The following is a 118,316-nucleotide window of genomic DNA, read 5'->3' on the forward strand; positions in this document are numbered from 1 at the left end:
ATACATAATGTTGTGGCGTTGCAGTTCCATTAGTTGGGGTTTCATGGATCGTCTTTTAGTAATAGTAAGTTGGGATAGGTCAGCAAAAATTTGATAATTGTGTCCTTGAAAATTAAGTTCCTTTTTTTCTCTTGCAGCAATTAGTATTTGTTCTTTCGTTCTGTAATAATGAAATTTTGTGATTATATCACGTGGGGGTCCATCTTTCTTTTTGGCTGTGAGGGCTCTGTGTACTCTGTCCAGTTCTAAACGTTCAATAGGGATATCTGGCTTTAGTTCTTGTAATAGAGCAGTAATAGTAGATTGCAGGTCTGTCACAGTTTCAGGTATTCCCCTTATGCGCAAGTTTGAACGTCTGGCTCTATTTTCGTAATCTTCGAGCTTAGTTTGAAGTATTAAATTCTCTTTTTTTAATTGTTCCAATTCTGTTATATTTTCTTGGGTTGTAATTTCAATTTCATCCATTTTTATTTCTAAGGCTGCGGTGCGGTTTCCCAGCTCTCTTATTTCTTTGGTTAGGCTTTTTGTTATTTGGTCTGAGGTTTGTTTTAAAGCCTTATGAAGCATCTTTTCAAATTGTAATAATATTACTGGGGATACTGAGGAGGCTTGTGGAGAAGTTTGTGAGAGGATTTGTTCTGTATCTGACTCAAATGGAGAGTCTTGCTGTGACATTTTCTGTCTGTGAGAGCGCCCTGATGCTGTATCTTGTGAGGTGACTGGAGCTGCTTCAGCTGCAGTGAGTGCCTGTGAGCTCTTTGTGAGGTGATTTTTATTTCTGCCACGGTTTCCTCCCAGTACCATATTTCCTGCCCAAACTTTCACAGTTTGTTCCCTGGGGCAAAAAGGTTCAAATGGATACCTTTTGAGCCTGCAGGCTCCGCTTTGTCCTTCTCTTCTCTCCTCAGCGGTGTGGAGCTCTAACAATGCATGTCTGCTCCGCTAGGCTCCGCCTCCTGCCTCCCTTGTCTCACTGATTTTCATCCACATTGCCGGGAACCAACATTACATTAAAGCCTCAAGCAGTTTTAAATTACTTTTATTCCTCTAGACTGTTCTAAGCACGGGAAACACGCCCCACTTCTTTACAGGCATGCTATTGACACCCCCCAGGTACGATATTTAAAGGAATATTTCACTTTTATTTTTTCACTTTAAGCATCATTAAAATCACTGCTCCTGAAAAAACGTCAGTTTTTAAAACTTTTTTTTCCATTAATACATGTACCCTGGGGCAGCACCCAGGTCCCCAAACCCTTTTTAGGACAATAACTTGCATATTAGCCTTTGAAATTCGCACTTTTGATTTCTCACGTTCGAGTCCCATAGACTGTAACGGTGTTCGAATGTTCGCACAAACTTTCGGTCCGTTCGCACGTTCTGGATGCGGACCGAATTGGGGGGTGTTCTGCCCATCCCTACCTTGAAATGTGTGTATTGTATGTTCTAAAAAGGGGTCATTTGGGGGGTATTTGTACTTTCCTGACTTGTTAGTGTCTCAAGAAATGAGATACACCTGATGTAGGACCGGGGGCCTTCCCCGGCTGTGTATCCATCAAGGCATTTGCAAGCTCATCTATGTGGAGAGGTTGGGATAGTAGTTCCCGTTCGGCTTCCGTAAGAGAAGGGAGTTTGGCCTATTGGAGGTATTCCCAAATGTTTGAGAGGGAGGGGGCCGAAGATCCAACGGCCTGTGCTGCATCTAAATGATAAAGCTTTGAATAGAAATCTCGAAAGGCGGCTGCTAGGTCCGTGGAAGCATGAATCTTGGACCCTGATGGGGTCAAGAGAGCAGGGATGTATGATTGTGTGCGTTTAGTTCTTAGTGCATTGGCCAACAAACGGCCACATTTATCTCCATACTCATAAAAAGAGCGGTGGGCCTTGAGCAGGATATGTTTGGCCTAGTTAAGGAAATGCTCTCTGATTGCCTCTCTAGTCTGAAGTAACTCTGCTTCCGATGTATGGTCAGGGCGAACTTTATGTTGCTTCTCCAAAACGTGAAGTTTTGTCAAAAGGTCTGTCAGAGTTTTGGCGCGGCGTTGCTTGGCCGCATGGCCAATTTTTATGAAGATCCCCCTAATGTAGCATTTATGTGCTGACCACACTGAGAGAGGGTTAGACACAGAGCCAGTGTTGTTTTCAAAATAGGAGCAAAGTTCTCTGCTGATCTCCGCCACTGTTTCAGGGTCCTTGAGAAGTGTTTCATTCAGACGCCAAGATGGTGTCTTTGAGTGTGAGCATGGGAGAGTGAGGTCTAGGAAAACTGGAGCATGGTCAGATAGTCTTATCTGGCCTATCTCTGCTTTGGAGGCTAAGGAAATTGCGGAGTGTTGTATTAGTAAAAAATAAATCCTGGAGTAGGATCTGTGGGTCGGAGAATAGAAGGAGAAATCTCGTTCTTGGGGATGGAAAATTCTCCATCTATCAACCAATTGATGGTCATGCAGCAGGTCTTTCAGAGCTCGTCTCACACCTTGAGGTAGGGATGATGATTGGGCAGATGAGTCCTTAGATGGATCTAAGGTGAAGTTAAAGTCTCCCACCAGGACTAGCGTTTCCTCACGGAAGGGCTCCAACTTTGTTAGGAAAGTTCCTAAGACCTGTGCTTGATTCGTGTTAGGTAAGTAGAAATTTGCAAGAGTAAATGTGTGAGAATCGATTTTGCCCTTCAAAAGCAGGAACCTGCCCTCTTGATCCCGGATTTCATCCAGGAACTGCCAGTGTAGAGATTTGTATAGTAGAATACTTGTCCCCTTGGATTTAGAGGAAGTAGAAGTACTATGGTAGGCCACCGGAAAGTACTTGTTAGTAAGCCTCGGGACCTTGTCTGCCCGAAAATGAGTCTCTTGGAGAAAGACTACGTGCGCTCTATGTCTCCAGGGTACAGACAGACAGTTGGTCCGCTTCTCAGGAGCGTTCAATCCGTTAATGTTCCAAGATAGGAATTTGAGGGCCATAATGGTAGAGTGTCTGCTCCCTAGGTGCTGAGAGGGTATAGGATAGGAAAGAGGAAAAGAGGGGGGAAGGCGGAAGTGGACAAAAAAGGGGGAGTTGAGGGAAGTGAGAGAATCAAAAGTATAGAGAAGAAGAAGAAAGATATGAAAAAAGTATGGGATCTATCAAGAGGTGTAACTCCATACAGGAGAGCTACTGCCACCAGGGCAGAGTGTTCCTACTGTGGGAGGAGGTAGGGCACGGTCAAGCGTGGAGTCCCAGCCATTGGAACCCCCGCAGCAACACTCGCATATTAATGAAATATCATTACCAACATGAAAGGTAAAACAGTCATTGTAGATCTAACATTGGAGAACCGAACATATAAACATGTACAATCAGCAAAATTAATACTGAAAAGTTAACAATTAAAGGATATCTAATACCATAGAATCGGGCCCAGTACGCCAAGTAGCGCATAGAGAGAGTTAGAAGATTAACAGTACTCCAGCTCTAGAAACACTTCCTAGTCGCCCCTGCGTTTGGCACCGGGCTTACCACTTTCGTGTCTCACCAGGTGACCATCCCTGCCAGCCTAGGCCCACCTGGAAAGAATCCCGACCCCCTCTCTGCGGCAATTCAGAGAGTGTCTCCCTATATGGGGCCCTTTGTAAGCGGTCCAACGTTAATGGGCATTGGAGCCGCCAAGGAGACCAGTGAAGCGTCAAAAAGGTAAATGCACCCCATAAATGTGGTTATACCTGCCTCTGACCTAACAGAGCGGGTGAGTGGAGGAGATGTGGGAACACAAATCCGACACCTACCCCCACACGCCGATAGGAAGAAACAAACAAAAAGCAATCTAACAGTATAAAACAGTAGGGGATGAGCTCATGTAAATTAACTGTTGAATCAAGTACTTTCCACATCCCCCATAGCATTGGACAAGTCCTCGGGCTTCCTCTGTCTTCGTGCGATGGGTCCGGCTGCTGTACTCCAGGCTGAAAGAAAAAAAAAGAAGAAAAAAAAAAGGGGGGGGGGAATGGGGGAGAAAAAAAAAATGCCCACCTCCTGGAAGACCCCCTCTCCGTGACTATGGAGCAACGCAGTGTACACTGTTTGTGCGAGGAGTCCCGAGGAGTGTTCGTTTGGGAAAGTCAGGTATGTCTCAGAGTGGCTCAAGGCATTAAGGGGGACTGGTGAGCTCCGGTAAAACCGACTGTGGGGCGGTTGGGCCCTCCTTCGGTAATAGAATAAAACAAAGCAACGAAGAAAAAAAAGGGGGGCCCCCCAACCCCCAAGGAGGGGAAAAAGTGCTTCGATGCAGTGAGGGGTGAACACACCCTCAACAAGAGGGGACTGACGATTACTCATTTCTTCGGATTCAAGAGGCTGGATCTTGGGGTGCCTGTGAGGGGCCTCTCTGTGATCGACGGTAGGCCCGGACCCTCTGTTGTCTTCCATCCGAGGGCCGACGTTGTGGGTTCAACTGCACATTCACCAGGAGCCAGTTGGGGACAGCGACTGGGTTCATCCCAGCGAAAGTGAACAGGTGTGGAAGCTCTGAGGGGTGACGCAGGGCAAAGGCATCTGCACCCTTACGGACAATAAGGTGGAACAGGTGGCCCCATTTGTATGTGAGACCCTTCTCACTGATGCCGTCTAGAAGTGGTTTAAGCGCTCTTCTCATCATCAGAGTTCTCCTGGAAATATCTAGGAGCAGGTGGATGGCCGCACCATCGAACTCCAAAACGCCCACCTGCCATGCCTGTCGCAAAATTTCTTCCTTGAGGCTAAAAGAATGCAGGCAGCAGAGGACATCCCTGGGTCTGTCCGGTAAGTTCGGGTTAGGGCTGAGAGTTCTGTGGACGCGGTCTATGGTAATAGCCGTGTCTCGCGGGCGATCTAAGTAACGGTTAAAAATGGAGGTCACCGACTCGCGGCGCTCAGATGTGTGATGGACTCAGGAATTCCCCTCAGGCGTATGTTCTGTCTGCGACTGCGATTCTCTAAATCGTCTAGGAGTAGTTGTAGCTGGAGAAATTGGTCATTAATTTCAGAGTGTGAAGACTTCACAGCCTGTATATTCTGGGACATTGCTCCCTGCTGTAATGCGTGTATCTAGCACTGTGACTTCCTGTTTAACAGACTGTATCTCTCCCCTCATGGCCATCTCCATTCTAGAGGCTAGTGATTCAAAATCATCTCTGGTGGGGAGCTGCTGTAAGAGTGTCCATAGCTTGTGGGTAGGATCAGCAATGAATACAGGCTCTAACTGCTGGGATGATGTAGCTGGGGTACTCACTGTGTCCTGTAGCTGTGAGATCTTTGCTGTGCTGAAGCCAGAGGTAGCGTGGCAGGGAGAGGTGTATGGAGAGGTCTGTATGGAGCTGGTCAGCTCCTCTTCCACACCAGGTGATGCTGCCAGCGATCTTGGTAGGCAGGGAGATAGGTCACTGATGGGGGAGTATGGCGGCTTCGTGAAGTCTTCTCCCTGCCGCTGCAAGCCTCCACAGGTGATCGTCTCTCCCTGGGGATCCCTTGTCACATGACTGGTCGGCACCATCTTGGATACCGCCGGGGTAGAGGCAGACAGTTTAAGCTGTTTTAAATAGCAATCCATGCCGCGGGTAGTGTGCTGTTAGCGGCGGTTCGGTCTCCAAGCCGTCTGTAGTGCTGGTAGATGCCGGTAATGTGGGGTATCGTGTCATTGGTATGCTGCACGGGTGCCGCCAGCCGGGAGCTCACAGTACAAGCGTCCTCATGCCGCCATGCCAAAGCCACGCCCCCACAAAATGACATTTTTAAAGGAATAAAAGTCATTTAAAACTGCTTGCGGCTTTAATGTAATGTCGGGTCCCGGCAACATGGATGAAAATCAGTGAGACAAACGGCATGGGTAACCCCCATCCCCCATTCCATTACCAGGCCCTTTGGGTCTTGTATGGTTATTAAGATGAACCCCGCAACCAAATTAAAAAAAGGAAAGGCGTTGGGCCCCCAGGCCCTATATACTCTGAACAGCAGTATACAGGTGGTGCAAACAAGACAGGGACTGTAGGTTTGTTGTTAAGTAGAATCGGTTTGTAATTTTGAACTGGTACATTTTTAAAGTGTAGCTCCAGCCAAAAAATCTATTTTTAAGCTTTTTGGAAAACATAGGGAAGGATTATCACCCCTGTGACATTTGTTTTTCTGTCTGTGCACCTCTTCAGAAGATTTCACCTCACTTTCTGTCCCAATGACAAATGTTTTTTGACAATTTGGGGTTTTTAGTGAAATAAGGATTGGTGATAAAGCATCAGTGCAGAGGAGACACGTTTTTCCCATATTAACTCTTACAGGAGAGAATTTTCCTTCCTAGGGGTAGATTTCACCTCTTTTCCTGATGTCTCCTTCCGTTTGCAAGTAGGAGTCGTTTGTAAGTTGGATGTTTGAAAATAGGGGCCTGCCCTTTATACTCTGCAGAAATTTGGGCCTTAGGTGTTGGTGTTGCCACAACACTGTAAGCCCTCACAGTTACTTTTGGTAGGCGCAGGAATGGGCTCTGCTGTGAAATATTAGATCAAGAATTGTAATTACATGCCCCTGTTGAACAGGGTCAGAAAAATCGGGCCTTTGGTGGTGGTGGTGGTGCTGGTGCTACAACACTGTAAGTCCCCACAGTTACTCTTGGTGGGAGCAGAAACGGGCCCTGCTGTGAAATATTGCTTCAAAAATTGTAATCACACACCCCTGTTAAACAGGGGCTGAAAAATTGGGCATTAGGCACTGGTGCCACAACACTGCAACCCCTCACAGATACTATAGTTGGAGCGCAGGAACGAGCCCTGCTGCAAAGTATTGCATCAAAAATTGTAATTACACACCCCTGTTAAACAGGGGCTGAAAAATTGGGCCTTAGGCACTGGTGCTGGTGCCACAACACTGCAACCCCTCACAGATACTCTAGTTGGAGCACAGGAACGAGCCCTGCTGCAAAGTATTGCATCAAAAATTGTAATTACACGCCCCTCTTAAATAGGGGCTGAAAAATTGGGCCTTAGCCACTGGTGGCGGCGCCCAGAACCAAAAATATTCTTACAAGCTATCAGCATGATCATTGAGGAGGAAGAGGATAGTCACTCAGCATAACAGGATAGTCACCCAGCATCAGCATAGGCAGTCTTGAAGGGATCTGACATTTCTAAAAAAATTATTTGGTTACATCAGCATCAGGTGCTTGGTAGCGGGTGGTGATCCAAGACTGATTCATTTTTATGAAGGTAAGTCGATCGACCGAGTCGGTGGACAGGTGCACCTTGTGATCGGTTACAAAGCCTCCAGCAGCACTAAATGTGCGTTCTGAAAGAACGCTGGATGCAGGACAGGCCAGTAGCTCAATTGCATACTGTGCAAGCTCTGGCCAGTGATCCATCCTTAAGACCCAGTAACCCAGAGGATTTACGTTGGGAAAGGTGTCCAAGTCAGATCTTGCCCCTAGGTATTCCTGCACTATGCAAAACAGACGCTGGCGATGGTTGTTGGAATCGATCATACCTTGGGGCTGCGGACTAAAAAATTGTCTGAACTCATCGGTCAGATGGCCACCTTCTCCACCGCTCCTTCTTTGACTGACCGAAGCCTCAGCAACACGTTGTCCAAGAACAGGAGTTTGTAACCTCCCAGTCTCTGGGAACGCGTTGCACAGACCTTTCTGCAAGCCCTTCTGAAGATGTTTCATCCTCTGCTCCCTCTGCGGCGGCAAGATATGGTCCGCAACTCTACCTTAACGTGGATCAAGGAGGGTCGCCAGCCAGTATTGATCCCTCTCCTTGATACCACAAATACGAGGATCCTTCCGCAGGGTTTGCAGGATCAGGGAGGCCATGTAGCGTAGGTTTGCTGAGGCGATTGGTCCGGAGTCCTCTGAGTCACTAAGGACGACATGATCCGCAGCCACCTCTCCCAGCCACGTACAAGTCCATGGGTTTCTTGGGACTGTAAATGATCCCTTAAAGACTGCTGCTGATGCTGAATGCCAGGCTCCACCTCCATGCTGACACAATCCTCCTCTTCCTCCTCCTCCTCGTCCTCTTCCTGTGTGATCGGAGGGCACGTAAGAACACTGTCTGGATAAAGGGTGCCTTGAGAGCTAAGGAAGTCCTCCTCTTCTTGCCTCTGTTCTGCCTCAACTGCCCTGTCCATTATTCCATGCAGCGTGTGCTCCAACAGGTAGACAAGGGGGACAGTGTCACCGATGCATGCACTGTCACTGCTCACCATCCTCGTGGCCTCCTCAAATGGTGACAGGACACTGCATGCATTCCTGACCATGGCCCACTGGCGTGGGGAAAAAAACCAAGCTCCCCTGACCCTGTCCTGGTGCCATAGTCGAACAGGTACTCATTGAGGGCCCTCTGCTGTGTGTGCAGCCGCTGCAGCATGGCCAACGTTGAGTTCCACCTGGTGGGCATGTCACAGATTAGGCGGTTCTTGGGCAGGTTAAATTCCTTTTGGAGGTCAGCCAGCCGAGCACTGGCATTATATAACCTGCGGAAATGCACACAGACTTTCCTGGCCTGCCTCAGGACATCCTGTAAGCCCGGGTACCTGCCCAAGAACCGCTGCACCACCAAGTTAAGGACGTGAGCCAAACAGGGTACATGGGTCAGTTGTCCCTGTCGGAGGGCGGAGAGGAGGTTGGTGCCATTGTCGCAAACCACCATACCTGCCTTAAGCTGGCGTGGCCTCAACCACCTCTGAACCTGTCCCTGCAGAGCTGACAGAATCTCTGCCCCAGTGTGGCTCCTGTCCCCCAAGCACACCAGCTCAAGCACCGCATGGCATCTTTTGGCCTGCGTGCTTGCATAGCCCCTTGAATGCCTATGGAGCACCGCTGGTTCCGAAGACAAATCAGCACAGGAAGAGGCCATGGAGGAAGAAGAAGAGGAGGGGGGGGAGGAGAGAGGTGTGGCAGAATTACCACTAGTGGTATTTTGGAGGCGCGGTGGCGGAACAACCTCCAACACTACTGCACCCTGTCCTGCATCCTTCCCAGCTGCCAGAAGAGTCGCCCAGTGCGCGGTGAAAGCTAGGTAACGTCCCTGTCCATGCCTGCTGGACCATGAGTCAGCGGCAATATACACCTTACCGCTGACCGCCCTGTCCAGCGAGGCCAAGACATTGCCTTCCACATGCCGGTAGAGAGTCGGAATCGCCTTCCGTGAGAAAAAGTGGCGTTTGGGAACCTGCCACTGAGGAACCGCACATTCCACAAACTCACGGAAGGGGGCAGAGTCTACCAACTGAAAAGGCAGCAGTTGAAGTGCTAGCAATTTAGCCAAGCTAGCATTCAACCGCTGGGCATGTGGATGGCTGGGAGCGAACTTCTTTCGGCGGTGCAGCAGCTGGGGCAGGAAAATTGGCCTGGTACAATCTAACGTCGGTGTACCGATAGCAGATTGCCCCCAAGTACTTGGCTGTGACACACCTAATTCTACACCTTCATTCCTCTCAGTGCAGGTCTCAGAGAGGACTGAAGGTATAGTGGGGTTGAGATCCCAGCTGATGAGGAGCAAGGAGAGGTCCTCTTTGTTCTTTGGTGTGGGTCTTTTAGGTACGCTTGCCAATGAACTGCATGGCAGGTCAACATATGTCTGGTCAAGCATGTGGTGCCCAAGAGGGTGATGTTTTGGCCACGCAAGATACGCTTGAGACGTATGTTGCAAATAGCAGTGGTGGGATCTGATGCTCTCGTTTCAAAAAAGGCCCACACCAAATAACTTTTGGAATAACGCGCAGAGACAGCAGCGCCCTGCACATGCGGAGCTCTGCGGTGTGATGCAGTTGGTGTGCTGCCCTTAAGCTGGCACCTGGAGGGCATCCTGCCTCGTTGGTGATGTGCCTCCTCCTCCTCCTCTCTCCTATCAGGCACCCATGTGGAGTCAGTGACCTCATCATCCCCTCCCTCCTCATCACTGGAGCAAAGCTGGCAGTATGCTGCAGCTGGGGGAACACGACTACCAGATTGCTGTCCTTCTTGGGCACCCTCTCTCTCTGGGCTCACGTTACTGCCTTCCTCTAGCTGGGTACCATCATTGGAGCCTTCAAAACGCTGGGCATCCTCCTGGAGCATGTACCCAACACTGTGGTCAAACAGTTCGGGGGACTCCTCAGGAGGACATGGTGGGGCTAGGGAAGGAGTGACTGATGCCATTGAGCCAAGGGAAGAAGCCGCGTTGGCAGCTGCTTTGCCAGACAAAGTACCCTGAGCCTGGGTGAGAGAGGATGAGGAGGATGAGGACGGCTTGGTCCTCCACTCTACCATGTCTTCCGCATGTTCCGGCTCAACACGGCCAGCTGCTGAAAAAAAGGACAAGCGTGTCCCACAGCCACGTGTTGATGAGGATGCACCGTCTCCACGACCAGCACTGTTGCCTCTAGACACAGAGCCTGCTTGCCCTCTTTTTTATTGGCTTGTGACTGTCTGCCTCTCCTTGTTGGCCTTCCAGACATACTAATGGCTTGCAGTGAGATGTAGCTGCACAAAGCTGGGATGTATATATACTGATACGGCAGCTAGCAGAATCAACTGCCTGCCTGTAGTATTATTAGTATGAGAACACCAGCAATTGTCTTCAGGTAGCTTTAGGTGCACACTGTGCAGGGGACACAGTACACTAACTGTAAATACTGTAGCTGCCTGCCTGTAGTATTACTATAGGATCAGAAGAACACCACCAATTTTATTCAGATAGCTTTAGGTGCACACTGTGCAGAGGACACAGTACACTAACTGTAAATACTGTAGCTGCCTGCTTGTGATATTAATAGGAGCAGAACAACACTAATTGTCTCCAGGTAGCTTTAGGTGCACACTGTGCAGAGGACACAGTACACTAACTGTAAATACTGTAGCTGCCTGCCTGTGGTATTACTATAGGATCAGAAGAACACCACCAATTTTATTCAGATAGCTTTAGGTGCACACTGTGCAGAGGACACAGTACACTAACTGTAAATACTGTAGCTGCCTGCCTGTGGTATTAATAGGATCAGAAGAACACCACTAATTTTCTTCAGGTAGCTTTAGGTGCACACTGTGCAGAGGACACAGTACAGTATCTGTAAATACTGTAGCTGCCTGCCTGTGGTATTAATAGGAGCAGAACAACAGCAATTTTCTTCAGGTAGCTTTAGGTGCACACTGTGCAGAGGACGCAGTACACTAACTGTAAATACTGTAGCTGCCTGCCTGTGGTATTAATATAGGATCAGAAGAACACCACCAATTTTATTCAGGTAGCTTTAGGTAAACACTGTGCAGAGGACACAGTACACTAACTGTAAATACTGTAGCTGCCTGTCTGTGGTATTAATAGGAGCAGAACAACAGCAATTTTCTTCAGGTAGCTTTAGGTAAACACTGTGCAGAGGACACAGTACACTAACTGTAAATACTGTAGCTGCCTGCCTGTGGTATTAATAGGATCAGAAGAACACCACTAATTTTCTTGAGGTAGCTTTAGGTGCACACTGTGCAGAGGACGCACTACACTAACTTGTAAATACTGCAGCTGCCTGCGGTACTGTACTAATAAGATCAGAAGAACACCACTCATTTTCTTCAGGTAGCTTTAGGTGCACACTGTGCAGAGGATGCATTACACTAACTTGTAAATACTGCAGCTGCCTGCGGTACTGTACTAATAGGATCAGAAGAACACCACTCATTTTCTTCAGGCAGCTTTAGGTGCACACTGTGCAGAGGACGCACTACACTAACTGTAAATACTGTACTAATAGGACTAATAGGATCAGAAGAACACCAGCAATTTTTTTCAGGTAGCTGTAAATACTGTAAAAACACCTGCTTGCCTGTCAGTAGGAAGAGAATAACAGGAACGGATCTAGCTAAACTGAATACAGTGTGTGTATATATATATATATATATATATATATATATATATATATATACATACAACACCTAGGACACATATATATATATATATATATATATATATATATATATATATATATATATATACACACACTGTATTCAGTTTAGCTAGATCCGTTCCTGTTATTCTCTTCCTACTGACAGGCAAGCAGGTGTTTTTACAGTATTTACAGCTACCTGAAAACAATTGCTGGTGTTCTTCTGATCCTATTAGTCCTATTAGTACAGTATTTACAGTTAGTGTAGTGTGTCCTCTGCACAGTGTGCACCTAAAGCTGCCTGAAGAAAATGAGTGGTGTTCTTCTGATCCTATTAGTACAGTACCGCAGGCAGCTGCAGTATTTACAAGTTAGTGTAATGCATATGTATATATATATATATATATGTATATACAACACCTAGGACACCTATATATATATATATATATATATATATATATATATATATATGTATATATATATATATATACACAATACACTGTAAGTGCAGCTAACTGACTCGCCTGCCTACTCTATATAACTTAAATCAAATTACACTGTCTCTCTGTCTATCTATGTCTCTCTCAATGCCAGAACACACTACACAGGGCCGCCGTGCAGGCGGCGGCCTTATATAGTGTGGGGCATGTACTAAACCCCCTGAGCCATAATTGGCCAAAGCCACCCTGGCTTTGGCCAATTACGGCTCTCTGTACAGACGGCACTGTGATTGGCCAAGCATGCGGGTCATAGTGCATGCTTGGCCAATCATTATCCAGCAATGCACTGCGATGCCGCAGTGTATTATGGGCCGTAACGCGCCACTTGAATTTGGCGCGAACAGCCCATATTGTTCGTAATTCGGTGAACGGCCGAACAGGCGATGTTCGAGTCGAACATGGGTTCAACTCGAACATGAAGCTCAGTACTACTTTCCATCATACTACACCATTTACCCTCCAAAGGGAGATCAAAGACCCCGAGGGCTGATACCTTATACTAACTGGTCTCCTGCTAGATAATGAAGTCACAATTGTTTCCTTTTATGATCCCAATAAAAACCCTTTGCCCTTTTTTTCTCACACTTGTTTTCAGTAGTGGAATCCCCTCATGATCGGTGGCAATTCAAATCAAGTATTGTATCCGTTCCTTGACAAATCCCCAGCCCCAACTACCACCCACCGCCTATCTTACAAAGAACTCCTTAACCGACACTCCTTTCTTAATACATAGCGAGAACAAAACCCTGCAAGACGACAATATACACATTACTCCCATCCCCACAAACAGTTTTCCCGCATAGACCATCTCTTTGTGAGCGTCAGCACCTCGGTGCTTATTCTAAACTCACTCATTATACCATGCACCTGGTCAGACCATAATGCGGTTATGACAACCCTCTACGTCCCACGGCCCAACCTCCTAACCTGGTACATAAACGACAGTCTGCTGGCCAATCCTACCTATCGACAGGAAATAGAAAATGCCATAAAAGACTATCTTGTAAACAATGCACCCAATGATACAAACCCCCTGACCCTTTGGGAAGCCCTCAAACCATCCATCAGAGGGCTTTGCATCAGCCAAGCATCTCACCACTGTAAGATGAAGCAACAGCTTCATAAACGCCTGGAAGAAGCATTCTACAAGGCTTCGGACAACATTCAAACCTCACCCTCTCGGTCAAATAAAAAATCTATGACAAAAGATGCTTGGAACTCAATCTCTTTTTGACGGACTCGACAGAAAAGATTCTCCGCAATCTAAACATACTTTCTATATGAAAGCAAACAAACCAGACACATTCCTGGTCTTAACACTATGCAAGGCTGACTATACTCCAAAACCCATCCTGTTAAAGCTAACCAAAGATATCTACTCTAGTAACCCACTAAAAATCCTACATGAATTCCGCAAGGAAACTCTCTGAACTATACAGAGAAACAAACAAGTTCGACCAATCGTGCCTGAATACGCTTCTATTCTCTGTTCACCTCCCTTCCCTCTCCTCTTCCCATCAAGAGATTCTAGACAGACCTATCACAGATATAGAAATTCAAACCGCAATAAAATCACTGAAACCACGTAAATGCCCGGGCCCTGATGGCTTCTCAGCCACATACTACAAACGCTTCGCTACACTCCTGCCCTCCCTCATGGTTGCAGCCTTCAACTCTCTCTTCACAGGTCACTCCTTCCGCACAGAATCCCTCACTGCATCCATCTCCATGATTCCAAAGCTGAATACAGACGACACATCCTGATCCAACTACAGAACGATCTATATCTATACTTAACCTAGACGTCAAGATACTTGCTAAGATTCTCTCTACCTGAATCAACCCCATTATAGGAACCTTAATCCGCAAAGACCAAACTGGGTTTATTTCCTCCAGAAAAAGCAGGTGACAACATACGCAAAGCAACACTCCTAGCTCATGCTGCTCGATCCCGCCACATCCCTGCCTGCTTCTTCTCACTTGACATACAAAAGGCATTCGACTCGCTATGCTGGTCTTATCTAGACTCCATTCTTCCCTGGTGGGGATTCCGAACACATTTCCTGCGATGGATTGCCACTTTATATCAGAATCCAAAAGCCTACAGTGCCTTGAAAACGTTTTCATCCCCCGTGAAATTTTCTACATTTTATCATGTTACAACCAACATTGTATATGTACTTCATTAGGATTTTATGTGATAGACAAAGTGCCAAATAATTGTGAAGTGGAAGGAAAATGATAAATGGTTTTCAATTTTTTTTTACAAATAAATATGTCAAAAGTGTGGTGTGCATTTGTATTCAGCCACCCTGAGTCAATACTTTGTAGAACCACCTTTCTCTGCAATTACAGCTACAAGTCTTTTTGGGCATGTCTCTACCAGCTTTGCACATCTAGAGAGTGACTTTTTGCCCATGCATCCCCACAACATAATGCTGCCACCACCATGTTTCACGGTGGGGATGGTGTGTTTAGGGTGATGTGCAGTGTTAGTTTTCGGCCACACATAGTGTTTTGCTTATAGGCCAAAAAGTTAAATTTTGGTCTCGTCTGACTAGAGCACCTTCTTCCATATGTTTGATGTGTCCCTCACATGGCTTCTTGCAAGCTGCAAATGGGACTTTTTATGGCTTTCTTTCAGCAATGGCTTTCTTTTTGCCACTCTTCCATAAAGGCCAGATTTGTGGAGTGAACGACTAATAGTTGTCCTGTGGACAGATTCTCCCACCTGAGCTGTGGATCTCTGAAGCTCCTCCAGAGTTACCATGGGCCTCTTGAATGCTTTTCTAATTATTGCTCTTCTTGTCCAGCCTGTCAGTTTAGGTGGATGGCCATGTCTTAGTAGGTTTGCAGTTGTGCCATGCTTTTTCCATTTTCGGATGATCGGTTGAACAGTGCTCCTTTAAGATGTTCAAAGCTTGGGATATATGTTTAAAACCTATTCCTGCTTTAAACTTCTCCACAACTTTATCCCTGATCTGTCTGGTGTGTTCCTGGGCCTTCATGATGCTGCTTGTTCACTAAGGTTCTTTAACAAACCTCTGAGGGCTTCACAGAACAGCTATATTTATACTGAGATTAAATTACACACAGGTGGACTCTATTTATTATTTAGGTGACTTCTGAAGGCAATGGGTTCCACTAGATTGTCAGAGTAAAGGGGCTGAATACAAATGCACTCCACACTTTTCAGATATTTATTTGTAAAACATTTTAAAAACCATTTATCATTTTCCTTCCACTTCACAATTATGTGCCACTTTGTGTTGGTCTATCACATAAAATCCCAATAAAATCTGCTCTCAAACTCTGTGTGTCGGAAAATCCGATGGAAAATGTGTGATGGAGCCTACACACGGTCGGAATTTCTGACAACAAGGTCCTATCACACATTTTCCGTCGGAAAATCCGACCGTGTGTACAGGGCATTAGTGTACCAAATTTCACTAAATACTACTACGCCGCTCAATTGGCACAGTTGCCCAACTACTACGCCACCAAGGAAACCCAAATATGGGTCGTACTAGAGGCGGTCGACAGCGACCCTCTCTCCACCGCAAATCTCCTCTGGATAACCCCTGCTCAACGACAGACAATTACGAATCCTATCACTAAACACAGCCTCTCCATTTGGGACAGGGTGAAAACTTGCTTCGGTCTCCAATCTCAGCACAATCCTCTCCTTCCTCTGCAACCCCTCCTTTTACCCAGCCTGGTCCTTCCCAACCTCCTTCTCAGCATGGTCGAACGCAGGACTGATACGCACCCACCACTTCTTCAAATCTGCTCCTATCACACCCTTTGCCACACTTCGCAAAACGCATGATCTTCCAACCGTGGAGACCTTTAAATACCTACGAATAAAAAATTTCCTGACCTAAAACGCTCCCCCACACTCGACGCGACGACGACCCCAGGCTTCACAATCTTTAGGGATGAGCCGAACACACACCTGTTCGGCTCGGTTCGCAGCAGAAAAAAAAAAAAAGTCCCACGAAGTCCATTCATCTTCTTCTCTCGCTCCGCCGCACCAAAAAAAAAAAACCCCCGCACGCTGCCATCGATCCACCTTCATGGGAGGCACCCGCCTCCCATGAAGGTAAACGGGTGGCCGGCCCCCCTGACGCACAGGGATGGGGGCGGGGCCACTCATTTACGTAAATGGGTTGCCCCGCCCCCCTCTGATGCCACGGGGAAGCCATTGGGAAGCCCCCGTGTGACAGAGGGGGCGGGGTCACCCGGGAACATCACTGCGTGGCCCCACCCTCAGTTACAAAAGAACTGTCTTCTGAGAGGTAGGTCATTACGGCGGGTGCCTCCCATGGAGGCGGATCGGTGGCGGCGTGCTGGGGTTTTTTTTTTCGGTCTGGCGGAGCGAGAGAAGAAGATTAATGGACTTTGTGGGACATTTTTTTTTTTTTAAAAAAGGACTTGTCCCAAGATGTGTCTTGTGGTTTTTTAACATTTTGACACTTTTTGGGAAATGGTAAGGGTACAATGTACCGTTACCATTTCAAACAGGGGGGGGCCGGGATCTGGGGGTCCCCTTGTTAAAGGGGGCTTCCAGATTCCGATAAGCCCCCTGCCCGCAGACCCCCACAACCCTTGTCCGGTGGTTGTGGGGTGCTTGGTGAGGTCCTTGTCCCCATCTCTCGACCCCCCCCCTTTTACTGCAGCCTGCCGTAGATAAGGGTCTGGTATGGATTTTTGGGGGGACCCCCACGCCATTTTTTTTTAAATTTTGGCTCGGGGTTCCCCTTAAAATCCATACCAGGCCTAGACAATTCATTATAGCCGCAAGTAGTTTTAAATGACTTTTTTCCTTTAGAAATGTCATTTTGTGCAGGTACTGTTCTAAACACAGGAAAAAGGCGCCACTTTGCAGGCATACTATAGATACCCCTCAGGTACAAAATTTAAAGGAATATTTCACTTTTATTGTTTCACTTTAAGCATTATTAAATCACTGCTCCCGAAAAAACGGCCGTTTTTAAAACTTTTTTTTGCATTCATACATGTCCCTTGGGGCAGGACCCGGGTCCCCAAACACTTTTTATGACAATACCAAGCATATAAGCACTTTTGATTTCTCCCATAGACTTTTAAAGGGTGTTCCACAGCTTTCGAATTTGCCGCGAACACCCCAAATCGTTTGCTATTTGGCGAACAGGCGAAGACCTAATGTTCGAGTCCAACTTACGTTCGACTCGAACATCGGGCTCATCCCTAACTATTTTTGAACAAGCTTGCAAATCTGACTCCCCAGATGCCCAACTACTCTCACACACTTCCTCTTCCCCCTCAACCTATACAAACAAATGGGAGACTGACCTTCACCTCCAAGCAGAAGCACTAGATTGGACTCAAATCTGGCAAGCAACCAAATCAGCCACACCAAACATATTGGCTCTTGAAACCAACTACAATGTACTCACCAGATGGTACCTGGTCCCTGCCAGAATATCTAAATTCCTACCCCAATATCCCTCCCATTGCTTCCAAGGCTGCACTGCCCCGGGCACACACATACACATCTGGTGGGAATGCCCTATAGCCCGCTCCTTTTGGTTGGAAGTGTTCAAAATCCTCTCCACTATGTTCAATACTACCTTACCACCTGATCCGACCATAGCGCTTCTGAAAAGCAAACCACAGGCCTTAACTTGCCGCCAATTCAAACTCATGCTCTTTGTAACCACTGCAGCAAAACAAACCGAAAGCGCGGAAATCCGCTTAAATTTGCACAGTATCAGTCAAACAAAGAGTAACACAGACAATGATTCACGCAAAAACCGAAGCAGTCCTTCTTGATAAAGTGTTCAAATTGGAATCACTGTGGAACCCATGTTCCCACATCGAACACTACCTACCTCTGGGCTTTGACAGCTCGCTACTATTACCTTGAAGGTGAACATTGTTTCACGACCTGCAACAAATTTACCTGGCTCATTGATATCTACTCTAGTTTGAAGGTTACAAGTTTTGTTTATTAATATGCTATTTATACTGTTGGATGTTTTACATTCTCGGCAGCTACATTCCAGCTGTCTAATATCTTTTTGGCAATTTCAAAAAGTTCTCATATGCCATGTTTTGTACTTTACATTTTTTTTCAAAGTGAAATGAAAGGTATTTGTTTTTTTTTAGCGTATAGCGTATTAGAGCTACTAACTTCAAGCAGAAAATCATTTAGGTGTGACTGGGGCCTTAAAGCGATATTAAAGCCTTGTTTTAAAAAAATAAAAATAAATAACAAACATGTTATACTTACCTGCTCTGTGCAGTGGTTTTGCACAGAGCTGCCCGGATCCTCCTTTCCTCGGGGTCCCACGCTGGCGCTCCTCCCACCTGCTGGGTGCTCCCACAGGTATCCAAGCAGACGCGATCCCAAGCTCCCATTTACACACAGAGCCACGGCTTGGCCCTGCCCCCCCTCCAATCCTTCTGATTGGCTCACTGACTGTGATTGAGAGTGTAAGTCCCCGGAGAGGCAAGGCTCTCGTGGACATTTCTGGATCGAGAGAATGCATTAAGGTAAAAAAACCTTGTGCCTTTACAACCACTTTAACCACTTCCCTACCCAGCCATAGACATATGACGTCCTGGGATGGGATCTCCCATCCTGGGTGGACGTCATCTGACGTCCTGGGATTCCCGGACGTCTAGGGGGCGCGCGCCTGCCGCGTTGCTCGGGACCCGGTGCGTGTGCCCGGCGGCCGCGATGTCCGCCGGGCACACGCGATTGCCCGTTAACTGGGCCGGACCGTGGATCTGTGTGTGTAAACACACAGATCCACAGCCTGTCAGGTGAGAGGAGAGCGATCTGTGTTCACAGAACAGCGGAACACTGATCGGTCTCCTCCCCTTGTACGTCCCCTCCCCCTACAGTTAGAAGCATTCCCTAGGAAACATATTAACCCCTCCCCGCCCCCTAGTGGTTAACCCCTTCACTGCCTGTCACATTTACACAGTAATCAATACAATTTTATAGCATTGATCGCTGTATAAATGTGAATGGTCCCAAAAATGTGTCAAAAGTGTCCGATGTGTCTGCCATAATGTCGCAGTCACGAAAAAAAATCGCGATCGCCGTTAAAAAAGAAATAAATATTTTTTTTAAAAGAATGCCATAAATCTATCCCGTATTTTGTAGACGCTATAACTTTTGCGCAAACCAATCAATATACGCTTATTGCGATTTTTTTTTACCAAAAATATGTAGAAAAAATACGTATCGGCCGAAACTGAGGAAAAAATTTGTTTTTAAAAAAAAAAATTGGGATATTTATTATAGCAAAAAGTAAAAAATATTGTGTTTTTTTCAAAATTGTCGCTCTTTTTTTGTTTATAGCGCAAAAAATAAAAATCGCAGAGGCAATCAAATACCACCAAAAGAAAGCTCTATTTGTGGGGAAAAAAGGACGTCAATTTTTTTTGGGTACAACGTTGCACGACCGCGCAATTGTCGTTTAAAGTGCAACAGCGCTGAAAACTAAAAATTGGCCTGGGAAGGAAGGGGGTGAAAATGCCCTGTATTGAACCGATTAACCACTTCAATACAGGGCATTTTCACCCCCTTCCTGCCCAGGCCAATTTTATGTTTTCAGCGCTGTCGCACTTTGAATGACAATTGCGCGGTCATATAACACTCTACCCAATTGAAATTTCTATTTTCCCCACACTTAGAGCTTTCTTTTGGTGGTATTTGATCACCTCTGTGGTTTTTATTTCTTGCACTATAAACAAAAGAAGAGTGACAAATTTGAAAAAAACACAATATTTTTTACTTTTTGCTATAATAAATATCCCAATTTAAAAAAAATAAAATTTTTTTTTTCCCTCAGTTTAGGCCGATATGTATTCTTCTACATAATTTTGGTAAAAAAAAATCACAATAAGCGTATATTGGTTGGTTTGTGCAAAAGTTATAGCGTCTACAAAATAGGGGATAGATTTATGGCATTTTTTTTTTTTTTTACTAGTAATGGTGGCGATCTGAGATTTTTATTGTGACTGTGACATTGCGGCGGACATATCGGACACTTTTGACACTATTTTGGGACCATTCACAAATATACAGCGATCAGTGCTATAAAAATGCACTGATTACTGTATAAATGTCACTGGCAGGGAAGGGGTTAACACTAGGGGGCGATCAAGGGGTTAAATGTGTTACCTAGGGAGTTATTCTAACTGTAGGGGGAGGGGACTCACAAGGGGAGGAGACCGATCGGTGTTCCTCTGTACTGGGAACACATGATCGGTCTCCTCTCACCTGACAGGACGTGGATGTCATATGATGCCCGCCCAGGATGGGAGATCCCTCCTGCAGGCGTCATTTGACTAGGGGCGGGAAAGCAAGTGGTTAAGGATCTGCCACTGACGGCTTGGTGCCAGATACCACAGTATACTTTCGGAGGTCTAGTGGCCTCCATGCCACAATGGGTCAGGGCTTTTTTGGCAACAAAACGGGGACCTACTCAGTATTAGGTGGGTGGTCATAAGCCTATAGCTGATTTGTGTATTTCAGTGTTGCTACCAGACACTGCTAAACCACTAAGAGCATGTCATAATAGCATGGTACTGCATTGAGGCTGCTTACACACTCTCTCCCATCCTTTCCCTGAATACATTCCTCTGCCTCAGCTCCAGAATGTGCAGATGACACAGTGTAGGAGCTGTAATACTTCCATTTATTACGAGAACAGTGTACAGCTGACAGTGTAGGAGCTGTAATACTTCCATTTATTATCAGAGAACAGTGTACAGCTGACACAGCGTAGGAGCTGTAATACTTACATTTATTATCAGAGAACAGTATGCAGCTGACACAGTGTAGGAGATGTAATACTTCCATTTATTACGAGAACAGTGTACAGCTGACAGTGTAGGAGATGTAATACTTACATTTATTACCAGAGACCAGTGTGCAGCTGGCACGGTGTAGGAGATGTAATACTTCCATTTATTACTAGAGAACAGTGTACAGCTGACAGTGTAGGAGATGTAATACTTCCATTTATTACTAGAGAACAGTGTACAGCTGACAGTGTAGGAGATGTAATACTTCCATTTATTACTAGAGAACAGTGTACAGCTGACATGATGTAGGAGATGTAATACTTACATTTATTACTAGAGACCAGTGTGCAGCTGGCACGGTGTAGGAGATGTAATACTTCCATTTATTACTAGAGAACAGTGTACAGCTGACAGTGTAGGAGATGTAATACTTACATTTATTACTAGAGAACAGTGTGCAGCTGACAGTGTAGGAGATGTAATACTTACATTTATTACTAGAGAACAGTGTGCAGCTGACACAGTGTAGGAGATGAATGACGTCCATACCATTTATTACCAGAGAACAGTGTGCAGCTGACACAGTGTAGGAGATGTAATACTTCTATTTATTACCAGAGAACAGTGTGCAGCTGACACAGTGTAGGAGATGTAATACTTCTATTTATTACCAGAGAACAGTGTACAGCTGACACAGTGTAGGAGATGTAATACTTCTATTTATTACCAGAGAACAGTGTACAGCTGACACAGTGTAGGAGATGTATGACTTCCATTTATTACTAGAGATACAAGAACAGTGTGCAGTTGACATAGTGTAGGAGATGTATGACTTCCATTTATTACCAGAGAACAGTATACAGCTGACTCAGTAATTCAGCTCCCACTTAGTAGAGAAGAGTGTCAGCAGATAGGGGCGGGGCTCATTGCTGGAGTCAGTCAGGCAATGATCACTTCCTGCTCCTTTCCTGATCTGTGTGCAGCTCTCAGTAACTGAGCCTCTGTCTGAGTACTCTCCCAGCATTACTCTCTACCTGAGACTTTTCTGGACAGGTGAGTCCTTTTTATTAGGAGGAAGTCTTAGCTTATATATTGAAGGTGTATCTTCTGTGAGAGGGGTACACTAAGACATGCAGCTCTTGTGCTGTGCTATTTTTCTTTAGAAAGTTCTGCAGAAAAGACAGTTCTCTCCTGTACAGTACAGGGAATGGCAGTTTGTTAGAAATGTGAGCAGCAGGTGTGTTCAGGGTGAGAACCTGCATGACACACCTTTATTCCTTCATTATGGGTAGTATGCTTGGCCCTATTCTTGGCATGCTACCATAGTATTTACTAGATGTTTCCCTTCTTGGCATAGTGTAACACTGGGAGCAGGTAGAGCTGCACAATCATTAATAATCATAGGCATTTGCTAATTGTGTTAGATGGATTTGACTTGTAATTACAAATCGCAGCATCATTTATCCTCACCAAACGTATTACCTTGGCATCATGTGAAAGTACAGTACGGTACTTTCAGGTGCGGTGCCAACAGCCCGGAGCGGTGTGTTTGGGTGGGGAGGATTCAGTCATGGGGGCAGAAATGAATTTTTACTGTAAATACTCATGTCCCCAAAGTATCTTCTCTGTCTAAAAGTTAACCTAAAGTAGAACTCAAAAATACAATAAAATCATTATTTTCACACCCCACAGGATGAGGGGGTCCTCATACTATAGGGGTAAACACTACACAGGATGAGGGGGTCCTCATACTATGAGGGTACACAGGATGAGGGGGTCCTCATACTATGAGGGTACACAGGAAGAGGGGGTCCTCATACTATAGGGGTAAACACTACACAGGAAGAGGGGTCCTCATACTATGGGGGTACACAAGAAGAGGGGGGTCCTCATACTATGGGGGTAAACAGGAAAAGGGGATTCTCATACTATGGAGGTACACACTTCACAGAAGGATCCCCAGAATATGGGGGTACACACTACACAGGAAGGGGGGTCCTCATACTGTGGGTGTACACAGGAAGAGGGGTCCTCATACTGTGGGTGTACACAGGAAGAGGGGTCCTCATACTGTGGGTGTACACAGGAAGAGGGGTCCTCATACTGTGGGTGTACACAGGAAGAGGGGTCCTCATACTGTGGGTGTACACAGGAAGAGGGGTCCTCATACTGTGGGTGTACACAGGAAGAGGGGTCCTCATACTGTGGGTGTACACAGGAAGAGGGGTCCTCATACTGTGGGTGTACACCCTGCACAGGAGGAGAAGGGTCCCCAGACTTTGGGGTTACACACTACACAGGAAGAGGGGGTCCTCATACTATGGGGGTAAACAGGAAAAGAGGATTCTCATACTATGGAGGTACACACTTCACAGAAGGATACCCAGAATATGGGGGTACACACTACACAGGAAGGGGGTCCTCATACTGTGGGTGTACACAGGAAGAGGGGTCCTCATACTATGGGGGTACACCCTGCACAGAGGAGGAGAAGGGTCCCCAGACTTTGGGGTTACACACTACACAGGAAGAGGGGTCCTCACACTGTGGGGGTACACACTACACAGGAAGAGGGGTCCTCATACTGTGGGGGTACACACCACACACTTTTTCTGTGTAAAATCAATATTGGCGGTAGAGCTGGGCGATTTTTTTTTTTTTTTCTCCCAAAAAAAATCAGCGTGTTTTTTTTTTTAAAAAAAAAAAAAAAAAAAAACGCTGATTTTTTTGGGAGAAAAAAAAAAAAAAACTTGATTCACCATTCGAATCAAGTGTTTTTTTTTTTTTTTTTTTTTTTTTTTTTTTTCTTTTTTTTTGTTTTTGATGGACACGGCGCCGGTCCTGAGGAGCTGCGGGCAGGAGTTCTTAGTCGAGGCCGCGGCTTCGGCCTAGTCTGCGGCGTCCGGCCTCATGGACTAGGCCAAAGCCGCGGCCCGGCCTCGCCTAAAAACTCCTGCCCGCAGCTCCTCAGGACCGGTGCGGTGTCAGCGCCGGTCCTGGTGAAAAAAAGAAAAATCTAAAAAATCGATTTGCTGAAAATTTGAATCGATTTGACCTCTCAACAAGATTCAAATCGATTTTTTTTTTTTTTTTCCCCAGCCCTAATTGGCGCATACAAACACAACATAACTTATAAAATTCCTCATCAATCTAGAAGATGAAACTGTATTGAAGTAAGAAATAAAGCTCTGTGGATGAATGAGGTCTTGGGGCTCATTCATATGGGTGCTGTGGCTTGAACCAAATTTATTATTTTTTCTTCTTTTAATGTGCAGGCAGCCTGTGTTACGCTATGGGGATGCAGCACCTATATGAACACAACCACAGGTCCTAACTTGACAGGCATGTGGCTGCACATGTACACAGACAGTATCCATTCAAGGCTACACCTGTCAAATTAGGACCTGCGGCTGTGTTTGCACAAACGGCTAATTTACACTGTGTGGGGCAGACAATCCATATGAACGAGCCTTTAAGCTGTCCATACACCTATAGATTATCTGCAGATTTTCTATGGTTAGTTGGAAAAAGTGCAACAGATTTCTCCATGTTCGCTAAACTGTGTGGATGGAGGAATCTCCCACTTTTTCCATCTAACCATAGAAAATCTGCAGATAATCTATAGGTGTGTGGCTAGCTTTACTCTTATTCTCTTACATTTTTAATCATTTGTTGCAATTTCTTTATTTTTTTTACAGTTTTTTTTTTTTTTTTTTCACAATGCTCTTTGGGGGGGGGGGGGGGACAGTGGATGGTGTCATTAGGACAGAGGATGGTGTTACTGTTTTTTCATATTATTATTTATTTTTTTGTTCATTTTTTTTTTTACAATTGTTTTTAACAATCCTGTGTGTCTGCAGGAGCCGGTAGGAGAGTAGAGGAGAAAAGCAGGAGGCACTGCACATGGGGGGCCCGGCAACTGGGGAAATCGGACAGTGAACAGGAGAGGGTGGTCAGTGTGGTGGTAAGGGGGGGGGGATTAAAGAAACCGATCCCCTCTCTGTACAGTTGATACAGTTGAAAGCAGTGGAAGGGGGAGACTAAGCTGACATTTAGCTGCTCTAAAGAGAGCCATACAGGGGATCGCTTCCTTTAATGCCCCCCCCCTCCGCACTGATCCCCCTCATGTCCACAGCTGCAGGAGTTTTCTGTGTTCACCTGTGGAGCGGTGTGGAAAACTGCAAAAAATGCAGCTCTCTGCTATAGTGTAAATAGGCCTCAACCTACAAGTCCCTCTGACCAGTAACACACCTTCTGTATTAGAGTGCCTCCATTTTGGATGAAGGAGCACAGGGGGCACATTTGGACAGCAGCATCGTAATCTGGGGGGGTAGAGGAGTGTTAGATGGACTGGAAGTTTTAGATACCCCTACAAATTGAATCTGAATTCTAGCTAATACTTTTATAGGCAGTCACAGCAAACAGTTTGTTCCTTTTGGGATAAAGGGTTGATATAAATAAATAAAAGCTGATCATTCTAAGCACCCTTGCCAGAAGTAAATGATTTGTTTCAACTCTCTAACTGCTACATCTGCAGAACATCTTTTTCTACTGAAAAACAAAAGGCTTACTGGCCAGATTACCAGGTGAAAATAAAAGAAAAATGACTAAAAAAAGAAAACTAGTGCAGCCATTCTTGGCAGGCTTCCAATTGGCAAATACCGAATGTCAAAATGATATTTTATAAAAAAACAGTGAAGGCGCAACAGCAGTGCAATAAAACAAATTAATAATATAAAATAAAAAGAACTATGGTGCAAATAAAAAGTTCATATTTCATCCGACATTGCTGTCAAAAGGAAAAACAGTGAATCTTCTTAAAGGTGTTCCAATCCCTGTGATTAAATCGTGCAAATAAAGTGCTTCACCCGAAGAGATAAGTCAAAGAGCTCACCAGATAATGGTCACAGAGTGACCCTCAGGCATATAAAGGACCAGATTGATAGCTCTCATCCGAAGTTCCCTTTAACCACTTCAATACCGGGCACTTATACACCTTCCTGCCCAGACCAATTTTCAGCTTTTAGCGCTGTCGCAGTTTGAATGACAATTGCACGGTCATCCATCACTGTACCCAAAACTAAATTTTTATCATTTTGTTCCCACAAATAGAGCTTTCTTTTGGTGGTATTTGATCACCTCTGCGGTTTTTATTTTTTGCTAAACAAAAAAAAAACAAATTTTGAAAAAAATAAAAATTTTGCTTTTGTTTCTGTTAAAAAATGTTGTAAATAAGTAAGTTTTCTCTTTCACTGATGGGCACTGATAAGGTGGCACCAATGAGGTGGCACTGACGATGGGCACTGGTAGGCGGCACTGATGGGTGGCACTGATATGCAGCACTGATGGGCATTGATAGGCGGCACTGTTGGTCACTCATGGGTGGCACTGATGGGCACTGATAGGCGACACTGGCCACTGAAAGGCTGCAAAGATGGGTTCTTATGGGTGGCACTGCTGGACACTGATGCTGGGCACTGATAGGTGGCACTGATACGCAGCACTGATGGGCAGCACTGGCAGTGGTAGGCATTGTGAGTGGGCACTGGCAGCTGCCTGGGCATTGATTGGCAGCTGCCTGGGCACAGATTAGTATTTCCCTGGGGGTCTAGGGGGCATACCTGGTGGTCCAGTGTGGATGTCTTCCCTGGTGGCCCTGGGCAGCTTCCCTGGTGGTCCTGGGCGGGATCCGAAGGGGGGCTGTGCTGATAATCAATCAGCACAGACCCCCCTGTTAGGAGAGCAGCCGATCGACTCTACTCGCGTCTGTCAGACGCAAGTGAGGAAAAGCCGATCACCCGCTCTTCCTATTTTACATTGTGATCAGCCGTGATTGGACATGGCTGAGCACGTGATAAAGAGTCTCCGTCAGAGACTCTTTACCTAGATCAGTGTTGCGGGGTGTCAGACTGACACACCGCAACAACGATCGCCGCAATGCGCGCCTCAATACCCTGCCGACGTCATATGACGCCCAGTCAGGATATTGAAACCACTTTGCCGCCGTCATTCTGCTATATGGCGGGCGGCAAGTGGTTATGGATGTTGTACTAGAGGACTGCTGTATGTAGACGCCCAAATCTCAAGCTAATACAGGAATGGATCTATGTATAGACTGCCTCACCTTCAGCTTCTCCACAACATCTGTAAATGGTGGCTCCTCCGAACCGCCACGCTGCGTCTGCCGGCCCCGAGTCTACTAGCTGCCAGTGTCACCTCCGTCACACCGTTGGTGTACAAGACATTCACTGTCCTCTCTCCTCTCCGCTCCTCTCCGACCACCACCACACTCACTCTGTCTCTACCCGACTAATCCCACCTACTCCGCCCCTCACCAGACCCTCATCCTTTACAGCGGCCATTTAACAGCATTTGCTGTATTAAAATATGACAAATAAGATTTAGATTTCCTTTGAAGAATAGCAACTCCCAATATACAGAAATGGTGGTAAATCCAGTGCTTTGTAGTTATATGGTAAAATACTGTATCAGCATTGAGTGAGCCACTGCATGATCACAGCCCACTTTTTGAAAATGCCTCAGATTATTTCCTACTACTGACTTCTACAGTATACTGATAATATTCAGTGTTAGTTCAGTAAAGAAATTGCAGGCTGGGGTTTTTACTTCAAGTAGAAGCCCGGTTTAAAGGTGCTGTCTTTAAACAAAAAAAGCTGCAATACGGTAAAACCTTGGATTGCTAGCATAATTCGTTCCAGAAACATGCTTGTAATCCAAAGCACTTGTATATCACAGTAAATTTTCCCATAAGAAATAATGGAAACTCCAGATGATTCGTTCCACAACCATTTATTCGTAAGTCCTTCAGTTAATAGTCCATATTAAAAGAATATAGCAATGTGATAGGTTGTGTAACCATAGAATGTTCATCCACAAATGGAAGCTTCCACAAGGGGATTAGAAGCAAAATCCAGCAGGAGCTACAGAGTAAAAAAGAGGAGAGGCGCCTCTAAGTGTAGCAATATGGATCTCACCATTGTCAGTTTGTAATCGTTACCAGGAAGACTACCCTGCAGAGCGATCTGAAAGCGAGGCTTGGAGCGCTCGCGGAGCACAGTGTGGAAGGGATGACGTTGATGGCAGTGAGGAGGACTGTCTATGTGGACAGGTTTACCCCAGATGCCAGCATACTTAGATGTGCCTGTTTTAATCATCAACCATGTGAGTTGCTAAATGTTGTACCGTCATTAAATGTATTGTTACAATTAGAGGCGCTTCTCATCTCTTTTATACTCAGTTGTGACATGACGGTACTTGTATATCAAGACATCGCTTGTTTATCAAGTCAAAATTTATTTAAAAATGTTTCTTGTCTTGCAAAACGCTCTCAAACCAAGGTTTTACTGTACTCACATTATTATCAGTGCTAATCCCCCCCCCAAAAAAAAAAAAAACTTTTCTCTCAGTGTCACCCACCCACATTCTGGGAACCCAAGCTGTCTTTGACACAACCCTGGCGGGATGCATTATCGCGCATCCTGGGCTTATAGAACTCCTGGACTGTGCAGTAGCCACACATCACTACCTGAACTATTTGGTCACTGCTGTGAAGGTGGAAGGGATAGAACAGGTGGGGAAAACTGGAATTTTGGTTTAAAAATGATGAGTCTATATCTTTAGGTTTTAGAAACACTTAAAAAAAGTCCCCTTTTTGTCCCTATATTGCAGGGGTATTGAATTCAATTTGACGGAGATCAGCCAAATTTTTTTGCCAGCAGAGGTCCGAGGACTCCTCACATCACTCGCCCCCCCTCACGTGACAAATCCCCCCCCCCTACACAGATGATCTGCCCCCCACAGCACTGCCCCTCTTCACATCAACTCCCTCACACACACAGCACTGCCCCCTCACATCCCAAATCCACCCACAGTAGTGTGATATGCCCTCTTCACATCACCTGCATCCCCATTACATCACAAATTTCCTGTCCCCCAGAAATCTGCTCTGCCCTCTTCACTCCCATAAAGCACTGCCCCCCCTTACTTATGAGCAGAGGTAGGATGCAGGGCAGTCCTAGCCACCAATCACTTGCTGGTTAATATGAAAAGCAGCCAGAGCCGCGTCTCCCGAAGTCTGCTTAATACCAGCACTCAGCTGATTACCCGCCCCCAGTGCAGAGCTGTGCCTCCTGCACCCAGGATATTACCATGGTGCCTCCCGACATGCAGAGAACAGCCGACGAGGCTGGGGAAGAGAAGCGGCTCCTGAATGACGCGACTGCGGTTCCGGATCTGGCCCATGGTCCACCATTTAGCGATGCCTGCTATATTGCAATGACTCATGTTCCCTTAGGCCTCTTGTCCTCTTGGCACTGCAAAGTCGCAAATTTTTTAAAAATGCATAAAAAGTAGGTTATATAGTTTCCAATTGCATAGTTCACACCAGTTCAGTCAGTTCCAGTCAAAAAATGTAGAACATGCTGCATTTTTTCCTGCTCTGTACTGGACTTGAACGTAGAACAGTAAATTGCAGTAAAAAATGCACCAGAACACACATGCCCCTATTTAAGATGAAGATAATAAAAAGGGGACAAATGCATTGGAACGTTTTAAAAACGCAGTGGAACCGATCAAAAAAGCTCATGCAGAAACACACCCGGACTGCGTTTCTGTCGTGTGAACTGGCCCTAGATGAATGAACCTTTGATTACAAATGCAAAACTTGCAGTCTGCAAGTCTGCCCATGCCCTGCCCTTTTCATTCCCTTCCCCTGGAATGGTTTCTCTGTCAGCCAAATGTGTATGATCTGGATGGCTGATTATATAGCTCTTATGTTGGTAATGTTTTATTGTATTCTATAAATAAAATCATGCTTCCTAATGTTCAGTAAGTAGATGCATCGCTCCAGGTTAGTGCCCAACCAAGTGGACCCAAGACTGTGTGTAAGCCCGATCAAAGAGAATAAAATCCATCACCACGATGTCTCAAGAATAAAACCTATACAATTTTATTAGATCCAAAAGGAATCAGTACCTGTAAATATTGACGCATTTCAGCCTCTTACATAGGCCTTAGTCATAATAAAATAAAAACATGAAAAATTGGTTTTAAAGCGGAGTTCCACACAAAAATGGAACTTCTGCTTTTTGGAACCCTCCCCCCCTTCCGGTGTCGCATTTGGCACCTTTCAGGGGGGAGGGGGGTGCAGATCCCTTTATAGGACAGGTATTTGCACCTACTTCCGGGCATAGACCCCCGCGGGGGTCTACGCTACTTCCCATCCCCCCCCCCCCCCCGCGCTGTCTGCTGGGAAACACACGGATCCCAGAGACAGCAGGGACCATTCGGATTGCGCAGTGCGACTCGTGCATGCGCAGTAGGGAACCAGGAAGTGAAGCCGCAAGGCTTCACTTCCCGATTTCCTTATCGAAGATGGTGGCGGCAGCACCCGAGGGACGGTTCGTCCTCGGGTGCCGACATCACGGGTGCCCTGGACACGTGAGTGTCCTTATTTTAAAAGTCAGCAGCTGCAGTATTTGTTGCTGCTGACTTTAAAAAAGAAAAAATTGGCTGACCTCCACTTTAAATACTAAAATCCTCAGGCGCAAGAAAGAGGAGTGGGCAGGGCAGTCTTCAAACCAGGTAAATTAACACTTCAATGGTTTTCCAGCTGCAGTAGCCTCTGTCATCTAATGAATAAAAATGTATCACTATCAGTTGTCATAAACGTATACAAGCTGAATATAATAAAATATAGTATAAGTGAAATAATTAGAAATGCAACTGGCAATTATTAGAAAGAAACAAAACTGCATCTGAGAAAGAGAGGTGGACTACTTCAGATGTAGATCCAGGTCCCACCTAAGGCCATGTGGCACTCTGGTCTGTAATCTAAATTTCCACCAGGCCTCTCTGGCTAGTAGTCTCCGATGACGATCTCCTCTCCTTACAGCATGAGGTATACATTCTATCTCAAAGAAACCAAAACCCCTCATATCTCCCAAGTGCATATCTTTCACTTCAGCCCCAGAACATTTGGCTGCTCAATGACCAGGTAATTTTTTTTCGATTCAGCACTGCGTCGCTTTAACCGTTTGCCGACCGCCACATGTACATATACGTCGACAGAATGGCACGGCTGAGCAAATGGGCATACCTGTACATCCCTTTGAATTTGCCGTCGCATGTGTGACCCTGCCGTGAGCTCCGTGAGTGTGATTGCGGGTCCCGCGGACTCTATGTCCGCAGGGATACCCACGATCGTCTCACGGAGCTGTAGAATGGGGAAATGCTAATGTAAACAAGCATTTCCCTGTTCTGCCTAGTGACTCTGATCACAGCTTCCTGTGATCAGTGTAGTCACACGTAGCGCCCCCCCCCCCCCCCCACAGTTAGAATCACTCCCTAGGACACACTTAACCCCTGCAGGGCCCCCCTCCTGGTTAACCCCTTCACTGCCAGTCACATTTACACAGTAATATATGCATTTTTAATTGCACTGATCACTGTATAAATGTGGTCCCAAAATCGTGCTATAAGTGTCCGATCTGTCTGTCATAATGTCGAAGTCACAATAAAAATCGCCGCCATTACTAGTAAAAAAATAAAATTATTAATAAAAATGCCATAAAACTATCCCCTATTTTGTAGACGCTATAACGTTTGCTCAAATCAATCAATAAACGCATATTTTTTTTACCAAAAATATGTAGAAGAATACGTATTGGCCTAAACTGAGGGAAAAAAAGTTTTTTTTTAGTATATTTTTTGGGGATATTATAGCAAAAAGTATTGCTTTTTTTTTTTTTTTTTTTTTTTCTTTTTTTCAAAATTGTCGCTCTTTTTTTGTTTATAGCGCAAAAAATAAAAACTACAGAGGTGATCAAATACCACCAAAAGAAACCTCTATTTGTGGGGAAAAAAGGGCATCCATTTTGTTTGGGAGCCACGTCGCACGACCGCGCAATTGTCAGTTAAAGCGACACAGTGCCAAATTGCAAAAAGTGCTCTGGTTTTTGGCCAGCCAAATGGTCCAGGGCTGAAGTGATTAACTGACAATTGCACGGTCGTGCGACGCTGTACCCAAACAAAATTGACGTCTTTTTTTTCCCCACAAATAGAGCTTTCTTTTGGTGGTATTTGTTCACCTCTGCGCTATAAACAAAAGAGGAGTGACAATTTTGAAAAAAACACTATCTTTTACTTTTTGCTATAATATCCCAATTAAAAAAAAAAAAAAAAAAAAACAAATGTTTTCCTCAGTTTAGGGCGATATGTATTCTTCTACATATTTTTGGTAAAAAAAATCGCAATAAGCGTATATTGATTGGTTTGCGCAAAAGTAAAACTGCAGCGGTGGCTGGTCCGGAAGCGGTTAAAATGTTTAGATACATTTGAGATTGCTTTGGCATTGGGATTCAGTGAATCACAGAAATGTTCAGAAATTCTACACTTTAGGGAATGTATTGTGCAGCCTACATATTGTAGACAAAATGTTTTGCATTCTACCACATAGACCACAAAGGTTGTATTACAATTTATATAATGTTTTATAGAAAACTACTCCCCAGTAACTGACGATTTCACCTGAGGATTTTAGTATTTACAACCTGCTTTCATGTTATTGTTTCATTATGACTTAGGCCCCTTTCACACGTGCGGATCCGTTTTTACTACTCCGCTTGCTCAGCGGGGATCGCTCCGTTGATTCCCGCTGAGCCGGCGGATGACAAGTCCGTCTCTGCACTCTGTGCAGGGACGGACCTGTCAGAGCGCCGCTTTCCCCTATGGGGGGATCAGATGATTACGGACCACCTGTCCCTTTTCATCCGATCCGCAGACGGATTGAAAAATAGGGTTTTCCTCCGTCACACTTTTTCTGATCGGAGCGGGTCGGATGTCAGCGGACAAGTCACCGCTGAGATCTGTCGCTCCATAGAGGTCTACGGAGCGCACGTTCAGGTCTGCCTAAAAAAACTGACAGGCGGACCTAAACGGTCCGCAGGTGTGAAAGGGACCCAAGGCCTATGTAAGTGGCTGAAACACATTAATATTTACAGGTATTGATTCCTTTTAATGGATGGATCTAATAAAATCGTATGTTTTTATTTTTTGAGACATTGAGGTGACAGATTTTTTTTCTCTTTGATTGGACGTTTGACTACCTGAGTACTGGTGCTGTGTGGGCACATGAGTCTCTATCTCATCCTGCTTATTATTGAGGGCTATTTTGGGGCAGCAGCATGATTTCAGGAGATGTATGGACTGTGCCCAGTTCTCAACCAAGAAGCACAATAAAACAAATGAGATGGCTGCACACCGGGATCAGAAGCCCAAGTAGAAAACCTGTACTGAAGTAAAATCCACCATCAGCACAGTCAAATGAGCTGGGAACTTATGATCATTTGACTGCGGTTGGTGGATTTTGCTGCAATAAAGGTTTTTTTCTTGGACTTCTGATCCCGGTGTGCAGCCATCCAATTTGCTATACTATGCTTCTTAAGTTTCTAATGTTACTGATGTTGCTTGGAGACAATAATTTTCCAATGGAGCCATTTTTGTACAGAAAATAATCTTGCATATCAGGTTTGATATAAAGACACAACATTATGTAAAAATGGTAATGTACGAAGTCCCCATATCTGATTTAGTTTTATCAAACACAATAGTGTCATTTATTGGTTCCTCTAAACAAAAGTTTGAATATTTTGTAAAATTCAGTCTAAAGCCCTGTACACACTAGTTGTGTGTGTGTGTGTGTGTGTGTGTGTGTGTGTGTGTGTGTGTTTTTCCATTCAACCCAGCTGAGCTGAATTAAAAAAAACCTGACAGCTCTGGAGGAGCCGCTGTACTAACAATCCAATGTTGGAACAGTGATCACCCCTGCTGTGCTATTGTGTTCTGACAAGGGAACAATGCTCTGTCAATGTTCAGGAGTCAGTCGGCAGACCTTTTTCGATCATGCCCCTTGAACAGAAGACGGCCCGACTCCAGTATACATGGGCCAAATGACTAGCATCTGTATCATGTCATATGAAATTTCCAATGTGCCATGGAGTTCCCCGCTATGTGTTATCGAGGGTCATACACACCCGATTTCCACATGGGTAATGTTGTCCCTTCTTAGATTGTACTTTATGACAATCCTGCTGTATACTACTTTTTTTTATATCAACTTGCTGGAAATGATATATTTATGTAGGAAATGACCAATAATAGGGGAGATAGGTTGCATCTGTTATGTGCAGCAGGTGGTAGTCAAATGCCCCTAAGCACAGTAGAAAGTAGAACCGTGCCTGCACTATACATTCCTATATGTATTGCAGTACAGGATGTACAGTTCCAACCACACCTCATATAAATCAGTGAAGGAATAATCCATCTGTGGAATGCAGCCATCATCCACACTTTTCCCCAGACCTTTAGGGCACAATTGCTTTGTTGCCAACTATATTGAAAGCTGAAAAAGAAAATCGCCGGACCTGAAAGTAAACTGTCACACCCAGCAATATAATAGTAACATGAATTTAACCTTAACTTACCTCTTACCTATTACACAGATAAAGCCATACATATAGAGTTGAAACTTGTGCACCAAAATTCAAGATGCATGCAAAAAATGTAGGATCTGATTCCAAGGGGTAGTGTCATATAATACGCTCATTGGGTTACTTTTTCCATCTATCTCCGGAAGAGCTATTATCCATGACTGCACAAAGTATTAGGAAGAACTCCCTCCCCTCACAACTGCCTCTACGATTAGATATATTGGCCTGGCCCACTTATTTCTCTTCTTCATCATTGGGCAATGGTGTGAGTAGAAATCTAGCTGACTCTAGTTTACTGCTTCTGTCTTATTACTCCAAGCGGGAAACTCATGCTGTGTAAATGTCAAGGCAGCTGTAAACTGAGTGCACCAACAATGTGTTTAGCCTTTTGTATTGTGCATTCTGTATTTGGGACTGTTTAATACATGTACATCATGCATTGTCTGTCTGTTTTTAAGATGCATGACACAAAAAAGCCAGATGTAGTTGGCCCTCATAAAGCACACCAGAGTTTGTTCATGCCCTTAGTGAGTATGTCAGTGCCATTACTGAAAGATCAGCTCAATCCAAATATGGCAAGAACTGTCCTTCCTTAACACTTTATTGTATGCCCATATGATACTCTCATGCGATGCAAGTTTCTATCTGTGGCTTGTACCACTTGATTGCTAGAATGGAGGTGGCACATCATTGTGCGTTTCCATGGCGCAGGTGGAAGTATAGCAACCATAGAGTGAGCTTTTGCTTCAATTGGTTGGTGGGTTCAGTAAGCATTTGTGCAACTACAATCTTATAGTTCTCATAGTTGGTAAGGTTGAATAAAGACATTGGGCCATCCAGTTCAACCTGTGGGTGTGGGTATATAAGTGTGTATGTATTTGTCTCTACCGATTCCCATATCCCTGTATAACGCAATCACTAAGATGCTCATCTAAGAGCTTTTTGAGCTTAAAGCGGGGTTCCACCCAAATTTTGAACAATATCTGTATGTATTCTCTTCCTTGCCTAGATACTGACATGCCGTTTAAAAAAATTTAAATCGCCGTAATTACCTTTTATTTTTCTATTCTTCTTTGCACTTCCTGGTTCTCCTCCCGTGGGAGTAGGCGTGTTTCTAGCCTCTCCCAGACTCCTGGGAGCTAGTCTCAGGCTTCCAAGGATGCCACTGAGCATGTGCGGGAACGAGCGGTGAATGCTGGGAGCACAGCATTCACCACATCCAGGAAATAAATGCTTGTGGGTTCAAATGCCCACAATGAAGATGGAAACCGCCTGCAGTGAATAATATAAGTTATTCTTTCCGACGAAATCTGACACAGGCGGACATATTACACACAATATGCGAGTATGTAATGCTGAGAAGAAAAGTTTGTGAATGAACTCAAAAAAAAAAAAAAAACGATAGATAGGTGGACCCCCGCTTTAATGAAACTCTCCACTGACACCACCAATTGTGGAAAGGGGCTCACATCTGTACAGCTCTAACAGTAAAGAATCCCTTACACAGTTTGTGATTAAATCGCTTCTCCAACTTCAGTGAATGGCCCCGTTTCTTCTTAAGTGACCTGAGACTGAATCATTTTTTCCTTATGTTTGGATATATTTTGTATATTGCAATTATATCTCCTCTTAAAGTGGATGTAAACCTGAAATTTTTTTTTTTAAGTCATAATGTAGAGTATAAGATTTCCTATCATTTGAGCCCAGTCTTGCCACAAAGAGTTAATCCAGCTCTGAACAATCCTCTTTTATTGTTCTGTGAGATAAATCTTGACAAACAGAGAAAAACTTTGTCAAATCCTCCCCCTTGCTGTGAGTGACAGGTGATTTACATATCTCGTGCACTAGCCTAAGTTATGCAGTATTTTTTAATTCCCTCCCACTCCTTTCTTCAGCAGCTCTGCAAGGATTGGCTGTTCCACACCTCAGCATGATTTGGCATGCTGAAGTCATGTGGTTACTTTCCTGTCTTTTCACTGGATGTTAGAGATCATAGTAGAAGTTCAGTGTAAGAAATACACAGGAGAGAATGCATATTGACAAGGGGAGTGTAGAGGTGGGCGGGGAGTCTACTGACATCACGACTTCACCCACCGAGCTCCAGACAACAGACCCACCCACAGAATATGCAGTTTTTTAGGTCTCATAACAGACAGAGGAGAGACATTTGACAGGTAAAGATACATGCAGGAGGCATGTATATCCTTATAGATGACCCCTATGGCAGTAGTTTAGAAAGTATGACATTGGGTTTACATCCACTTTAAGCGTCTCTTCTTCTATATGTAGTCGTTCCTCATTACTGAGGTCCCCCCAGTCCCCTTTTCAGTTTTGTTGCCCTTTTCTAGAATTTTTCCAGTGTAAGCACATCCTTCCTGAGTACTGGTGACCAGAACTGGAAAGCATACTTAAGATGCGGCCAAACCAGAGTTTTGTAAAGTGGCACAATTATAGTTTTGTCTCTTGAATGGATACCCTTAATGCATGCTGATATTCTGCTAGCTTTGCTAGCTTTAGCTTGGCACTGCTGCTGAACCTGTGGTCTACTGGAACCCTCAGATCCTTTTCCATCCTAGATTCCCCTAGAGGTTCTCCCCCCCCTAGCATATTTTTAGCCCCCAAATGCATTATTTTACATTTTATCAATATTAAACCTCATTTGCCATGTAGTTGCCCATCTCTCTATTTTATTAAGGTCTTTCTGTAAGGTTGCCATATGCTGAGGTTATTACACTGCTTTGCTTTGTATCATCAGAAAAAACTGAGATTGAATTATGTATTCCAACCTCTATGTCATTTATGAACAAGTTAAACAGAATTGGTCCTAGGACAGAGCCTTGTGGTAACTCCCTTACAACTCTGGTCCATTCAGAAGATATGCTATTTATCACCACCCTTAGAATGCATTCCTGTAACCAATTTTCTTTCCAGGTGCGCACAGTATCGTCAATGCCAACTGACATCAATTTGTAAATTAAGCGTTTAAGGGGTACTGTATCTAATGCTTTGACAAAGTCCAGATACACCATATCCACTTGCCTTCCTCTAGCCAGATTATAACTTATCTCCTTGTAGATTAATCCATGATGGTTACTACTAATGATACTATTTCCGCCAGAAAATTCCTGGCTATAGTCCCTTATCATCCTCTCTAATATTTTACATACTATTGATGTTAGGCTAACTAGTCTATAGTTTTCCAGTATATATCTCGGGCCTTTTTTGAATATTGGTAATACGTTCGCTTTTGAACAAAACAAAAAAGAATGGCTCAAGAAATAATGCCAATGACAAGCCGGGATCAGTTCAGAAGAATGTAAAAAAGAATGCATTCACAAGTCTTTAACCACTCCAGCCCCGGAAGATTTGGCTGCTCAATGACCAGAGCATTTTTTGCGATATGGCACTGCGTCGCTTTAACTGACAATTGCGCGGGCGTGCAACGCTGTACCCAAACAAAATTGACATCCAAGTGTATATTGATTGGTTTGCGCAAAAGTTATATCGTCTACAAAATAGGGGATAAATGTATTGCATTTTTCTTATTAATTTTTTTTTTTTTTTTTTTTCTTTTTTACTAGTAATGACAGCGATCTGCAATTTTTTTGTTTTTCGTGACTGCGACATTATGGTGGACACTTTTGACACATCTTTGGGACGATTGACAATTATACAGCGATCAGTGCTATAAAAAAATATAAATGTCACTGGCAGGGAAGGGGTTAACACTAGGGGGCGATCAAGGGGTTAACTTTGTTCCCTGACTGTGTGTTCTAACTGTAGGGGGCTGACTAGAGGGGATGATAGATCGTGGTTCCTAGCTATTAGAAACTCACGATCTGTCTCTCCTCACAGAACAGGGATTTGTATGTTTACACACACACGTCCCTGTTCTGCCTCTCGTGCCTACTCACATAGAATCGGAGATCAGCAAGCATTAAAGAAGAAGTCGTTAGTCACTGTAGGTGCCCCGTCATGTATCGCATGGTTCACTGTGGTATCGGGAGGGTAGATGTATCAGCTGGCTACGTCCCTGCCTCACGGTGTGTAGAATTCAGCGTGGAATGCACTCAGAGCTAGACCAGACATGACGTCAAGACGTGTCAGATGATGCATTGCTGCTAGACGTGTCACTCTTTTATATAGACTTGCTACATAGGGATTTGGAAGACTGAGTGAATGTGACAGAAGGGATGTCAGTCGCACACAGTAAGTCATTGTCCAGCATCCACGAGGAGACCCATCAGGAAGTCAGTGTCCAGTTACCTCGTCCCCTTCCAGGTGACCCCGCAGTAATATTACCTTGTGCCTAATAAGTTAGCTTTTCACCAGTCAGTTGGTACCATTCCGGTAAGTAAGATGTTCCTATATATTAGGAATAATGGTCTAGTAAACACTCTGGTGGTAGCCATTTGGTCCTTGTAATTTATTCATATTTTCCAGTCTTTTTTGAACACTGGCTTCCATTAGCCATACAAGCACATTCTGCACTCTTTCATAACAATTCCATCTTGTCTATTATACACCTCCTCCTTCCTTAGTAAAAACCGAGGTAGAAGAATGTATTTAACATCGTTGACTTCTCCCTGTCACTTGTAACCAACTTAACCTGACTATCTTTTATGGGGCCAATATGCTGGCCTTGCTTTTTTGCTATTAAAATATTTACAGTATCTCACAAAAGTGAGTACACCCCTCACATTTTTGTAAATATTTTATATATTTCATGCGACAATACTGAAGAAATTACACTTTGCTACAGTGTAAATTTGCTGTCCCCTCAAAATAACGCAACACACAGCCATGATGTCTAAACCGCTGGCAACAAAAGTGAGCACACCCCTAAAAGAAAATGACCAAATGTCAATATTTTGTTTGGTCACCATTATTTTACAGCACTGCCTTAACCCTCTTGGGCATGGAGTTCACCAGAGCTTCACAGGTTGCCACTGAAGTCCTCTTCCACTCCTCCATGACGACATCACGGAGCTGGTGGATGTTAGAGACCTTGTGCTCCTTCACCTTGCATTTGAGGATGCCCCACAGATGCTCAATAGGGTTTAGGTCTGGAGACATGCTTGGCCTGTCCATCACCTTTACCCTCCGCTTCTTTAGCAAGGCAGTGGTCGTCTTGGAGGTGTGTTTGGGGTCGTTATCACGTTGGAATACTGTCCTGCAGCCCAGTCTCCGAAGGGAGGGGATCATGCTCTGCTTCAGTATGTCACAGTGCATGTTGGCATTCATGGTTCCCTCAATGAACTGTAGCTCCCCAGTGCCAGTGTTCTGTCAAGAAAGTACCCCTCGGCGGATAAGGACCCCCCTGTACTGTGCAGGCGCAGCGCTTGCGCAGTACGAGTCGGCGGAAATAGCCGAATAGTTGTAAATCCGCTGTACACGGCACCTGTAAGAGGGCCCCTCGTGGGCTCGCTTCACTCGCCACGCTTAGGGCACGGCCTCGCTTCGCTCGGCACTTTTTTGTTCTACCTCTAGGTCCACTTGGATGGTGGGGCTTGAACCTTGACTCAGGGCGCAGGCGCCATGTACAGCTGACTGAAGATTTTCAGCTTTGGTTATTTGCGGTGGCTCCTTAGTCATTCGTACGGCGCAAGTGCTGTGCCTGTGCAGTACAGGGGGGTCCTTATCCGCTGGGGGAACTATCTCGGCAAGACACCGGCAGCACTCGTGCAGCCCCAGACCACGACACTCCCATCACCATGCTTGACTGTATGCAAGACACACTTATCTTTGTACTCCTCACTTGGTTCCCTTCACACATGCTTGAGACCATCTGAATCAAGCAAGTTTATCTTGGTCTCAACAGACCACAGGACATGGTTCCAGTAATCCATGTCCTTAGTCTGCTTGTCTTCAGAAAACTATGGGCTTTCTTGTGCATCATCTTTAGAAGAGGCTTCCTTCTGGGACGACAGCCATGCAGACCAATTTGATGCAGTGTGTGGCGTATGGTCTGAGAACTGACAGGCTGACCCCCCCCCCACCCCTTCAACCTCTGCAGCAATGCTGGCAGAACTCATACGTCTATTTCCTAAAGACAACCTCTGGATATGATGCTGAGCACGTGCACTCAACTTCTTTGGTCAACCATGGCGAGGCCTGTTCTGAGTGAAACCTGTCCTGTTAAACCCCTGTATGGTCTTGACCACCGGGCTGCATCTCAGTTTCAGGGTCTTGGCAATCTTACAGCCTGAAAAAAATTATTGTTTCTCTACATAAAGATGGCCTGGGCCAGTGATGGCGAACCTTGGCACCCCAGATGTTTTGGAACTACATTTCCCATGACGCTCAGCTGCATCGAACAGTGTACGAGCATCATGGGAAATGTAGTTCCAAAACATCTGGAGTGCCAAGGTTCGCCATCACTGGCCTAGGCCATCTTTATGTAGAGCAACAATAATTTTTTTCAGATCCTCAGAGAGCTCTTTGCCATAAGGTGCCATGTTGAATTTCCAGTGACCAGTATGTGAGAGTTATAACACTAAAATTTAACACACCTGCTCTCCATTCACACCTGAGACCTTGTAACACTAGCGAGTCACATGACATCGGGGAGGGAAAATGGCTAATTGGGTCCAATTTGGACATTTTCACTTAGACCCCTTTCACACTGCCGGCGCCCGGGCATCATCGGTAAAGCGGTACTATTTTTAGCGTCGCTTTACCGTCGTTTTAGCGGCACTATTCAGCCGATAGCGGGGCAGTTTTAACCCCCCGCTAGCGCTTGAAAAGGAATTAAATCCGCCTGCAAAATGCCGCTTGGGCTTTCACACTGGAGCGCATGTAGCAGCTGTTTTAGGGTGGTTTGCAGGTGCTATTTTTAACGATATAGCGCCTGCAAAATGCTCCAGTGTGAAAGGGGTCTTGGGGGTGTACTCACTTTTGTTGCCAGCGGTTTAGACATCAATGGCTGTGTGAGTTATTTTGAGGGAACAGCAAACTTACACTGTTATACAAGCTGTACACTCACTACTTTACATTGTAGCAAAGTGTCATTTCTTCAGTGTTGTCACATGAAAAGATAAAATTAAATATTTACAAAAATGTGAGGGGTGTACTCACTTTTGTGAGATACTGTAAAAAAAGTGAATGAGGGGGTTAAAAACCCCAGAACCAGCGCAAAGTGGAGGGATAATTAGTGCAACTAGAATAATTAAACAGGTGAAAGTTGGTAAGGAGCAGCACAATGTAGAAAAGAAAAATGGATATAAAGTAAAAGTAAAAAAGTAAAGTAAAAGTAAAAATCAATACTAAATTGATTAAACCATGCTCCTTCCCTAATAAAGTGCAAACATGCAAAAAGTTCAACTGAGCACCAACATGATAATTTAATGTGTGTATAAAAACTCCAAACACAAAATAAGTTCAGTAGTGCAAATAGTGAATATTCAAACAATGTATCAAAGTCTTTAGACAATGTATCAACTTCTTCAGATATTGTACACAATCTTCAAATCCCTGCTGAACAGTAGGTAAATTTGACTGAAATATCTTCCACCACCATCACATGTCACAAATCCTACTCACCAGACTTCCATGACCCCTATTACAGGTAGTCATAAAGCACATATGGGTATATTCAGCAGGAGTTGTGCACGATCCCAATGTTGATCCCAGCGTTTAACCGACCTCCAGAACACACACACCAAAATGAATCCAGATTGTTTTAGCACGTTCCCAGGAACAAAACGATTTGAAGGGAGTTGTCCAATGGTTAGTGGGAAAAAATTAAAAAGAAAGGGCTTCCATAGTGAAGTATGTCACAGTTTTATTAAAAAAAAAAACAGATAAAAACAAGATAACAACAGCAAATTCTTGCAGCTTAGAAATCCATGTGCATGGAAACACCATGGTGTGTTCCAGCTGCACTTCAAAAACAGCGGAGATGACGTATCACAATCAAGCACCCTACCAGTTTCATTGGTACACACCAACGTCTACAGGGGTCATGACCGCAGGCACGGTCACGCTGTACGCGGCGGGCGCGTGCACCTGCTATCTCCGCCTCTTAAAGGGGACGTACAGGTACACCCATTTGCCCACCGCGGCCATTGTGCCGATGTGTATTGGCGTGCAGCGGTTGGCAAGTGGTTATTAAGCCTTATGCTTGAATTTAGCCATCCAGGTTTGGCTTTAATTCTTTTATACTTGTTTTCTATTGGAAGACACTGGATGATACCCTTAATTAATATATTCTTAAAGCACCGCCACTTCTCCTGTTTGTGTTTTTTTTTTTTTTTGTTTTGTTTTGTTTTGTTTTTTGTTTTTGTTTGTTTTTTTTTTGTGTCTAAAATGTCCTCACTTTTGATGTCTTGAAGTATGGATTGCAGTTTGATACAGTTAGCTCTCTTGAAATTCAATTTTCTTGTATTACCCATGTCACCCTTCTTAGGATTTATTGTGAATGTAATTACCCTGTAATCACTGTTTCCTAAGGTATCCTTTACTTCCATGTCTGCAATCGGCTCTGCATTGTTTATAATTACAAGGTCAAGCAGAGCTTCGTTTCTAGTTGGGGCATCCACCAACTGACGACACATGAAATTGTCCTACAAGACAGTCAAAAAATGATGACGTTTAGTTGTAGTACTTTGCCTCATGTCATGCCTAATGTCATCCCTCCATATTCACTGTCAAATCGCTCTTGACATACATACACACTTCATCCCCTCTTCTACCTACTCTGTCCCTCCCATACAAGTAGTAGCCATGGACAGTTGCAAGCCAGTCATGTGAGCTGTCAAACCATGTTTCTGATACTCCCACAAAGTCAAAATCTTCTTCATGTATCAGTAGTTCCAGTTGTGTCATTTTGTTCACCAAGCTCCCAGCATTAGTGAGCATGCCTTTCAATCTTGTGCCAGAGCATATTATATTTTATTTGTGTACTCTGAGGCGGCAATAGAATTTTGACAGTCTACACGCATTGGCCCTAGTCACTCTGGCTACACCACCAATACTGACCACAGTAGCGCTCTCTAATCCTTGCTCACTGCCTGGAAAAGCTTCCTATGCTCGCCCCCCTTCTTACCCAGTTTAACAGTTTCCCTACCTTTTTGCCCAACTTCTCCCCCCAACAGAGCTGCACCCTCCTCATTTAGGTGCAGTTTGTCCCTACTATAGAGTTGGTAGCCGACTGAAAATTCAGCCCAGTTCTCCAGGAACCCAAACCCTATTTCTTGCATGAGTTCCTTTAGCCACTTGTTAAGTTCCCTAATCTCCTGTTGCCTCTCTGGTGTGGCTTGAATTTGCAGAAAATACTGCCTTTTTCTTTAGTATATTTCCTAAGTCCCTGAAAGCCTTTTTTTAGGAAACTCCATCTTCCTCTAACTTTGTCATTGGTACCAATGTGTACCATGACAACTGGGTCCTCCCAGCCCCACCCAACAATCTGTCCATCCGATCCACGATGTACTGAACCCAAACGTCTAGTTAACATACTGTTCGTCAATCACTGTCTTTATGGTAACAGATTGCCCTATCTGTCCTAATAATTCCTCTACCACGACTATCTGTTTACTCTCCCTGTAAGCTCGCCCTTATGTTCACCATTCCCCAGGCAGCTAGGGTAGTCACTCTGCTCCAGCAATGCCACTCCTTGCCTGACATCCCCAACCTGGCGTATTTGGGAAGTGTCAGCTTAGGACTGGCCTCTATAACACTTTCTACACTGTCTTAGGGCTCTTTCACACACGGCGGACTCGCTCCGCCGATCCCCACTGAGCAGGAAAATGACAGGAAAATGACGGACCTGTCAGAGCGCCGCTCTCCCCTATGGGGGATCGGATGACGACGGACCATAGAGTCCGTTGTCATCCGCTCTCCCCTATGGGGGATCGGATGACGACGGACCGTAGAGTCCGTTGTCACCAGATCGGATCCGAAAACGGATGGAAAAGTAGGGTTTTCCTCCGTTACACTTTTCGGATCGGAGCGGGTCGGTATTCCACAGGGATACATGTATGTCCGTTTTTCATCCGAAAACGGAAGGATGAAAAACGGACATACGGATCCTCCGTGTGAAAGAGCCTTTACTGTCACAGTTTCCTGACTTTTTTTGTGCCTTACACACTCAGAATGAAAAATTAAAAAACTGGGGGGGTGTTGAAATAGCTGACATGTCCCCTCCCCCTGGCATGGTCATGGGAAATTTGTAATGGCTAAATGACTGGATCAGAGCATCTCCAAAACTGTGACTCTTGTGGAATGTTCCCGGTCTGTAGTGGTCTAAGGAAGGAAAACCGTTGATAGGGTCGTGGGCGGCTAACGCTCATTGATGCACATAGGGAGTGAAGGTTGGCCAATGTAGTCTGATCCAATAGAAGAGCTATTGTAGCTCAGATTGCGAAAAAAGTTGCTTCCAATAGAAATGTGTCAGAACAGATGGTGTAGAGCTGTGCAATTTCATCATTCAGAATCTCAATCACAATTCTTTTCCCCTCACAATCTTAACAAAGCATTTTCCCAATTCTATGCAGAGTTATCTGCTCAAGCCGATAGCTGTCAAAAAAAAAAAAAAAAAAAAAAAAAACAGGCAGTCTGTCAAGTTTCACAACATACCTCAGGCGCTGAGCTGACTAAAAACATTGTAAAGTTTTTTTTTTTTTATTTTTTTATTTTTTTTTTTTTAGGTCAAAGGAATAAACTTCGGTCTGTAAATGAGGAAGTTTAACCACTTAAAGACTTGTTGGTTTCAAGTTAAAATCATAATTTTACAATTTCACAAATTACATAGAATATAAATATATATATATATATATATATATATATATACACACACACACAGTTTTTATTTATTGTGTAATTTTAGCAGAGACCCTAGAGAATAAAATGGTGCTTATTGCAATATTTTATGTCACACTGTATTTGCGCAGCGGGCTTTTAAATGCTATTTTTTTGAAAAATAAAAAACTGCACTTTAATAGATTATAAAAAAACCCTAAACAGTAAAGTTAGCCCACTTTTTTTGTATAATGTGAAATGTGAATCGTGATCTTTATTCTAAGCAAAGGAAATCGTGATTCTCATTTTTTTCCCAGAATCGTGCAGCTCTAACATTGTGCATCACAATTTGTTGCATATGGGGTCGCGAAGCCGCAGACTGGTCAGGTTGTCCATGCTGACCCGTGTCCACAGCAAAAAGTGCCTATAATGGCCATGTGAGCATTAATCATAGAGTAATATATAAAAGGTGGCCTGGTTTGATGAATTTAAGAATACTTTGAGGAAAACAATGGATTTAAGGTGTTGACTTGGCCTCCAAATTCTTTAGATCACAAACCAATCCAGCACTGGGATTTGCTGGAAAAACAAATCTGATCCGTGGAGGCCCCGTCTCGCAACGTATGCCGCGTATACACGAGCGGATTTCTCGTCGGAAAAAGATATGACGGCTTTTCCGACGGGATTCCACTCAAGTTTGCCTTGCATACACGGTCACACAAAAGTTCGCTGAACTTACCACCTTCAAGAATGACGAGCTGAGAAAATGAAGTTCAATGCTTCCGAGCATGCGTCGAATTGTTTCCGCGTTGTTTTGCGCGTCGGAATTGCCACAGACAATCGCATTTTCGGATAGGAATGCTCTCAATCTTTTGCTGGCTGGAATTCAGCCAGCAAAAGTTCGATGGAGCATACACACGGTCTCATTTTACAGCGAAAAACTCTCATCGGTCTTTTGCAGGCCGAAATTCCGATTGAGATTACGCAGCAGAACAGGAATTAAAGAATCTGCTACTTATGGTTGGTGCCAGATACCACAGCATACCTTCAAAGGTCTAGTGGAGTTCATGTTTCGATGGGTTATGGTGGGTGGTCATAATGTTATTGCTAATCAGTGTATGTTCTTCTTTAACCACTTGCCGACCGCCTCACGCCGATGTACGTCGGCAGAATGGCACAGGCAGGCAGAATCGCGTACCTGTATGTGATCTGCCTCCCGCGGGCGGGGGGGTGCGTTTAGACCACGCCCCACCGGTGCCCGAGGCGGTTGGCTAGTGTCTGGGAGCGATCAGACGTGAGGGGGAGACCATCCATTTGTGGCCCCCTCCCTCGCGAACGCTCCCAGCCAATCAGATCATTTCTCTGCTGCTGTATGCTAAACTGCAGCAAAGGAAATTATGTCATCTCTCCTCGGCTCGATATTTTCCGTTCCGGCGCCGAGGAGAGAAGACTGGAATGTGAGTGTACAAAATCCCCCCCCCCCCCCCCCCCGTCACACTGACACCAAACAGTTTTTTTTTTTTTGTTTTTTTTTGTTACTGCATGGTGTCAGTTTGTGACAGTGTGGTAGGGCAGTTAGTGTTAGCCCCCTTTAGGTCTAGGATACCCCCCTAAACCCCCTAATAAAGTTTTAACCCCTTGATCACCCCACCCCCCCGTCGCCAGTGTCGCTAAGCGATCATTTTTCTGATCGCTGTATTAGTGTCACTGGTGACGCTAGTTAGGAGGTAATTATATAGGTTCGCCGTCAGCCTTTTATAGCGTCAGGGACCCCCATGTACTTATCTAAATAAATGTTTTAACCCCTTGATCGCCCCCTAGTTAACCCTTTTACCACTAATCACTGTATAACTGTTACGGGTGACGCTGAGGTTAGTTCATTTATTTTTTATAGTGTCAGGGCACCTGCCATTTTTTACTGAATAAAGGTTTAGCCCCCTGATCGCTCGGCGGTGATATGCGTCGCCCCAGGCAGCGTCAGATTAGCGCCAGTACCGCTAACACCCACGCACGCACCGTTTACCTCCCTTAGTGGTATAGTATCTGAACGGATCAATATCTGATCCGATCAGATCTATACTAGCGTCCCCAGCAGTTTAGGGTTCCCAAAAACGCAGTGTTAGCGGGATCAGCCCAGATACCTGCTAGCACCATGCGTTTTGCCCCTCCGCCCGGCCCAGCCCAGCCCACCCAAGTGCAGTATCGATCGATTGATCACTGTCACTTACAAAACACTAAACACACATAACTGCAGCGTTCGCAGAGTCAGGCCTGATCCCTGTGATCGCTAACAGTTTTTGGTAGCGTTTTGGTGAACTGGCAAGCGGGACGTGGCGAGTCCCATAAATGCAGTTCAAGCTGGTGAGGTGGCAAGCACAAGTAGTGTCCTGCTGCCACCAAGAAGAAGACAAACACAGGCTCGTCGTGCCCATAGTGCCCTTCCTGCTGCATTCGCCAATCCTAATTGGGAACCCACCACTTCTGCAGCACCGTACTTCCCCCATTCACATCCCCAACCAAATGCAGTCGGCTGCATGAGAGGCATTTTCTTTATGTCCTACAATGGAAACCCCCCCAAAAAAGATGTTGTGTCTGCAGCAAGCGCGGATATAGGCGTGACACCCGCTACTATTGTCCCTCCTGTCCTGACAATCCTGGTCTTTGCATTGGTGAATGTTTTGAATGCTACATACACTAGTTGAGTAGTAGCATAGGGTACAGCATTGCACAGACTAGGCACACTTTCACAGGGTCTCCCAAGATGCCATTGCATTTTGAGAGGCCCGAACCTGGAACCGGTTACAGTTACAAAAAAAAAGGTAAAAAAAACACAATAAAATAACAAAAAATTGTTGTTGTGTCTCTCTCTCTCTCCCCTCTCCCTCTCCTCTCCCTCTCCCTCTCCCTCTCCCTCTCCCTCTCCCTCTCCCTCTCCCTCTCCCTCTCCCTCTCCCTCTCCCTCTCCCTCTCCCTCTCCCTCTCTCTCTCTCTCTCTTCTCTCTCTCTCTCTCTCTCTCTCTCTCTCTCTCTCTCTCTCTCTCTCTCTCTCTCTCTCTCTCTCTCTCTCTCTCTCTCTCTCTCTCTCTCCTCTCTCTCTCTCTCTCTCTCTCTCTCCCCCTCCCTCTCTCTCTCCCTCTCTCTCTCCCTCTCTCTCTCTCTCCCTCTCTCTCTCTCTCCCTCTCCTATTTTTTACTGTATTCTATTCTGCATTGTTTTATTGTTATGTTTTATCATGTTTAATTTTCTGGTATGTAATTTTTTTATACTTTACCGTTTACTGTGTTTTATTGTTAACCATTTTTTTGTCTTCAGGTACGCAATTCATGACTTTGAGTGGTTATACCAGAATGATGCCTGCAGGTTTAGGTATCATCTTGGTATCATTCTTTTTAGCCAACGGTCGGCTTTCATGTAAAAGCAATCCTAGCAGCTAATTAGCCTCTAGACTGCTTTTACAAGCAGTGGGAGAGAATGCCCCCCCCCCACCGTCTTCCGTGTTTTTCTCTGGCTCTCCTGTCCCAACAGGGAACCTAAGAATGCAGCCGGTGATTCAGCCAGCTGACCATAGAGCTGATCAGAGACCAGAGTGGCTCCAAATATCTCTATGGCCTAAGAAACCGGAAGCTACGAGCATTTCATGACTTAGATTTCACCGGATGTAAACAGCGCCATTGGGAAAGCATTTTATCACGCCGATCTTGGTGTGGTCAGATGCTTTGAGGGCAGAGGAGAGATCTAGACCCCAATTTTTTCAAAAAAGAGTACCTGTCACTACCTATTGCTATCATAGGGGATATTTACATTCCCTGGGATAACAATAAAAATGATTTAAAAAAAAAATAAAATGAAAGAAACAGTTTCAAAATAAGATAAAAAAGCAAAAAAATATAAAAGGGAAAAAAAAAAAGCACCCCTGTTGGTCTGGCGTCAAATGTAAACAGCAATTGTACCATGCATGTGAGGTATCACCGCGAAGGTCAGATCGAGGGCAGTAATTTTAGCAGTAGACCTCCTCTGTAGATCTAAAGTGGTAACCTGTAAAGGCTTTTAAATGTATTTATTTTGTTGCCACTGCACGTTTGTGCAATTTTAAAGCATGTCATGTTTGGTATCCATGTACTCGGCCTAATATCATCTTTTTTTAATTTCATCAAACATTTGGGCAATATAGTGTGTTTTAGTGCGTTAAAATTTTAAAGTGTTTTTTTCCCCCAAAAAAATGCGTTTGAAAAATCGCTGCGCAAATACTGTGCGAAAAAAAAAAAAAAAAATGAAACACCCACCATTTTAATCTGTAGGGCATTTACTTTAAAAAAGTATATAATGTTTGGGGGTTCAAAGTAATTTTCTTGCAAAAAAAAACATTTTTCATGTAAACAAAAAGTGTCAGAAAGGGCTTTGTCTTCAAGTGGTTAGAAGAGTGGGTGATGTGTGACATAAGCTTCTAAATGTTGTGCATAAAATGCCAGGACAGTTCAAAACCCCCCCAAATGACCCCATTTTGGAAAGTAGACACCCCAAGCTATTTGCTGAGAGGCATGTCGAGTCCATGGAATATTTTATATTGTGACACAAGTTGCGGGAAAAAGACAATTTTTTTTTTTTTTTTGCACAAAGTTGTCACTAAATGATATATTGCTCACACATGCCATGGGAATAGGTGAAATTACACCCCAAAATACATTCTGTTGCTTCTCCTGAGTACGGGGATACCACATGTGTGAGACTTTTTGGGAGCCTAGCCGCGTACGGGACCCCGAAAACCAAGCACCGCCTTCAGGCTTTCTAAGGGTGTAAATTTTTGATTTCACTCTTCACTGCCTTATCACAGTTTCGGAGGCCATGGAATGCCCAGGTGGCACAACAACCCCCCCCCCCCCCCCCCCAAATGACCCTATTTTGGAAAGTAGACACCCCAAGCTATTTGCTGAGAGGTATAGTGAGTATTTTGCAGACCTCACTTTTTGTCACAAAGTTTTGAAAATTGAAAAAAGAAAAAAAAACTTTTTTTCTTGTCTTTCTTCATTTTCAAAAACAAATGAGAGCTGCAGAGTACTCACCATGCCTCTCAGCAAATAGCTTGGGGTGTCTACCGCAGAGGTGATCAAATACCATCAAAAGAAAGCTCTATTTGTGGGAAGAAAAGGACGCAAATTCCGTTTGGGTACAGCATTGCATGACCGCGCAATTAGCAGTTAAAGCGACGCAGTGCCAAATTGTAAAAAGTGCTCTGGTCAGGAAGGGGGTAAATCCTTCCGGGGCTGAAGTGGTTAAAATGTAACCACTGTAATCCGTACTGGTACATCTGTACAGTTTCTTCTGTACTGGTACATTCACACTGGTGTCTTATTTCTGTATTTTGAAGTACAAAAGTGAAATATTTTATTTGTCGAGCATTCATGGGAAAGGAACATTTTTTTTTTTTTTTTTTTTTTTTTTTTTTTTTTGCTGCGTCATTTACAGACATGATAATTTAGAGTTTTCTGTTCATTTAGTATAAATGAGTACTGTCATCTGCCTTGCCCTGGGTGTGGCTGTAGTAACCTTTCACCATGAAAAATGCTTTAGTAGGCCTAACAAGTCTAACCAGCTATAATAATCTAAACTAACTAAAACTCACATGATTGAAGGAAATATAGACTATCATTTTAGGAAAAAATTGAATATCTGCTAACCATATAATAAACGTTTTGATGATGAAGCAAAATGCCTAACGCTATTCATGTTTGGATATCCAATATTACTCCCTCCTGGATGAATGTTTTATTACGCTAAGCCTCGGTTCACACCAGAGGCGGCACGACTTGCAGGTCGCCTCACCGAGGCGACCTGCACACGACTGCCCGGGCGACTTGCAAAACGACTTCTGTATAGAAGTCTATGCAAGTCGCCCCAAGTCGCCCCCAAAGTCGTACAGGAACCTTTTTCTAAGTCGGAGCGACTTGTGTCGCTCCGATTAGAACGGTTCCATTGTACTGAACGGGACGCTACTTGTCAGGCGACCTCGGTCGCCTGACAAGTCGTCCTAGTGTGAACCGAGCCTTAGGCATTGTTACTGTAATGCGCCTAACTGCTACTTGTTAACATTTCTACTTTATTAATGCTCTTTGGTATGGACATGATCAAAAATATCTTCAAGTTCTAACCCTTCCTTGCACTACCGTGTCTGCCTGTGTTCCCTGATTGGAACATTTTTTTTCTTTATTTTTTGTCTTTAGAGGAAGTGAAAGAATATCTCCCTAATGGAAAGCAAAGGTCAATAAGAATCAAAAACTTAAAGTGAGAAACCGCACTAATGGTGGAACAAATCTTATCTTATATGAATGTTAGCTGTAAGCACGCTATGCGATATTTACCATAGCATACTAATCAGTAAACCATGTGCTGCGCTTTAAAGAGGAAGTAAACCTTCCTGTATAATTTGTACCTATCGGTAAGCCTAGAAAAAGGCTTACCCATAGGTACTGTAAATATCTCCTAAACGTGCACCTTTAGGAGATATTTACTGTATACTGTGCTCATGATGTCATCGGCGCATGCACTCTCAAGGAACAGCCACCCGTGCAGCTTCATGTCATGCGCGGGAGTGACGTCAAGCGGCTCTAGCCAGTCGCGTAGCTGGAATCCATGGCCCTGGAAGGAAGACAGGCGAAGATGGATGCGGGAAAGACGCAGGCTTATTTTGCAGGAAAGTCACATAATGTGCTAGTATGCAATGCATACTAGCACATTATGCCTATACTTTGCAAGGAAGAAAAAACAAACAGTCAGAGTTTACTAACTCTTTAATTATTAAACATGAAGAACGCCACCATGCTAGATAGCAGTGTAAAGAAAGTCCACATTACAAATCACAAAGATCCCAATGTATAAAATGTCCAAAAATTACAAAGTGCACTTGAAGACAAAGTGTATCCCATGCCAGTGAGTCTACTCCACTGCAGATATTTTGATAATCGGCCAAAGATCTGGGGATAAAGGTACAACATCCCAAGAATAAACAAAATATTTTTTAATTGCATGGATGGAATTTTTTTAAGGTGCCGAACGAAGCAATATACCAAGATATTGAAATTGTAAAATCACCAATTTTATTATACATATACCAAAGTTAAAGGCCATTTTGATCATAAAAACCATCATAATGAAATTCATGCGGTCGTATTGTGTGTACAGTAGTTTCCGCTCAACTTGTTTCACCATTCAGTGGCTTCCTCAGGAGACTTCTGAAGCATTGTACAGAATATAATTTTACTACAAATAAATGGAGAAGTCGCCTTAAAAATTGAACATATAAGTTGTATTTGAGATGTTTAAACACTAATGTACAAACGTTAGCACAATCATCATCATAATTAATAAGTTATCTGATAGGCCATCTTACCCCAGGTACTCACCAAGATTAACCACTTGCCATTCGCCATATAGCAATATGTCGTCGGCAAAGTGGTTGCGATATCCTGACCGGACGCCATATGACGTTCTCAAAATATCAAGCCGCTGTTTGCCCCCGGGGGCGTGCATCGCGGCGATCGTTGTTGCGATGTGTCTGTCTGATCTAGGTAAAGAATCTCTGTCATGTGATCAGCCGTGTCCAATCATGGCTGATTACGGTGTAAACAGGAAGAACCGCTGATCGGCTTTTCCCTACTCGCGTCTGACCGACGCCAGTAGAGGAGAGCGCGATCGGCTACTCTCCTGACGGGCGTCTCTGATTGTTTTATCAGTGCAGCCCCCCTCGGATGCCCGCCCAGGACAACCAGGATGCCGCCAGGACCACCAGGGATGGCCACCACACTGGACCACCAGGTATGCCACCCACCAGGGAAATGTCAATCAGTGCCCAGGCAGCTGCCAATCAGTGCCAGTAAAAAATGCCTGCTAGTACCACCAGTGATGCCTATCAGTGAAATCCAGTGCCAGCCATCAGTGCTGCCTTTCAGTGCCCAGCAGTGCTGTCTATCATGAATGTCGTCTATCATTGCCACCCATAAGTAACCATTGGTGCCACCTCATTGGTGCCACCTCATTGGTGCCGCCTTATCAGTGCAGCTTATCTGTGCCTATCAGTGAAGGAAAAAACTTACGTATTTACAAAATTTTATTTGTCTTTTTATTCGTTTAGCAAAAAATAAAAACCACAGACGTGATCAAATACCACCAAAATAAAGCTTTATTTGTGGGAACAAAATTTATAAAAATTTAGTTTGGGTACAGTGTAGCATGACCCCGCAATTGTCATTTAAAAAGTGACAGCACTGAAAGCTGAAAATTGGTTTGGGAAGGAAGGTGCCCTGTATTGAAGTAATTATTATACAATAAAATGATGGAACCGAAAAGATTGCAGTTAGGAATATCAGTTTGTCATAGGAGGAATACACCCACTGTGGGTTCCTGAAAAGAAGAATAACAATAAGCTAACGCAAAAAGAGAAGAAAAAGCTGAACTAACCTGTGAGGCCGCTTAACCACTTGCCGACCGCCTCACGCCTATATACGTGAGCAGAATGGCACGGGCAGGCAAAATCACGTACCTGATACGTGATGCCTTCCCGCGGGCGGGGGGTACGATCGGACCCCCCCCCGGTGCCATAGGCAGTCGGCTCTTGTTCGCGGGCGATGAGAGGTCAGGGGGAGGCCATCCATTGATAGCCACCCCCTCCCGATCGCTCCCAGCGAATCAAATGCTTCCTCTCCCTCTGTAATGTAAACGGAGGGAGAGGAAGTGATGTCATCTCTCCTCGAGCCGGTCTTTTCAATTCGAAGTAAGTTGCACCAACACTACACTTCCAGTAGAACACGCAGGCACACTTTTCACCCCCCGATCACCCCCCTGTACCCCCTGTCACACTGATACCAATAGCAGTTTTTTTTTTTTTTTTGCATTGGTGTCAGTTTGTGACAGTTATAAGTGTTAGGGCAGTTAGGTTAGCCCCCTTTAGGTCTAGGGTACCCCCCTTTAGGTCCAGGGTACCCCCCGTCACCAGTGTCGCCAAGCGATCGTTTTTCTGATCGCTGTATTAGTGACACAGGTGACGCTAGTTAGGGAGGTAAGTATATAGGTTCGCTGTCAGTGTTTTAGAGCGACAGGGACCCCCATATACTATCTGCTAAAGGTTTTAACCCCCTGATTTCCCCCTAGTTAACCCTTTCACCAGTGATCACCGTATAACTGTTACGGGTGACGCTGGTTAGTTTATTTTTTTATAGTTTTAGGGCACCCGCCGTTTATTACCTTATAAAGGTTTAACCCCCTAATTGCCCGGCGGTGATATAAGTTACGGTTTTAGGGTCAGATAAGGTCTGCGTTGCCCCAGGCAGCGTCAGGATAGCGCCAGTACCGCTAAAACCCACGCACGCAGCATACACCTCCCTTAGTGCTATAGTATCTGAGCGGATCGATATCTGATTCGATCAGATCTATACTCCCCAGCAGTTTAAGGTTCCCTGAAACGCAGTGTTAGCGGGGTCAGCCCAGATACCTGCTAGCACCTGCGTTTTGCTCCTCGGCCCAGCCCAGCCCAGCCCACCCAAGTGCAGTGTCGATCGATAACTGTCACTTAAAAAACACTAAGCACACATAACTGCAGCGTTCACAGAGTCAGGCCTGATCCCTGCGATCGCTAACAGTTTTTTGGTAGCGTTTTGAATCAGTCGCTAACAGTCAGGAGCTTTTTTGCCTGTGAGTCTCACTAGTGTACCCCTAAATTTAGAGCCCAAAATGGCAAATCGAAGGTACACTAGTGAAGAGGCCTACACGTTTCTGAGCATGACAGATAGTGAAGAGGAAGTCACTCATCTGTCAGATTCAGGCTCAGAATAGGATCCTGTAGAGGACAGCGGCTCCATGACAGATAGCTCTGACGACGGAGTTGTGGTCCCTACTAAGGTCAGGCGTACCAGACCCCGAACTTCTTCTGTCCTTGAAGTGCAAGAACCGCAGGGCTCTCGTATTGAGCAGAGAAGTACTAGTGCCGCTATTCCTTCTGGTGAACTGGCAAGCACCAGCGGCCTAGTACACCCTGGTCGTACATCCAGCACTGCAGTAACACTTGGTGACGTGGCGAGTCCCATAAGTGCAGTTCAAGCTGGCGAGGTGGTAAGCACAAGTAGTGTCCCGCTGCCACCAAGAAGATGAACACAGGCCCGTCGTGCCCATAGTGCCCTTCCTGCTGCATTCGCCAATCCGAATTGGGTACCCACCACTTCTGCAGCACCCGTACTTCCCCCTTTCACTGGCCAACCCGGAATTCAGGTGGAAACAGTTGACTTTATGCCACTGGATTCTTATTCGCTGTTTTTCACCGAAGATCTCTATAGATCTATTGTGGACCAAAGCAATTTGTACGCTGGTCAACACATCGCCACTAATCCCCAGTCCTCCCTTGCCAGAGATTGGAAACCAATTACGGTTTCTGAATTTAAGATCTTTCTGGGCCTTTCCCTCCTCATGGGCTTGAATAAAAAGAGTGAGTTGCGGTCATATTGGTCCACTGACCCAATTTACCATTCGCCCTTGTTCTCTGCTTCCATGGCCAGGGCACGATACGAGCAGATTTTGCGGTTCATGCACTTCAACGACAATGAACTCAGTCGTCCTCGTGGAGACCCTGGATACGATCGGTTCTACAAAATTCGGCCCCTCGTAAACCACTTCAACCAAAGTTTTGCAGACTTGTTTACTCCCCATCAAGTTGTCTGCGTTGATGAGTCCCTGGTTAAGTTTTCTGGCCGCTTGTCATTCAAACAGTACCTTCCCAGCAAGCGTGCCAGATAAGGGGTCAAGATGTATAAGCTCTGTGACAGGGCCACAGGCTATACATGTAGTTTTATGGTTTACGAGGGCAAAGATAGTCACGTAGAGCCGACAAACGGCCCTGACTACATAGGAAGCGCTGACAAGATAGTGTGGGACTTGGTGTCACCCTTATTCGGAAAGGGGTACCACTTGTACGTGGACAATTATTACACGAGCGTGCCACTTTTTAGCCACCTTTTTGATCATCAGATTGGAGCATGTGGCACCGTGCGACCTAATCGCCGGGGCTTTACCCAGCGGCTTGTAGATTTCCGTCTTAGGCTGGGGGAGAGAGCCTGCTTGCAGTGTAATAACTTGCTCGCTATGAAGTGGAGGGACAATAAGAATGTTTTCGTTCTTACCTCCCTTCATGCAGACACGACGGTCCAAATTCCTACGGCGACTGGTGTTGTGGAGAAACCCCTCTGTGTCCAGGAATATAACCTTAATATGGGAGGGGTGGACCTCAACGACCAGTTGTTGGCGCCGTACCTAATTGCCCGTAAGGCCAGACGCTGGTACAAAAAAGTGTCTGTTTATTTCAATTGGCTTTGCTGAATGCTCATGTGCTATACAGAGCTTCAGGATAGACTGGATCCTTCCTTAAATTCCAGGAAGAGATCGTCAGAGCCCTTCTGTTTCCAGACGGTGCTCCACCTCACCTTCCCCAACCAAATGCAGTAAGCCGGCTGCATGAGAGGCGTTTTCTTTATGCCCTCCCGAGTACCCCTACCCAACGAACCCCCCAAAAAAGATGTCGTGTCTGCAGCAAGCGCGGATTTAGGCGTGACACCCGGTATTATTGTCCCCTTTGTCCTGGCAATCCTGGTTTGGTGCATTGGTGAATGTTTTGAACGCTACCATACATTAGTGGAGTATTAGCGTAGGGTACAGCACTGCACAGACTAGGACACACTTTCACAGGGTCTCCCAAGATGCTGTCGCATTTTGAGACACCCAAACCTGGTACCAGTTAAAGTTAAAGTTACAAAAAAAAGTGTAAAAAAAACAAAAAACAAAAAAAAGTAAAAGAAAAAAAACACAAAAAATATATATATAATAAAAAAAAACAAAAATAGTTGTTGTTTTATTGTTCTCTCTCTGTTCTCTCTCTATTGTTCTGCATTCTATACTGCAATGTTTTATTATGTTTTTATCATGTTTGCTTTATAGGTATGCAATTTTTTTATACTTTGTTTTTTTATTGTTAACCACTTTTTTCAGGTACGCCATTCAGCTGCAGAGCGGATTTATTAATCTTGACAGCAACAGCGTTTGCTCCCACGATACATAAAGCCATGACTCCAGCGCTGTCGGAGGTGATTTCACCACCACAGTTACATACTTCAGCATATATGCCGAAGCGTGGGGGCAGCAGTGGGTGGAGGAGCGATTTGCTCCTGACTTTTGCGGGAGTATGCCCCCATGCTTTGGCATATATATACGGTGCATGTATGCCCATCATTAGAAGTGGGTGGATGAAGGGAGGTATTCTAATGGTGGGCATACCCACCGATCAATATCTTTTTTTCCTTCAGCCCACAGGCTGCATGAAAAAAAAGTTTACAATGTATGCCCAACAAGGACCAGCAACGTACTGGTATGTTGCTGGACTTTGAATGGTTATACCAGAATGATGCCTGCAGGTTTAGGTATCCTCTTGGTATCATTCTTTTCAGCCAGCGGTCGGCTTTCATGTAAAAGCAATCCTAGCGGCTAATTAGCCTCTAGACTGCTTTTACAAGCAGTGGGAGGGAATGCCCCCCCCCCACCGTCTTCCATGTTTTTCTCTGGCTCTCCTGTCCCAACAGGGAACCTGAGAATGCAGCCGGTGATTCAGCCAGCTGACCATAGAGCTGATCAGAGACCAGAATGGCTCCAAACATCTCTATGGCCTAAGAAACTGGAAGCTACGAGCATTTCATGACTTAGATTTCGCCGGATGTAAACAGCGCCATTGGGAAATTGGGAAAGCATTTTATCACACCGATCTTGGTGTGGTCAGATGCTTCGAGGGCAGAGGAGAGATCTAGGGTCTAATAGACCCCAATTTTTTCTAAAAAGAGTACCTGTCACTACCTATTGCTATCATAGGGGATATTTACATTCCCTGAGATAACAATAAAAAATGATTAAAAGAAAAAATAAAAATGAAAGGAACAGTTTAAAAATAAGATAAAAAAGCAAAAAAATAATAAAGAAAAAAAAAAAAGCACCCCTGTCCCCCCCTGCTCTCACACAAAGGCGAACGCAAGCGTCGGTCTGGCGTCAAATGTAAACAGCAATTGCACCATGCATGTGAGGTATCACCGCGAAGGTCAGATCGAGGGCAGTCATTTTAGCAGTAGACCTCCTCTGTAAATCTAAAGTGGTAACCTGTAAAGGCTTTTAAAGGCTTTTAAAAATGTATTTAGTTTGTTGCCACTGCGTGTTTGTGCGCAATTTTAAAGCATGTCATGTTTGGTATCCATGTACTCGTCCTAAGATCATCTTTTTTATTTCATCAAACATTTGGTCAATATAGTGTGTTTTAGTGTATTCAAATTTTAAAAAGTGTGTTTTTTCCCCAAAAAATGCGTTTGAAAAATAGCTGCGCAAATACTGTGTGAAAAAAAAAAATGAAACACCCACCATTTTAATCTGTAGGGCATTTGCTTTAAAAAAATATATAATGTTTGGGGGTTCGAAGTAATTTTTTTGCAAAAAAAAATAATTTTTTCATGTACACAAAAAGTGTCAGAAAGGGCTTTGTCTTCAAGTGGTTAGAAGAGTGGGTGATGTGTGACATAAGCTTCTAAATGTTGTGCATAAAATGCCAGGACAGTTCAAAACCCCCCCAAATGACCCAATTTTGGAAAGTAGACACCCCAAGCTATTTGCTGAGAGGCATGTCGAGTCCATGGAATATTTTATATTGTGACACAAGTTGCGGGAAAAAGACACTTTTTTTTTTTTTTTTTTTTTTTTTTTGCACAAAGTTGTCACTAAATGATATATTGCTCAAACATGCCATGGGAATATGTAAAATTACACCCCAAAATACATTCTGTTGCTTCTGAGTACGGGGATACCACATGTGTGAGACTTTTTGGGAGCCTAGCCGCGTACGGGACCCCGAAAACTAAGCACCGCCTTCAGGCTTTCTAAGGGCGTAAATTTTTGATTTCACTCTTCACTGCCTATCACAGTTTCGGAGGCCATGGAATGCCCAGATGGCACAAACCCCCCCCCCCCCCCCCCAAATGACCCCATTTTGGAAAATAGACACCCAAAGCTATTTTCTGAGAGGTATAGTGAGTATTTTGCAGACCTCACTTTTTGTCACAAACTTTTGAAAATTGAAAAAAGAAAAAAAAAATACGTTTTTCTTGTCTTTCTTCATTTTCAAAAACGAATGGGAGCTGTAAAATACTCACCATGCCTCTCAGCAAATAGCTTGGGGTGTCTACTTTCCAAAATGGGGTAATTTTGGGGGGTTTTGTGCTATCTTGGCATTTTATGGCCTTCGAAACTGTGATGGGTAGTGAGGAGTGAAATCAAAAATTTACGCCCTTAGAAACCCTGAAGGCGGTGATTGGATTTCGGGGCCCCGTATGAAGCTAGGCTCCCAAAAAGTGCCACTCATGTGGTATCCCCGTACTCAGGAGAAGCAGCAGAATGTATTTTGGGGTGTAATTCCACATATGCCCATGGCATGTTTGAGCAATATATCATTTAGTGACAACTTTGTGCAAAAAAAAAAAAAAAATTGTCACTTTCCCGCAACCTGTGTCAAAATATAAAATATTCCATGGACTCAACATGCCTCTCAGCAAATAGCTTGGGGTGTCTACTTTCCAAAATGGGGTCATTTGGGGGGGGGTTTGTACCATCTGGGCATTTTATGGCCTTCAAAAATGTGATAGGTAGTGAGGAGTGAAATCACAACTTTACGCCCTTAGAAATCCTGAAGGCGGTGCTGGGTTTTTGGCGCCCCATACGCGGCTAGGCTCCCAAAAAGTCCCACACATGTGGTATCCCCGTACTCAGGAGAATCAGCAGAATGTATTTTGGGGTGCAATTCCACATATGCCCATGGCATGTTTGAGCAATATATCATTTAGTGACAACTTTGTGCAAAAAAATAAATAAACAAATAAATAAATAAATTGTCACTTTCCCGCAACTTGTGTCAAAATATAAAATATTCCATGGACTCAACATGCCTCTCAGGAAATAGCTGGGGGTGTCTACTTTCCAAAATGGGGTCATTTGGGGGTGATTTTGTGCCATCTTGGCATTTTATGGCCTTCAAAACTATGATAGGTAGTGAGGAGTGAAATCAAAAATGTATGCCCTTAGAAATCCTGAAGGCGGTGCTTGGTTTTCGGGGCCCCGTACGTGGCTAGGCTCCCAAAAAGTCCCACACATGTGGTATCCCCGTACTCAGGAGAAGCAGCTGAATGTATTTTGGGGTGCAATTACACATATTCCCATGGCCTGTGTGAGCAATATATCATTTAGTGACAACTTTTTGTAAATTTTTTTTTTTAATTTTTTTATTTTTTTTTTGTCATTATTCAATCACTTGGGACAAAAAAAATAAAGTTAAAGCGACGCAGTGCCAAATTGTAAAAAGTGCTCTGGTCAGGAAGGGGGTATATCCTTTCGGGGCTGAAGTGGTTAAGGGACAACACAATGTTATATTTTTTTTCCCTCTCAAAATATTACAAACCCACCGTTTTTCTATCACATCTAATGATCTTCTGTACAGTGCTTCACAAGTCTCCTGAGGAAGCCACTGAATGGTGAAACGTGTTGAGCTGAAACTACTGTACACACATTACGACTACATGAATTTTATTATGATGGTTTTTATGATCAAAATTTCTTTTAACTTTGGTATATGTAAAATTTTTGATGTTACAATTTCAGTATCTTGGTATATTGCTTCATATGGCACCTTAAAAATCCCATCCGTGTAATTAAAAAATACTCCACACAGTCTGTGACTGGCCCCAAGCTATTTGCTGAGAGGCATGGTGAGTATTTTGCAGCTCTCATTTGTTTTTGAAAATGAAGAAAGACCAGAAAAAAAAAAATTTTTTTTTTTTTTTTTTTTCAATTTTCAAAACTTTGTGACAAAAAGTGAGGTCTGCCAAATACATCACTATACCTCTCAGCAAATAGCTTGGAGTGTCTACTTTCCAAAATGGGGTCATTTACGAGGCTAGGCTAGGCTCCAAAAAAGTCTCACGCATGTGGTATCCCCATACTCAGGAGAAGCAACAAAATGTATTTTGGGGTGTAATTTCACATATTCCCATGGCATGTTTGAGCAATATATCATTTAGTGACAACTTTGTGCAAAAAAAAAAAAAAAATTTGTCTCTTTCCGGCAACTTGTGTCACAATATAAAATATTCCATGGACTCGACATGCCTCTCAGCAAATAGCTTGGGGTGTCTACTTTCCAAAATGGGGTCATTTGGGGGGCTTTGAACTGTCCTGGCATTTTATGCACAACATTTAGAAGCTTATGCCACATATCGCCCACTCTAACTTGAAGACAAAGCCCTTTCTGACACCTTTTGCTTACATGAAAAAATTATTTTTTTTTTGCAAGAAAATTACTTTGAACCCCCAAACATTATATATTTTTTTTTAAAGCAAATGCCCTACAGATTAAAATGGTGGGTGTTTCATTTTTTTTTTTTTCACACAGTATTTGCGCAGCGATTTTTGAAACGCATTTTTTGGGGAAAAAACACACTTTTTAAAATTTTAATGCACTAAAACACACTATATTGCCCAAATGTTTGATGAAATAATAAAGATGATCTTAGGACGAGTACATGGATACCAAACATGACATGCTTTAAAATTGTGCACAAACGTGCAGTGGCAACAAAATAAATACATTTTTAAAAGCCTTTAAAAGCCTTTTACAGGTTACCACTTTAGATTTACAGAGGAGGTCTACTGCTAAAATTACTGCCCTCAATCTGACCTTCGCGGCGATACCTCACATGCATGGTGCAATTGCTGTTTACGTTTGACGCCAGACCGACGCTTGCGTTCGCCTTAGCGCGAGAGCAGAGGGGGACAGGGTGCTTTTTTTTTTTTTTTTTTTTTTCTTATTTTTTTTCTTTTTTATCTTATTTTTAAACTGTTCCTTTCATTTTTTTTTTTTTTTTTTTAATCCTTTTTATTGTTATTTCAGGGAATGTAAATATCCCCTATGATAGCAATAGGTAGTGACAGGTACTCTTTTTTTAAAAAAATTGGGGTCTATTAGACCCTAGATTTCTCCTCTGCATCCAAGATAGGTGTGATAAAATGCTTCCCCAATTTCCCAATAGCGCTGTTTACATCTGGCGAAATCTAAGTCATAAAATGCTTGTAGCTTCCGGTTTCTTAGGCCATAGAGATGTTTGGAGCCATTCTGGTCTCTGATCAGCTCTATGGTCAGCTGGCTGAATCACCGGCTGCATTCTCAGGTTCCCTGTTGGGACAGGAGAGCCAGAGAAAAACACGGAAGACGGTGGGGGAAGGGGGGCATTCCCTCCCACTGCTTGTAAAAGCAGTCTAGAGGCTAATTAGCCACTAGGATTGCTTTTACATGAATGCAGACCGTTGGCTGAAAAGAATGATACCAAGATGATACCTAAACCTGCAGGCATCCTTCTGGTATAACCACTCAAAGTCGTGAATGGCGTACCTGAAGACAAAAAAAATGGTTAACAATAAAGCACAGTAAACGGTAAAGTATAAAAAATTGCATACCTGAAAAGCAAACATGATAAAACATAATAACAATAAAACATTGCAGAATAGAATACAGTAAAAAAGAGCAGAACAATAGAGCGAGAATAGAGAGAGAGAGAGAGAACAATAAAACGACAACTATTTTTTTTTTTATTTTATATTTTTGGTTTTTTTTTTTTTTTTTTTACACTTTTTTTTGTAACTAACTTTTATAACTGTAACCGATTCCAGGTTCGGGTCTCTCAAAATGCGATGGCATCTTGGGAGACCCTGTGAAAGTGTGCCTAGTGTGTGCAATGCTGTACCCTACGCTAATACTCAACTAGTGAATGGTACAAAACATTCACCAATGCAAAGACCAGGATTGTCAGGACAGGAGGGACAATAGTAGCGGGTGTCACGCCTATATCTGCGCTTGCTTCAGACATGACATCTTTTTTTGGGGGGGTTCGTTGGGTAGGGGTACTCGGGAGGACATAAAAATGCCTCTCATGCAGCCGACTGCATTTGGTTGGGGATGTGAATGGGGGAAGTACGGGTGCTGCAAAAGTGGTGGGTTCCCAATTAGGATTGGCGAATGCAGCAGGAAGGGCATTATGGGCACGACAGGCCTGTGTTCGTCTTCTTGGTGGCAGCGGGACACTACTTGTGTTTGCCACCTCACCAGCTTGAACTGCACTTATGGGACTCGCCACGTCACCAAGTGTTACTGCAGTGCTGGTTTGACTACGACCAGGGTGTACTAGGCCGCTGGTGCTTGCCAGTTCACCATAACGCTACCAAAAAAACTGTTAGTGATCGCAGGGATCAGGCCTGACTCTGTGAACGCTGCAGTTATGTGTTTAGTGTTTTGTAAGTGACAGTGATCGATCGATACTGCACTTGACTGGGCTGGGCTGGGCGGAGGGGCAAAACGCAGGTGCTAGCAGGTATCTGGGCTGATCTCGCTAACACTGCGTTTTTGGGAACCCTGAACTGCTGGGGACGCTGGTATAGATCTGATCGGATCAGATATTGATCCGTTCAGATACTATACCACTAAGGAAGGTGTACGGTGCGTGCGTGGGTGTTAGCGGTACTGGCGCTAACCTGACGCTGCCTGGGGCTGGTGCTTGCCAGTTCACCAAAATGCTACCAAAAAAACTGTTAGCGATCGCAGGGATCAGGCCTGACTCTGCGAACGCTGCAGTTATGCGGTTAGTGTTTTGTAAGTGACAGTGAACGATCGATACTACACTTGGGTGGGCTGGGCTGGGCGGAGGGGCAAAACGCAGGTGCTAGCAGGTATCTGGACTGATCCCGCTAACACTGCGTTTTTGGGAACCCTAAACTGCTGAGGACGCTAGTATAGATCTGATCGGATCAGATATTGATCCGTTCAGATACTCCACCACTAAGGGAGGTGTATGCTACGTGCGTGGATGTTAGCGGTACTGGCACTAATCTGACGCTGCCTGGGGCGACGTATATCACCGCCGGGCGATCAGGGGGCTAAACCTTTATTAGGTAATAAACGGCAGGTGCCCTGACACTATAAAAAATAAACAAACTAACCAGCATCACCCGTAACGGTTATACGGTGATCAGTGGTGAAAGGGTTAACTAGGGGGCAATCAAGGGGTTAAAACATTTATTAGGTAGTATATGGGGGTGCCTGACGCTATAAAACGCTGACGGCGAACCTAAATATTTACGTCCCTAACTAGCGTCACCAGCGACACTAATACAGCGATCAGAAAAATGATCGCTTAGGGACACTGGCGACGGGGTGATCAAGGGGTTAAAACATTATTAGGAGGGGTTAGTGGGGTTCCCTACACCTAAAGGGGGCTAACAATAACTGCCCTACCACACTAACTGTCACAAACTGACGCCATGCAGTTATCAGAAAAAAAAAACTGCTTGGTGTCAGTGTGACGGGGGGGGGGGAAGGGTTTGATCAGGGGGTAAAGGGGGGGGGGGTGTAAAATGTGCCTGGCATGTTCTACTGTATGTTTGTGTGTTTTCATTCACATTTCAGCCTTCTCTCCTCGGCGCCGGAATGGAAACTGCCGAGCTGAGGAGAGATCACATCACATCCTCTGCCTCTGTGTACTACACAGAGGCAGGGGAAGATTCCGATTGGCTGGGAGCGGTCGCGAGGGGGTGGGGGGCACGAATGGATGGCCTCCCCCTCATCTCTGAACGCTCCCAGACCAAAGCCGACCGCCTCGGGCACTGGGGGGGGTCCGATCGGACCCCCCGCCCACGGGAAGGCAGTCACGTACCAGGTACGTGATTTTGCCTGCCTGCGCCATTCTGCCGACGTATATCGTCGTTAGGCGGTCGGCAAGTGGTTAAGTCAGCAGCTACAAGTACTGCACTTACCTGTCCAGGAAGCCAGCTGTGTCCTCACCCGAGCCAGTTTTTCAATCAGCTGTTAGATGCTGGTGTCCCCATTTTGACAAAAGGAAACTGGCAGTGAAGCCTTATGGCTTCACAGCCAGTCTACTAGTGCGCATGTGAATGGGCTGGCTACGGGGGAAGGGGGGGTGGCGAACTGAGCTGGAAGTGGGAGCAATACCTGTCAAAACCAGGTGCCAAATGTGGCAGCAGACGGGGGGAGGCAGACAAGGGGAACGTCCTCTTTTTGGGTGGAGCTCCACTTTAAGGAAAGTACTGTTTCATTAAAAGTTCATACGCTGTTAAACAGAGCAAGTGTCACCATCAAAATGCTTGCATCTTAGGCTCCACGTACACGGGACGCTGAGGTAAAGTCCTCTGAACGATATGTTTTTTTGACACCTTGAAACTGGCGTTTAAAGCGCTCATTTAGCCGCGTTTGCATGCTGCGCTTAGCCGTGTTTAATGGCGTTTTACCATGTTTGTGTCTGGAAACGTTTAGTTAAGATAACATCATAAGACCCTCCCCAAGCTCCAAAAATCAGTATTATTTAACTATTTCAGCAATTTTGTGAGACCAGAGTGAGTAGCAGCAGCTGAGAGAGCAGCAGTGTACTTGTATTTAGCGTGTCACTTGCCACGTCGCCTGCCACAAGTCACGGATTGTCACCTGCCACACATTGCGGATTGTCCACTTGCCACGTCACCTGCAACAAGTTGTGAATTGTCCACTTGCCACGTCACCTGCCGCAAGTTGCAGATTGTCACTTGCCACCTCACCTGCCACAAGTTGTGAATTGTCCACTTGCCACGTCACCTGCCACAAGTTGCTTGTTCAAATCTAACAACATATGGGTCAAATTCCAATTATACTTTGCATAACAGTAATGCTAGTGGTGTATTGGATTGGATCAAGGGCTCATTAGGGTATATAAATGGTCTATGAATCATTGCAAGCAATTACAATTTAAAAAAAAAATTTTTTTTTTTTAATGTTTTTTTTCATCATTTGCCATCATTTTTGAGATTTTTAATGTAAAAAAAAATAGGGCACCTTTTAAAAAATGCTTATAAACGAAAACGCGGCTGAACGCTGGTATCACCTTTAGCCACGTTTGGCGTCTGAAACGTGGAAATCTTCGGCATCTGAGCCCATTTTTTTTCTTTTCAAAGAAACGCTGTTCAATGCAACTGCCTATAAAAAGGCAATTAACGAGACTGTGTCACATAGGATAACATTGAATGAGTTCAGGGGCAGTTGAAAAAAGTGTCCAACTGCCTCTGAACGTACGTTTAGCAGCTTCCCGTGTACATGGGGCCTTAAGCACAAAATGATTACTATTCCCTATCCTTTTGCAAAACATTGAGCAACTTTGAGTGACAAAGGGAAGTGAAAATCACACTCTAATTACGTTGCAGAGCTTTCTGTACAATAAATAACAGTAATTAATAGTTTTGGTGCACTCAAGCAACTTACCAGGATAACTCTCCTGCTGCAGCGAACCATATGAACTCCAGCAGTTTTCCAACATATTTGTACACTCTGCTAGAGGATACCTAGTGGAGAGTTCTAGCAGAGCAATCTACAAGGGTCTCTAGATGTTCCTTACTCAATTAGCTGCATGCAGTGAAAGTAGATCATGGTGGTGGAATGTGAGCAGACAACAGAATAGCAGGATGGCAGCAGGGCTTTTCTCTAGTTTTGCAATCCAGAACAAATGCCTGGACAGGCTAAACTATAATGTCTTTAACGGGGCTCTGTCTTTCTTCCTTGCTTTGTTGCATTGTGTTGGGAGAAAATCCAGCAGTCCCACTCAGTAGAATGGTGTTTTTTTTTTTTTTCATTCATTGAGTCAGAGCATTAATACATATTGCTGTGCCCTACTCCAGGCAGGCAAAAAAATTATCCTTGCATTGAACCCCCCCCCCTCCCCACAAACAAGCGAGTATGGTCTAACTGTTTAGCTGTGGTTTGTTTTTGGGGTGTGTGTTTTTTGTGTTTTTTGCTCTTTTGTTTTTTCTAGTGCTTGTGTTGCGGCGCTGTGGAAGCACTTTGCACCATTCATTTCAATGGGCAGGACGTTTTGGGAACTGTGTGTACATCGCTCCTGCCCTGCCCCAAAGATGCTGCTTGCGGGACTTTTTTTTTCCCATCCTGCAAGTGCACCTCCCCAGTGTGAAAACACTTGTCATTCTCCCCATTCACAGATTGTGTTGCATGCAGTGTAATCAATGCTTGGGCTTTTCGCAATTGAGGAGGGGTAATGCCTTATTCCTCATTCCAGCAGACTCCCTTCATCTGCACAACTGGTTCCCTGATTCCTCTTCTCTAACACACTCCAGCCATGTGGTCACACTCTGACATTATCAAGTGCAGTTCAGGGCCAATAGTCTTGCATAATAGTTGTACATAAGGGCAGTAAGGGCTTAGGTGGGGAGAGAAATGGAGAGGGCAGATATTAGGAATAAGGTAAGTAGGTATAGAAGAAAATCGGCCGCACACCACCAGGAGCTTGAATGAAGTATGATCCTTTATTCACGTATACCAAAAATAGACCGGATAAAAGGTAGACACATTTCACACGAACCCAATGCTTGTTCAACAAGCACGTTGGGTTTGTGTGAAATGCGTCTTCCTTTTATCCCATTGTATCCTGTCTACTCTTGGCATATGTGAATAAAGGATCTTCCTTCATTCAAGCTCCCGGTGGTGTGTGGCTGATTTTCTTCTATACCTGTATTTGCACGGTCGTGAGCCAGGGCCGGCACCCACATTGAGTAATCAGCCATCCATTCACCTGAGCGGTGTATAAACTCTGACATTTTAAGGTAAGTATTACACCGTGTTCCTTTATCCCAAGGGTAGATTTTTTTTTTTTTTTTATATAGGGGTTCCTGGAGTTCAGCTTTAAGGCCCAGTCAAAGTCACAGATATGCATACAAATATGCAGTCAGATAGAACTTGTATTAACAACCTTTTATGTAAAAAATCTTGCCTCTGTTTTACTAAATATGACTGTGCAGCTCAACAGGCATCAGATATAGACTCACTGCGCTCGCTGACAGAAAAATTCTGATGCATGCCCTCTCTACAATGCAGGTCTGTGCTCTCACTCCTCTATGCCAGCAGAGAGCGCTTGGTAGGAGGAGCAGAAAGTAGCATTTTCAATGAGAGAAAGATGCAACAAGCAAGGAACCAGCAGTTAGAGTAAAAGCATGATAGACCTCATTTGGGTTCCTCAGCCCCTGACATGCCACGTTTGGCATGTCATTTTTTTGGGGGGGGGGGGGTGTACCCTCTTTTTAGTGGGATTTCCTGTCCCACTTCCTCCTTCCTGTTCTCGGCTGCCTAGGGCGAGAGGAGGAGTCGCCTATGTGGTCGAGAACCCTCCCTGCCAGCGATCTTCTGGGACACAATACAGATCCCAGAAGATTGTCTGGCCAATAGCAGAGCGCAGCGCGACTCGCTCATGTGCAATGCGTGCCCGGTCATGAAGCTGTAAGCTGTCACGGCCGGGTGCCCACAGTTGCTATGACGGAAAGGAGGAGGAGAGGAGCGAGGCTCCGGGCAACCGCATCGCTGGATCGTGGGACAGGTGTTGGTTTATTAAAAATCAGCAGCCATGCTTTTTTAGCTGCTGGCTTTTAGTAAACTAAAAAACAGGTGGAACTTGCTTTAACCACTTCCCATCCTTAGTACGTTTATAAACAGCCTAAGGTTAAAGTGGTTATACTGGGATCATGACTGCTATGGTATTGTTTTTACCCTCAGTGATCTTTTTCCAGTAACAGTAATCCAAGAGGCTGTACAGCCGCTGGATTAATTTTACAGATGGAGGAAAGGTCCTCCCCTCTCCCACCGCCACCTTTTACTGGTTTCTCCCATGTAATCAGAGTTTTGGTAAAGATGCCACCGGCATCCGGTTCCGGGCACACAGCGAGAGGAACTGATGTTAAAGCATCAGATCAAACTGATCTCAATTTGATCTGATGCTTTGGAGGCCAAAGGAGATATCTGGTGTCTAACAGACCCAGATCACTCCATAAAGAGTACCTGGCACAGCCCATGCTATCACAAGGGATGTTGTTCATCCCTTATGATAGCAATAAAGTTGATCAAAAAAAATTTAAAGGTATAGTGTTAAGAAATCAAAATTGAAATAATCATACTGCGAACGTCAGAGCAATTCTAGCACCAGGCCCCTTGTGTAACTCTAAACTGGTAACCTGTAAGGGCTTTTAAAGCGTCACTTATGGAGATTTTTAGGTACTGTACTTTGGTTCCATGGACATATGACATTTTAAAGCGTGACATGTTTGGCATCTATTTACTTGGCGTAACATTATCTTTTATATTTTACCAAACAATTGTGTATTATATTGTGTTTTTGCGCATAAAAATTAAAGTGTATCTTTTCCAAAAAAATTGCGTTCGAAAAATGGCTGTGCAAATAGCATGTGACATAAAAATATGTAACACTCAACATTTTATTCTTTAGGGCCTCTGCTTAAAACAAATGTAGAATATTTGGGGGTTCTAAGTACATGGTTGATTTTTACATGTAGGAGAGAATGGTCATAATTGGCCAGGACTGGAAGTGGTTAAACGTGTGTCATTATTAACTGTCATTATTGTCATGGTTGTTTAGTGAGTCAAGGCTTTTTCTCCGCAGTTGGAATTAAAGCGGGGGTCCACCTATTTATCGTGTGGTGTTTTTTTTTTTTTTTTTTTTTTTTTTTTTTTTGAGTTCATTCACAAACTTTTCTTCTCAGCATTACATACTCACATATTGTGTGTAATATGTCCGCCTGTGTCAGATTTCATCGGAAAGAATAACTTATATTATTCACTGCAGGCGGTTTCCATCTTCATTGTGGGCATTTGAAGCCCACAAGCATTTATTTCCTGAATGTGGTGAATGCTGTGCTCCCAGCATTCACCGCTCATTCCCGCACATGCTCAGTGGCATCCTGGGAAGCCTGAGACTAGCTCCCAGGAGTCTGGGAGAGGCTAGAAACACGCCTACTCCCACGGGAGGAGAACCAGGAAGTGCAAAGAAGAATAGAAAAATAAAAGGTAATTATGGCGATTTCAATTTTTTTTAAACGGCATGTCAGCATCTAGGCAAGGAAGAGAATACATACAGATATTGTTCAAAATTTGGGTGGAACTCCGCTTTAAAATCTTATGGCTGAAGCCAATTATTATAGAATACACCAGGAAGTTTGTGTTTATTCTGTTTTGTGAAACGGCATAAAATAATGATGCAAATAGCTTTTGAATGATTTTTTTTTCACACGAAAAAGCAGCTTCTACTCAATACATTAAAAACCTATTCTTCTGACGGGAGATGGGAATTTTTGTCTTTCCTCTGTAGCTAGTTCAGAATATGTCACTAGGGAAATAGGATAACTTGACCAGCTCTTTGAGATAAGTATACATTCAGGGCTCATTTATACTGTTGTGCTTTATTTGCATTAAAAGAGAAGTTTGGGATTTTTCACATAAGTGGATAAAGCACCGCTCCAAGGCTGCATCTGTCCCCCGTCGGCTCTAAGGCAGAGAACTGAGAGATCAAACCTTGCCGATTGCTCGGTTCTTAGAGCTCCCTGAGCAGAGATCTGGTGACTGTTAGTCACTGCTTTCTGCTCTGCCCCTTCAGCATTCACTGGAGCGATGGGCTGTGGAAGGGCCGGGAGTGGCTGGCTCGCCCTCTCAGCAGCTCACAATCACCACTTCATTCAATCAGAGAACATCTCGTATTTATTGAAAAAAGAGATACAAGACACTCTCTGAATGGAGGAGGTGAGGAGCAAGTGACCCCCTGTGCTCAGTATACAGGTGACAAATTGCTCGATCAGCCCTCGGAAAAGACCAGTACTGACTGTTTGTAGGAAGACTTAGATGTAACTAAGCTGGACCAATGTAAGCTTTAAAAAAGGGTAATTTCTGGAGTTCAGTTTTAAATTTATTGTTGTATAGCTTGAATTGATATATTATGTCATCATTGATTTTTCACTAATTCTGCAGGCTTGAAAAAATGGACTCTCTCAGTGTAGCAAATGGCTCCTTTGCTATTGATCTCTTCCGGAAGCTGAATGAAAAGGATAGAAAATGCAACTTGTTCTTCTCCCCGTTAAGCATCTCCTCAGCTCTGGCAATGATTCATTTGGGAGCCAAAGGAAATACTGCTGCTCAAATGTCAAAGGTCTGTATATAAATATGCAAGAATATAGCCAATAAGTCTGTTACAGAGCACAGATACACACACGTACACTGACCACATAAGAGATAATTGCTCTGTGTAACTACAGTATAGGATTGTGTTTCTGGTTTTGCAAGGACACTTTCACACTGTCACTCAGTCTGGATCCATGTCAGTTTTTCAGATGGATCCATACTGAACCACAATGTATGTCTGAGTGTGCAGATGTAAATGGACAAGCATTGCATATTTAAAAAAAAATTACAATACAAGGTACTGTTAAAATAGTAATACTATATATGAACTTTTAGTTCCTCAAAGTATGTGCACATGAACTTTCATCTTTATATTGTCAGCATGCGCTTTTTTTTTTTTTTTTTTTCCTTTTGTATACCATGCTATCAATGAATGAAAAATACAGATAAATTATAAAATGATATAGAAAACTTAAAAGCATGTTACACTCATATTTAGGGTGTAACATGTCAAATACTCCTATGCACCTGCCGTCAGAGCTGCCTTCTCTGAGACAGCTGGCAGGGGATCTTGTCCCTGCATCCAATGACACATTTTGAACATGGTGCTCTGCCTGCACAGCTGCATCATTCATTCACATTAATCTGTGACTGAATAAAAACTAAGTCCCATCAGCCACTGCTGCAGCCAGACTTGTAGTATCACTGAACTGCAAGCACGCTGATCAGCATGCTCGTGGTTGATTCACACTGCCTACAGCTCAGGAACTGTCTGTCTGTACAGAGGTATGGGCAGAGAGCTCTAGGCAGTGCCTGACCTAGCACCCACTGGTCATGGGTGCAATACTCTGCAGACTCTATTGAAAAAAATATTACATTCAAATTTTTTTCCTGCAAAAATATGTCTATTTATTATTTTTTCCACAAAGGTGAATTTTTAAAGGCTAAGGCTAAGTTTACATTTTTTTTTTCTAAAATCCAGCTCCCCTATGTACCAATATACCATTAATACACCTCTGTTGCACAAAAATACAAGTTTTATTTTATTTTGAAGAAAGGGCCTTTCCTCATCCATGGCTATATTTCTCATATCACTTCAGAAACTCCTTGGTAAACAGACACAGACAGACTAGCCAGTAAGACACAGGAAGGAGTCTACCAGCTGACCTCATTAGCACACCTTAACCCATCATCTGTTTTCACAGCACCCCTGGCAATCCTCCATACATGCATTTGCCTGGCTTCCCCAGTGTCCCTTCAGACGGGCTCAGGCTGCATGCTAAATTACCTGGGGCCACGGGATGCCCCTGATGTAGTGCAAGAGCCTGCCTGATTGGATACTGAGTGATTGGATTTATTGTGTGCCCTCCTATTGTATAGTTTTGGTAAATCTAAAGGAGATTGTGCAATCAGCTTGTATAGTGTATGGCCACATTTATACACCTAAAATTACCTAGTTGTGCTTTCAGTGTCGTTAACTGTTAATGACACACCAAACACAGACGCAAACACACATTTTGCCACAAACAGGTGACAAATGCAGTTAAAAAAAGCAAAAATGTCCCATGAGCTACTTTGCCAGGTGTAGCGGTGCACCATTCGTGTCACTGAAAAAGTGAGCCAAAAAACATGCGCTCCCACTACTCTAGGTGTAACTGGAGCCTGAAAGTGAAATTGGTGCGTTTACACAAGAACAATGATACTCTGTTCATGTCTGTGTGTTTCCAAACGCATGGCAAACTGCAAAAAAATTCATGCTTTGCCATGTGTTTCAGAAATGTTGCAAATGTGCATCGTGCTTGTGCTGTCATTACATGTTAAAGGCTCCCCAAGTTTGGAAAACGCACCAAAAACTGTTAATGCACCTTGCTTCACTCTAAAAGAAGTTCTGGAGCTTCTCTGGGGCAGTTTTTGCGTGTAGAGCAGCCCAATCAAGTGAATGGGCTGCCCTATGCGTGACGAGTAGAAATGCTCCAAAACACTCAAAACAAACGCATACGGGAATACGTGGAGATTTGACCGTGGCCTGACAACTGAGTTTTTGTCCACTCCCTCCTATGCTTTATGCAATCTGATTGCATAATCTCTGTACAATTTTTTTTTAGATTTACCAGAACTATGGAATAGAGGACACACACGAAAAATTAATTCAATTTGTATCAATTCAGACAGGCCCTCACACTACATAGCTGATAAGAGATATAAAGGAGATTGTGCAATCAGATTGTATAGGGAGTATGCAGAATGTAGTATTGTTATGAAGGAGGTGTGATCCAGAGTGATGAACACACCCTATCACGCCCTCAACAAGGAAGTGAAGGCTTCTGGGAGATGGCCTAAAATGAAATGAATGCTGATAAAAGCTACAGGAAGTGATGGAATCTGAAAATCAGTTCAAAAATACAAATAAACTGACAAGATATTAAACCTGTGGATAAGGTAAGTGAGAGAAAGCACATTGGAATGGCTGGGTCAGAAATGGCATTGGAAATCGCTTCTATTTATTCGTGAAAAGTGAAATTCTTCCTGAAAAGGTGAACTTCTCCTTTAAAGTAGAACTATAGGTATTTTTTTTCTATTGTTAGAGTAAGGGAGGGTTATAACCCACCCTTGTCAGTTTGTTTGCCATCTGCATCCCATTGGGAAGATTTACCTTTGCTTCCTGTGACTTTTTCCATTTCAGTTTACATTTAAGAGAACATTTAAAAGATATTTAAGTGTTGGGTGTACAGGTGAGAGAACAGCCTTAGTAGAGGCAACTTGTAAAGGGTGTCTTGAGAATATAGGTGTGCTACAATTGTTATATAGACAGAGCTTAGGTTACCTTGGGAGATGCTCATTGGACCTCCAAAGAGTGTATTTAATAATTCCCAATAAATGCATTCCACATTTGCAAATATTGAGTAGCAAGGGATGCAGTCAATTTGAGATACCTCCTTGCTTCAACTGAGTGCAAGTACCATGCTCAGCAAAGACAAATTGTAACGTTTTATATGAGAACGAGCCATTAGTCACCCTTCGCATCCCATAAGATGCTGAAATTGGAAAGCAGTGAAATATACCCAGGGGTAGGGGGCTAAAAGGCCACCCCTCTCCTTGAAATTTTTTAAATACCCCATTCAATTTAATGGGATGTAGTCCTGAATAAATTAATTAATATGTACGCCCAGATACTTAACCACTTCCCGCCCGACATAAAGCAATGGCTTCATAAGAAGTGATCAGGATAACCCTGACACACCGCATCTCCGATCTGGGTAAAGAGCCTCTGACAGAGACTCTTTACCACATGATCAGCTGTGTCCAATTGTTCAATCACAGCTGAACACAGTGTAAACAGGAAGAGACGTTTATCAGCTTTTCCTCCACTCGCGTCTGACAGACGCGAGTAGAGGAGAGCCGATAGGCTGCTCTCCTGACAGGGGGAGGTGTCTGCACTGATTATCAGCGCAGCCCCCCCAGTATGCCCACACAGGACCACCAGGGATGCTGACCATGGATGCCCACCAGGTATTAACTTTAAAGGTATCAGTGCCCATTCTAGATGCCAATCAGTGCCCAGCAGTAAAGCCTGCCAGTGCCTCATCAGTGCTTCCTATCAGAGCTATCCATCAGTGCCCCCTACGAGTACCCATCAGTGTGGCATATTAGTGCCACCTCACCAGTGCCCATCCACGCCACCTTATCAGTGCCTGTCAGCGCAGCTACATCAGCGCCCATCAGTGAAGGAGAAAAATTGCTTATTTACAAAATTTTATAACAAAAACAAAGAACTTTTTTTTTTTTTGGTTTGTTTGTTTAGCAAAAAAATCCCAGTGGTGATCATATACCACCAAAAGAAAGTTCTATTTGTGGGAACAAAATAATAAAAAATTTATTTTGGTACAACGCAGCATGACTGCGCAATTGTCATTCAAAGTGAGACAGCGCTGAAAGCTGAAAATTGGTCTGGGCAGGAAGGGGGGAAGTGGCCAATATTGAAGTGGTTAACTTCTGAGATTACATTAACCCCTTGCCTACCGGCTCACGCCGATATACGTTGGCAGAAGGGCAAGTTCAGGCATATTAACATACCTGTATGTTGCCCTTTAAGACGTGGCATTGTGGGCGTGCGCGCCCGCCGCGAGTTCCGTGAGTGTGATCGCGGGTTCCGCGGACTCGATGTCCGTGGGGGTGCCTGCGATCGTCTCTCGGAGAGGAAGAATGGGGAAATGCTGATGTAAACAAGCATTTTCCCCATTCTTTCTAGTGACAGGACACTGATCACAGCTCCCTGTGATTGGGAGCGGTGATCAGTGTGGTGTCACACGTAGCCCCTCCCCCCACAGTTAGAATCACTCCCTAGGGCACACTTAACCCCTGCAGCGCCCCCTAGTGGTTAACACGTTCACTGCCAGTCACATTTACACAGTAATCAGTGCACTTTTAATTGCATTGATCGCTGTATAAATGTGGTCCCAAAATAGCGCCAAAAGTGTCCGATCTGGCCGTCATAATGTCGCAGTCATGATAAAAATCGCAGATCGCTGCCAATACTAGTAAAAAAAATTATTACTAAAAATGCCATAAATCTATCCCCTATTTTGTAGACGCTATAACTTTTGCGCAAACCAATCAATAAATGCTTATTGCGATTCTTTTTTTTTTTTTACCAAAAATATGTAGAAGAATATGTATCGGCTCAAACTGAGGAAGAAAAATGTTTTATATTTTTTTGGGGGGGGGTATTTATTATAGCAAAAAGTAAAAAATATTGCTTTTTTTCTTTTTTTTTTTTTTTTTTTTTTTTTTTTTTTTCTTTTTTTACCAAAATTGGAGCTTTATTTTGGTGATATTTAATCACCTCTGCGGTTTTTATAGCGCAAAAAATAAAAACCACAGAGGTGATCAAATACCACCAAAAGAAAGCTCTATTTGTGGGAAAAAAAGGACGTCAATTTTGTTTGGGAGCCACGTCGCACGACCACGCAATTGTCAGTTAAGGCGACGCAGTGCTGAATTGCAAAAAATGCTCTGGTCTTTGGGCAGCCAAATGGTCCGGGGCTGAAGTGGTTCATATGGAACATATGGGACATATGACCATTTAGCTAGTCTGGCAGGGGATCTCTGCGAATAAGTACAGACTTATCCCAAATAATAGAGCTGAATATTGCCCAAACCCCTCAATTAGAGACCCTGCATGTTCTAGGGAAGATGGAGTATCTGTCAAAAATAAAAAAAGCTCATCACCGGCATGTATGACCACTTTGTCTTTTTTCACTAAACTGAACTATAGGGGAGAAAGGGGATATCCTTGGGGGGTGCCCCTGTGCAAAGCAAAAATAGTGGAATACATTCAATTCACTGTTAACGTACACCTGGGGAAGTGTGTGTGTATCAGAACCTTACCCACCTGAGATAATTGGGACCAAATCCAAATTTACCAAGAATTGCCCAGAGACAAATTCCACTGAATTCTACAAAAAATGCCTTTGCCACTTTTAGGGACAATGGGGCCCTGTTACCACCATTTTCCACGGGGAACGCTACATTTATAGACTCTATGAATCTTGTGGACATGAGTGTTACTACCAGAGCCAACCTGGTGACTGAAGCCTAATATGTTGACATCTGTAAGAGGCAGTGAAATTGGGTGGTAGGGGTCAGCCAGTTGTCTTGGGCAGTCGGGCATGATAAGTGCGGCGGGGGGGGCAGTTGCAACCACCGATCTTCCTCTATAGCTTTTAGTAAAGCAGCTGTATGGTCTTGGCCACATTGCTGCACCTCAGTTTCAGGATCTTGGCAATCTTATAGCCTAGGCCATCTTTATGTAGAGCAACAATTCTTTTTTTCAGATCCTCAGAGAGTTCTTTGCCATGAGGTACCATGTTAAACTTCCAGTGACCAGTATGAGAGAGTGAGAGCGATAACACCAAATTTAACACACCTGCTCCCCATTAACACCTGAGACCTTGTAACGCTAATGAGTCACATGACATCGGGGAAGGAAAATGGCTAATTGTGCCCAATTTGGACATTTTTACTTAGGGGTGTACTCACTTTTGTTGCCAGCGGTTTAGACATTAATGGCTGTGTGAGTTATTTTGAGGGAACAGCAAATTTACACTGTTATACAAGCTGTACACTCACTACTTTACATTGTAGCAGTGAAGTGTCATTTCTTCAGTGTTTCAACATGAAAAGATATAATAAAATATTTACAAAAATGTGAGGGGTGTACTCACTTTTGTGAGATACTGTAGGTTCTCTTATGTTGTCAACATGCTATTTGAACCAACAAGCATCCTGTGCTGTCCCCTTGAATCAGTACTGTTTCTGGAAAAATTATTATGCACTTATTGGAGTGTCGGTGCCTCCAACTTCTTTTGAATTTGAGTACAGAGTACAAAGTAGAAGCTTATCACTGCTTAGATTTGGAAACGTATGCAGCTTCTGCGTTCAGTATTTTTTTTCTAGCAGTTGCATCCCCAACCCTGACAGTCCTGACTACACTTATGACGTATACCTCTATAATAAGACTTCATAGCATCCCACAAAATGCCAGCTGAGGCAGGGGGATTATTAAGAGAAAGAAATGTAGTTAACCAAGATACAATTAATTGGTCCATAACATTTAGCCACAATGAGTTTGTGTCATTAGTTCTTCTTCAAGGGACATTTTCGAGTATTCAGATCTGCAGTATGAGTCAAATAGTCGGATAGGTCAGTTTGGTAAATTCAGTTTGGTCAATAGTACCTAAAGTGAGGTCTAGTCTCAACAGTTATAGGATTTTGAATACAGGTGAACTGAGTTGTCATGGGGTGAAGCAGCTGCCATAAGTCATTTAGACCAAATTCAGTACACATCTTACCAAATGAGGTCAACGAGGAAGTCGAATGCCACTCTTGAGGTATATATCTTTTGATTTGTCAATAAAGTTGTTAAAATACCCAACCATCACTGTGGGGATGGGGACTTTGTCTGACAAAAAGGCAGCTAGCAATTTGATGAACTTGTTAGAGTAAGATGGTAGAATATACTGTGTGCAACGGCAAGCACATAATGATACAATGCAGAAAGACCAAACTGCCAAATTGATCTATCTGGACCTGCTTGTAAGAAAACACGCTGGGGTTAATTCACTAAGGGCAAATCCGCTCCGCACTACATGTGCACTCACTGTAGATCTGAGGGCAAGATCTTAAGAGGGGAAGCTCTGCTGATTTTATCATCCAATCAAGTACAAGCCAAAATGCTGTTTATTTTCCTTGTATGTCCCTCTCAGATCTACAGCGACTGCACTTCCAAGTGCACTTGTAGTGCAAAGTGGATTTGCCTTTAGTAAATAAACCCCAATATCTCTAGAGATCCGGATACTCACCCCTCTAGTGTAGGACATGGATTTAAGGAAAAAACAGTGCAGCGCTGGACAAGTATTACAAGTGAAAAAGAATTGTGAAAGAATTGATTCAAAAATTACGTGTAAACTAAACAACCATAATAAATGACAATAAATAATAATGACTGATAAGTGAACAACCAATCCAAAGTCCATAGGTGATAAAAAACAAATGCAATAAATGCAAATAAAAGTTCTAAATATGGTGTAGGTGAAATCCAGAGATTATTCCATATGGAAATCTTGATCCATAATCCACCGCCAGTGCTGCCCACCACCTGGTGATAAAGTAGTAAAGGCTTACCAGAGAGCCCGCGACCGCCCTTATTCAGGGGGGTCAAAACAGGCTTAGTAGAGAGAAATGTGAGATGGACTTCAAGGAATGTCCCATAAGAGACTCTGTAGGGAATCTCGTCAGCTTCCTTCCTGGGCAACTCCACAGCAGCAACAGGGCGCCAATCCAGAAGATGTAGTGCCAAAGATGCTTAGTTTTGAAGGCAGCTTCCCCTTCTTCGAGGAACGAGAAGCTGTTTTTTCCTTAAATCCATTTCTTGTGCCCTTGTATTGGGGTTATAGTGTCCAATAGCAGGACCTCCTTCACGGTTACTTTATTATATTTTAATTTCTCATGCATATAATCTTTTTGAGCACCTAGCGCAATTATTTTTCTTTTTTTCCTTTTTCCTAGTGTAGGACATGAACAAAGTATGGTACATAGCTTAATATCAGCGTTTAGCGAAAATGTTGCAGGTATCTGCACTAAGTTGTGTCTCCTGCAAGCGGCTCACAGAGGGACAGAAATGTTAGTGCTCAAATACAGTAGTGTTGTGTTTTTTTGTTTTTTTTGTTTTTGTTTTTGTAACCTCATTCAACCCTTAACACTTCATGACAATAATCTAACCATAATAAACATCACACCAAGCGCACAATACAGATGAGAATTCTATCTACCAAAACAGTGCATTGAAATCTCAAATTATATGACCACAGCCAGTAAGTATGGATTCAAAGCAAAAGTCAAATGGACAGAAGAAACAGAACAAACAAAATCAATATAGAAATGGCCAATCTCCCAGGGTCCGGAATCTTCCAAACCCCAGTCAGCCAAAGAAACAGAATACATCACCATGCAGGTGGGGGGGGGGGGGGGGAATGGGGGCTTTAATGCCTGACGACAGATCCTATAGTAGATCAAAGCTGTTTAATAGTCCAGACACTGAGCATGGCTGACATGTTTCCAAGAAACAGCTGTCCCACAGCCTGCAGTATTGCAGGGTTAGTAGAGACATGCACCATCTGTTGCACAGAAGAAAGGAAATAAAACAATGGCATTGTATGGCACTCCCCAAGATGGTAGATTAACCACTTGACAACTGGGCACTTAAACCCCCTTCCTAACCAGACCAATTTTCAGCTTTCGGTGCTCTCACACTTTGAATGACAATTACTCAGTCATGCAACACCTATATGAAATGTATGCCCTTTTTTTCACACAAATAGAGCTTTCTTTTTGTGGTATTCATTTGACGGAACGATCGCGTGGTAAACGGCCGCGATCAGCGGCTATTTACCGTGATGCGCTGGGTCTTCTGGACCCGGCGTTCACGGATGTTCCCGAGTGCGTGCCCCAGGGGGTGCGCGGGAGCAACATTCTGGAATGACGTCCATGGACGTCCACCCAGAACTAGCCGACCGCGCTGTTGCCGTCTTTCGGCAATGGCCTGGTCGGCAAGTGGTTAAAGAAAGAAAACAGAAAACATAAGTAATTTACCACTCCAAGTCGGATGCCACCATACTGACAGATGATCAGTGTAGAAATACATAGTCAAATAAAAATGCAAAAAACGTTTTCAGCAGTAACAGAAATTATTTTAAATGATATCTGTCTTAATAGGAATAGCACACCATAGTAGCCCCACAACATAATAAAGAGGGAAATAGCAGGGAAAGCGCCCGTTTCCCCATACTTTCATAATTTTATTTACATTTCATACACATTCAGGGTATGCCCTCTTTTAGGCATACTGACCAGCTAGGCCAAGGCACACCTCAGGTCTTGGTAATTAGGATTATCGCATTTCCAAGTGAAGACTCTGACTACAAGCGTACAAAGACATTATGGATGTTTTTTCCTATCCAACCAAATTGAGTGTCCCCATTTGGATATACTCTAAATTTCACAGGGTATTGCATAAAAATTACATATTAAATTTTATTATTTTTTTTTAATTTTTTTTAGAAGTTTAACACCTTGAAATTTTTTTGGCCCTCTGTCGTTTCATATCGTGTGAAAAATTGGGAAAGAGCATGACCATGGAGTCATTTAATAAAAATATTATTTTAATTTTCTGGCCCTTTGCAGTATAGCTTCCTTGTCTCCATAATTTAACCACTTCAATACCAGGCACTTTCGCCCCTTCCTGCCCAGGACAATTTTGAGCTTTCAGTACTGTCGCACTTTGAATGACAATTGCGCGGTCATACAACACTGTACCCAAACTAAATTTTTTATCATTTTCTTCCCACAAATAGAGCTTTCTTTTGGTGGTATTTGATCAGCTCTACAGTTTTTATTTTTGCTAAACAAACTAAAAAAGACCAACATTTTTGAAAAAAAATGAGTCATTGATATGTAGAATTGATGTGCACTGACAGGCGGCACTGATGGGCAGCACTGATTGGACAGGTAATGACAGGTGTTAAAGCTGGGCACTGATTGGCACTGTGATGGACACTGGCACTATGGGCACTGATTTGCAATGTGGTGGGCACTGATTGGCACTTTATTGGGCACTGGCAGGGGGTTATGATGGGGCACAGATTGGCAGCTTATTGGTACATTTGATGGGGGCTGTGCTGATAATCAGTGTGCTGGTTATCAGCACAGACCCCCTCTCTGACCGATCGGCTGCTCTCCCTGTCAGCACGAACCGAGGAATGCCGTTTACCGGCACTTCCTGGTTCACGAGATTTTCAGCTGTGATTGGTCACAGCTGATCACGTGGTAAGAAGCCTCTGTCAGAGGCTTCTTATCACGCTCAGAGATGCGCCGTGTCAGACTGAAATGCTGCACTCGCGATCGCCGCGCTGCACACCGGCATGTTATCCTGCTGGACATCATATGACGCCCAGTCAGGATAACAGAACCACTTCCTGGGCGTCAATCTGTTCTAGGCTGGGCAGGAAGTGATTAAAGTATAACTAACTAAAGCCAAAAGATAAATTAGGACGCCTATTAGAATTTTATTTCTGTACGTGTCCCTGTTAGTGAGATTCACCCTCTTTCTATTTGTCCTTTTTACTGAAAGTGAAAGTAAAAGTAAAATAAATTTTGGATTGTCCCCAGAATAGTGTTAGAGGGAAAATCTTCCAATCCAATGGGGACACTAGTTCTGATGACCTAGGGGCCCCAAACTGACAGGGGTTATAACCCTCCCTTACTCTATCCAAAATGGGGGAAGCAAAAGTTTTGTGTATAGTTCTACTTTATGAGCAGGACCAGGGCGGGTTCATGGAGATTGCCAGGAGGAAGAAGACGGCCTGTGTACCCGTTCCACCAAAAAAAATGTAAGAGCTAGTGAGTCTCTGCCAATGGTATACAGTAGCCATTTGCCAAAGAACTCAGTAGGACAGGCACAAGCATTGTAGAGGGCTTGTAATCCTGTAACCCAGTAGCTGAAAAGAGCAATGCAGGGAAGCGATCAGTGATTTGGAGCTCAGGCAGATGACATCACAAGCTGCAAGGAGAAAGGGGGGGGGGTGGCAACTCTTGTTTGGGTGGTTCTGGCACCTTCTCAAGCCTTGCAGGCTTTCCGGCTGCACTGCTCGTGGCAGGCCGCTTCACTGACAAGCTCTGCAATACCTCACCAGTCTCCATGATATCATACGCCAAAGACTATCCACACAGAAAAGATGGACACCACAGAAGCTGCTGCTTGATATATTTATCAGTTTCACTACTACAGTGGGTGCATGCAGTACTTGTTTTTATTATCCAATTTTATTAAAATCTACACTTAATCCGTGGTGCCCCATCTTTCCTGTTTGCACTAAAATGTATTCAAGTTATTAAAGTGAGAGCACAGGGTCACTTTGTATGTTAAATCATACCTTTAATTTTAGGCACATGTTTGGGTAGCGGTAGACTCCTCAATGTGAGTGTTATCTACTCGGGTGCTGATCAAGCAGGATGGAATTCTAGTCCTACGATGACCATATTTATCATCCTGCTTAGCGCTGGCTCTATGTGCAGGGGGGGGGGGGGTTAGGGAACATCTCTAGCAGCTCCCTTCTCCTTGTCTATCATTGACAGGAGTGACTGTAGTGTCACTTCTGTCAGCAGGGCTTTTTTTTCTCTTGAGCATGGCATTTTCTGTACTGCCACCTCCGGCAATAGTCCTGTGCTCTCTGCTGGCCACTGTCACTTGTAAATACAGAAGTGGCTCCGTGTGTCAATTCAGTGTCTAGAAACGACAGTGCGCCTCAAGTGACAGCTCCTCCCCAGTTCAGGAGGAGCAGCTGCCAGGATAATGGGAATAGAGCACTCTGCAGGACTGGGTAAATAGATAAGGTCGGATGGTAGAGTGCTGCACGGGGGGGGGGGAGCTCTGTGTGTACAGAGGGGCTAGGAGGAGGCGGGAGCTTTGTTCTGGGTGAGTGAGAGGAAGAGGGTGCTCTTTGTACTGGGAGGAGAGGAGGTAGCTCTGTGTACTGGAGGGGGGCTATGGGATGGGGGAGCTCCATTACTGGGGGGGGGTGGTAGCTCTGTACTGGGGATTGGGGAGCTTTGTACTGGAGTGGGGGCTAGGGGGTGTGGAGGAGCTCTGTCTACTGGGGGAGTTGGAGGAGGGGTAGGGCTTTATGGGGGGGGGGGCGAGAGGGAGCTGCGAGAGGGGGGGGAGCTAGGAGGAGTGGGAAGCTTTGTACTGGGTGGGAGAGTGGGGAACTCTGTACTGGGGTGTGGGAGGAGGGAGAAGCATGTACATGTATGTGGGGGAGGGGGAGCTTTGTGTATGGAGGGGAGGCTCTGAGTACTGGGGAAGGGGGTGGGATTTCTGTGTACTGGAGGGGACTAAGAGGTAGGGGAGCTCAATACTGTGAGGTAGGGGAGCTCAATACTGTGAGGTAAGGGAGCTCAATACTGTGAGGTAGGGGAGCTCAATACTGGGAGGAGGGTGAGCTCTGTACTGGGAAGTGGGAAGCTTTGTACTGGAGTGGGAGCTAGGGAGTGGAAAGAGCTCTGTATACTGGGGTAGTAGGAGTAGCGGGGAGCACTAATCTGGTGGGGGCTAGGGGTAGATCTCTGGGGGACTGGGAGAACAGGTGATATCTGTTCTGGTGGGTGGGAGAAGTGGGGAACTTTGTACTGGGGGGGGAGAGTGGGGAGCTCTGTACTGGGAGGGAGATTCTCTATACTGGGGGGGGAGAGAGGGGAGCTATGTGTACTGGGGGGGGGGGGGGTCTGTGTAGTGGGGATAGTTCTGTACTGAGGGGGCTAGGAGACAAGGGAATATCTGTTCTGGGGGGTGGGAGGAGTGATGAACTTTGTACTGGGGGTGGGAGCAGAGGGAAGCTCTGTAGTAGGGGAGTGCGAGGAGGGGGGAGCTTTGTACTGAGAGGCTGGGAGGAGGAAGGAGCCCTGTACTGGAGGGGCGGGAGGAAATGAGAGGTTCTGTACTGGGAGGTTGGAGCACTGTACTAGGATGAGGATGGGGGTGAGCTTTGTAATGAGGAAGGAGGAGTCAGAGTTGAGAGAAGAGCTCTATATTGGGAGTGGCGCTTTGTAGATGCCACCACTGAATGTAGGGACAATTTTTTTTTTTTTTCCTTTCAACAACACCACTGACACAGGGACATGTTTTATTCTCAGTGATGCTGCCAATGCAGGGACATTTTTTTTTCTTTTTAATGACACCACCGATATATGGGACAATTTTTTTTTTTTTTTTTCATTCAGTGACACCCCTGATGACACCATGGACTTGCAGGGACATTTTTTCACTCCATTCAAATCACCAACTCAGGGACATTTTTCAATTCAGTGACACCACAGATACAGGGACATTTTTTTTTTTTGCCTTTTACTGAAGCACAAACCCAGGGACATTGTTTTGCCACATATTTTTAAAATTTTCTCTGGTACTATTTAATTGCATGCCACAAACATTTTGGGACTCGCCACTTCGGCCTTATACCCTTTTGCACTGTATTGACCTTTTACATTTGTGGATAAATGTAAAAAGATCATGCAACCCACTCTAATTGCTAGTCAGGTCTGGAGACCCAGATTCTACATGTATATCTTAACTCATAGACCTTCTATACTCTCATTAGGATTTCTGAGTAAATAAGAAGATACTATTAATACTACTAGACAGATAAGGGGGAGAAATCAGAACAACCTCAATCTCCCAAGATGCATCTGGACAGCATAGGCAACGTTTGAACAGGAAGATCCAATTCTTTTATATTTATCTTCACAATGCAAGATTTTTATTTTGCCAGGTCTAGTGCTCTTGGGCCACCAATGTGATAATTACTTTTTTTTAATTTTTTAAAATTTTTTTAGACTTTAGGCTAAAATTTTATACACCATTTTGTAGTTGACTAGTTTAGAAACTTTCTAGTGCTTATACTAACATTGCATTATTCAAGATGTAATACAATGCACAGAATCGGTTACAAAATGTTTTTAAAGTGGTGTTAAACCCAAAAAGATAACATTCATTTGATTGCAGTTTACCAGTTCTTATATGAGATTACTGCATTTTTTTTTTTTTTTTTAGGGTTTATTACTTTTATTTTCACTTGGTGATCCAGCCAATAAGTCTGTTGTTTTTACCCAGGTTCTTCAGTTTGAAAAGGCAAAAGATGTTCATTCATCATTTCAGTCTCTTATCTCTGAAATCAACAAGCCAGGCACTGATTACCTTTTGAGAACTGCCAATCGTCTTTATGGAGAAAAGTCATTTACCTTCCTTGAGGTAAGCTTATCTTTAGTGTATTATTACTAAATGTTATTGATAAGATAAGTGAGTAAATATTGCTTTTGTTTCCATTTGGTCTTCAGACAGATTAAACAATCTAAAGTAGATATTGCAGTTTCCCTCCTATGTTTGTTCAGACATTGTGCTATGGTTTACATCAGCGGTCCCCAATCTTTTTGGCACCAGGGACCAGTTTCATGAAAGACAAATTTTCCACAGACTGAGGGTGGGGTGGTTTGGCCAGTGGATGGGGTAGTATAGCCTGCCACCAGATGCAGTCACTTGCCTATCACTGACAGGGTTTTCATAGGAGTCTCTGCTAATGATCTGTATTTGCAGCCTCTGCCACTCCCCAGGGCTAGCATCACCACCTCAACTCCCCCTCAGGCACTAGTTTCTCATAAGGAGTGCGCTCTTATGAAAATCGAATACAGCCACTAATCTGACAGGAGGCAGAGCTCAGGCGGTAATGCAAGTGGCTGTAGGGGGTAATTCACACAGTGTGCAGCAACGGACGTTTTGCTGCATTTTAAAACCTCTGTCACCACAAGGACACACAGCATACAATTGTTTGTGTAATGTTTGAATAATCTTGATCTCTCGACCGCAGTACAGACAGAAATATTTCTTCGGTATTAGAGTATGAAAAATTTCAACCCCTGCCAACCTTTTTTGTGTCTCTGTTGTATATATTCCCTGACTTCTTGTCAGTAACACCATGGGTCACTGTGACAGTAAGTAAGGGGCAAACTCTCGAATGCAGCCTCAGATAGAAGTATAAACTGCGTTCTAAACATTCCTTGCTGTAGCCCAAAAAAAATTCCCACTGGATATATATTTAAAGCCAAAGCATAACACCTTTAACTATGTCACTGAAAAAGTTTTTGTCTTTTTGGTTAAGTGGTAACAGTAAATTTTATTCTTCCTAGCTTTGCCTGAACTAGAATACTTTATCTTCTACATTGTTGCGATTAATGATGTTTAATTTTTCAGGATTTTCTTGGATCAACTCAGAAACACTATCATGCAGATTCACAGGCTGTAGACTTTTCTGGAAAGGCAGAGGACTGTAGAAAAGAAATTAATACCTGGGTGGAACAAAAGACAGAAGGTGGCAAAAAATACTTTAGTGTGTGTGTGTGTATGTATGTATGTGTATGTATATATGTGTGTATATATGTATATGTGTGTGTGTATGTATGTATATATATATATATATATATATATATATATATATATATATATATATATATATATATATATATATATATATATATATATATATATTTATTATAGTGTGTGTATATATATATATATATATATATATTTATTATAGTGTGTGTATATATATATATATATATATATATATATAATCATATTTATGTTTACAGATTATGTCCGCATAAACATTTGCTCATAAAATATATATGTAAAGTGGTAATAAACCTAAAGACAAAGATGTACTGTATTGAAGTTTACCAATCCCTAAATGTTTTGGCTGCATTAGTTTTCTTTTGTAATTTTTTTTTTTTCTGTTTTATCATTTACTTACTGATCCGGTCAGAAAGTTTGTTCATTTTTAGATATTTTTAATGCCCTGCTTCTCAACTTTTTTTCAGTCAAGGCACATTTAGAATTGTGAACAATCTTGGAGCATACCTGAGAGCTCATTCATACCAGGAGGTGTATATCCAAGTGCTTGTGTACTATTGCACGTTCCCACACGTTGTGTTTAATGGGCTGATCTGTGTATATGGAGCATGCAATAAAAAAAGCCGGCATGATTTTTCAAATTGCGCCACACCAAAACGCATGGTACTGTTGTACTCTGCGTTTTAGCGTGTGCGAGGGCATGTGCATTTGCTAGACACGTGGGATGCCATTAGGTATTAATGTCACCAGTGCACGTTTATTAATAGTCCAAGCTGGCCTGCAAACGTGACAGAGGGTTGGAACAAACCATTTACCACTGACAAGGGCACTTAGAATGGTCAGCTTTTATTTATTGATGTAAAACCTTTATCCTAAAAGGAATAAAAAAAAAAAAAACTGTCGCTGTAACTGCTTAAAAAGTGTTAGCTGGGGTTCAGTTTTAATTTGTTAGTCAAGTCTGACTAAATCTGCTAGTACATCTAATGCCGCGTACACATGAGCGGAATGTCCGTCAGAAAAAGTCCGATGGGAGCTTTTCATCGTATTTTCTGACCGTGTGTATGCCCCATCAGACTTTTTCCGTCGAAAATTCAGAGGGACTTAGATAGTGAACATGTTCTAAATTTTTCTGACGGAACTAACTACTTTCGGGAAACCCGCTCGTCTGTCTGTATGCTGTTCCGGCGTACCAAAAACGACGCATGCTCTGAAGCAAGTACGAGACGGAAGCTACTGGCTATTGAATTTCCTTTTTCTAGTCCCGTCGTACGTGTTGTACGTCACCTCGTTCTGGACCGTCGGACTTTGGTGTGACCGTGTGTAGCCAAGACCGCTTGAGCGGAATTCCGTCGGAGTTCCGTCGGAGAAACCTTTGGAATTTATTGCGACGGCAAAACTGGTCATGTGTATGCGGCATAACACTACCCTCTCCCCAGACTGACAATGCTGCTGTCAAAAGGTGTCTTCTTTGCTCTTCTATCCAGAGTGGAAGTGTGTTACTGGCTGCATCACAAGGTGAAAATAAAGGGGGCGTATAAAAGTAAACAAATGTAGCTATCACATTTTAAGAATAGGTAAGCTGCAGTATTTGTTATTTTTTATTTTTATTTTGCTTGTGATTAATACTCTTTAAACTGATTTTATATTTATATAAAATGTATATATTTTTAAAGAAATGTGACGTTACCTGAGTATATGTTAAAAATGCTATCCATGCTCTTTAAGAAGATGAATTCACTCATAGAATTTTTAGTGCTGTATTGTAGGTTTGCGACCTTAAAAATTGGAAACACTTCACTAATTTTAATGAATATATTAAAATATATTGTATAAGCCTCCTCTTAATGTTCAGTACTGATCTTGTTCCATAATTTTCAAATCTTATTTAGGTAAAATCCAGGACCTGTTACCCAGCGGCAGTGTGGATTCACTTACTAGACTTGTACTAGTGAATGCTATCTACTTCAAAGGAAATTGGGCCAACCAGTTTGACAAGCAGCGTACATCGGAAATGCCCTTTAAATTGAATAAGGTATGCACTTTAAGTATGAATCATAGATACTTTGTAACCCCAAGGTACTACTTGGAATGTCATTAATGAAAGCGGTTTAGGAAATCATTTTTTGTTCCCATAGCACCAATGGATCTTTAGAGAATTAACTGGAAACTGAGGGGCCCATTTATAATGGAGAGTCCATATCACTATCCACTCTCTCTGCTATACACTGCATATTCATAAACTGCAGACCGCTGTGTGGCACCTGCGGTATGTCATGAGTTCTTCTAATTACATTATTGACAAGGCAAAGCCTTTTTTTTTAATCCTTTATTTAAATAGCACTCCAAATACTTCAGAGTCCTGAAGCCAGCAAAGCACTAAACGTGTTTGTGAAGCCCTTTTCCTGTCACCACAGTGAGGCCACACCACTATTTAATACATTGAATCCTGATTTGTTGCAGTGAGGTAAGACAGATTGCAAGACTTACATGTGTGAAAGAATCAGCTAGAGAGCGATCTACTCCCCAATATATCCATCCACCTACCATATATGAATATACATGTACAGTATAATTTAACCCCCTAATAATCAGGCATCAGATTAACAGTCCAATCTCTATACCCTTTCAAAAGGCCATAGATCTTCTGCCTATTTTTGCACCAGTATCTCCACTTCGTTTTAGTTTTCCTCCAACCTGACAAGACTGTTATGCACAGCTGCATTACCAGAGATTTTGGCCAGATGGGTGTGGAAAAGCAGTTTACTTTTTCTTTTACATAGTAGGAGACAGGCAAATCTAAGGTACAGTATTGTTTCACCATGTGGGCTAGAGGTAGGTTAGGTATGCATACATGTTTGGTATCTTGTAACTAGGACAGCTGGCCGAATATGTTAAGAACTGTAACTGGACAGAAAATGTTTTAAATGTTTGCAGAGGAAATTGAAGGAGGTTTTTTATTTTTTTAAAATTGTTTCCATAAATAATATGCAGCAGTTACAATTGTTTTATAAAGTAGATATTCTGCCAAAAGAAAACTGTAAATTTTGTGCAAATATGGAAAGCTGTATTAAATCTATTAGCTGAATCTGAACACTGTAAAATGGCAAGTATTATTCATGAGGGCATGAATTACCCCTGGTCATTAGAGTGTTGTATACACTATTATTCTGCAGTATAATGCCCCGTACACACGGTCGGATTTTCCGACGGAAAATGTGTGATAGGACCTTGTTGTCGGAAATTCCGACCGTGTGTGGGCTCCATCACACATTTTCCATCGGATTTTCCGACACACAAAGTTTGAGAGCAGGATATAAAATTTTCCGACAACAAAATCCGTTGTCGGAAATTCCGATCGTGTGTGCACAAATCCGACGGACAAAGTGGCACGCATGCTCAGAATAAATAAAGAGATGAAAGCTTTTGGCCACTGCCCCGTTTATAGTCCCGACGTACGCGTTTTACGTCACCGCGTTTAGAACGATCGGATTTTCCGACAACTTTGTGTGACCGTGTGTATGCAAGACAAGTTTGAGACAACATCCGTCGGAAAAAATCCTAGGATTTTGTTGTCAGAATGTCCGAACAAAGTCCGATCGTGTGTACAGGGCATAAGAGCTGTAGTTTAAGAGGCCATTTATTAAACCTTGCCTGACGTGGTTTATTTTAGAAAGTTTTGCTTTGTTTTTTACTGGTCATTTTTCTTAGCTGTAGGAGTTCATTATGTTTTTCAAGATTATGCTGACATGAATTGTAATGTATTCTTGGGTTTCTGTTGTTTAGAATGAAACCAAGCCTGTGCAGATGATGTTCAAAAAAGGCAAATTTTATATGACCTACTTAGGAGATTTGTTCACAAAAGTTATTGAACTGCCCTATGTGAATAATGAGTTGAGTATGTTTATACTGCTCCCTGATGAAATTCAGGATGGAACCACTGGCTTGGAAAAGGTAAGAAACTTCTCCAGTGTAACCTCTGTTGAGGTGTTTGACTTTTTATGAAGGTTCGAGGTTCTAAGATAACTTTTTAATTGGATGTTCTTAAAGGACCGATATTGTACAGGTTATAGTAGTTTAGCCTAAAGGTTCCATATTAAATGATGGGCTTGTAAAACAATAAAGACTGTTATTTGTATTCATGTAAAACTCTGTATATTTTGCTTCCTTTAATGTATCTGGCTGTACTTTTTGTTTTATTGCTACAGTATATATTTGCGAAGTTTGCTTTATGTTATGTTCATTGTACTAGATACCTACTCTACCGATGTAATGACTCTAGCTTGCATAGACACTACTTTTTAAAAGTACGTAGACAATGTTTAAAATGGATACGATAAAGGATATGTGTGTATGATAGTAAATGTCAGGATTGTTATATGCGGAAGGAGCCACTCATAAGAACTTGCTGCCAACAGCAGTTTTGTGGTTAGCTAAGGATTATCCGGATGGTGGGATTTCCTCCATACATAGCTGATCACACATGGTTGAACAATTGTCAGGTTAGTAAGCTACTAAGATACAATTACAGTGTCTTCAAAACACAAGTTGTAGTTGCCTATAGCAACCAGTCAGCATTTATTCTGCTTAAAGTGGTTGTTAACCCACTTCTACGAAATTCTGTATTCCCCTCTGTACCATAATAAGCTCAGCTCCCGGTGCTCAGCTTACTTGTCAGCCATCTCTTCACTCCGCTGACATCAACCGGGGAGGAGGGGGGAAAGAGAGAGAGAGAGAGAGAGAGAGAGAGCTAACAGTCACCTGAGCACCGGAAGCCACTCTTTTTATATAGGTACAGATCGGCAGATATTTTACATAACACAGGGACACTTATTATGGTACAGGATTTAGTAGAAGTTATGAGAGCAGCAGGGGGGGGGGGGGGGGTGGCGTTCACTGATATGAGCAGACAGGGAGGGGAGGGGGAAGGGGGATAGAGGAGACACAGATGCAGGAGAGAAGGTCTGCGGATGACGGAGGCACAAAAACTGACCACGTGTCACGGTGCTCAGCAGCCCTGATTATTCTGGTCAGTTTACAGAGGGGAGGGCATAGCCAGGCAGGATCAGCCAGGCATTTCAGGTGATATGGAGGGCCAAATGACACAGCACAAGCACTATGCTGTATAACCTGCTTTAAGGGAACATGATCTGTTGGGTTTTGAGTATGAGAAGTGTTTATTAAATAAGAATGGAATTGTAATGAACACTGATTGTGATCGTGTAGGCCAATTAATGAAATCTATTAGACAATGCAGCTGGTGGTGATAGAGAAAATGTAAAAACTCTGTGTAAAAGAATGCTTCCCACTTGCTTCACCTGGAGAAATTGCACACATCTAATCCTTGCTAAGTCATCATGGGCTATGCTGGACTTATCACATTTCAAAGGTCACCAAAAACTATTTTTTTAGTTGGAAAGCATGCAAATGTTTGCCCTTTTAGTTTTAATATTTTTCCATGTGTTACATATGAACCCCTGAAACATGCTTAGGATTACCATCCTCAACGTTAGCTGAGCCAAAGTCTGCAAAAATAGCCACTCTTTAGGCTGGGTTCACACTATTGCAAATTGGATGTGGGTTTCCTCTGCATCCAATTCGCATGTCAGGAGATTGTGACCGGCTCTCTATGGAGCCAGTTTACACATCTCCAGAGTGGCTCCAGTGCAAATTGCACAGGAGTCCTGTGCTTCTTTTGGTCCGTTTAAGGGACGAATTCAGCCCAAAATTCGGACTGAAATTGGACTTGAAACAGTGAACAGGGATGCATCAGGCCCCTGCTCTGAGCCGCTCCATGAGGCAGCATGAACCCAGCCTCAATGAAAATCAAAGTATCTTTAAAACAGATCGTCAGGGGAGGTAAAGAGTCGCAAGCTCTCAGAATTCTAACCCTACATATGTGCGGCGCACCCATATTCAAGCTGGCCTGTAGGAGATCAAGAAATTATTTTAAAGAGGGGGAGAGATAAATGCAATGTTCTTCACACTTTGGCATTTTGTATCACTGAAATCAGTTTGCTTATGTGAAAGGCTTAGAGGTTATTATTATTATTCAGGATTTATATCGCAGAGCTTTACAAAATAAATAAAGACAATACAATTCAATACAGGAGGGTTAGAGTCGGTTCACACTGAGGCAGCACGACTGCCTCAGACGACTTGCAAAACGACTTCTATATAGAAGTCTATGCAAGTCGCCCCCAAAGTAGTACAGGAACCTTTTTCTAAGTCGGAGCGACTTGCGTTAGAACGGTTCCATTGTACAGAACGAGACGCTACTTGGCAGGCGGCTAAGTCGCCTGACAAGTCGTCCCAGTGTGAACCGGCTCTTAGGAGGGTCCTGCTCCTGGAAGCTTACAATATAATAGGTTGTTTAGTAGTGTACTGAATTATTTTTAAATTAATTGTTACAAAATTTTGTTCTTTTCAGCTTGAAAAAGAGTTAACGTATAGTAAATTTTTGGAGTGGACAAACCCAGAAATGATGGACACAACAGAAATGGAGTTGTTTGTACCAAAGTTTAAGCTAGAAGACAGTTATGACCTGAAGTCTGTACTTAGTGACATGGGGATGGCTGATGCTTTTGACCAAGGCAAAGCGGACTTCTCGGGAATGTCTAGTAATAATGAACTAGTGCTTTCTAAAGTAGTCCACAAATCTTTTGTAGATGTAAACGAGGAGGGTACAGAGGCAGCTGGTGCAACAGCAGGAATTATGACGATGCGTTGTATAATGATTGTTCCAAAGATATACTGTGACCATCCTTTTCTGTTCTTTATCACCCATAAGCAGAGCCGTAGCATTTTGTTTTGTGGCAGGTTCAGTTCACCTTGAACTGCATTTCAATCACTGAAATACTGAGCATGACTAAACCTAAACAACCCAATCTGGGTAATAAGGCTTCTTGCAATAATCACAAATGGGTTTGAAAAACATTAGTCATTGTAATTTAGGCTACACATATATTAATCATTGGTCGCCAGAGTTATGAAAAATCTTCTATACACATCAAAGTTTTTTTTTTTTTTTGTTTTTCCTAAAATACTTCTAATGGTGCTAGATAAAATGTAAACGATTCCACACAGGAAATGCATGTTTATATTGCTAGAAAGCATACGTTTATCTTGTGATGAAAAAAGACATGATAAGACTGGTAGTCTTCAAAAGATCTTTCGTAAACCAATCTTTAATCCATTTAAATCTTCGGACTGCTGTCTAAGGTCTATGTGTACACTTACTTTTATTCAGTCAAAGCAAGCGCCTCTGTAGAAACTAATTTTTTTTTTTTAGAGGTTCCTTCAAGAATTCACAATGAAATTACCCATAGCTACCAGTCAGAATTCAGCTTTAAATGATCTAACTTCATTAAGATGAGATCTGGTAGATATCTATGGGTTTCTGCACTTCAGATTTTCTCTGTGATGCCTTTCTGAATAAGCTTGTGTTTATGCTCTCAATTTTTCTATACTTCTGTAAATATTATGTTTTGCTTTTAAAGTGCCTTTTTAGGTTTAGTTTCCTTTGAAGAGCTTCTAACCAACTAAATATTTGCTGTTTCAAATAAGTGATATATATATATAAAACAATTATTCATTCTCAACAACCGTCCTCAGACTAATAAAGAAAAGGTTCACATCTATATAGTTTGTTGTTTGTCCCACTGAGTTTTGTGCCTTATTTAAGTGTCCTTTCCAAATGGAAATTACTACTTACTTTTTGATTTCTAAACTGTATACCATATAATTTATCACAGGAAAAGTTACTTACAACACTATCTACAATGTGTAAATGGCTCAATATACTGTAGCTGCCTAGTACAAAATTATGATGGTAAATGCTTTAAAGTGGATATAAACCCAATTCATGAAATTTGGGTCTGTAGTGTTTTCTTATCTCTCTCTCCAAAGCTCTAAATCCCATGGCTTTCTCCTGCTTCTTAGCTCTGTTATCAGCCTGATAACTTCTGACAAGTTCTCCAACACAGGAGATAAAAGCAGCCTGAAATTTGTGTCCTGGGAGGTTGCTATAAATAGATTAGCAGACAGCTTGCCTTCCTACAGCACAGCTCTGCACATTCCTTCCTTCTTTTGCCAATGTGGAGTAGGGGTGTGTTCCTTTCCTCCAGTCAGCTGTCTTGGCTGTATGCCCAGACTTCACACTCAGTGCTGAACAGAAAGAGACAATCTGTAACACAATTTGCACTTTCTAAAAGATATATAAAGCTGAAGACAGCAGATATACATGTAAAACTTATGTAGGGAGATTTGTTTCATCCCTGTGTATCATCTGAGGCTGTTCACTTCACTGGATATATGTGAGGGTTTACATCCACTTTAATGACCTTTTATAGGGTACACTGTCAGAAGTGAATGTTTCACTTGCATAGCAAAGTTGGATGCTAATCCTGTGAATACTATTATCAATAGTTGTTGGGGTTGATTTACTAAACCCAAATAGGCTGTTCATTTTACATGGGCAGTTGAACTTTGCAATGGAATTTGCCCCAATGCTTAGTGAATGTGGTGGTATCATTTGCATACATTACAATCGTGTACAAGCAAAATACAAAAAGAAAATGGTTTGCGGATTGTTGAATAATAGAAGTCAGCAGAGCTTCACCTCATTTACCAAGCTCTGCTGCAAATTCCCTTAAAAAGAAAAGGTTAGTTACCTTTGGTAAATCAACCCCATTGAAGCTGGTTAATCATGCTGCAGTAGCATGTAATGCCCAAAAGATGATCTTTCTGTGTTTCATACTGCAATCAATTTCTTTCTTTCTTTGCTGCTAGGGAAGGTAAGAAAATATAAAGTAGCTGACTGGTTGCTGTGGCGTAACACAGACCATTAATCTTGTATTATTCCCATATGTGAATGTTGATAGGTTTATTTCTTAGATATTATTGGTACTTTAATTCACTATGACCTTTTTAGACGTGGCATGTTCATAGTTGTATGTATCTTAAAGACATCGCACCTTTTTGTCTCATGGAATAAAGCAAACGTTTCTGAAAAAAGCAATGTCATGCTATGTTCATTATCATTATTCTATTTCATTTTATTAGAAAACTTTCAGTTTATGTTTTATATCACCAGTGCCCAAAGAGTCCCTTGAAATACATGTTTTTCAGATCTTTTCACAAAGGGAATAGATAATATTGTAGGCCATTTAAGTACGTATCTCAGACTATACCTGTGCTCATTGTGAAGACAGGAAAATATGCATTGTTTCAATGAGAGCATGGGTGCACTGGATATGGTACACGTGCAGCATTTTCTAGAGGTCCCAATGTTCAGACTAGTGGGTGGGGCCTGCTTCGTTAAGTAGTTAATAAATTACAGAGACCGTATTATCCACAGATGCCTGTAGACACTGTTAAAGTAGAATTAAAGGTTAGTAGCTTTTTTAAATAACAAATATGTTATACTTACCTGCTCTGTTCAATGGTTTTGCACAGAGCAGCCCTGATCCTCTTCTCGGTTCCCCCACCGGTGATCCCGACTCCTCCCTTTTGACCAGTGCCTCCAATAGCAAACCACTTTTGATATGGGGGCACTGGTGCGTGCTCTCTCTTTAGCCCTGCTCTATGCGTCCATAAGACACATAGAGCCGTGGCTCAGTCCCACCCCCTGTTCTTTCCTTATTGGCTCACTGGCTGTGATTGACAGCAGTGGGAGCCAATGGCTCCTGCTGCTATCTTAGCCAATGAGGAGTGCCGGGACAGCCGAGGCTCTCGCGCACGTCGCTGGATTGAGAGGGGTCTCAGATGATTCTTGGAGGGGGGGGGGCTGTGGGGGGAGCAGCACACAGGTTTTTTACCTTCATGAACAGAATGCATGAAGTTAAAAACCTTCAGCCTTCACAAACACCAGGCAGATTTTTTTTTTACAGAGCACTAATCTTTGAAGCATTTATTTGGTTTCATAAAAAGCTTCTGTGCCAAGGTCGCTCAGAATGTACTAGGAATGCATGTCAGTCTTTGCATTTCATGTACATAAAGCTTTGGGTGGCCCCAAAGACTGGAGCTGGGAAAGTGAGTTAGACTGGATTGGGATGGTGCAGATTTGTGATGTTTTCTAGGATTTGCGGGATTAGCACGATCCCATGTGACTTGAGAGAACTATAAAGGTTGCCATCCCCCAATACAGTTTTGAACAGGTCAAGGTAGTCATATGAACAGAGTCACTGACCCGACCTGGAAGCGAGCACTCATGAGTTACAGAACGTATCCAGGTCAATAACTCAGTATTGAGAAAAGCAAAAGTATAGCCCTCTACTCTGCTTCTTTCTTTGACGCACCAGGTTGTGAATGGAACCTCGCTGTTCTCACATATTGTATGTAATGATGTCACACTGGCGACCAGCTTTAGAGAAGAGGCTTTTGTTTTTTTTCTTTTCTTGTGCCTGAAATTGGACAACACGTAACCTCTGGGGCAGTTGCACCCTATCTGTGTATACCAAAATGCTTTCTCCTTGTCTACTAACAAATATTAACAAATTCTGTTTACATGATTGTATATTAACATTATTTCTGGCACAAAGAAGAAATAAAGCTTTTACTAGGTAAGCATGTATTCTTTACATACATTTTAAAGTAAACCTGGCAATAAAAATGGTGCTAACAGCCTCCGGCACTATAATGTTGGCACTTTGCACCAAATATTGCCTTCTTCTGTACCTTTTTACATGCACATCTCCATTCTATATGTTCCTGTTGGCCTGTTAGGTAACCTATCTAAGAGACTGACTAATAGAAACATGCAGAATGGGAGGATTAACACACAACGCTGCCAGGAAGTGTCAAAACTGGGCACCTGAGCTACAGAAGATTACATCTAAATGTTTTCTAAAATTACTCCAGTGGTTTACCACTCCTTACTCCCTGAACTATGCTGTTGATTGGAGCAGTGTGCAGGCTGGGGTATCAAACCCTTGGCGGAATGGGCTGCTGCTTGTGTGAGACCTGTGATTCAACTCTCCAGTGTGTTGCTTGCACAGCACATTTTAAAGTGTTACTAAACCCAGGACTCTGCATTCACTATATCTGGTCTCCCATAGTACACAGAAATGCAATTATTTTAGTAAATATAAACTGCTAAATACCTTTTCTCATTAGCAGTAGCTCAGTCTTGTGAATATCAGTGTCCAGCTAAGCACTGGTTAAAGCTTGTAGGAGGAGTTTTCATTCTCCTCCAACTGTCCGATGAGGCTGCATGACCCCTGACCCTCTTTCTGGACAGTACTGATTGGCCCTGTGCCGATCACATGCACCCTCCCAAAAAAAAAAAAACACTCTAGCAATACAAACCAAACTGAACATGTGCAAAATGCCCCCAGCGCTCTGTACTATTAGGAGATGGATTGGGGACAGTAGAAGAAGGGGAGGATCAGAGAGGACAGAATCAAACAGCCTTTTTACACAATGCGAAGGATTAACTCCTTAGATTACACAGCGAGTATAACACGTATGCTTTACTGCATATACAGACTGATTTTACTGCTGTGGGTTTAGTAACACCTTAACCCTTGCTGCAGGACTTGGTATGTAAAATTACACAGAAAAAAAGATTGTATTTGTTAGTATATATGCAGTCGGACTGCATGAACAGTGAAAAATGAGGATTCAATTAGACCCCTTTCACACTGAGGCGTTTTTCAGGCACTACAGTGCTAAAAATAGCGACTGCATAGCACCTGAAAAAAGCCTCAGCTGCAAACCCAGTGTGAAAGCCTGAGTGCATTCACACTGGGGCACTGCGCTGGCAGGACTTCACAAAAAGTTCTGCCAGAAGCTTCTTTGCAGCGGTGCCCATTGAAAACAGTGGGGCAGCGCTGCTATACCACTGGTAAAGCGCCGCCGCAGCAGCGTTTTGCGGGCAGATTTAACCCCTTTTCGCCCGCTAACGGGCGTTAAAGCCGCCCCACTAGCAGCCGAATAGCGCCGGTGAAGCGGCGCCAAAGATAGCACCGCTTTACAGCTGACGCCTGGGGCGGCTCAGTGTGAAGGGGTCTTAGGTTTGGGATTTTTTTTTTTTTGGGAATGCATATCCAAACGAGGTGTTTCTCTTTAAATTTGCATGGTGTAAGCAATGACACCCATACTGTTTGAATCTTGTCACCTAACATACTCAGAGTTCATTTTTTAGAACCAGAAGATATTTGCTTTCTCTAGAAATGGTAAGTTCTTTCATACAGGATTTATTATTTTCCTTTCTTTTTCACAGATTTTGGCCTAATCACCAATAATTTTGCTAATGATCTCACCTTCTTTTTAATTTAGTAAATCATTTCTAAAATTTAAATTGTGTTAAATAATTATTGAAATCATTTTGCAATGATCTTTCTCTCTAGGAATGTGATCCTGTCTGTTATATACTATTTGATTCTGAATATGTGAATTTTAAATAAGTGTTCTGTTTCCCAAAGGCGAAAATGTCACTACGGTGGCAATCTTTTATGCTGGTCGCTCATAATATGATCTGATTGTAAAATATCTGTAAAATCCTATTATGAATATTACCACAGTATGTGTTAGCTGGCAAACTTTAGGATCACAACAAATGTAATAATTGTGCAGTGAAACATTTAGGGATATGTTTTGAAAGGGAAGTTACACTGTTCTAAAAATGTACTTACGCTAAAGTATATTTGTGGGGGGGGCAGGTGAGGTATAAAACTGAACATACTTCAAATATATTTTTAGAAATAGTATAAACTGCATTTTATTGTGGGTGTGCTAATTTTCTTAAAAGTTGATCCCACAGTTAAAATATGCCTAAAAACAAGAAGACATTGGGGCTGTTTTCTCACCTGAGCAGACCGTATTTAAAGTGATTTTTCAGTGTTTTATTTTTAGTTTTGGCACACGTATACAGAAATGTTTCAAGCATTTTTCTAAGCTTTAGGTGTTTTTTTTCTTGCCCAATGAAAATTTACAATCATCTGTGACATCAGCTTCCTTGTATCTACTAGCTTCTTTGTGTGTTGTGGTGTCTTGTTCTTCATTTGGAGCTCAGCATGTTGGCTTACAACCCCGCAAAATGTTTTTTAAAAAAAAATGCACGCATACATACATACCTTTGCAAAAAAAGTGTTTTTATTATGTAAATATGGTCTGGAGGCACCCAAAGTCGCTTTAAAAAAAAAAAAAACATACAAAAATAGGTATGTATACATCTTGAAAAAAAGCCCATGGAGTAGCAAAACCTGGGACAGGAAGTGCTGTTTGGCTGGCTTCTGTCGAAGGGGCATGACCGAAAAAGGTCTGCCGATCAGCACTTGTAACCAATGGCTGAAAGCGCTGACCGGAACGTTCTGGCGGGGGGCCGTCCCCCCTGTCAGAACACAATAGAACATAAGGGGAGATCACTGTACTAACATTGGATAGTTAGTACAGTTCCTCAGTCTGAGCTGTAATTTTTTTCATTCAGCCCTGCTGGGTTGAACAACAAAAAAAAAGTTTACCAGGCTTTACAGTGCATGAGTTATGTTAATGCAGTCAGCTTGGATGCAAATAGTGCTTAGCAGAGTTCTAGGCATCTTTTTTTTAACCTTGTCTGTTCACATTAGCCAAGTTGACACCACATGACAGAGGAAAATCTAGTATTATTTTATCAGATTATGTCCATATAGCAGGTTTTTAGATATGTCGACATTAGGAATACATCTGCATTCCAATGAGGAACAATTCTCACTTGTGCTTGATCTGTTGAAATGTATGTTTGTCTCCTGATCAGCTTCTGATGCCATCAATCTGTTTGCTTCCAGCTTGAACAGGAACTAACCTATGAGAAGTTTGCTGACATGATAAATCCATCTAATTTGGATAGAACGGAAGTGGAACTCTTCTTGCCAAAATTCAAACTAGAAAACTTCTTTGACCTGGAGTCTGTACTGGGCAGTCTTGGGATGACTGATGTCTTTGATATCGGCAGATGTGATCTCTCTGGCATGTCTGGAGATCGTGACCTAGTTTTATCTAAAGTCGTACACAAATCATTTGTAGAGGTGAATGAGGAAGGTACTGAAGCGACAGCAGCCACCGGTGCTGTAATTATGCTTCGTTGTGCACGCTTTGTACCAAGATTTGTTTGTGATCATCCATTTCTCTTCTTCATCGTACACAAACAGAGCTGCAGTGTCTTGTTCTTTGGCAGATTTACTTCACCATAACATGCACCAAAAAAAAACCCTGCACCCTACATTTTGATTATTTCAGCACTAAAAATATAGCATCTTAGGACGAAAAATAATGGTAACGCTCAAAATAAACCAGGCAGATATTAAAGATTTTTACTCCTTTACTTTCTTAAAATTCAGCCATGTGGATTTAGAGCTCATGTGTACATATTTTGTTAAACTATAGCGTCATGATTTAACTTCTTGGGAATCCTGTCATTAACATTGAATTCATAATGCTGCAGATATAGTGATTGGCAGCAAACAATTGGAAGCAATGCGACACGTTGGGATAGGTCCAAGTTCTGGAATTGCTTTATATTCAGCTAAATTAAACACCCATTTACACTACAGGAGTACTACAGGGTCAATGAACTCTAAAGGCAGCATTGGAGTGGTCTGCTCTAGCTGTATTTGAGTATAGAACAGTTAAAACACCCGTCAGTCTTTTTGCGGTCTGTGTCCCTCTGAGATTTCAAGGCCTGGAGGACCCAACCTAAAGTGAGAGGGAAAACTCTCCAAACTGAGGGAAAGTCCCATCTTTAGACCATTTTTTACAGGAACAGTTGTCCCCATTGGAAGCCTTTTTCCTCTACTCCTGTTCTGGAAACAGTTGTAAAAATTTAGGATTTTCCATTTCTTCAAATCCTTCCTTACTCTATCAAAAATTTTAAAAATTAAATCAAATGTGGTCTGTACCAGCAATTGTAATTGTTTCTGACCTCAGTCTAAAAATGTGGATTTCCTGGCTGTTATGCCAAGTCACTTGGTTATGGACTCAAAGCATGTATAGTGATGAGGAAAAGCAGGTAAAGTCAGGAGTTCTTATCTGTATGTTTGTTCCAGGAGTTTTGGCTTACTATACTAAAGCAAGACTATAGGCATAATAGCCAAGTAACCAGCACTTTAGAGGACAGCAACAGTTTATTTCATTACAGATTTCCTTTGGGTGCAGCTTACTTACAGCATTCGATAAATCATGGCTACCGTTTTCTTGAAATATCATGGTTTTCTACATCTTTGTAATAGTTTAGAAGTCAAATTTTCTTATTCATAACATTTTTTAATGCATAAATTACTACTTTGCTTTTAAAATCGGATAACCTCAATATTATATTCCATAACTTTAGCAATAGAATCTTTTCAAGAATTTCTACAGATGTAGAATTTAAATTTTACTGATTTGAAATATAATTCTCTGTTGGGAAAAGTTTTGTTGCTTCATCTTTTATACCTTAGTCAAATTACATAAATTAAACAAACTTTTTTGTTCTTTTAAAGGCCAAATTTACTTTTGAAACATGTTGCATGCTACACCTGTATTTCGGGTGGAACATGTAACCTGTTCCAGCCCCCCCCCCCCCAACAGTGGGCAGGGGTTCTTCTCCCCATATCTGCTGTCATCTTTTAAAAACCGCCTGGCTGTGTAGGGCTCTCATTTACAGAGTCCTGTGAAAAAAACAAACTAAAGGTATCATTTTGCACTGCAGCAGACAGGCTTGTAGTTTCACTGGGATGCTAATGAGTGCTCTTGTAGTCCACTGACCTTTCCGCCAGCTTTCACATGGAAAGCCATTACAGAGGACATGTCTGCAGGAGCAGGCTTCGGGTACATTGCTTTCCAAGCTACTGCAGGAAAAAATAATCAATTTTACCCTTTTTTTTTTTTTTCTGCAAAAACGTGTGTATTTTTTCCAGTAAAGATGAACTTTAGCCTTTTAATAGTGCTTCCGTGACATCCCAGACTCCTCTTCCCTAACACCACACTAAAGAGAGAGACCACTGTCCACTTTGCACGAATGGCAGTCCATCTCCAATAGTCCAACAAGCCTTTTGCACAACTGCTACTCTTCATTCAGCTGGGAGTGTGAGCATTGCTAATTGGAGAGCAGTCATTTTGTCCTTGCTGGGGAAGGGACATATGGGGTGATGCTAATGTGCTTTTAAAGAACAAAAAAGTAGGACATTATAAAAATACAGTATATGTATAGTCATTTTTTTTTTAATTTGTACAGATTGTGGAAGTGTTACAAGCCAGGTTTGTGTTACATTCAGTAAAACAAAGTTGTGCAAATGGGACATTTTTAAAAGTTGTCACCAGAACAAGGAGTAAGGAAAAATCTTCTGAGGACACATGTTCTGGTGACAACTGTCAAAAGGCAAAATTCCCCCAACTTTGCAAAGATTTCCTCTCATTTCTTGTTGATTCTTCAAGACACAGACAGCAAAAAATAAACTGACAGCAGTTGAACCCTTCCCTGTTCTATCAAAATTAAAAAGAAAAGTTTTGGCTATACGTACACTTTAATTTTTTATCTGCCATGGGTAAAAAGCTGACGGTACAACATGGTACTAATAGGTTTCAAATATTGCATATTAGCTGATTTTTATTTGTGAAGAGCAACTGATTTAAGCTATCATACCAAAGTAAGAACAAGTTGGAGTGTATTTGTTACAATGCCTTTGAGGAATATGTTACATGCTGCCTAGTGATAGTTCAAGTAATGCATGCTGCTAGCATTTTAAGAAATAACGTTCTATCAGTATATGCACTATGATTAAATTAAAAAGTGAATGCTTCCTGACTGAGGGACCTATAGTAGCACATCTTGTGCATTCACAAATATGGATGTAAGGTTTTTTTTAATACCTATGGAAACCTGTACTTTTACTTCATATTGTATTCATTCTTGTTTAATAATCAAATGTTTGCAGTTTTGCCTTAAACTCTACATATTCATGTGAAATGTGCCTTTCTGTAAACTCATTTTAATTGACTGATTTATAATTAGAACACTCATGAATTATTGTCTACAGACAAAAAGTAAATCACTTTACATGTATATTTGTGATTTTGCTAAAACCAAAGAAAAATTGTATAATGTATGGCCAACCTAACTCTTCACTCCAGACCAAGCTCTGGCACACAGCTCTGCAATATGTGCCTTTCTATAGGTCAAGAAGGTGTAGGCATCACATTTATGGGATACAGGAGTGTGCCTGAGCACTACAGGGATACTCTGAATAAGTTAGGAAAAATAAAAATTTATCAAGCTTGCTTGCATTTGGCCAGTCATATTTCTTTGCTAGGCTTGACTATAAGACATGGTTAATTTAGAGAACTTTGAATAAAGTGATAAAACATATCTTCTAGTTTTTGTTTTGTGCTTATACCGATGATGTCTTGATTACAATAAAAAAATAATAAAGCGACAATATGGAACAAACAATTCTTTTTTTTTTTTTTTTTTTTATTCTTTTCTTGTGACTTTAATCTGTCAAAAAGTGTCTTCGCCTTGCTCTTTCCTAATAGCTTTAAGTGGATATCGCTAACATATTGTAGTTTTATAGTTTACAAAACTTGGGAACAGCAAAGCAAATTGGCCTTAAAATACCAACGCTATGTTTAGGGCCCAACCTGGTTTGTGAATTCAGCAGTATTTTATACACCACATTTAAAAAGACATTTTTTTTATCATTTTTTATTTTTGAAAAATTGTAATATAACAGGTTACAAACAAAACAAATATTGAACAACAAGAAAAAGGAAAACCAAGAACACCCGACAAAAAATTAAACAGTAAACACTTTTATTTTCCTTTCCTTCTTCCTTCCATTTAAGCAAATACATCGGCATCAGCAACATTTTTTTTTAAATTAATTTATCATCCACTCCCTCGAGATATATTCAAGAGAGGGAAGAAAGAAAAACATCCCAGAGAGGAAAAAAAACAAAAGGGATGAGGAAAAAAGAAAGAGAATTCCCTTCTTCCTCTTCCCCTCCCCCATATCATCCAGCATTAAGTCCTGGAATACTAATATGATATCCCGGAGCAACCGCTACACTTATGTAATAAATAGTACTTTTAGCTTTACCCCTTGCCTACGTCAAGTATTTGGAATAAGAGGAGGTGGCCACTCATAAAGACCAGAAAACAGAAATTCATATCAGGTATTCCCCACTCTCCACTTTCAACCTAGATTGGAACACGGGGTGTCTATCCATTTTTTCCATATTTACTGAAATTTCCAAGATGCATTACATTGAAGATGGGTATATTTCTCAAATAGTACATATTTATCCGTTACCCAATCCCCAAGGGTATGAGGGTTAAGTGCAATCCAGTGAGAGGCTATTAATTTACACACCAAAAAAAGCATTCTCATTATGGCCACTGCCTCATCATATACTAAATTATTGGAGTTTTATATACCCGAGGAGACATAGGACGGGGTCAGGAGTAATATGGAATTTATCGTATCTATCACATCTTGCCAATACCAATGCAATTTTGGGCATCTCCAAAACAAATGAATAAAAGAGCTTGAATGTTTCACACATCTTGGACATTCAGAATTCTCCGTTCGACCTACCTATGCAACAGCTCTGGGGTACGATATGCCCTGTACAAAATCAAAGGTTGGGTCATTCTATGTGTTGGATTTATCGAGACAAGCTGAACATTCTTCATTTGGTCCTATATTCCCTCTAGATCCACATCAATATCCATCTCCCATTTTTGTCTACATGGAATCGGAAATTTAAGGAGCAGTTCAGATAGTAATTTCATATATACTTTAGAGACAAGTCCTTTTGTGTTGTTTGCTTGGGCTACGCTGTCCAAAAAAAACAGGGATTTTGAGTTTAGTAGATACAGCATGGTCATATAGGGGTTTATTTACTAAAGCTGTAGAGGGCATAATTGGTTACAATTCTGCAGAGAAACCGGCTTACAGGTTTTATTGCTAAAGCTTAATTAAACAAGCTGAGGTTAAAAGCTGATTGGTTTCTCTGCAGAATTGTGACTAATTTTGCTCTCTCTAGCTTTAGTAAATAAACACCTCTGACTCCCAGGTTGTGTATACTGGCTCCAAGGCACTGACATCAATTGCAGTACAGCTGAGAAAGGAAAATGGTGGCTTCCACCTAAGGGATCTTAAGACCAGACCTCAGAGTTTTTAAATTTAGACATTTTCAAATGGCTGCAATAACATTACAGTTTATGGCTCAGAAGAGGGCAAATGCTGTTTAAAGCACTGTGCAAACACTGACTCATTTCAGCGATAATGTTTTGGCCTTTGAATGTTATGGTAAGGTAGTTAATAGAGATGAGCAAAACATTGTTTCTTTGCTATCGTGTTGGATTTTGCAAAACTTACTTCACATTAATGAATAACGCTTGGGAAAAAAATGCTGCTCCAGGTGCTGCATGTTTGCTTTATTTTCTAAGAATTCCCTTACCTTTATGAAAGAATCGGCACATTTACGGATGTTCTGCATGTACTTGTGGTATGGCAAGAGAGCTTGTAATATAGGTCAACTATAAAGAGTGCCAAGGTATAATCAGTTTCAACAGAAAACAGAAGAGGGCTTATTAAAAACCCGTTATTCAAAATTGATCAATCTTGCATGCATGAGGGTCCAGTCAAGAAAGACAAACGCATGCAGCATTTTTTTATTGTGCTAAATTTGCACATAGCTGTCACATGTATAAACCTACAGTGTTGTGTCCCTTTGTAGAAAATGGAGAATAAAATGAACTTTTGTATTTAACATAAGATCATTTTCTCTAATGTTTATTAAGGGACACTGCTTTGTCCCTTCTATTGATTTTATCTTGGATGGCTTGTTGCTGTTATCTATTTAGTTGTACATTTTGGGAATGCTATCACCTTCTGCCACTTTTCCTATTTTATTACTGCTTGCTACAAGTGGCTATACAGCAGATGCAGGTGTATAGCCAATAAAGGATGTTGAGCCTTTTTTATATTTTCCTTAGTGATCCATCCTCCATGTATTGTAGATGGTGATATACCTGCATGTATATGAATCTGTGGTGCCATATCCCTCAATCAATATTAGAACTTTTATCCTTTGAATCTGTACATCAGTTGTATGAAAATTATATTATTGATTTACAGTGTTTTATGTAAGGGTCAATTCATAAAAATGATGGCACAGGTTATTGTACTTTTAAAATTAATGCTATCTTCCTATTGGCATGTATTGCGAGATTCTGTGTGCAGTGTTAAAAAATGCAGAAAACTTGGCTATTTGAGCTAAAATTAATACTTCATGAGACATAAAGCCTTCTAATAACTGAATGCGTTGACTTTCTTAATACTTCTCCACTTTGAGCAATTCCACATTGTGTAGTACTACATCCTACAATTAAAATAGATTTATTTGTGATTATTTTTTTTTTGTCACTGATCTACACAAATTAGTATATACAAAGTATTCAGAATTATTTGCAAATGTAAACCTTAGAAATTTGCATAAGTAGTCGCCCCTTATTTTTTTTTTTTTTTCTAACTCAGTTCTAGTGAAATTAAATGTTTCCAGATGTCAAATAGTTGAACGGAACCCACTGGTGTGCAATTCAAGTGTCATATGATGAAACCTGATTTGAAAGGCACTAAAGGTTTTGAGAACATGCAGTATATAAAAATTGGCATCATGAAGAGCAAAAAGATAAAAAAGCTCAAACATATCCAGGGTGAAGTCTAAAACAGTTAAGAGAAAGTCTCACCATAATTTTTTCCCATATCTTGTCCACTAGGGTACAAGGTGTATATAGCATTTTGTTCTGTTTCTGTAGCCACTGTGGATTTAGAGTTTTGCGTGGTCAACAGCACACCACCCCCTCCTTCACCACTGTCTGACCACACTGCTCTGTAGAAAACAAATCTCTGAGTGCTAAATGACAGCAAGCAGAGGGGCGGTGACAGAGTTTCTCTGGCAGCATTCTAGACCCAAGCCACCATATTGTATAGCAGATTAGCAGGTCTTCCCTGTGTCTTGATCTCATGTCTACTCCATCACTGCCTACCTGAGTCTGTCCCTCTCTGTCCTCCAACGCTTCACGTCCTGGTCCAGGACCTTCAAGATCTAGCTACCTTCTTCCTCCTGATGGAAGCTGAAAACCAGCCTCTCTGCCTGGATAAATCATGTCTCTAGTAGGGGAAGAACCAGTATGGTGCTGTGCCTAATACAGCCACCCCCTTTAGGCGCAAATCACCTGCTCTCTACACCCCTGCACATGTATATAGTGCTGTCTACTAATCTGATTCATTATCAGTCTTGCTAATTGCTTGCAAGAGGGATGAGGCACAAAGAATACAGGACCTTTTGAACTGGTGCTGTACGGGCTTAGGGGGGGGGAGAATGAAAACGGGGCAGTGACTTCAGTGCTGGCTGTAGCTTACTCATATGAGTGCCCATAAACCCAAAATTTATACAATTAATTTTATTTCCAAACAACATGAATCTGAATGGTACCAAGTGCTACATGCACTTGGCACCCTGGGGGATTAAAGCGGGGGTCCACCTAGCTATCGTTTTTTTTTTTTTTTTTTTTTTTTTTGAGTTCATTCACAAACATTTCTTCTCAGCATTACATACTCACATATTGTGTGTAATATGTCCGCCTGTGTCAGATTTCGTCGGAAAGAATAACTTATATTATTCACTGCAGGTGGTTGCCATCTTCATTGTGGGAATTTGAAGCCCACAAGCATTTATTTCCTGGATGCAGTGAATGCTGTGCTCCCAGCATTCACCGCTCGTTCCCGCACATGCTCAGTGGCATCCTGGGAAGCCTGAGACTAGCTCCCAGGAGTCTAGGAGAGGCTAGAAACACGCCTACTCCCACGGGAGGAGAACCAGGAATGGCAAAGAAGAATAGAAAAATAAAAGGTAATTACGGCGATTTAAATTTTTTTAAACAGCATGTCAGCATCTAGGCAAGGAAGAGAATACATACAGATATTGTTCAAAATTTGGGTGGAACCCCGCTTTAAGTAAGGATATTCAAATTCTGATGCCATTTCTTCTTTAAGAAAGAGCTCTATGAAAACAGTGACCAGATGTGAAGGATAATGGTTAAAGATAACTCTGAAGGAGATGTCAAGCTGAGATAGGAGAAACCGTCTGGTATAATTATAACCCATATGCTCAACAATGCTTAGCTTATTGGAAAAATAACAAAAAGTAAGCCATTGCAAAGACAAAAAAACCTACATGAAATACCACTTGGACTTTGCCAAAAGGTATCTGGGAGACTTGGTACATATGGAGGGAAAAAGTTATCTAAACAAATTAGACCAAAATGTACATTTCTGGTCTTAGAACAAAATGCTGTGGGGTGCACTCAAACTCGGAGTGTTTTAAGTGAACCCTGCTTAGGTCCATTCGTCCCTCCTCCCTACTCCCTTGCTGATTTGCTCACACACTTTTTAATGAAGTGTTCCTGAGCACACTTCCCTGCAAACCAAACCAGTGATCCGTTTCACTACACCGTTCTCTATGGACCGGCATGGTTTGCTCTCACACTAGAATAAACTGTACCGGATTGCAAGTGAACCGCACAAAGGAGCACCTGTTCCAAGTGTGTGGTTCAGAGCACTCACACTACAAAAATGAACTGGCCCAAAGGGCCAAACAGCGCTGGGACCAGTTAAAAGTGCTAGTGTGAGCGCAACCTCTGAAACGAGAGGTATTCACCCAGAGAGCACCATACACTCAAAACTGAGTGCAATAGAGCAGTGGTTCTCAACCTCAGTCCTCAAGTACCCCCAACAGACCATGTTTGTAGGTGTTCCTTTATCTTGCACAGATGCTTTAAATCAGAGTCAATGGCTTGGTATTTTGGACAGCTATTTTTTCTAAGATTCCCAAAACGTGACCTGTTGGGGGTACTTGAGGACTGAGGTTGAGAACCATTGCAATAGAGGGCAATTCTAGAAGAAAACATGGTTTAGCCTGCAAGTTCTTTCATCAGGGCATTGAACACAAAGCTACATTGGTTTAAACCAATAACTTTTATCCACTGTGTTGTGAAGCAATATTTGAAGATGCAGAACATTTTGCCTGCAAATGACTTCTGATTGACTGGTAGCAGCTGCCAATCATAGCCAATTGTAATGTTGAGGAAATAAAAAGGAGCAGGAGACCTGGAGGCAGACTCCCCTCACGCCAGCCTGTACGCTCTGCCTTTCCTGATCTGCATGCTTGCTAAATTAAGTATAATAGTTGGGCAACTATTATTTCTTAAAGGATGGCAGCCTCTAAATATAGGTTTCCTTTAACTCAAGACAAAGCTTTCTCATTTGTTTCACCTAGCCTAAAAAAAAATCCTAGGGCTTGACCCATTTAATTTTTTTTAACATCTAAAATTATACTATAAAGCAGGTTTTCATTTTTTGTTTGACTCAAGGCAGACCTTGCTGCCATGGAAAGATTAGAGTACGTGTCGGTTCACACTGAGGCAGCACGACTTGCAGCGCGACTGCCTCAGGCGACCTGGACACGACAGGAGAGGCGACTTGCAAAACGACTTCTGTATAGAAGTCAATGCAAGTCGCCCCCAAAGTCGTACAGGAACCTTTTTCTAAGTCGGAGCGATTAGAACGGTTCCATTGTACAGAACGGGACGCTACTTGTCAGGCGGCTAGGTCGTCTGACAAGTCGTCCCAGTGTGAACCGGCACTAACAGAATGGGTGAAACACTTCTGTATAATGAAGAAAGTGCTGCTCCAGACTGCTTTTAATTTTGGACACATACCTGAACACTGATATTCCCTTTCATCGGTGATCACTTTATGAAGGGCCAGTTAGTTGAAACATGTTTCAAAAGTGTAGCTGAACTTTAAAGGAGAAGTGCGGGGTTTAAAAAAACAAAAAAAAAAAACAAACAGCCATAAACCCCTATTTAGATGCAGAATCAGTCTGATACTGCATCTGTCCCCTGCCACCTCTAAGACTGAGAACTGAGAGATCGAAGACTGCTGATTGCTCAGTTCTCGGTCTTCAATAAGCAGAGAGCCGATGACTGTCAGTCACCGGCTCTCTGCTCTGTCCCTCCAGTACTCACTGGAGTGCTGGGCTTTGGAGGGGGCAGTAGTGACTGAGAGCCTAGCAGCATGCTGAGAGGCTGAGCCAGCTGCTGCTCAGGCATCTGGGTGGATCCCGACATTAAAGTCAGGATCGCTCCAGAGCCTGGACTGCCTGTGGGATGTTGGCTGACAGTGGATTTTGGCCTGCCGTCTGCTGAATACAGGTCACAGGAGTGCCGAACTCCTGTGACCCTCAGGAGAAATAGGGCAAAAAGAGCTTGGCCCTACATCTCCCTAAAAGTGTATTTAAGCCCCAGCAATATATATTTTTTGTTAAACTACAATTTATTACATTTTTATTATTGGGTTTTGGAACACATTTTGGGGGCGTGTTTAGGTAAATGGTGAACTGTATCTTACTTTGCACTTCCTGAATAATCAAACTTTACTTACAAATGGTAAACTTTAATTATGTTTGCATGGAATTATTCTGTTTAAAGTATTTTATTGGTTTTTCATAGGATAACCGAATATAATAATATATCCAACATGTCAAATGCTATGTGGAAAAATGATACTGATACATAAACCTACAATTCAACAACGTAATCATTAGAGAGAGACAGCCTTCAGTAATACAAATAACAACATGGGGATTTGATAAAGGCCTTTACTGAATCTCCTCAGACTCTTGTATGAATCACAGCTTCTTATGCCATCTCCTCTTCCAGCACCCCAAAAGGGATCACACTGTGCTGGAGAGGAGAATGATGCCTGACTTTTATTGGTCCCGAGTCGGAGATAGAGTGAGGTATTTTACCTAGAGTTCTAGATAGGACTGTCTAAATTTTTAACAATCAAAACTGGTTGAATAAGTCACTCTAGAAGTGACCCTGCATGGTAAATAATGAGACTAATTTTAATAGAAGAGAGGAAAAACAAAGGATATATGTTCCGATAACCACATTGCATATGTCCTTCCATAAAATATCTTTCTAGTGGGACATGTCCCAAATTAAGATTCAAGGGGATAAGGAGAGGAGGGTTGAGGGTGGAAAGACGAGTGAGGAGCAGAAGAAGGTAGCGAGAGAGAACAGAGAGAATTAGTTAGCCGTCTGCAAGACAGTTCCTGTATTGTAATAGAATTAGCCTTGTGGAATTGAGGGAGCAACCACTCCTATGTATTTGGACCACGGTTCCCAGGTCTTCTCAAACTGTGCCGAGGTGTCTAGTATAGAGCGGACCATTTTCTCCTGGGCCATTATCCATGATTCCACGCTTTGGCTAAGGTGATTTTGGCTCCAAGCAGAATAAAAAATATTAATTTTTGTGTGAATTTCGGAGCCCTGGTAACAGGGTGATTAAGTAGGGCCGTTCGAGGAGACTTGGGAATGGTCTTGCCTGTAACTTTAGATATGATGTAGAAAATTTTGTTCCAAAAGTTCCTAATTTTAGGACACTCCCACCATATATGCATCATGGTGCCCTTCATTTGACATCCACGAAAGCAAAGAGGAGAAACCGAGGGATCCATTAGAGATAGCCAGGAGGGGGTTAAGTATCATCTGGTGATGACCTTCAAGCTAGCTTCAATTAATGAAATATTGAGAATACCCTTAAAGGATCTAAAGAAGGTTGTGTGCCAGTGTTCCAGATCCCAGGAGTCCTGCGTATCACTCCCCCAATCCAGCATGAACTTTGCTTTCCTGTCATTTGTTGCAACCGAAGAGTAGATCATGGAGATCCCCCCCCTCCCTCTGCTCCAAGAGCCGCCCACACCAAAGTTCATATGGGGTGAATTTCGGTGGTTCAGGTTTCGCGACCCAGATGAAATGAAGAAAGTGTGATAATTGAAAAAACCTGAACCTCTCCGAGTTGGGGAGGTCCAGATGTTTAATGCAGTGGTTGAGAGATATTGGCCCAGCTGCAGTAAAAAAGTTCCCGATCCGGTACATTCCCCTGTCTAGCCACCACTGAAATGCTTTGTTATCCATACCCAGAGGAAATTCGGGGTTACGGAATATGTGAGCTAAAGGTTTGCTTTGAGACACCGGAAAGGGGCTCTTCCTGAGAGTGTCCCAGATCCTCATTGACTGTGATAAGGCGGGAGATGAGATGGAGGACCTAGCCTTTGGAGAGCACCAGAGGAGGAAATCAATAGTGAAGGATGGGACTGCCTGCCTCTCCATTTCTACCCAATCAGGTCTGGCTGCTTTAGAATAAACCATAGATATCTGTGCTAATCTAGTAGCTTGGTAGTACCAAAAAAGATTGGGGAGTCCCAGTCCCCCCTTATTTCTCAAACAGAATAAGGATTGTCTCGCCAGTCGGTGGCCTTGTTTACCCCAAACAAATTTGACAACCTTGTTTTGAAACGCTGAAAGGTGATCCTTTCGTATGGCGATCGGAAGCGAGCGAAATATATATAATAGTCTCGGGAGAAGGGTCATTTTGATTGAGAGTTTATCCACTTACCAACCGGCCCATAGCCGAATGACGGCTGCAGGGCGGTTGGATAACTCTGGGAGGACGTACTATGACGTCCTCCCAGAATTCCCCTCTCGCGCGCCCGGGGTGCGCACCCGAACACATCCGTGACCACCGGGTCCAGAGGACCCGGCGCATCACGGATCCCGGTAAATGGCCGCTGATCGCGGCCGTTTACCATGTGATCGCGCCGTCAAATGACGGCGCGATCACATGTAAACAGACCGGCGTCATCTGATGACGCAGGTTCCTCTCCTCCCCTCCTGTGTACTGATCGGTACACAGTGAGCGGGGAGGGGGATGGATGGATGTCTGCAGCGCTGTGGGCTGTATGTGTAGTGCCCACAGCGCTGCACAGAGACATCCATCCATCCATCCATCCATGCTCAGCCATCCCTCACTACTATGCAATGCTGTGCAATACTCTGCAATACCCCCACAATACTCTGCAATGCTGTGCAATACTCTGCAATGCTGTGCAATACTCTGCAATGCCCCCACAATACTCTGCAATGCTGTGCAATACTCTGCAATGCCCCACAATACTCTGCAATGCTGTGCAATACTCTGCAATGCCCCCACAATACTCTGCAATGCTGTGCAATACTCTGCAATGCCCCCACAATACTCTGCAATGCTGTGCAATACTCTGCAATGCCCCCACAATAATCTGCAATGCCCCCACAATACTCTGCAATGCCCCCGCCATACCCTGCCATACCCCGCCATACTCTGCAATACCCCGCCATACTCCGCAATACCCCGCCATACCCAGCTATGCTCAGCTGTACTCGCCCTCTGTATGTGGCCAGGCTGTGGAAGTCTCACACATGTGATATCGCCGTACTCAGGAGGAGCAGGAGAATCTATTTTGGGGTGTCATTTTTGGTATGTACATGTTATGTGGTAGAAAGATTGTACAAATGGACAACTTTGTGTTAAAAAAAAAAAAGCGTTTTAACCACTTCCCGCCCACCGGCCGACATACAACGTCCTTGACTTTGTGCGGAGATAGCTGAATGATGGTTGCAGCTACAGGCATCATTCAGATATCAGCTTTTTCAGCCGGCGATTCCCTACACCATGAGAATGATCATAGCAGCTGTTGCACTGCTTGTCCCCCCCTCCCGCGCTTCTACCGACTCACCGCTACGATCGAAGCCAGGATCTTTTTTTTTTTTTTTTTTTTTTTATTTCAGGCTTCCCAGCCTAGAGGTGAGATGTGGGGTCTTATTGACCCCATATCTCACTGTAAAGAGGACCTGTCATGCCATATTCCTATTACAAGGATGTTTATATTCCTTGTAATCGGAATAAAAGTGGTCAAAAATTTTTTTTTTTGGAAAAAAGCATCAAACTAAAATAAATAAAGTAAAATGAACAATAAAAAAAAAAAAAAAAATTTTTAAAGCGTCCCTGTCCCTGTGTGCTCGCATGCAGAAGCGAACGCATACGTAAGTCCCGCCCACATATGAAAACGTTGTTCAAACCACACATGTGAGGTATCGCTGCGATCGGTAGAGCGAGAGCAATAATTTTGGCCCTAGACCTCCTCTGTAACTCAAAACATGTAACCAGTAAAAAAATTTTAAAGCGTCGCCTATGGGGATTTTTGAGTAGCAAAGTTTGGCGCCATTCCACAAGCGCGTGCAATTTTGAAAGGTGACATGTTGGGTATCTATTTACTCGGCGTAACTTCATCTTTCACATTATGCAAAAACATTAGGCTAACTTTACTGTTTTGGTTTTTGTAAAGCACAAAACTGTTTTTTTTCCAAAAAAAACGCGTTAAAAAAATTGCTGCGCAAATACCGTGCGAGATAAAAAGTTGCAACGACCGCCATTGTATTCTCTAGGGTCTTTGCTAAAAAAAATATATAATGTTTTGGGGTTCTATGTAATTTTCTAGCTAATAAATGATGATTTTTACATGTAGGAGAGAAATGTCAGAATTGGCCTGGGTGCTCCAGAACGCCTGAAGGTGCTCCCCTGCATGTTGATTTCTGTATGTCGCTGTGTAAAAGTCTCACACATGTGGTATCGCCGTACTCGGGAGTAATAGCAGAATGTGTTTTGGGGTGTAATTTGTGGTATGCATATGTGAAGTGTGAGAAATAACCTGCTAATATGACAATTTTGTGGGGAAAAAAAAAAAGTAAAAAAAAAAACCTTGATTTTGCAAAGAATTGTGGGAAAAAATGACAACTTCAAAAAACTCACCATGCATCTTTCTAAATACCTTGGAATGTCTTCTTTCCAAAAAGGGGTCATTTGGGGGGTATTTGTACTTTTCTGGAATGTTAGGGTCTCAAGAACTTAGATAGGCCGTCAGTACTTCAGGTGTGATCAATTTTCAGATATTCGCACCATAGCTTTTGGACTCTATAACTTTCACAAAGACCAAATAATATCCACCGATTTGGGTTAATTTTACCAAAGATATGTAGCGGTATAAATTTTGGGCAAAATATATGAAGAAAAATTACTAATTTGCAAAATATTATAACAGAAATGAAGAAAAATTTATTTTTTTTACAGATTTTTCGGTCTTTTTTCTTTTACGGCGCAAAAAATAAAGAACCCAGCGGTGATTAAATACCACCAAAAGAAAGCTCCATTTGTGTGAAAAAAAGGACAAAAATTTCATATAGATACAGTGTTGCATGACTGAGTAATTGTCATTCAAAATGTGAGAGCACCAAAAGCTGAAAATTGGTCTGGTTAGGAAGGGGGTTTAAGTGCCCAGTTGTCAAGTGGTTATTTTGCCCAGCTAGGATATTTGGTGCGGCGACCATTGTTTGAGGTCCTATTCCAATTTTTTGTAGATGGGAGGGTAGTTAGCTTGATACAGTTGTTCAAATTTAGGAGTGAGATTTATACCAAGATATCGTATGGAAGACTCACTCCATGAAAAGCGAAAGGAGTCCTTTAAGCGAGAAACCAGAGATGATGGGAGCGACACATTGAGTGCTTGGGATTTGGAATAGTTGACATGTAATCCTGAAAGCTGGGCAAAGTCTTCCAGGAGCTTACATAAAACAGGAAGCAAGGTTATCGGGGACGTAATGTATAGGATTAGATCGTCCGTGAATAAACCGCATTTGTGTATTTTGGACCCACATCTAACCCCCGCTATGTCTGGGTTATTGCGGATAGCAATTGCCAGTGATTCACTTGCTATCGCAAAAATAAGTGGCGATAGCGGGCATCCCTGGCGGGTCCCTCTCGCTATTTTGATAGGTTCAGAGAGTTGTCCTTGTAGTTTAATCCTGGCTTCTGGACTTGAGTATAGGGATTTAAGTAACCCAGAAAATCGGGGGCCGAAGCCCCATCTTTCTAGAATGGAAAACATGTAGGACCAAGAGACAGAGTCGAACGCTTTTTGAAGATCTAGGGACAATAACATACCCTTTTGTTCGCCACCGCCATCCCAGCCAGATTGCAGGATAGAAACCACATCAACAGTTCTTCTGATTTGGTCAGGCCCCTGCCTTCCGGGGATGAACCCTACCTGGTCCTTATCAATATAGGACCCAATAAAGGACGCCAGACAATCAGCCATAATTTTAGTCATTATTTTAAGATCGTTATTGATCAAGGATATGGGTCTATAATTGGATACCTCACCCGGATCTTTATCTGGTTTCGGGATGACAGTTATGAACGCAGCGTTCAATTGCGGGTCCAGGGAGTCCCCTTTGGTTTTAGAGTTAATGAATTTAGCAAGATAAGGTGCTATGGTGTTCGCAAATGTTTTATAGTATGGTATTGAGAAACTGTCTGGACCTGGTGCCGAACGCTTCTTTAAGTTTTTGATTACTGCTAGGACTTCTTCGGTGGAGACTGGTGCTTCGAGTCGGTCTCTGTGATCCGCCGACAGGGTGGGAATCGGTAGGTTATCTAGTAATTTGGTCATAGCGTGAGATCTAATCATCTTATGCTCACTATAGAGATCTGCGTAGAAGCCATGGAAGGTTCCATGATTTTCTGAGGGTTCACCGTGTGTGGTTGGCCTGCAATTTTAATTTTAGGGAAGGTATAAGAGTGAGTGCGTGGCATGAGTCGGGAAGCCAAGAGAGACCCAGCTCTATCCTTTTGGTGATAGTATTTCGCCCCCAGCCATAACATGCTGTTTTCTGCCTTAGCTGTAAGAGCTAAATTAATTTCAAGGCGCGCCGCGTCTAACCGTGACACGGGTACCATAGTTGGGTTTCTCTTGTGCTCCGCACAAAGTTGTTGAAAATTCTTTTCAAGCTTATCTATGTCTACCCTGTGTTCTCTTTTAATTTGGGAGGCTATTTGAATTAATTTCCCTCGTATGGTAGCCCTATGTGCTGCCCATAAGGTTTCTGCTGAAACGTCTCCGGTGTCATTTTGAGTAAAGTATTCAGAAATGGCATTTTCAATTTCTACTTTTCATGAAGGGTCAGAGATGATGGATTCTTTTAGTCTCCAGAAAGTGGATTTGGATTGTGGGACTTGGTTGTTTATCGTAACACTCAGCAAGGAGTGATCGGACCACACCGTGTCTATAATCTGTGCTCTTTGGGCTGCCGCAATCAAGCTATTTGAAACTAGCAGGTGATCAAGTCGGGCATAAGATTGGTGAGCATGGGAGAAATGTGTATAATCTTTTTTGGTGGGATTTAACTTCCTCCAAATGTCCGTGAGACCCTGTGAGTAGATCAACTTAGCTATTTTAGAACGGTTTTTAGTTGGGCGGATGGTTTGAGCATTGGGAGGTTTGGATCTATCTAGTCCTTGGTCGAAGGCCACATTAGAATTGCC

General features: G+C 43.0%; 1 protein-coding gene across 2 annotated transcripts; it reads left to right on the plus strand.

The window, feature by feature from the left end:
- The first annotated feature begins 22,073 nt into the window (after positions 1-22,073).
- LOC141144866 (serpin B6-like) lies at positions 22,074-104,420 on the plus strand. 2 transcript variants are annotated; one of them, XM_073630951.1, is made up of 7 exons: positions 22,074-22,214; positions 71,364-71,541; positions 85,738-85,875; positions 86,872-86,989; positions 88,920-89,062; positions 90,814-90,981; positions 100,794-104,420. In XM_073630951.1, exons 2-7 carry the CDS (start codon positions 71,374-71,376, stop codon positions 101,196-101,198), a joined length of 1,140 nt encoding a protein of 379 aa, XP_073487052.1. In that variant the 5' UTR covers positions 22,074-22,214; positions 71,364-71,373; the 3' UTR covers positions 101,199-104,420. The 2 variants fall into 2 exon arrangements, with proteins under 2 accessions (XP_073487052.1, XP_073487051.1); XM_073630950.1 differs by lacking the exon at positions 100,794-104,420 and adding an exon at positions 93,458-100,187.
- Positions 104,421-118,316: the final 13,896 nt, after the last annotated feature.

The sequence above is a fragment of the Aquarana catesbeiana genome, linkage group LG05 (genome assembly GCF_042186555.1).
Source record: "Aquarana catesbeiana isolate 2022-GZ linkage group LG05, ASM4218655v1, whole genome shotgun sequence".
Lineage (NCBI taxonomy): Eukaryota > Metazoa > Chordata > Amphibia > Anura > Ranidae > Aquarana > Aquarana catesbeiana.

Coding starts and splice junctions, on each gene's coding strand:
- LOC141144866 (XM_073630951.1), top strand. CDS start 71,374: ATGGACTCTCTCAGTGTAGCAAATGGCTCCTTTGCTATTGATCTCTTC. Junction 86,990..88,919: donor GGTGGAACAAAAGACAGAAG/GTGGCAAAAAAT, acceptor AATCTTATTTAG/GTAAAATCCAGGACCTGTTA. Junction 90,982..100,793: donor GAACCACTGGCTTGGAAAAG/GTAAGAAACTTC, acceptor GTTTGCTTCCAG/CTTGAACAGGAACTAACCTA.